The 141,226-nt window shown below is 56.6% G+C and overlaps 1 protein-coding gene across 1 annotated transcript; it reads left to right on the top strand.

Moving 5' to 3' along the window:
- Positions 1-49,794: 49,794 nt before the first annotated feature.
- GALNT9 (polypeptide N-acetylgalactosaminyltransferase 9) lies at positions 49,795-140,344 on the top strand. The gene is made up of 11 exons (XM_060120860.1): positions 49,795-50,035; positions 74,205-74,385; positions 89,815-89,981; positions 92,074-92,248; positions 95,409-95,606; positions 104,605-104,722; positions 130,846-131,031; positions 133,068-133,205; positions 135,216-135,311; positions 138,987-139,154; positions 140,094-140,344. Exons 1-11 carry the CDS (start codon positions 49,795-49,797, stop codon positions 140,238-140,240), a joined length of 1,815 nt encoding a protein of 604 aa, XP_059976843.1. The 3' UTR covers positions 140,241-140,344.
- Positions 140,345-141,226: the final 882 nt, after the last annotated feature.

The raw sequence follows: 141,226 nt of genomic DNA, 5'->3' as shown, positions 1-141,226 counted from the left end.
ACGCGGCCCCTGCTGCTGCCTTCCCAGTGCTTTATTGCACCAACACCCTCACTGAGCTGCTAGATGTGAGTGACAGGGTGGACTCTGAAACTGTAGGAATAATAAGACCCAGTCCTGCCCTAAAGACATGCCGTTTAATGCACCAGAGAAGCCCATGAACCAATGTGCTTGTACCCAGGGTGATGCCGACCTTTGCAACAGGTCCCAAGAGCTATTAATGAGATACTTATGTGTTTTGTTTATGTACCAGTTTGTTTCATTTTGGACACACTGAGGCATGCCTGTCGTCTCAGATCAGCCCTCCCTGTGGTCTCCGATGTGTCCCTTGTGGGGACAGCATTCCATGACCCAAGACAGATGCCCGTGACCACGTGCACCCCAGCATCTACTGATGTCGTCACCTCCGTTGATCTGTGGTGAGGGTCCCCTGAAGAGGTTCTGGACCCAGTGCCCTGCACGGAGGTCAGCTGACCACATCCCTGTGGACACGCGGCGTCTTTATCTGCCGTGTCCTCACGGGCGGCCCAGGGAAACACCACCCTTCACGGTGATTCTTTCCACCTGCTTCTGCTGGGTGACAAGTGCAGGCAGCTCGTCCTCTCTGCCTCGATGGTCCCTCTCCAGTGTTTCCTGTCCCCCGTCCCCCTGCCCCGCAGTTCAGGTTGTGATCTGTCCTGGTAGGCTCGGGCTCTGTGAGGAACGCCACCTTTACTTCTCACAGCTCCCCAGGAGGGAAGTCGGGGATCACGTGCCTGTGGATCTGGAGTCTGGAGACGACACGCTTCCCGTCCCTTCGTAGCCGGTGTCTTCTCGCTGTGTCCTCACCTGGTGGAGAGAGGTGAGGGAGCTCGCAGGGCCTCGTTTATAAGGATACTATCCTGTTCCTGGGGGCTCCACTCTCACGACCCGATCCCCTCCTAGCACCCTCCCCTGGGGGTTAGGATTCGACATGTGAGCCTGGGGCACAGCCTTCGGCCCACGTCGCAGACCCTACCCACCTCCCCCATCTCATGAGCATTTCCTACAACCTCTGGAGGCTCACACGCTCCCTGTTTCTGCACCAGGGTTTCCTGCTTTCACCTCCTGGCCCTCAGGGTTGGGCGGGGCCCCGCGGCCAGTCTGCCCAGGGAGCCATGAGGCGACGCGGGTCACCTCTGGCGCGTTTCATTCCCGGTGCTGGTGCCGCCCCGCGTCCCTGGCCCCAGAGTGAAGTTGAGGCCTCAGCTGCAATGGATGTCCCGTGTGAGCGCTTTGGAACCAATGCGGCTTGGGGTTTCCTGCCACCGTAGAGCAGCTCAGTCCACTCGGCTGACACCCGTCCCGAGACTGCTGAGGCTTTGCTGCGGCCAGTGAATGCTCAGGACGCCTGAAGTCCTCATCGCGAAGGTGAGGGCGCACGCTGCTATGGCCCCTTCGTGCGCGTGCAACGGGGGCAGGCGTGACTGGTGTGATGCAGTGTAGAAGTTCTAAGCTCAGAGCCAGGAAGATGACTCGATGGGCTCCAAGAAACACTCCCAGTTCTCATCGCAGCCCCGCCTTGACGCTTGTCAGGGGAAACACGTCAAATCTCCGCATGGGTTTCCGCTTTGTTGGCTGCAGCGAGCTCCGGAGTCAGGCAGGAGGCTGGCTCGGAGCCCCCAGCAGCTGTTCCTCCTCGGCCTAGGCGTGTCGCCCGTCTGCAGCTTTGCTGAGAAGCAAGAATCGTCCCGGTGAGAGGAGCTCTGAGCCCCTGCGCCTTCCTGTCTCCGAGGGGCACTGGCATCCCCCCTCTTCTCCTCCCCCTACCCCCCCCACCCCGTCCGCCTACTGGCTCCAGGGCCCCCAAGAGTGCCCCACACGGTTATCAGTGGCCTGAGCTGCGGGGAGAAGCTGCAGTCTATTAAGATTTAAAGAGATTTCACGTAACGAGACAGGCAAGAGAAGGAATTTAATTTCGTGACAAAAAAGTAATCAAGTCTCAACGTGTGGGCAGGGAACAGTGCCCGAATGGCCGATTGCTCTCACACATCCATTCTAAAGCAATGGACTTGGGTGGCAGCTGGCTTTCCCAAACCAGAAGGCAGGGTCCCCTCCGGGGGCCGCGGGGCCACGGGGCTGTGGCCACCCCGACACGGGCACAACGGGAGAATGATTTCTTGTGCAAAACTGCCGAGAGCTTGAGGTTTACTGCGGGGCTTCGAGAGCTTCCTTTGCTGTCCTCTCCGGCCCAGGCGCCAGGTCTCTGGTCTCACGTAGAGGCTGCGTGGGATCAAGGCCGGCGCCCCCTGCGTTCTTCCAGTTTTGGGAATCACGTCTGTGGGTTTGTTTCCACGCCACAGCGCCCACCGTTTCCTCCTGCTGGGGCCTGTCTGCAATGGGCAGATGGGGAGGAAGGAGGGGATGGGGAGGAAGGAGGGGGTGCAAGTCGATAGCAGCCGTGGCTCTAGGAAGAAACAGGCTTTCCCTGGGGCCCAGGCTCCACGTTGTGGGGGGAGGGGGCGGCAGGAGTGTTGCCTGTTACCCCGACATCCTCCCTCCGTCCGTCCACCCCCTCCTCGTGCTCTCCAGCCCCAGCTGGGGTCTGGTGCCCCGGGGTGGCTGAGCCTCAGGTCCACCTGCCAGACAGAACCCGCACCCTGCCCGGCCGTGGTGACCCCCAGGCTGAGAGCTCCCTGCAGGACGCCCTCATCCTCGCTCACCCTCCTCGACTCTGCCCGGGCCTCCCAGGTCGGTGGAGCATCTGGAAGGGCAGCTTCAGATGGCCCGTCTCTCTGGAGAGGGGTGAGTCCCACACTGCTGAGGCAGACTCCTGGATTGGGGCGAAATCCATCAAAATGCGATTTTCAATGGCAGACAAGCCTAGACCAGCCTAGACCAGCCGAGTCCAGCCTAGATCAGCCTGGACCACCCGAGGTCAGCCTAGACTAGCCAAGGCCAGCCTGGACCAGTCTAGACCAGCCTAGACTGGCAGAAGCCAGCCTAGAATGGCCTAGATGGGCCGAGACCGGCCCAGACAGGCCTAGACCGGCCCAGCCTGGTCTAGACCAGCTGAGACCGGACTAGACCGGCCAAAACTGGCCAAGGCCAAGACTGGATTAGACCAGCTGAGACCAGCTCAGACTGGCCCAGACCAGTCTAGACTGGCCAAGACTGGTTGAGAGCAGCCCAGACCAGCCTAGACCAGCCAGCATCCATCCTACCCCCAGACGAGTGAAGGGACCCAAGCTAGGCCAGGAAGACCACCCCACAGAGCCCAGTTTACTTGTGGACCTGCCGACTGGTGGACTAACTGAACACTTCTTGAAAACCTCTGCGTTTTGGGGTGACTTGTTAAGAAGCATGATTATGGCAGAAGATGACTGACTCCCCAAGGCAGAGTCAAAGGGGGCTGGGAGGGGAGCCAACCTCGCACCGCCTGTGGTGATGCACGGGGAGGTTTGGGAGGCCCTGAGGGGTCTGGCTGGGGCCACGTGGTCAGTTTTGCTTTGCCCGGGCACTTTGCACTCAGCAGGTGGTTCTAAAACGTCTCTTTGCATGAGGGTGGACTCAGGGGACCCTACTCCGTAGGTTGTGGTCTAGCTGCGCGTAAATGGGGGAAGCAGCGGGCGTGAGGATCTGCCAGTGGGAACGCAGGCGCCTGCTGCTTGGTTACCAGGCAGGATGCATCTCCAGGGGCGGCCTTCTCCGCGGCCACCAGCACAGCCACCGGGCTCGCCGCGTCTGCTTCTGCTTTTTCCTTCAGAGAACAGGTCTCAGGTTCCTTTTCGGGAGACAGTGCCAGCCCCTCCACTGCTCGTCTCCCTGCAGGAGGAGAAGTTACCACTCAGTTCTGTCCTTCCCAGGGCTGAGGGAGGATCTTAGGTTTTATCCGTGGGAAAACTCATTTGATTTTTAATGATTTTCGTCACGGAAGTTAGCAGATTTTAGGAGGCTCTTAAGTGAATTGCCTAGAAATAAAGATGAGCTTCTCGGTTTACAGCGAAACTTAACCTGTCTTGACTGAAGACTTTGCTGAGATGTGGTCCCGGGAAGCGCTGAGCGGCCTGGCTCAGGAGCAGAGCATTGGAGAGCGTGGCAGAAAGGCTGCAGGGTCTGCTTTTTTTGTTGTTGTTGTTTTATTTTGTTTTTTGCGGTATGCGGGCCTCTCACTGTTGTGGCCTCTCCCGTCGCGGAGCACAGGCTCCGGACGCGCAGGCTCAGCGGCCATGGCTCACGGGCCCAGCCGCTCCGCGGCACGTGGGATCCTCCCGGACCGGGGCACGAACCCGTGTCCCCCGCATCGGCAGGCAGACTCTCAACCACTGCGCCACCAGGGAAGCCCAGAGGTCTGCTTTTTAAAGGTGTGGCACGTGAGGCTACGTTACTGGTGGCATTTTGATCATTCTTTGTGTTTTAACGCGTATCGAAGTAAAGCGTACTTTTCCCTGATCACATTACAATAAACTTAGGTTTATTGTGTAGTCTGTGAAAGGAATAGGAGTGTGAATAAGAGAATAAGTGTTGCCCATAAGGCTATAACCCAGTGGAGATCCCATTTGCATTTCAGCGCGGTCAAACTGTGCTCCTTGAGTTTACAAAATCCAGTCCGAATTCCACAGGACGTACTCTCTTAAAAACGCAACATATCCTGAATATCATGTTTCTTATAACAAGGCTTTAAAGATCACAGAATATTCCTGTGCTGTAAATGGGTCCCGCTGGGTTGGCCAGCCTCTTGCTTTGCTGCTAGACTCTCCTCTCCCCGGTGGGTTAGCGCTGAGTCTGCTTAGGTGAGGCGCCCCTGTGGGGAGCTGCCCCCGAGATCAGCGGTTACAACAGAAGAGGGCCATTTCACACTCGTCTCTGGGCCCGGCACGCTGAGCAGCAAGGCCTGACTGCAGAGGGGAGGGGCTCTGCCCCTCAAGGGCTCCGGAAGCTTCCGTTCACACCTGTTGGCCCCAGGTGAGACCGCGCCAGAGCCTTCCATCAAGGGACAGAGACGCATAACTCCTCTCAGAGGGCCCGCTGCTATCCGGGGACAATCATGCAATCTACCCTGTTGGAAAGAGCACCCACTGTGATGAGCGTCCTTGTGCAGCATAATTGTGCCACGTGCGAGCGTCCTGAGGCTGCTGCTACACAGCCCCACAGAGGGGCCTCCACACAACAGACATGTATTCTCCCACAGTCCTGGAGGCTGGAAATCTGAAATCAAGGTGTCTGCAGGGCTGTGCTCTAGGGGAGGGTCTTTCCTGACCCTCCCAGCTTCTGGGGTGGCCGGCTGCCCTTGGCATCCCTTGGCTTGTGGCCACATCCCTCGTCTCGGCCTCTGCGGTCACACAGTTTCTCCCTGTGTGTGTCTCTGTGTCCAAATTTCTCTTTTAATAAGAATTCAGCTGTATTAGATTAGGATGACCAGAATGACCTCATCTTAACCAATTACATCTGCAATGACCCTATTTCCAAACAAGGTCACCTTCTGAGGTACTGCGGGCTAGGACTTCAACATATGAATTTTGAGGGGACACAATCCAACCTACAAAAGACTACGGACAGGAAAGTTTTCTTCTCCTCACCCAGACTGTGAAGCACTGGGGCGCGAGCCAGCCTGCCTTGGGGCCCCTCTGACCGAGGGTAACTCAGAAACATATAAAAGAAAATATTTCCTCTTGGGGTAGTGAATGCTTGGGAACGGTCACAACTGAATGTAACAGATTACCCCCACCCCCCAAACTAGCAGCCTAAATGACAGTGAACAATTACTATCTTGCACATTTCTTTCTCCTTTTTTTTTTTTGCATCAGAAATTCAGGAGAGGCCTGGCAGGGTGGCTCCAAGCCCACGGTCTCTCCTGAGGTTGCAGCCCAGCCGGCAGCTGGGGCTGCATCATCTGAAGGCCTGACCGAGGCTGGGTCCACTTCCAAGATGGCATCCTCACGGGGCTCCTTGGGGCTGCTCACCTCCGCTGGGAGTGAGCAACGCCAGAGGACATAGAATATGGTGAAAGCCAACACGTCCTTTATGATCTGCTTCTGGAAGTCACGCTCCACAGCTTCCACCAGATGTTATTGGTGTCACACGTCAGCCCGATTTAATGTGGGAGGGGCTCCTCAGGGTGTGACCGGCAGGAGTGGGGATCACTGGGGCCGCACAGGAGGCTGGACACCACGGTTGAGTTTCATCCAGGTGGTTCAACCATCCGAAGCTGAGAAGGGGATGGATGATGAGTGCCGAGTGACCCAGGACTCCAGACCCTGAGTAACTGAAGACTGACCAGTGAGCAGGTGCTCACCTCATCCAATCACATGCAAACTTCCCTCCTTCATCCACCTATAGTGCTGGCTTTCAATCTCTCATCAGGATAGCACCTATGAACCCCTCTTTCTAACACCCCAAACCCACGAATTTTCCCCTCAAATGACTGCTCAGGATTTCCTCACCAGCTCCTTCTTTCTTGCCGGGCAAGGTAGTAAACTCAGCTGGCGTCCACCCTTCCTCTCTTCTTCCTTCCTCTCCTTCTCCATCTCCCCCCGCCACCCCTCCCCTCTTCCCTCTCCTTCCTCCCCGTCCACTCGTGGGCTGCAGTGAGAGATGCTCCCGTCTTGCCATAGCTGCTGATGCTATGGAGGGTCATCTGCTTTACTCAGAGCCTACCGATCTAAATGTTAATCACTTTTCCCCCAGAAATAGAAAACTCTATCCTACAATTCGTGTGGAATCTCAAGGGACACTGACTAGCCAAAGTGAAAAATCTTGAAAAAGAGAAGCAAAGCTGGAAGTCTCACACTTCCTGATTTCAAAACATACTACAAAGCTACAGTAATCCAAGTGGTGTGCCATCGAGACAGATGTATAGACCAGTGGAACAGAGCAGAGAGCCCAGAAATAAACCCTCGCATATATATGGTCAGATTATTTTTGGAAAGAGTGGCAAGACCATTCAATGGAGAAAGGACAGTCTTTTCAACAAATGGTGCTGGGGAAACTGGATACCCACATGCAAAAGAAGGAGGTTGGACCCTTACCTAATGCCACATACAGAAATAACTCAAAATGGATCACAGACATAAATGTAAGACTTAAAATTATACAACTCTGAGGAGAAAACACAGGGGGAAATCTTCATGACACAGGATTTGGCAAAGATTTATTTGATATGATACCAAAAGGAAAAAAGAGCTAAATCGGACTTCATAAAAATAAAAAAACTTGTGTGCATTTTGAGAATGATGGGACACTATCAAGAGTGTGAAAGAACAAACCACAGAATGGAGAAATTATTTGTAAATTACATATCTGATCAGTGATTAGTGTCCAGAATGTAGAAAGAACTCCTTAAAACTTAACCAAACAAACCCCCAAACTGATTCAAAAATGGACAAAGAACTGGAAAAGATATTTTTCCAAAGAAGATATTCAAATGGCCAATAAGCGCATGAAAAGATGCTCAACGTCACTAATCATTAGGGAAATGCAAGTCAAAACCACAATGAGATACCACCCCATACCCGTTAAGATGGCTACCTCAGAAAGAAAATAAATGTTGGGGAGAATGTGGAAAGACTGGAATCCTTGGACAGTGTTGGCGGGAATGTAAAATGGTGCAGCCACTATGGAAAACAATATGGTAGTTCCTCAAAAAATTAAAACTAGAACTACCATATGATCCAGCAATTCCACTTCTGTGTAAACACCCAAAAGAATTGAAAGCAGGGTTGAAGAGATATTTGCACACCCATGTTCACAGCAGCATTATTCACAATAGCTAAAACATAGGAGCAACCCAAGTGTCCACGGACAGATGAACGGATAAACACAATGTGGTATATACACACACAATAGAATATTATTCAGCCTTAAAAAGGAAGGAAATTCTGATACATGCTGCAACACGGGTGAACCTTGAGGACGTTATGCTCAGTGAAATAACTCAGTCACAAAAGGACAAATCCTGTAGGATTCCACTTATATGAGGTCCCTAGAGCAGACAAATCCATGGAGACAGAAAGCAGGATGGTGGGTGCCGGGGCTGGAGGGGGGGGATGGGGAGTTAGTGTTTCATGGGGACAGAGTTTCAGTTTGGGACGATGAGAAAGTTCTGGAGATAATGGTGGTGGTGCTCTCACAGTATGAATGTACTTCACACCCTGAAGTGTACCTTAAACGTGGTTAATTGTATGCTATGTGTATTTTACCACAATTAAAAAAAACGTTAATCACATCTGAAAAAATACCTTCCTAGCAACATTTAGACTGGTTTTGACCCAAAACTGAGTACACAGAGATGGAGTAGGGCCAGATTCCTGGAAGGGAAATTGGGTTCAGCTACCAAACCTGGAGAGGTTGGTGCTGAGCGGACAAACCCAAGGGGGAGCAGGCAGCTACAGCCCCCGTGAGCGCCGTCCAGCCCCACGTGGGAGGTGGCGCTGGCGCTCGCCTTCTTGTTGGTGTTGCTGGAATCCCACGCCCTGGACGGCTGTGTCTACTCGCTCTGGGGAGGGTTTAGGTAAGACTCACCTTAACAAGGCATCCCCTCCGGTCCTGTCATCCCCACAAAGCCTGAGGGGACCGGAGGCGACCCAGTGAGGGGGGGTGGGGAGCACGGAGGAAGGGCAGGTCCCGGTGGGCTGCGAGCCTGCCACACCTTCCCCTGCGGAGGGTGTGCCCGCAGGGCCAGCGACCACGACTCCAGGAGCCGACCCTCTGGGGGCCATGGATCGCTGTCCTGGCTTCCTCCTGGGGGCAGTGTCCCCGAAGCCAGCCCTTTGTTCCTCGGGCCAGTGGGTGGCACTGAAAAGCAGGGCACTGGTGGACACGACTCTGCCCAGAAACCTGTCCCAGCGACGGCTCAACTGCGGGCCACACGCTGTGCTCCGCTCCCAGCGCCCACACCCCTCCCATCCTCAGAGATTTCTCCCTGACGGGCGGGCTTGAGCCCCTTTCCTGGCCACGCCTCCGCCGTGCAACCTCAGCGCCTGCGGCCCCGGGGGTTCTGCTAAGAGGGATCGTTTCTGTTTTCATTGAATGTGGAAATGTGTTCCATCCACGCGGTGCTGTTATCACTTAGTGTTGAATTTCAAGTAAAATAAAAATTGAAATTCCCAGCACTGGCTCACCTGCAGTCACGAGCTCGCCTCTGTTTGCCACACGGCGAGTTACGTGTTCGTGGAATAGTCACGCTGATGGGTTCAGAAATGTAATTATAGTGGGAAACATAAATTAGCTGCTTTTGTGGAGCTGGATCCAAAGGTCGGGGGCTATGTGTCCTGTGTATGTGTCTCTGCACGTATGCATGTGCGCGTGCGCATGCGTGTTCGTGTATGTGTGCGCGTGTTCGCGTGCATGCATGTGCACATGTTTACGTGCATGTTAACACACGTGTGTGCGCGCGCATGTGTGTGTGCACCCGTCCAGCAGGTATTTACTGAGTGAAACTCTCCTCTCACTCTACCTCCACCTGTTCCTGGGCAGAGCAGAGTAAACCAGCAGGACAGGCCTCTCTGTTTGGATGGGGCCCTGGGCCTGGCCTCACTCTTCGTGGCTGCAGAGGTGGGTATGTTGGCATCAGGGAAGATGGAAGTCATCCCCAGGGACCCACCTTGGGATCTCATGCAGATTCCGCTCTTTGGGCCAGAAGGAGTGAGTAGAGTAGTAATGGTGCCAAGCTGGATGGGCTTGCGCCCCCGGGTGCCCGGGAAGGCTCTGTCGTGAACGGCGGCCTTGGGCCACTGGGCTGCCCTGGGCCTGGCCTCGCACCTTTGAGGCAGCGTCCAGCCAAGCTGACAGCAGTTGGTGAGAAGGTGGCTGACACTTGGTTGCCAGGCAACCTTCCCCCCAGCTAAGCAAGCCCTGACTTTGCTCAGGCTTCAGGCAGCAGCAATGCACTCAGGGGAGGTGGTGCCTCCCCAGCTTGGCCTCCATGGGATGCAGCCAGTCCTGCAATTCAATTGGCCGCGCCGGAAATGGAGAGCCCCGAAGGGAACCGGCAGGCCACCCGGCCAATGGGACTCCGGGAAAGTCTGCCAGGAGCTGCTGGGAAATTGTCTCCCCTCTTATAAAGGACACAAGGCAAAGACTGGCTCCCGGAGGATTTCAGATGCTGACACGTGAAGATGGGCTGCCTGGAACTTGGAGGCAGCCTTGAAATCGCGAGGAGAAATCTTCATTGAGCCACAGATGGACCCGCCTGCAACCAGCCTGCTCTTACAGTCCCTTGGATAAGAGAGAATTAATCCCTCGTTCTTCAGGTGCTTTTCAGCTGCTTTTCCATTCCAGCTGAGGACGTTCAGGTGGTTCCAGGAACAGGGAGCATCTCGTGTGGAATCTGTACACTCGGTCCAGAGTCGAGGCTTGTTGCCGTGACAGCATATTACCTTGTCCACTTTTCTACGGAGGGGACGCTGGCCTCATCAAAGGAGTTGGTGAGACCTCCATCCTCCTCCATTTCCAGGAGTGGCTCGAACAAGATGAGAACTCCTTCCTCACAGGCGATGCCTTGGCTGCCCATAGCGGAAGGAGGCACCCTCGGGGGGATCTCGTGCCGCGCTGGACACTTTCCTGGGACCCCCCCACAGATTCATCTGTATATTCCTTTTTCAGTCAGAACTGCTCCTGGGTGTCAAAGTTTTGGAATGCAACCCCAAGCTGGGGCCGGAGGTGCTCTGGCCTCTCCCGCAGAGGACGGCGGGGGCCGTCAGCCAGCCTCTGTCTGTGTTGGCTTAGAAGAGCGCTAGTCCAGCTCTCATTTTATTTCCCTGGAAAACAGGTTGGACCAGATCAGCCGTTACAAAATGTCTGTCACGGGTCCAATCTGGGTCACTGGATATGTTTTTCTTTTTTCTCTCTATAGTGTGTTAAAAAGGATTTTAAAATCATGAAATTTTTCATAAAAAGCAGGGCGTCTGGTTTTCTTTAAAAGCCTGTATTCTGGCCAGGTGGAGCTCCGGTGAGAGCTGGCTGCCACTAGGTGGTGGCTACTGCCTTCTGTGGGGCATGTGCCCTCCGTCAGGCCACAGTCCCCACCACTCCACACAGCCCTGCCACCAGTCCGGGCATAGCTGACGTTTGCAATACCTGTGCTGGCTTTCCCTCCCCTGGCCTTTTTCTACTCACTGCCTCATTCGCCCAACAATTTCTTGAGTACCTGCTGCAGGCAGGTACACTCTGGGGCTAAACGCACGGAGCGTAGACGCCTGGTCCCCAGAGCTTCCTTTACCTGCCTGGCACATCTGGGTTTATGGCCCTTGAGCCCAACTTTTTCAAGAGCTCCTGAGGTTTAATGGCCCGTGATCCTGCCCTTCCCTCCCCTGCAGTCACCGCACAGGCGTCCGAGATTGGCGGCCTGCAGGGGGCTGCGGGACCAGCTTCACTCACCTGGGCAGGCATTTGTACCCATAATGCCTTGGGATGCTGCCAGGTGTGGTCTTCAAGGTTGAGGGCATCATGCCTGTCAAGTCACAAAGGATCAGGGAGGAGGAGACCAAGGCCCAGCATTTCCCCTGCTGCTAACCGCGCCCTGCATTTCCTGTGAGGACCCCCTCTCTCCCTCTTCCAGTCTGGTGTTTCAGGTGACATCATCTGTGAACCCACAGGTGAGCATGTGATCGGGCCTGGTCAATCACAGTGTCACCTTCCTCTAACCATCCAATTGGCTCAGGGAAAGCCACGTGACCCAGGCTGAGCCAACCAGGTGCGCCCAGAGCTCTAGCTCAGTGGTGGGAAAGAGGCTTCCTTTGTCTCAAGGGCTTGGACGCTCTGCTGCTGGCGTCTTGTCAGCAGGAGGGGAGAGCTGGGGTGGAAGTGGAGCCAGTGCGGTGGAATCAGAGTCAGGAGAGGGACTTGGTCTCCATGACACTGGTGGGGCGCCTGGGTCAGGACGTGCTTGAAGTTCCTGCTGCGCCTGAATCTTTCGGCCACTCGGGCCCGCACATGCCCTTCTCTGATTTAAGCCACTTTCGGCTGGGGTGACTGCCACTTACAGAGACCCACAACATCGTAAATCAACTCTACTGCAATAAAACTTATTTAAAAAGTAAAAAAAAAAAAAGCCCTGCTTTTTCAATATGAGGAACTGAACGTCAGGGAAGAGAAGCCCACTGCCCAGGGGCTCGTGCTGAGCCATTGGTGAGAATCCCTCCTCCCTGAGCCCCTGCTCCTGGCCTGCCAGCCCACGGAGGCCGGGGCTTCTCCCCACCTCTGTGCCGCCGGGAGCATGTACTGCGGCTGTGGACAGCCTCTCCTCGCAGCTGGTGTGAGGCCAGGCCAGGCCGTCCCGTGGTGAGGAAGGAGCGTCCTGCCGCCACTGACGAGTCACCTTGAATGACCCCTCCTCCGTCCCCTGGCTGCTGCAGGCAGGACGTGGGAGGCCACACCCCACCTTCTGAGCCTCCTTCAAAGGCGGTCACAGTTTCTTGAAGTCATCTTTGCAGAACTGGCCTCAAAGCCTCAAGTTCAAGGCCCCCACCCCACCCCCAGTGAGCTGCTCTGAAATAAGAGGTTTCATCTGAGAAAGAAAGTGAGAAGGCTGTGCTGAGAACCTGTGATGTTTTCGGGCTTCTGGGTCCAGCAGGGGAGGCTGAGGTGCACAAATGTTCAGAGAAAATGTGAAAGCTCCTTTTGTTTGAATTACACAAATTAAGAGGAAGCGGGGCTGAGGCCCATCTGCTGGTGCCCACGGAAGCACCTCCCTTTCCACCGCACCGCCCGAGACAAGGGCGTGTCCTGTGCTGCCCGGGCTGCCAGCATCCGTGCTGCTCTCAGATGCAGACCCCCTCCCCAGCTCTGCCTTGTGCCTTCTCGGATGCCCGGAGGTGGTGGCCCGGCTCCTCAGCTCTGTTCCCTTTTCGTCCCAGGCTGAGCGAGGGAATTCCTGGGTCAAGCTGGAATGAGTAGCTCCCGCCCTTCCCATGCTGGCTGAGCCCAATCCAGGGCCAGCTCAGTACTCCTCTGTGCCCCCGCTCTCCAGAGATCTCCCACCAGAGGAAGCCTGTCGTTCTCTTCTGTTGAGTCCTGATTACTTGGCCCTTCTCATAATCTGATTGGAAGCCTGTGTCATCAGGGTTCCTTGGCACTGACATGGCCACTGGTCAGGGGGCTGGGATGCTGAGACCAAGGCATGGGTGCAGGGTCACCTGCCCATGTGTCACAGTGTGTAGACCTGAGAGGGCTAGTCTCAAAGGCAGCACATAGCATTTGGGATTATGTTCAGCTGCACCTAACAGAAACCTGATTAAGCAAATAGGGACACAAAAACAGTGTAGGGCTCGAACAACGGCTTGAGGATGTCAGTGAGAACTCAGACTCACTTCCTTCTCTACCACCCTTAGTGTGTGTCTTTTTTTACCTCATGGCTACAAAATGGCTGCTGCCCTCCAAGCATTACATCTACATTCAAAACAGGAAGGAGGAAAAGGTGCCACACCTAAGTCAGAAAAAAGCTTTCCCAGAAATCCCCAGGAGATCTCTACTCATTGGGCCAAACTCTGTCACATGGCCATGCCTCACTATAAGGGCATCTGGGAAATGTAGTTTTTTAAAAATTTATTTATTTATTTTAGCTGTGTTGGGTCTTCGCCTCTGTGCGAGGGCTTTCTCTAGTTGTGGCAAGCGGGGGCCACTCTTCATCGCAGTGCACGGGCCTCTCACTATCGTGGCCTCTCCTATTGCGGAGCACAGGCTCCAGACGTGCAGGCTCAGTCGTTGTGGCTCGCGGGCCTAGTTGCTCTGTGGCATGTGGGATCCTCCCAGACCAGGGCTTGAACCCGTGTCCCCTGCATTGGCAGGCGGACTCTCAACCACTGCGCCACCAGGGAAGCCCGGAAATGTAGTTTTGTACAGCTGTCCCACTGCCACCCAAACCAAATTAGGGTTCTCTTAGGAGGGGGAGACCGGAGCTAGGTAGACAGTTGGCTGCTGCTGCCGCACACACTTTGGGGAGAAACCACATCAGGATGGAACAGACCATGGAACCAAGCAATCCGTCGAAAGAGGGGGTGTGAGGCCTGAAGTCAGCAGACCGGCGTGAGAGCAACAGTAGTGAATAAATGAAAATTGACATTTTTTGGTTCCTTAAAAGAAGTTAAGAGACTTTATTTTTAGAGCAGCTTTACGTTTACAGAAAGTTGAGGAGAAAGTACAGAGAGTTCCCAGATAGACCCTCTGCGCCAATATCTCCTCTTGTGAACGTCTTACATTAGTGGGTACACCGGTTACAACTGCTGAACAAACACGTCATTATTAACTGAAGTCTGTAGTCCAACGAGGATTCACCCTGTACGGTACATTCTATGGGTTTTGACAAATGCATGGTGTCGTGTCTCCGCCACCATAGTGTCATACAGAAAAGTTTCACTGCCCTGCCTGGACCAATGCTAACTCTGTGTTTATTTAATCTTCATAAAACCCCACGAGGAAGGTTGTATTATTGCACCCATTTCACAGAAGAGGAAACTGAGGCACTGAGATGTGAACTATATTAGCCCAGGGCCACCTGGCTACCCAGGATTAGATTTCAGTCTGGCTGATCTGAGCCTGAATTTGGAGCCACTGCCCTGTGCAGAACCAAAGGAGTGAGACCGCGCAGGGGTGCGGGGAGGTGGGGGTGGGAGTGGGCCGCGCAGGGGTGCGGGGAGGTGCCCTGAGCCTGAGATGGGCCCCGAAGCGCTGGACCCAGGCGGCCCCCTCCTTGCGTCTCTGCGACCTCCAGTGCTGCTGGGGGGTGGCGGACCCCATCCCACCGCCCACCTGCCCACCCACCTGTCAGGAAGCAGTCTCCAGGCAGAGGGAGCCAGCCCTTCCGAACAGAGAGATGTCACACTGTTCTGTTCTGTTCTCCGTTATTTCTCCTGCAGAGGCAGAGAACAGAAGTATTTCAGATGTGAATTTATTCTTCTTTTCTGCTGCTCCAACTTGCCTGTTCATTCTCCAAGGCAGGGCAGGGCTGGCTGAGTCAACATCGTACCTGACAGCTGCATCAACAGCGCTTTGTCTGTAATTACTACACTTAGTCCAGGTGTCATTACCCATAATTTGAGGAGGAAAGTAATCACGTTTTCGCCTTGCAGTCTGCAGCTGCGACTTAGACAGATGCACCGTCTCTTACTGCAGGAAGGTCCGGGACTCCGGAAGAACCTGGGAGGCTCGGGGGGCCGGGGCGCGTGCAGGTACTGTGCTGGGTTGAGGGGGGAGGCTCGGGGGGGCGGGGCGCGTGCAGGTACCGTGCTGGGTTGAGGGGGGAGGCTCAGGGGGGCCGGGGCGCGTGCAGGTACTGTGCTGGGTTGAGGGGGGAGGCTCAGGGGGGCCGGGGTGCGTGTAGGTACTGTGCTGGGTTGAGGGGGGAGGCTCGGGGGGGGCCGGGGCGCGTGCAGGTACTGTGCTGGGTTGAGGCTCGGGGGGGCCGGGGCGCGTGCAGGTACTGTGCTGGGTTGAGGGGGGAGGCTCGGGGGGGCGGGGCGCGTGCAGGTACTGTGCTGGGTTGAGGGGGGAGGCTCGGGGGGGCGGGGCGCGTGCAGGTACTGTGCTGGGTTGAGGCTCGGGGGGGCCGGGGCGCGTGCAGGTACTGTGCTGGGTTGAGGGGGGAGGCTCGGGGGGCCGGGGCGCGTGCAGGTACTGTGCTGGGTTGAGTCTGGGGGGGCGGGGAGCGTGCAGGTACTGTGCTGGGTTGAGGGGGGAGGCTCGGGGGGGCGGGGCGCGTGCAGGTACTGTGCTGGGTTGAGTCTGGGGGGGTCGGGGCGCGTGCAGGTACTGTGCTGGGTTGGGGGGTGGAGCTGCACCCCTCGGCTCCATCCTGTTGGACCTTCTGGGGCTGCCCCAGGTCTGGGCTCTGTGGCACTGTCAGACCGCGCCCCTCGGTCTGGCCGGGCATCCTGCCGTGCCCGTCCCAGGGGCTGCCTTCGCCTGCACATCCCGTGGACGCCTGCTGGAGCAGCACCTCCTATTTGCAGTAGGAGCTCCTGCCTTTGTAGGTGGACAGAACCATTACCTCGTGGTGTGGGAAGGACTCGCTTAGGGGGCCTCTCTTGTGATGGGAATGTAAGTACGCGGGCTCCCGAGGCGCAGCGGGGGCAGGACAGCACCGCCTCCAGGGAAGGGGTAACAGATGCACGGAGCCAGGATCTCGAAGAAGGGGCGTGCGTGGGAGTGTGGAGGGCTGTTCAGGGAGAACGTGCGCCGATGGGCCCATTTTCCAGGCTTGGAATCTTTTTAGCAATTTGCCAAGATAACCTGAATGAGAAGATGTAGAAAAAGCACGTGAAAGCAAACGCATCTTGCTGGACAAACGCGCAGGCGAGCCCGTCAGGGGTCGGACACGGGTGGCTTCATTGTGTTTCTGTCACTGCTTCCCCACCAGCCAAAGATGCGCCCCACCGCACCCCGCCCTGCCCCCAGACCCCGCCCCCCCTGGAGCGGGGGCAGAGCCATGCCTTGTATATGTCGGTTTGCTTCTGCCCACCTTCTTTGAGACTCTAGGTTATCACGCATCCTCTGGTGGGATGTGTTTTCCAAAGATGGCTGCAACAGCATCTCCTTGTATCAGTCCCTGCGGCTGCTGTAACAAAGTACCACAGACTGAGAAGCTTCAACAACAGACATTTATAGTCTCTCTCAGTTCTGGAGGCTGGAAGTCTGACATCCAGGTGTCTGCAGGGCTGGTTTGTCCTGAGGCCTCTCTCCTTGGCGTGTAGACGGCCGTCTTCTCCCCGTGTCCTAGTCCCTTCTAATAAGGACACTTCTTAGAAGCGTACAGAAATCATGTTGTATTAGGGCCCACCTTCATCTCAACTAGATCATCTACAAAGATCAGGTCACAGCTGACGTCCTGGGGTAGGACTCCATCGTATTTTTCTGGGGGACACAAACGGCACTCCAGTTTCCACGCTCCCATTGAGCGGCGGGGTCCCTGTCCCCTCCCTGGGAAGTGATGTCACATGACTTCGGGGTTAGGTCATAAAGGTGATGCTTGTCTCTGATCTCGGGACCTGACCTCGTGCGGTGAGGAAGCCCAGACGGCCCGCAGAGAGGCCACATGGGGGCAAACTGGGCCAACAGCTGGCGCCAACTCAGGGCCCCGTCCACGCCGAGCCGCCCCGGCTGGTGCCCCGTGGGACAGAGATGACCCTTCCCTGCCAATCTGCACCCACATGTATGTTCGTGAGCAAAATAGATGGTTGCCACTGCTTCATGTCATTAATGATTTGCTAGTTATGCAGCAGCAGATGCAACCCCGAGTAAGTGATTCCAAACCCCAGGGAGGCCTCAGGTGGGGAGTATGGGGGGGATGACAGGGGACAGGGTTCCTTCCAGCACACTGGCTGGCCAGAGTGGGAATCTCCTTAGCTTCCTTCCAAACTAGCACGGCACCATGGTTTGGGGCCAACTGGTTGAGCCACAGTACAGAGCCCAGGTGAGGCCCCGTCAGAGCCTCTGCGGGTCTGGCCCAGGAGCCCACGGTGTCCATGGGACTGTGCAGGACCAGCGATCAACAGCGCCACCTCGTGGCACTAGGCTTGCATCCCACTCACTTCTCTGCCCGTCCAGCCCTTGGGAACAGGGCTTTCCTTTGAACTGACACCCCCATCACTATGGTTTCAGGTGGCGGGGAAAGCCTCCAGGGAGATGCGCTGGACTTACTGTGACCACAGTGAATCATACGTCAATCCTAACTGACAGAAACTCAGTTCAACCTGGATCCAGCCCCAAAGGGCTCGTGTAACTGAAGGTTTAAGGACACACAGAGCTTCAGGCATAGCTTTATCCAGGTGCTGAATCCATGCTGTCGGGAGTCTTCCGTCCCCAGCTCCCAGCTCTGTCCTCTCTTGGGTGGGCTTCATCTCCAGGCAGGCTCTCGCCGTGAGGTGGCCCCTGGAGGTCTCTCTCCCTTTCTCTCTCTCTCCCATGCTCGCTCTCTCTCAATAGCTGAAGCAAGGATCCTAGGGTTGCGTCTGACCTTGCCTGACTGGGTCACGTCTTCTTTCCTGAACCAGTCCCTGGGCCAGGGGGTGGAATGTGCTGATTGGCCAGGACCCGATCCTGGAAGCAGGTGATGAGGTCAACCTCACCCACAGCTTGGGTGCCGAGAGCTGCGGGGACTCCCCCAAGGGAAGCTGTGCTGCTGGTGCCCCACAGGAGGGGCACTGGCTTCTGAGCGGGCGAAACACAGGTGTCTGTTACACAGGGAGTGAGTCAGGTGTGTGACTGACGGTTAGCTGGAAACAAAGGGAAGATGTGTAATTTTCTGTGCCCTAGGCTGATAGACGGTCATCGCCGTTACCTGTGTCTGGAAACGGGGCTTCCTGACTCCGAGTGTCAGATGCAGGAGAGTGCCCGACATCTCTGCCCGTCTCTTCTCCTTCCCCACGCTTTGGCCCCGTTGCGGTGGGACCAGGCCCTCCTGCGTGTCTGCCGGGGGCTCCGGCTTATACTACTGATGACAGTGTCCCCAGGAAAGCCCTTGGGCTCCCCCTCCTCCTTTGCCCTTTGCGCCAGCCAAGGAACAGAAGAGGTCAGGAGATGGGAGGAGGCGGTGATTCTGCTTCACGGCCGCGGGGGCTCCATGGCTGAGCTGTGCCCGGCAGCGTATTCATGAAGACCAGGCACAGCCTCCTAGTTGCTTAATGATGGGCTTCATTAAAAGGGAAGATCAGTAACCAGGGTAATAAAAGCTCAAAGATAATGGAAACAGTTAAACCGCTCTGTCCTATAGGTAACATAAAAGGATACATCCGTCTAATGAATCCTTCCTTGAAGCCAAGCTTCCTGGCTCTTCCATACGGACAATGTGGGTTGAATTAAAAATGATCATATGTGCAGTGCAGTGTCAAGACCACAGACAGAAGCTTCAGGAAGGGTAACATGCCCACTCTCACAATTTCCCTGATTTGGGTGTGAATCCCTTGTTCGGGGACCAACCCCTAAGGAGGGAACCACAGAGAGCCTGTCTGTGTCATGTATGTCTGTGTGGCCTGTGTCTGCCTTTTGATCATTCATTCAACAAACACTTGTATTCAGAAGATACAGTGATGGGTAGGGATGGATATTTTGGTATTCAGGGGGCCTTCTAGTCTAGCAGGAGAGACAGACACTAATCAAATAACCACATGATTACATTTCTATAAACTTTGGTAAGTGCTCTGAAAGAAAGCATATGGGACTACAAAGAGAAAAGCAGGAGATCCTGACATTCTGGGAGGGAGGCTAAGATTGGAAAGCTGAGCAGCAGCTAAGTTGATGGAAGGGAAACAGATGAGGCAGAGGGAACAGCACATGCAAAGGCCCTGAGGCAGGAGAGGGCCTGGCACATCCAAGGAATCACACAAGGACCAGGTGGTTAGAACACAGTGAGAAGGGAGAAGAGACGAGGGGTGAGGTGGGGGCAGCAGGCCTGGACCCCCGGGGCCTTGGGGACAACATCAAGGACTTGAGTATTATCCTTAAAGCAATAGGGGCTGCTGGGACTGTGGGAGCAGAAGCAAACACACCAAGCCGAGGTCCCGGGAGGACAGAGGGGCGGGGGAGGCCAGAGCATGGGAGATCCACTCAGCTGCGCCTCAAGGTGAATTCTCAGGAACACTGGGCTCGCAGAAGCGCCGCTCGCTGCTTCTCCATCCACAGGGATGTGAGACATCCGGAAGATGTGACAGCAGGAACCGCTGGACTTGAGCGATTCTGCTGGTGGGGAGGGAAGTGGAGGTGTGAGCCTGGGAAGACTCCCCACCCAACGGCCACACCTGAGTGAACTACCTGCCTGAATAGCCAGCGACCCACGGCTCCCGCGGCCCCTGCTAAACAAACACAGGTGCTTTCTCGTGAAGCAGGTCACTGGGTCACGTGAGAGGAGGGAGACAGAACCTGACAGGCTCTCATGGACCCAAATCATCACCCAGTGGGAAGCAGGGCCCCAGAGAGGGCACCCCAGGAAGAGAAGGTTTGGTCTGGAGAGAGGTTTTTGTCCACCAGCAGCTGGCCAGAGCTCAGGCTGAGGGGACCCGTGTTCCACACCGAGCCCTCTGGAGCCCCGAGCTCTGGGCTGTCACACACCTGGGGGGTGACCGGTGCCGAGATGACTGTGGTCTGGCTTACCTGTGTCCAGTGGGCCATTTCTCAGGCCGGCCCTGACTTGTCCAAGATCTGAAAGGGCCGGGCATGTCTCCCAGCACATTCTCCTTCCTTCGTTAGATGTGTCTGCTCTGTCTCTGCCCGTGTTGTTCTAAGGAGGGCTCTCCACCAGGTGTGTCTCCCACCTGGGAAGGGAGGACGTGGTGCTGGACATCTCCCTGGGTGAGCCCAGCGTCACCATCGTCACAGCTGATTGGCCAGAATGTGTCATGCGGCCATACCTTGCTGCAAGGGAGGCTGGGAAATGTAGTCTTTATCTGGGTTCTGTTACCAGGTTGCGGTCTGAGAGGAGACATTTGGAGAATGAACAGCTCTCAGACTTTGCTACAGAGCCCAGCCCTATGGCGTGTGGGTCTGGGGGCTTGGCATGGAGGAAGCCAGGGGGAGGAGACAGCTGGCAAAGGAAACCAGAGAACCCAGGCCCCGAAGCTCTGGTCTCCATCGCCCCAGAGCTCCACTCCACGCTTCCCTGAGTTAGACTTCACGAGGTAACACATGCTGCTTCCAATTAGTGAGTTCAGGTTGGGTTTCCACCTCTTACCAGCAAGAGTCTGGATGGCATGTGGGCCAGAGGGTCAGCCTGGAGCTGAGGCTCCACACCCTCCCCGTGACCCTGCAACCTCCCCCCTCCCCCTCCCCCTCCCCCAGCCTGATGCCTCTGAGAAGCTCGGGCTCCACCCGGGCTGCTGTGGGACCCCCAGGGTGGCTCCTGCCGGCCTGTGCCGCGCTCACCCCTCACAAAAGGCCCTTCACATGGCCCTCACCCGGTACCTTCCTCTGCACCAACCGGGCACTCGAGGCCACGCAGCTGGCGGTGCCCCACCTCTAGAGCACCTTCTGTTCTAGAATCCCCAGGGTTTCTCCTCTGTGGGGAGAGTGTTTGGCAAAGGCTTTTCTTTCTTTCTTTCCTTCTTTTTCGGTTTCTGTTTTAAAGGGCTGAAAGCAAGCTGTTATGTGTCACTGGAACATATGAAAGGAAGCACGTAGTTTCCACACACAGTTGCTCCCAATCTCAGGCCTCAGGAATGCAAAGTTTCAGAAAGTAAACAGCAGCGAGACAGAACGTTCCAGATGGCAGGGCTGAGTTGGTGGAACGGGCTCCCTCGGAAGCTGGACCGTTCCCCGCGGAACAGAAGCCGCCTGAGTCACTCTCTGCAGTGGCTGGGAAACTGCCGCTTCTCTTCTTCCTCTTCTCCAGACGTCTCCCCAGGAGTCCAACCAAAGCGGGGAAGGACCATGAAACTCAAGTCCAGCCACCAGTATTTCTGTCTCCTGGGGGCGGAAGTGAAATATGGGTGCCTGGGACAGGGCGGTTCTTCCTATGGAGGACGTGAGATTGAGAGCAGGTGGGCCACAGAGGGCTCCCGGCTGGATTCCCACCAGGCAGACCCATGAATGACCATCAGGGACAGACCAAGTTTCCAAAATTCCATCCGGCCAGGGGCCGCTCTGTTGGTGGGAACCGTTGACCCACTAACTTCTTCCAGCCCATCTAGTTTTCCTGTGACCACAGCTGAGATGGTTCCAAAGTCCTCGGAGCTCTGGTCGCTCCAGGGCACCCAAAGGGTGGAGTAAATGAAGGATATTGCCTGCCGCAACAGTAAACAAGGGACGTGGCGGCCATCAAGCCATCACACTGCAGCTGCCCCGACTGTGAGCCCTGAGGGAACTCAGGCTAGAAACAGGATGCCCCCCATCTAGCAGTCACCTGCTGCAGCCTCCCCCCACCCCTGACAGTGCACCCTGAGGGGACTCAGGATGGGAAAACACAGGACGCTGGCCCCAGAGAGCTGAGGTGCACATCAAAGGAATGACTTCAGTGAGCCCAGACTCTTGCATCTTCCCATACACAGAAAAGCACTAAATCCCTTAACTTGAGGTATCTGGTTTTCTTTAATCAACAGTAACCTTTTGATGTTCCAACGACCTGGTCTTTGTTGCACAAACTCCTACGTATCCTGGCGCCCCCCTCGCCTCTGCGGAGCAGCCTCTCACAGTTACCTGACATGCTGTGTCTTGGGCTTGAGTCCTCAGGGCTGTCTGCTAAATAAAACATACCCTCAACTTTTAGGCTGTGAGTTTTTTCGGTCGACGGTAGGGCGTGGGGTCTCCGTCTGCTTTTAAACACGTGGGGAGATCACATGGTCGTTGTACGTTACAGACCGACGGAACCCGCCGTGTGTTCTAAAGCTACTTTTATATAAGATTGAGAGTATTTAAGGCGATGAAATGTCAATGGTGCACGTCGAGGATTGTTCCCATTGTTATTTTTACTGGTGGCAGATTCAAAGCACTGAGGGGGTGGTGGGAGGGTTCTGAGGACCCTCGGCACGGCAGCATCGCCAGGCCAGACTTCAGGAATTCTGGGGGATGGGCCTGGCCTCAAACGGCATGAAGGGGTCCATCCCTGAGCGTGTGTAGGTCTCACTTCAGGCCACCAGACTAACTGAAAGGACTTCAGGTAAATCTGAAGTTTCATCACACACAATAGAGAAGAAAGAACTCCGTCTGTAGAAGAAGTCTGTGTTTTCAGGTTCCTTTGGCTTTGAGTGATGGAAAATCGACTTGAACTAACTTTGGCAAAGGAGGGATGTGTTGAAGGCGGTCTCGGGGACGCAAAGCAGGGGCAGATGGCAGGGCTTGGCTCTCCCGTGCCTGAGTCTCGAGTCTTGGGCTTTCAGCTCAGCTCCATCACACCGGGGTCTCCCTCCCAGGAAGGATGGGCTAACAGCCCCAGTCCCAGCGCCCTCAGGGTCTGAAGCCTCACTCTGTTCCCCCTGTGGAATAAAAACCTCCAAGGGCAGGACTTGGGCTGGGTTGGATCAATCTGCATGGATTATGTGTGGAAGTGGAGGCCGCCCTTGGAGCCCTTTGGTGGGACGGAGGGAGGTCCCCAAGGGAAGCGGGTGGGTGGACTATGCTTGTGTCCAACATCTGCTCTGCCCCACGACCCTCCCCTGTGCCCGCATCCCCTGGCTCAGGCACCACGGTCTTTCCTGGAACCAGCCAAGAGTGCCCCCAGGTTTCTCCAACGACAGCCTCCCTGTTGGCGTGCAGGTGCCCTTTCTCAGCTCTGATTGAGCTGAAGGGTCAGTATGCCTCAGCCTGGACAAATAGAGCTCATGTCTCCCTGCACATGTGACCCCTCCAGAGACAAGGACTCTGGGGTGACGACCCCTGCCGGGCTTGGCCAGACACTTCCGTCCCCACAGAGGTGAGCTTGGCCGAACCGGAGCCAGTGTAGAGGAGCTGTGCTGGGAGAGACATGCGTTCCTGGTGCTGGTTTTTGGATCCCTGATCAAGCTGTGCCTGAACCCCGCCTGTCTCTCACTTCACAGTTACAGGAGCTCATAAATTCCATCTACTCTGCTCAAGCCCCTCTGAGTTGGGTTTTCTGTTATTTGCCACACATAAAGTCCTGACCAACCCACCACATATTGCCTCAGAGCATTATATCAGCAAATGTAAAATACGCTAGCTGCTGGTAGAGATGCACTATGAAATTTCAAAATCTCAGAAAAATATTTACTTTCTGCATTAAAAAGCTCATGTCTCTATATGTACAATGGAATATCACTCAGCCATAAAAAAGAATGAAATAATACCATTTGCATCAACATGGATAGACCTAGAGATTATCATACTAAGTGAAGTAAGTCAGACAGAGAAAGACAAATACCGTGTGATATCACTTATGTGTGGAATCTAAAAGATGACACAAATGAACTTATCTATGAAACAGAAACAGACTCACAGACATACAAAACAAACTTATGGTTACCAAAGGGGAAAGGGGATAGGGGAGGGATAAGTTAGGAGTTTGGGATTAGCAGTACACACTACTGTATATAAAATAGATAAACAACAAGGTCCTACTGTAGAGCACAGGAAACTGTATTCAATACCCTGTACTAAAACATAATGGGCAAGAATACGACAAAGAATATATATATGTGGGTATATCTGTATCTATATCTATATCTGAATCACTGTGTTGAATACCAGAAACGAACACACATTGTAAATCAACTCTACTTCAATTAAAAAAAAAAAAAAAGTAAAAAAACCCAAAAAAGCTCATGTCATTATTCAGTGTAGGTCATCAGGGTCAGTGACCCAGGCCCCTCTTGTGTCTTGCAGCTCTGTCCTCCTCTGGCCCTCTGAATCCTCTCCATTCAGCCAGCGGTGGGGACAGAGCCAGGATCATCAGGTCCAGGCCTGGAAGGGAAGCCCATCGTCTCTGCTCACACATCATTGGTCAGAACTCTGTCACATGGCTACACCTGGCAGCAGGGGAGTCTGGGAAATGTAGTCCAGCTGTATGTCCAGGTAGACGAGGAGAGAAGGCAGGCTCCGCCCAGCTTTGCTGCTGATCTGCCCGTCTGTGGGTTTGCTCCTTGCCATATGCCGAACTGATGCTCAGAGCTGGGCCACACCCCCTGCTCCCTCTCCAGCCTGGATGTCGAGCTGACCGGCCCCAAATTCCTCACTATTCAGCCCGTGTTATGTGGCATTCCTCACCTGGGACCCTTGTTAGATTGACAGAGGCACGTGGAAGGTTCTGAGAAAATCTGGTCACGTTTTTGTGGAAACATTCGAGGCACGTAGCAAAGGGAAGCTGTCCCCACTGATAAGCTAATAGATCAACTATTTCTGAGTGCAGCAGCAGAGGCAGCCCTGTCTGCATTATCGAGGACGTTCAGGGCTGCCTGGGGAGGGAGAGAAGCTTAGCAAAGTCATTTCAGAGCCTGGGCTGCTTCCTGATGACAAGTCGGGATTCCTGTTTTAATCATTGCTTGTCCAGCGGGGCCCAGACTCCCCGCCCCCGGGGGAAGCCAGCTTTAGAAGCCAGTGTGCAGCAATTCTGTCTCTTTCTCTGGACTGGTCTGGAAAACGTGAAAGGATAATAGTCAGAGTCACACAGAATTCTCAGTGAGTCCCAAGCCCACTCCTAGACCCGCTCCTCACATCTATCTGTTTACGTATTTTTATTCCTGCTCACTTCCTTCTTCCTTCCTGAGCTCGCTTGGGGAGAGGCAGGGAAGGAAGCATTTAGACCCACGGCATCGTCGGAACTGCTAGGCGTGGGGGTACTGGCAGGAGGAGAGGAGACTTAAGTTCATCTACTTGAGGAAGGGTTTCTTTGGGAAGGAATTGCGGTGCTCGTTCAGTCACTGTCCCTGATCCCCTCTGGCCTCTCTCCCGCCAGGACACAGAGTCTAGTACTGGGGGCCGTGGGGAGGCGTGTGGAGGAGAGAGGAGGGAAGGAGAGGGGGTCCCACATGCCACAGAGCAATGAAGCCCATGCACCACAACTACTGAGCCCGTGTTCCACAGCTACTGAAACCCACACACCTAGAGCCCACGCTCCGCAACAAGAGAAGCCACCGCAACGAGAAGCCCACACACCGCAACGAAAAGTAGCCCCCCGCTCGCCGCAACGCAGCCAAAAATAAATAGATAAACAAATGCCCCCGGGGCCTCCGGCTCCACCCATCGTCTGCTTCTCTGCTGAGCTCTTCACTCTCAGCCGGGCTCCCCAGTCGCTGTGAAGATGATCCCCGGCAGCTCCTCACCCATATCCCACCAGATGTGCAAAGCCCATGGGAAAAAAGCACCATTCGCCAGTCTTCCACAAAAAAGTCCAAGAATTGGGTCGTGTTGACCTGTCTTGGGCCACGTGTCCACCTCCATAGCAGTCCTTGGGCCACGGGCATGGAATATGCTCACTGACCTGAGGAACCCTGGACTGCTTCAGAGCTAGAAGTGGGGTCTTCCTCACCTCAACCAACGGATTGAGAATAGGCGGCTCCTTGAAGAAATCTGGGACGCTCAGTCAATGCCAGACAGCTGTTAACAGAAAATAATGGCATGGGTATCCTTCCTCAGCTGGACACGGAGCCAAAGAGAGATGCACTGTATGAGCAGGGTTCACCAGCACGTCTTCCCCAGGAGGTCTCGGCAAGATGAGCGTTCTTTTCTTAAAACAAATAAATGTATTTATTTATTTTTGGCTGCGTTGGGTCTTCATTGCTGCGCGGGCTTTCTCTAGTTGCGGCCAGCGGGGGCTGCTCTTCGTTACGGTGTGCGGGCTTCTCATTGCGGTGGCTTCTCTTGTTGTGGAGCACGGGCTCTAGGCATGGGCAGGCTTCAGTAGTTGTGGCACGTGGGCTCAGTAGTTGTGGTGCACAGGCTTAGTTGTTCCGTGGCATGTGGGATCCTCCCGGACCAGGACTCGAACCCGTGTCCCTTGCACTGGCAGGCGGATTCTTAACCACTGCACCACCAGGGAAGTCCCAAGATGGGTATTCTTAACACAGGGTTCCAACCCCACCTCCACCAACCACCACTCTCACCCCCACCAGCTCTGACCCAGTTGCGTTAACTTGTACTTGCATGAGCTGCCAACACTTGGATACGTTGAGAGAGCTCTGAAAGAGGTCAGAGGTAAAGAAATGAATCTGGTGAAAGAGACAGAGAGACACAGAGAGTCTCTGTGTGAGTATATAGGGATATGAGTATGGACAGTGGTGGAGGAGGTGGAGATGATGATGGTGATGATGACAGTGGTAATAGTGACGGTGGTGGTGATGATGATGATGATGATGGTGGTGATGGTGATGGTGATAGTGATGCTAATGGGGATAATGGGACGGTGATGATGATGGTGATGATGATGATGATGGTAATGTTGGTGATGATGGTGATAATGGGATAGTGATGATGATGATGGTGATGATGATGATGATGATGGTGATGGTGATGATGATGGTGATGGTGATGGTGATGATGAGGGTGATGATGGTGATGATGGTGATGGTGATGGTGATGATGAGGGTGATGATGGTGATGATGATGATGGTGGTGGTGATGATGGTGGTGATGATGATGATGGTGATGATGGTGATGATGGTGATGGTGATGATGATGGTGATGGTGATGGTGATGATGATGGTGGTGGTGATGGTGGTGGTGGTGGTGATGGTGGTAGCACTTTTGCTCCTAGCACAGGAGATTTGAAGAGGGGTCAGTGTTCTATAAAATTGATCCCAAACTTAAAAGTCCACAGACCAGAAAGGTAAAATAAATGGCCGAAGTGGGCCAGACGGGAGTGTGGCAGACTGGATTTGCATGTTCTTCTAAAAGGAGTGGTACTTGCTCAGCTCCATCTACTTTTTCCATGAGGAAATAGAAGCCCTAGGTGGCCACATCTCTCAGTAGTTTTAGAGACACCAGAAATCCTTTTAAATGTGAAATATTCTGGTTTGTAGATATTGGCAAATAACTCGAATTTTTGAAGAAGTATTGGTGGACAAAAGAAAGGTCTACTGGGAACATGTGAAGGCCCTCTTTGAAATGACTTTGCACTGGAGGAGATACAGAGTAGAGCCAGAGGGGCTTGGAGCAAGACCCTGAACCTCCGCAGCCCCGGTCCAGGTGTAGGGGGCAAGGTCTCTCCCGGAGCTCCAGATCCATCCCCCTCATTTCCAAGGCCTGGGGGTCCAGATCCCAGGGTTCCCAGGGCACCCTGTTCTCCCTGGCTGGGTGGGAATCTCAGCAGTCTGCTGTGTGAGGAGTCTGGTGTTCAGATTGAGACGGGGCTTCTCTGGGAAAACTCAGTTCCACAGCAGCCTGGGATTGGAGCCTGGGGGAGCGCTTACTCTTCTGGAGAGGTAATGGAAAGCTCTCTTGCTGGTTTCAGGAGAAATTCTGGTAATTTCACCACAAGGCTCTCTGAGAGCCCTCCAACCCAGCCCCTCAAGTGGAGACAGAGCCCGAAACAGGCGATCTTCTCCTGCTGGGCCGGGCCTGGAGGAGCGCCCCTTCCCTGGGCCGAGGCCACAGTAAGGGAAGGAAGTGTGGAGCAGGGAGGTAGGGCCAGAGGAGCTGGTGTGTCTCTGGCGGTGGCCGACGCAGCAGGCCGGGAGCTGGGCGCTGCACACTCATCCTGATGAATAACAGGATGGCTGATGTCTACCGGGCGCCTCCAAAGCGCCAGGCCCCATTGTTCACATGTTACAGGCGTTTATCCTTTAAATCCTCACAGCCTTAGGTGGAAAGCACCCCGTTTCTCAGACCAGAAAGGCCGTCAAGAGAGCTGAGGTGCTCCGCTCAAGGCCACAAGCCCCTCATTGGCTATCATGGGTCAGACTGTGTCCCCCCCGGCAATGCACACGCTGACATCCCAAACCCCCAGTAGCTCAGAACGTGACCCCACTAGGAAACAGGGTCCTTGCAGATGTAATTAGTCAAGTTAAGATGAGGTCGTACTGGAGCGGGTGGACCCTCATCCACCATGGGACTGGTGTCCTCATTAAAAGGGGAGATTTGGACACAGACACGCACCCAGGGAGAAGGCCACACAAAGATGGACGTGGAGGGGGTGAGGCAGCAAGCCGAGGACACTGGGACTGCCAGCAGCCGCTGGGAGAGCCTCGGAGGACCAGCCCTGAGATCCAGGACACGAGGGGACGAATGTGTGCTGCATGGGGTGGCCCGGCAGACGAGCACAGCGGCATGTCTAGACCGGAACCAGGCAGGGCGGTTCCAGCCGGCTCCTCCTCTACCCCTGCCTCCCCAGAATGGGGGCTGTCATGCTCTCATAGGCAGGCTGGGGGCTGGGCAGAACCCGCACTGATTGGTCAGCCCTGAGCACATGCGCCCCAAGTGACCCTCCAGTTGCCGTTCACCCCTGTGTTCCACAGGTGAAATAGGTTAAGGCTGAGACACGGGCAGGTGAGGGGACTTGCCCAAGGTCACAGAAGCAAGGCTCGAACTCAGGTGTGTCCCTCAGTGGCTCTCGATGTGGGGTCTCTAGGACACAGAAGTCTCTAAATGTCCCCCGTCTCAAAGGACACACCAGAGGCCTGCCCAGCACCACCAGGCCACCCAAGAGCCCTCAGATCCCCAATGCTGGAAGGAAGGCAGAGGCTCAGGGACAGCCCCCAACACATGGGAGCACACACACACACAAAGGGGCACACATAACATGACACATACACCGTCACATGGGAGCACACACACACACAAAGGGGCACACATGACACAACACATACACCACCACATGGGAACACACACATACACAAAGGGGCACACATGACACAACACACACACATCACACGGGAACACACACACACACAAAGGGGCACACATAACATGACACATACACCACCACATGGGAACACACACACACACAAAGGGGCACACATAACATGATACATACATCATCACATGGGAGCACACACACACACAAAGGGGCACACATGACACAACACACACACCATCACATGGGAACACACACACACACAAAGGGGCACACATGACACAACACATACATCGTCACATGGGAGCACACACACACACAAAGGGGCACACATGACACAACACATACATCATCACATGGGAGCACACACACACACAAAGGGGCACACATGACACAACACACACACCATCACATGGGAACACACACACACACAAAGGGACACACATGACACAACACACAGACCATCACATGGGAACACACACACACAAAGGGGCACACATGACACAACACATACACCATCACATGGGGGCACACACATACACAAAGGGGCACACATGACACAACACATACACCATCACGTGGGAGCACGCACACATTGGCACACATGCCACACATAATACACAAATACATACACATCCCAGTACACACCAGCACACAACACACATTCATGCGCACACCACACGTGTGCACACGCACACACAAACACCAGGCACACATGTGCACAATACACACATGCTTACACACATATACACACGCACACACATGCTTATACATAACCACACAGTACACACATGCACACACATGCGGCACATGACAATACACATGTGTACGCACACACCACACAAACGCCGACACACAATGCACATCACAATACTCACACGCACGACTACACAATGCACATTCCTGAACACCACACATGTGCACACACACAAACACATGCACACACAGGTGTACACATATACAACGCTTGCACACACACGCATACACATGTGTGCACACACTCCACACACATACACATGCACACACCCACAGAGTGCATTCACATACAAGCACGCATGTCAGTCCGGGAGCTGACAGCGCGGGCTCGGCTGTGACGGGGACGCCCAGTGAAGCGGTTCAGCACCTCAAGGCAGAGCCTCCAGGGCCCGGCGATGGCGAGAGCCGCTCCGGGGCGAAGCTGCATGTTGGGGGCACCGTGGGGGCATCCTGGGAAAGTCTGCGCGAGGGAGCTTCGCACGGGGGCTTACTGCAGCCCTCTTCCGTTTGGGATCGCTGCTGCCCCACTGTGTGAAGTCTTGGAGGGACCGGCCAGACGCCATTCCCTGCCCTCCAAAGAGAAGCCAGCTGGCCTCTGTCTCCCCAGCATCTGGCTCCTGAGCAGAGAAGGGCTAATGCTGATCCAGCCAGAGGCCCACGGAGCTCCGCCCCCGATCTCTGGCTCCACCCACTCCCGTCCAGGGGCCGCTGGCCTTTCTCAGAGCTCGGCTGTTCCCTTCGCCTCCTATGTTGCTCACATCTTCCCAGTAGATCCTATTCCTGCACTTGTTATTCGGGATCAGTGTCTGTGGCCAGCGAACAAAAGGCTCTGGGTAGATTGATGGCATCTGTGACCCCAGGAGCAGGCCCCGCCCTTCAGCCCTTTGCCTCCCACGTTGCGGGCCCCCCACTGTGACGCACGCCTTCCTCTGGCCACGGGCAGAGCAGCCTCGATGCAGACGGAGGCTTGAGACAGCCCTTGTGCATTTTCAGGCCCTCTCTTTCCTCTCCGTGAGCACTTCCAGAAGGTGCCCGGGCCAGCCCGCGGGGGAGCCGGGTCATCTCAGCCAAGGGTCCACATGTGCGGAGGGGAGAGCTGTCCTCTCGCGACAGCTGAGCCAGCCCAGGAGAACCGGCTGACCTCGCCATGGACAAACATAAGTGTTGAGTGCGGCATCTGCTGCTCCGAGCGCCTGAGTGTGACTCAGCGTAACGGAACGCAATTCAACAGATGAGACAGAGAGAGCCACAGCATCTCCACAAGGTCTCATGACCAGCCCACCTGAACGCTTCGCCCGGACGTGACTCAGCAGGGCCACCAGTCAGGTGGACGGGCAGCTGCCTCCTCTGTGGGGGGACGCGACTCCAGCCCGTCAGCGAGCTCTGCGCGTGGGCTGCTGCCGCAGCTGCGTGGGTCTCAGAGTCGCGGCGATGACAGCTCCCACACACAAAGCAAGTCCCAGTGAGCAATTTCCTTTGATAAAGTCGTTAAGAAAATTATATGTAGAACTGAAATTATATAACTGTTATTACAGCTTGTTGAAAAATTATTTGGATTTAATTGATCAATTAGATTAAATTATATAGTAGTGATAGCTGGCAAAGGCCCAGGCCGGCGCTCACAGAGCTGAGGAGCCCACGCTCCGGGCTCTGGCTCCGGAAGCCTTGAAGCAGCACGGATTGCTTTTCTAATGAGGTTGTTACAGGTTATTCTAGACGGTTTGTTTAGAAAAAGGGCAGGTGACATTCCTGTGCCTGAACGGCCTCAGGACGTCCTGGGGACACCTGACAAGTCTCGCAGCAGCAGCACTGGCAGTTGCTCTGCGACGCGCCCCCGGCACAGAGCATCCGGGCGTCACTGCCACCGTTCCCTGCCAGCTTCCCGTTTTCCCACCTTCTCCGGACACCCTTGCGATGGCCGAGCCCCCGGAGGCCCAGAGGTGGCCGTGGGGAGCCCTGAGCAGGCAGCTTTCTCGCGACGGTAATTTTGTACGCAGGTGGCCCCAGGGGACCAGCTCTTGTGATCTCCTCCAGCCTCAGACCTGGGACCCGTCTTGGTGGGTTCCCGTGACCGCTGTCTGCAGTGTCATGGGTGCGCCTGCGGGGGACACGTGCATGTGGGCAGAGGGCAGGTGAGGTCTGGGGGGGGCGAGTCCATCTGCCACTCTCCCAGGTGCCACTTTGGCCAAATCCGATCCCATCGGGTCAGAGATGGGAAGAGCTGCAGAAATGTTTTCTCGGCCAGCACAGAAGAGCGCTGATTTCCCCTAAAAATTAACTCATGGAGTTACGACAGGGCGGAAAGCCAGGTGTCCTCCGAAACTTGGAACGATCCAGCCACCCACACGCCCTCCCTGCCATCTGCTCTGGCGCCCCCTCCTCTGTTAGCTTGGTGAGGAATTGAGGTTTTGATTAGAGCTCACTGCCAGCTCACCTTCCCCAGTACCCCCGGCCAGCGCCTTCCCTTCCTTTCTGGATCTGTGTTTGCAGACACCCCGAACCTCCAGCTGGGAACAGGGCGTGGAGCTGGGCAGCTTCCCAGAGGTGAGTCCTCAGCCTCGGGACCAGGTTCCTACTCTTCCAGGAGCTGGTTAGGGCCCCCCCGAGACCCCTGGCTGCTTGACAAGAGGGCTAGTCTGGGGTTCCCCGCCACCTCCACTGCCCACCCCAGCTGTCTGTGTCCACTGGCTTCTCCGAGGCAGACCGTGCAGTTCACCTCTCCTCCGTCCCGGGAAATGGGAAGCAAGTGTTTATCAGGCTCCCCCCAAGCGCCAGGCACTGTCCCTGAGGCCCGGAGTCTGAACCGGAGACACAGCCCGGGCACACAGCCAGGACCCCGGATGCCTGCTCCGTGGTGACGAGGACCGTGAAGCACAGCGAGACGGACGCAGTGACTGCGGGGGCTCAGTGGGGGGTCGGCGCATGCTCGGGGGCGATGACACCAGAGCTCGGGCCTGAGAGGCGAGAAGGAGCGAGTCGGGTGAACGCTGCGTGCGGCGGCCAGCAGGTCACGGGTGTCCGGGGCTGGGACTCTGAGACAAGCGGGAAGAATAGCTTCCTACTCGCGGACGCCCACCCACGCATTCCACCTCCATGGATGCATCACTGACACCCACCCCTGCACTCCGGAAGGGGTCTCCCCGCCCACCGGTTCTCGGGACCGTTCCGTTGGCCGGAAGAAAGCCGGGAGCAGGGCAGTGACGCCCCGCCCAGAGCCGGCCATCCCGGCAGGTGCTCAGAGATGCCTGATTTACGAGGACTGAGTACATGCAGTTTGGGACCCGCTTGCTCCTTCACACTAACTGAAAGGAAAGGCAGCGGCTGGGGCACCGTGTCTGCGAGCGCACATGCGTGTACAAAAGGCTGTTGTAAATCTTCCTGCGTGCCGGCTCTGCTTTGTTGCCTATCTTGGGGGGTTCAGCTGGAAAACCAGAGCTGGGGAGACCGCCCGGAGGGGAGAGGAATGTCAGATGGCCCACAGGGGCGCCCGTGTCCTACCCCGACTCTCACTGCTTCCAAATGTCACCGAAAGTGCTGAGCTTTCCTGCTGTCAGCTTGGACAAAGTGCTTGGCAAGTAAAGATCTTTCTGGGATTTCCAGGGAGACCCCTTCTTAGAGCTAAGAAATTGCATCCTGGGTAATGTGTTAGTAAGAAAGCTTTTGTTGGGAAGACTGCACAGGCTGCAGAGCAACTAAGCCCGTGTGCCACAACTACCGAGTCCGCAAGCCACAACTACTGAAGCCTGTGCGCCTAGAGCCCGTGCTCTGCAACAAGAAAGCCACCGCAGTGAGAAGCCCGCTCACGGCAACAAAGAGTAGCCCCCGCTCGCCGCAACTAGAGAAAGCCCGCACACAGCAACGAAGACCCAACACGGCCAAAAATAAATAAATAAATAAAAGAAATTAATTTAAAAAAAAAAGAAAGCTTTTGTTAGCAAGCAGTAGAGTCCCAGCCCACACAAGTTTAACCAAAACAGGAAATGTACTGATTTATGTAACCAGGGGTTGTGTGCTGGACCTAGGGCTTCAGACATAGCTGGATCCAGGGGCTTAAATGATATCATTACAATTTACACACACACACACACACACACACACACACACATATACACACGTGTTTGTGTATTTGGTCTATTATAATTATTCTCAGTAGTTATGTTCTGTAAAGTCACTGCAAATACTGAATCCGTGGATACTAAACTGCTGTTCTTAGGGGTAAAACAGAGTTGCGTTCCTGTGAGCTTCTGGTCACAACATTTTCATCAAATAATCAATACATCACCTTGTTTTATGTGCGTTTCTGTTTAAAGAAATCTCAATTCATCTATGTTGTTGATTCAGGAATGTGGACTTCACGTCCACAGCGCTGTGACCACACCAGAAAAAACCCTCTGACACGCATTTTCTCAGCGGCACGTCACAGCCTTCTTGTCCTTAGGACACTGGTTGGTGCTTCAGCTCTGTGCTGAGGGCTGTCTTAAACAGTGAAATCACCCACTAAAAGCACAAAAATGCAAAAAACATGGCCTTAGACAGACACGAAGTGCACTTGCTTACAGCCCCAGAGCTGCCACAAGACGGCAGCATCGCCTGGCTCCGCCCCTGCCAGGAAGACGCGTGTCGGGCCAGTCACGTCTCTCCCGCTCTGCCACGTCCCCGAGTGACCAGGAAGAACCATGAGTACCGATCGTGAGGTTACACACAGATTCCAGTGGGCAGGCACACGCACAAGTGCGGAATCCTCCAACGACGGGGAGGGACTGCGCACATGTGTACATATGTACTACGCATGGATTCCCTACACTGTGTGTGTTCTGTGTGTGTGTGCGTCTCCCTCGTCCGCCCTCCCTCCCTCCCTCAGTTCTGCTGCCCTGGGCGTTGACTGTATTCTCAGGCAGGCTCCCTCCCAGAATTGCGACCAGGACCTCCAGGTGTGTATCTCATCCCCTTAGTGACCCCGGCAGAGAGAGAAAGTGCAGGCAGCCATCCCGGCCACAGCCAAGCAGGCGGCCCACCGCGCCCAAGGCAGAGAGAGTGGGGTCAGCCCAGGTGGGCTGTGCGGGTTCTGGGCCCGTGGGTTAGAGGTGGGGGAGCCTGGCATTAGCCCACCTCCCTGTGGTCACTGCATGGAAAAGGGCCCCGCTTGTGGGGAAGAGAGGGCCAAGCTGGCCCTGGTGGGGAGGGCATGCCGGGGAGCAAGGTGTTAACCAGGGGCCAAGACCGTGGGGTGGAGGTGGAGGGGCGGCGCAGCTGCAGCCTCTGCCGGGGTCTGTGGCGTGAACCTCCCGCCATGGCCAGTTTCAAGCCCCAGCGGGATGTCACCCAGCCCCCGGCAGCCCTCGCTGCTTACCGGGCGGTCGCTCCCGGGTGAAGGGCGGGCGTGAGCCCCGTGCTTCTCCAGAGAAGCTGCCCCAGGCGTCTCGGACGCGGTGCTGATCCGCAGCGTTTTAGCACGTGCCGCTCTTGCCAACATTGAAATACTGAGAAATTTCACGTGGAATTTGAAATTTCTAGTTTTCTTGAAAATTTTGGAACCTCTGACAACATTGGGGCCACAGTTGGCCGGAGATGAGATTTGTGAAGCCCTGGCAACAGTGAGGACCACATAAACATCAAATGGAATAAAGTCCCCTCCCCTCCCCCACTGGCAGACACCCCCCGATCTAACCTCATGCCTGCGGGGTCCGCCACAGACTGTACAGGAAAACGGGATTTCCCTCATGCATTCTGATGTCCATTGTTATCACTGTTTATATTTGAAGCTTGTTTTAAAGTCCTGTTATGAGTTCCCTGAGCGCTGAAAACCGCAGGAGTTTGTCCTCTCAGTTCTGGAGGCCAGAAATCTGAGACCCGGGTGTCGCAGGGCCAGTTCCTCCTGGGGGATCTGAGGGCAGATCTGCTGCTGCTTCTCCCGCTCCTGGAGTGGCGGCCCCAGCCCTGTGGACCACGCACTCTGGTCTCTGCTCTGGCCTCGCCCGCCCTCCCTCCCGTGGGCCCCCATCCCCCTTTCTCCCCTCCCTTAGAGAGCCAGCCGCTGGCTGCCGGGCCCGCCCTCACCCAGGGTAATTCATCTCGAGATCCTTGCCTTAATTCCACCTGCAAAGGCCCGGTCTCCAAACGAGGTCGCCTCCACAGGCCCCGGGCTCGGCACATGGACGTGCGTTTGGGGGGCTGCCATTCAGCCCACGACGGTCGGAGGCCGCTGCGCCCCACCTGCCTCACCTGTTCTCCCGCAGGTGACTGCTCACAGCTTCAGCCAGGGCCCTGGAAGGCAGCGCAGAGACTTCAGAGAAGTCAGGTCGGCCCTGTCCACTCCCGGTCCCGGCTCGGGGTCCCCACAAAGCCTGAAGTTCCTGCCGCCCAGCCCCAGCCCTGCCTGCGCCTGCCTTTGCTCCTTTCTCCACGGGGGAAGCTCTCCCCCCTCCCCCCCGGGGAGCCTCTTCCTGGCTGCGGAAGCCCCTCCATCCCGTGGCATCTCCGCCCTCGCTTCGCTGTCCTGCACATCCAACCCGCCTGCTGGCTGCTTCCCAGCCACGCTGCACGAGCTCGCACTCTGTCCCCCGACCGCCCACCGCAGGACAGAAAGCCTGACCTTCTCTAACGAAGCGTGGGGTGCCCTCCGTGATTGGAACCCTCCCCTCTCGTCCAGGACACGGTCAAACTGTGCCTTGGGCTGCGCGCTTCTGGCCTCCCCGTCTCGTCCTAACCGCCCTTTCCCTCTTGCTTGCCGCGGCTCAGCCACTCCAGCCTCCTCCCGGTTCCAGAAGGTTCCCTGACCCCGCGCGGAGCCCATCCTCACCAGGTTCTCGCGGGATGACGCTTCCCTTCTTCACCTGTCAAGGCCTCCGGCTTGGCGGCTTCCTCTGAGGAGCCGGGCGCCCCGCCGGCTGCTCAGACCCCCTCTGCTATGCGCTGCCGCGGGCCCTCCCCAGGGCACAGCGCCCGTGCGCCGCGTGAGTGAGGCTGGGGCCCGAGCTGGCGAGGGTGTGGGTGTGTGTCTGGCTCAGTGAAGGGGCCGCGCCGGGGCCTCCACGGCTCCTCGGGCAGGGCCAGGGCCTCTGCATTCGGACGGGTCCGTGTGGGGTCACAGCCACCACGGGGCAGACGTCAGACTGCAGGACGGCAGCCCCGGGGGTGCGCGGTGGGGCGATGCTTGTGCGTGTGGGCCCTGAGAGGCGCCAGCAGCCTGACTGCATGAGGTCAGGATTCCTGAGACAAGGGCGACGCGCCTGTACCCCGGTCGCCGGGGAGAGGCGAGCCCGCTTTCCGTCCCTGCCGCCCAGGCGTGGCGCCCATCGTCCGTGCCCAGAAGAACCAAAGTCCGCGCAGACGTCAGGCTTTCACGCCGAGACGACGCGCTGCGGCCTCCTGGCCTCTGACCCAGGCCTTCCTTTCTGCAAAGCAGCCTTGGTGACTTATGCAAACCAGCATTTCCCCTCTCCGCCCGGCCGCATGCCACCCACTCCCGCCAAGTCAGTCAGGCCCTGTCGCCGTGGGGGGCACACACGGGCACGTGCACACACACAGTCACACACACCACACTTGTGTGCAAGCACGCGCAGCACACGCCCACTTGCAAGTCACCTCCACGTACACACACTGCATACACACTCACGTGCACACCTGGCAAAAAAGCGTTCCCCACCCCCTCCTGAAACAGCACTCCAATCTCCTTGCACACCTGTCTGTTCACATCTCTGTTTTGGAAGCACACATGACTAGACGTGGTTTTGCAGTCAAAGGTGGTCTGTGACTGTGGGGACTTGGGTCAGTAGGGCTAGGTCGCCCCCAGAAAGCGCCCATTTACTCTCCCTGCAGCGGGAGAGGCAGCCCCGCCCCACTCCCGCCCCATGACGTCATGCTGTCCTTTCGGCCCCAGGGGTCGAGCGGTTACAGTGATATTTATGGATGTTTTAATCTGGAGGTCTTTGGTCACCAGAGAAGTTGATTGTTTCCCCATAAATGTACTGGCCACTTGCCTCTCCTCCTTTGTGAACTCTCTTTCTGGGGTGGGCGCACGCCTTCCTGCAGGACGTGGGGCAGCGCTGGCTGGAGGACGCCGCCAGCCTGGCGGAGACTCTCCAGCCATACCTCAGACTGGGCTCCGCGGCCCTGATGCTCCTTCCTCCTGCCGCCCCGCAGGGGCCAGACCTGCTCGGTGTGAAGACGTCCCTGCCCCCTCCGGTTTCCTCCCTCGCGCCCTCTGCAGGCATTTCTTCCCATAGGTTTCCTGCGCCTCTCATCTGGTCTCGGCACTGAACTGACACAGTCGTGTACCGGCTTCAGGCATAGATTGACCCAGAGGCTCGGTCACTGCCTCAGGGTCTTAGCTCTTCCCGTCCCGAGGCTGTAGTTTCCCCGGGGCTTGGCCGCATGGCCCTTTGGGTTACTTCCCTGCAGCGGCACTGGCTGCACCGGGGTCACAGCTCACAGCCCCCAAATCTGTCTTTCCTGGTCACTCAAGCAGAAGTCTTGGGTCACCTCTGACCAGATCCAACAGCCTGGTCACTGTCCTTTTGTGAGCCGATCACGGTCACCAGCACAACGCAGCGTCTGATCCGCCCACCTGATGCCTGCCTGCCACGGGGTGAGCGCGGGGTGGGAGGGGAGCCATGCAAGCCCCTGGACTGTGGCTGAATGAGGGGTGGCGCCCCCAAACAGACATTATTCCAGAAGAAGGGGTGATGGGTGGGCGGCAAGAAAACAGAGGTCCTCCACAGGGCCGGCCACTCTCCAGGCCTCAGCCCTACCCCTCCCCCTGCAAGGCTGCCGACTGAGCAGTCAGAGGGCCCCTCAGATAGCTTCTGTTCCCACAAGGAGCTTAAAAAGAAGACCATGTTGGGGCTTCCCTGGTGGTCTGGTGGCTAAGACTCCAAATAAATAAATAAATATTAAAAAAAAGAAGGCCATGGGGCTTCCTTGGTGGCGCAGGGGTTGGGAGTCCGCCTGCCGAGGCAGGGGACGCGGGTTCGTGCCCCGGTCCGGGAGGATCCCACATGCCACAAAGCGGCTGGGCCCGTGAGCCATGGCCACTGAGCCTGCGCGTCCGGAGCCTGTGCTCCGCAGCGGGAGAGGCCACGGCGGTGAGAGGCCCGCGTACCGCAAAAAAAAAAAAAAAAAGGAAGTCCTGCCATTCACAACAACATGGATGGACCCAAGTGAGATGATCCAGACACAGAAAGACAAACACCGTATGATCTCAGCCACATATGGAATGTGTGTAAAATCTGAAATCAGAGAAGCGAAAGAGTAGATGCTGGTTTCCAGGGGCTGCGGGGGGGGGGTGGGGAGACGCTGGTCAAAGGGCACGAAGTCCCAGCTGCAAGCGGGACCGCACAGACAGTGTGGAGACTGTGCTTAACAGCCCTGCACTGTGTACTTGAGATTTGCTGAGAGGAAATGTTATTCTCACCGCACACACAGAATGGTACCTAAGTGGGGTGATGGACGTGCTATTAGCTTAAACGTGACGATCGGTTCACAATGTACACGCGTATCAAATCATCACACTGTACACCTTAAGTATCTACAATTTTTATTTGTCATTTATACCCCAGTAAAGCTGGGGAAAACCCCCGATCTTATCGTGCGATTGTTCTGTGTCTACAACCTCCTCCAACTCCGCCCGACGCTGATATCTTTCCAGGTCAGGTGGGGCCACAGAGCGTGTCCCCGGGACAGGGGCCCCTTCCGGGGGCCTTCTGCTCGCTCCCAAGCCACTGTGTGTCCCCCAGCTTCCTCTGTGGTCAGACCCCGCCGTCAGCTCGCGGAAGTCCAGGCTGGACGCTCCCAGCCTCTCAGGGCCGTGTGTGGCACGGGGCCACCTTCGCTCACTCACCCGCACCCCATGCCGCTCTGGGAGCCTCGGCCCACGAAGGTCTGACTCCGGCCGGCCTTGGCGACTGCGTGGGTAGCACACCGCAGTCATCGGCGGCCCACAGCTCCGCGCTGGGGCTGCTCCCCAGAGGCTGCAGCCTCCCTCTGCTTGGACAGGACCCCGCGAAGGCTGGGCAGTGGGTCCCTGGAAACTGTGAATGCTGTATTTTCAAGTCAGCCTGTGTTATTAGACCCTTTCAAGGGACCCGATAATGGCGGGCTGGCCAGCTTACAGGTCTACTCCAGGCCTGGGGGTCGATGGAAATGAAAACCGTTTAGACGGAGATTTTCTCCTCTGGCAGAAGGAAGAGTGTCCAGTAATGGCCTTTTCCAGCTGAAGTGTTCTCTGTGAGCTCTGAGCTAATTCTACCTACAGCAGGAAGGGGGATCAAAGACGCCCCTCTGCAGATGATGGTAATTTCATGCTCCTCATGCAAAGATGTCTGTTTCTCTTTGATAACGCGCTGACCCAGGTCACATCACTTCCCCGCATGACAGCAGCAGGAACCCTGGACAAAGGGCCTTCGTCGTGGTCTTCTGGGCCTCAGGAACTTGCTGAGCCCCCTTATCCCATCCTGGCAGCACACCGGGCACCTCGAAACGTGTCCTCCAGGTAAGGGGGAGGTGGCAGCCCTGGGCCTGCATGACTGAGGCCCCACACTCTGGATGTCTTGAGATCCAAGTTCGCTTCCAACGAGGCAGAGCCTGCTGGCGGGGTGTGGACCTGGCATACGCCTGCCCTCGTGCCAATCCTGGCTGGGCAGCTTCCCCACTGTGTGGCCTGGCTGCTCACTTCACGTCTCTGAGCTTCAGTTTCCTTGTCTGCAAATCGGTAGTGATAACACCATTACCAGCCAGCCGTGTCCGGGGATTCCTGGGAAGAGACAGCTGAGCTCAAGCACAGGGGCACGGGGCAGGGTGTTGAGGGAACAGCGCAGGTTTCCATTTTATCGACCAGTGGTGAGGGGAGATGGAGCGCAGCAGGAGATGATGCTGGGGACATAGCGGAGAGCGAGCGTGCAGAGGCCTGAGGCTTGCCGGGGCAGACGTTATCCTGGAGGCACTAGCGAGTCATGGAAGCATGTGAGGAAGTGTGGCACCCCTGCTGGAGCTGTGCTTTGGAAGGAATCCTCATGCCACCATCGATGACGGATGGCAAGAGGGATGGGGGTCACAGGGAACAACTTTTTTAAAAAAATTTATTTATTTTATTTATTTTTGGCTGTGTTGGGTCTTCGTTGCTGCACGCGGGCTTTCTCTAGTTGCGGGGAGCGGGGGCCACTCTTCTATGTGCTGTGCGTGCTTCTCTTGCTGCAGAGCACGGGCTCTAGATGTGTGGGCTTCAGTAGCTGCAGCATGTGGGCTCGGTAGTTGTGGCTCGTGGGCTTTAGAGCGCAGGCTCAGTAGTTGTGGCGCACTGGCTTAGTTGTTCCGCGGCATGTGGGAGCTTCCCGGACCAGGGCTCAAACCCGTGTCCCCTGCATTGGCAGGTGGATTCTTAACCGCTGTGCACCAGGGAAGCCCACGGGGACCAACTTGAAGAGGTGATGAAGACCTGCGCTGTGTGGTCTGATTGGGAAGGAAAGAAAGGTGTGGTGTGGAATGAGGATTACAAAGTGTGGACCACCGAACCACAGGATGGGCAGAGACCGGGATGGGACCAGTCGCCTGGACGGACCCGGGGAGTCGGCGTCTCCCTCTCGCTGAGGTCTCTGCCATTCTGGTCTTGTATCCGCAGGCTTTTCTCCTAAGCTCCACAGTATGGGAAGAAGATGCTGACTCGGGGCGTTCGGACAGAAGTGGAAGCGGGTGTGGAGGCAGTCGGGTGGAGTGCGTTGAAGGAAGGTCTAAGGACAGGGCCCTGAGCGGCGCCGCACTTCAAGGCTGAGCAGGGAAGACCAGTCCCCACAGGAGACCCAGAAGGCGAGGCCAGAGGCGCAGGAGGGAATCCGAGGAAGGGTGGTACCACCCTAGCTGGAGAGCAGTTTCCGAGAAAGGCGAGCGACCTAGTGTCAGGGCCGCCGAGAGAGGGGCTGGCCGGGCTCCACCCAGCGCACAAAGCCCGACTGGGCGTGTCCCCAACTCTATGTTCAGTGGTGTCACGTTGTCAGCTTGAAACCAGCCGTGATGGGAGTATTTACACCACGGAAATTGGCAAACCCTACACAACTGCTCTCTTCCGCCTGCAGAGCTGATTGTTAAACACGTCCCAGCACAGCATGGGAGGGGCGTGAGGGAGGAATTGAGAGCGGGTCCCTGAGCCTGGCAAGTACCTTCACGAGAGCCCTTCTGGTGGGAAGGCAGGGGTGCCATTGAAGGGGGAACCAAGGATGGGAACCCAAGCAGGAAGCAAAGGCAGCCGCACCAGGAAGCTTAGCCACAGAGGGCAGGACAGAGGGACAGGGATTCAGGAGGCCCTGGTGGTCCATCTCCTCCACGGGGGCCAGACTCCACAGAAGGGGCCCCGTCAGAGAGAAGCAGCTGTGGGCCGAGCCACACCCAGGCAAGGCGGGCACAGGTAGGATGGGGGTGATGCCACGTGGGGCTGGCAGAGCCGGCGGCAGCATTCCCACCTGGGTGCAGGCGACCCTCCTCAACCCCCAGGGCGCTCAGCTGATGACAAGGCTCTGAGGGCGAGGACAGCCAAGGTCATGGGAAGCTCCCTCCCTGCCTCTTTCACTGCAAGGGTACCAAGCAGCCTGCAGCCTCTGGCCTTGGAGTAGCCTGGGTGCCCCGGGTGCAGTGACAGCCCTGGATGCACACAGCCCCAAGCAGAGGCCACGGGTGCTCAGGGCAGATCCAGGTTATACGTGTTGCTTTGGCAACAGTTTGCTAGTTGCAGTCACTGAAAGCTCCTTGCTCAGAACACAGGACGGGGAAGACACATCACCCTTGTCCTCCAGCTACAGGACGGTAGACATTTATGGGGGTTCATGAGTCAGGGGACCATGGAAGTTGTGCTTGTGGTGGATGATTGGGTGGTTCAGCCGGCCCCAGACCGTGGATCGGCTCATGAGGTATATTAACTAGGGATGCAGGGCCGAAAGCCTGGCTAACAGCAGCTCAAGCGATAGCAGTTCGTTTGTTTCACGTAACAGGATTCCACAGGCCAGCAGCCCAGTCCTGGAGAGCTGCTCAGTGATGCTGTCAGGGACCTTCCTCCTTCACTTTTCTGTTTTGTCATCCTTAATGGGTGTTGACCTTCATCCATATGCTTGTAGCTTCATGGTTACCAAACGGCTGCTGTCCCTCCAGGCATCACATTTGAGTTCCAGAGAGGACAAATGGAAGGGGGAAAGGGAAAGTTGTCCAGATCAGTAGAATCAGTGCCTTTTACTCAAGGAAGAAAACCTTTCCTACAAGCTCTTCCCTGCAGACTCCTGCCTACACTCTTGGCCACAACCGGCTAATATGACCACCTGTCTTAGTCCATTGGAGCTGCTATAACAAGATGCCGCAGACTGAGTAGCGTATAAACAACAGATACTTATTTCTCACAGTTCTGGAGGCTGGAAGTCCAAGATCAAGGCACCAGCATTGTCAGGTGAGGGTCGTCTCCAGGCTACAGGCTGCCAACTTCCGGCTGTGTCCTTACATGGCGGAAGGGGCGAGGGAGCTCTCTGAGGTCTCTTTAATAAGGGCACTAACCCCACCCTTGAGGGCTCCACCTCATGACCTAATCACCTCCTGAAGGCCCCACCTTCTACTAATACCATCACCTGTGGGGGTTAGGATTTCAACATATGAAATTTGAGGGGGGGACACAAACATTCAGACCATAGCACCTTCCATAGACCTATCATGGGTTGGTTTCAACTAATCAAGATTTACTTCTTGGTCTGAAATAGGCGTTTGTGGCCAAGAGGCGTTTGCTGTTGCTCTTGCAACAGGGAAGGAAGGGAGGTTGGGTAAGCAACTGATGGCATCTGCCCCGCTGGGGCTCCAGCCCAGGGTTTATGACATTAGACTCAGCTGCTCAAGTGGTGTAGCTGTTAAAACGTAACTGTAGTCAAGAATGATGCCCACACAAACGAGACCCCTGGCTCCACCGGGGGGGGATGGTCCTCCGTGCAGCTAGGCTTGAGCCATAGCCTTCCGACAGCTGGGAAGTGAGAGCAAGACACATTTCATCAGACTGGTTAGGGAAGAGGTCCCCAGGTAGAGTGATTCCAAAACATGCCCACAAAGAGATGTTGTCTGTGTCCCTCCCCTCAATCTGGGTGGCGGAAGCAACACTGTGTAACTTCTGAGGCTGGGTCACAAGAGGCAGTGTGGCTGGCCCTCTAGGCAGGCTTGGTCCTGGAACTGGCAGTCACGTTGTGAGGAAGCCCTGGCCACGTGGAGGGGCCAGTGTGAGTGGAGGGGCCAGCATGGGTGTTCTGGTAGCCCAGCCCAGGTCCCAGCCAACCACGGGCCACAACGACAGCCACGAGTGAATGAACCTTCAGATGGTCCCCTTCCACTCCTTAATGCCAACTGGGGCCGCAGACGTCATGGAGCAGAGATGAGCCTGACCTGTGAGCCCTGCCTTTGCTGTAGACACACCTGCTGAATGACCGAATGCTGTCGATTTAAGCTGCTGTTTGGTGGTGCTTTGAATACCCTGGTGGGTTAATGATTCAGCAGCCCAGGCACCTGTGATGAAGGGACAAGTTAGCGTTATGGGCGAGTAGGAAACAGGAGAGATTAATCTTCAATATGATAAAAGGAAGAATATATTTTAGATAGCTTACTGGCAGCAGAGGCAGCTGAGCGTAGAGTTGAAAAGCTGCAGCCAGGTGGCCTGGGTTGCATCCCAGCTCCATCTCCAATACCTGTATGACTTTAGGCAGTTACTAAACCTCTCTGTGCCTCTATTTCCTCATCTACAAAGTGGGCATAATGGCTTCCCTTTGAGGGTTGAGTGAATGCATTTTGTAAAGTACTTGGATGAGTGTCTGGCATGTGGTAAACGCTCTTTAAGTGTCTGGTAAATATATTAAGAGTCAGACACGGAAGGCCTCCTAGATGAGGTTTTTGTTCTACGTGAGACCAGTGAGGAACAGACCTTTGAACCATTACTGTCGGGAAATAGACAATGCCATTGTGCCGGAGCAGTTGTGAAGCTGGGTTATAGCTTCAGAACCCAAGGGCCAGACGTGACTCAGGCGGTGAGGACGCTCGCAAATTCGATCACCGTTTTAGAATGTCTTGGGGAGAAATGACAGCAGGAAGCGACACCCAGCGTCTTCCATTGCGATGGACGCTCCCTTCCACCCCATCTCCCACCAAGTTCTCTTTCTCCTCCGCCCTCCCCGTCCTTCCTCTTTCTCTCCCTGTCCATCTCTCTCACACCCCCCCGCTCCCCTCCCCACCCCTCGCACGCACCTTCTGGTCATCCTGGCGCTGCTTTCCTCTCTTGGCTCGGTGGAAGGTGCCCTCTGTGCCTGGAGAAGGAAGGTGTGGTCTGGCCTGCAGATCTCAGCCCTCGCCGCCTCCCCACCCACTGTGCACCCGCATCACCTGCCCGAGGACTGATGTACTCATCTGGGGGGGTAATGGGCTGCAGGCCCACCGGCTGTCATGGGGGGCATCCAAAGGGGCCCGTGGTTAGTGAACGGACCCCGCCAACATCTCTGTTGCCTCTTTAAAGCTGCTTAGAGTCAGATCTGGTGGCCTAAGTCAGAGGCAGGGGGAGACAAGACTGGAGTTGGGATCCTGGGGTGTCATTAGCTCCCCACTTTGTCTCTGGTCTGAACTGGAGCTGTTGGAGCGTTCCTGCAGCTCCGTGTCTGGGGGTCAATCTCTCAGCGAGAACTTGGCCCGCACAACCTCTGTCCTCGTCTTGGGCCCCTGCCAGCTGGGAATCCCCATGGGGAGGAGCCCCGTCATTCAGAAGCTCAGCTTGCAATTCTCAGCGGATGTTCGCTCAGGAGCAATGAATCCTGTCTGAACCAAAATTCACCGCACTTTTTTTTTTTTTTTTTGCTTTAGTCTTCCATAAAATGATTGCATTAATTTTTAATTTGACAACAATCACGTGTTGCTACCCTGGGGAGCCTGGTATTTGGGAGTGTGGGAGGAGTTTGGAAGAAAATCCTAATTTTCTGGAAGGTTGCTGTGCGGATCCTGAGTGTTATTCACCCAAATACCTCCAGATCGCCCTCTTCCAAGTGCACGGTAGAATTTCACTTCTACCCCGGCCGTCGGTGCAGGGTGGTCCACATGACACTCTCTGGACGATACGTTTTGAGTGGAAATAGCAGGTGTCACTTCTAGGCTGGGAGTTTAATGGCCAGCGTGAGGCCCCCCCAAGCTCTCCTCTCCTCTCCCCTCGGCACAGCTGTAGGCAACGCTCAAGGCGGCTGCTCTCGGACGACTGGGTCCCGAGGTGAGTCGTCAGCAAACGCCCCTGTTGACCCCCGTGGATGTGCAGCTTGTCCGAGAAATAGCCCCGCGTTGTCTGAGCTGCTGAGGTTTGGCCGTTTGCTTCTGCAACACCACCCAGGCTCTCCTGACTGATACGTTTAGATAATGAAACACCGCAGGCCATATACTCAGGCTGAATTCTGAACAGGAAACGCCCTCCTCTCCATGAGCTGGGAGAGAATCATCTAGTGAATCTTGAGTTTCAGTTTGTGGTCCACAAAAGGACAAGGCCCAAGTCAGAGTGAATTCTGTTCAGACAAGAGTGTTGCCTCAAGGCAAACCTCGGGATGGAGGCTGGCTTCAAGGACATCAGAGGACCTAGCGCGTCCCTTCCTGGGGCCACTTTGTGTTTCCATGGTTCCGCCTTCCCGTGGCCTGCACCAGCACAGACGCCTGCCCGCCTCAAGGCTGTGACCACAAGACTCCCTTAGTCCCGTGGATGCCTTCCCACCTGGTATCCGCAATTCCGGTGAGGGTTTTCCCAGGCTGGCCAATCAGCACTGTGGACTGCAGGCTCCCTTGTGGCTTCTGAAGGGCTGGCATCTGAGGAAGCCCCCGGGAAGCCAGAGCTCTGTCAGAGGGAAGATGGTCATGGTGGAGGGGGGGTGGTTCTCCTCCTTGCACGGTCCTGCGTTAGAGCCACTTTACTGCAGCACATCTCACAACTCACTGCTGAGCATTCAGTCTATTTAAGAAATCAGATGAACACCAGTTGGCGGGACTGATGCGTTTCCGTCCGTGCAAAGTACCCCAAACTTTCCCAGGTCAATGTGCTTGTACTTCAAATGAAATGTAGCCAGATATGAATGCGTATTGGGGATGTATCATTTCCTGCTAAACCTTAGGATGCAGCCCAATGTATTTACATGAACAAAATAATGCTTCCTTCTGCAAAACCACTCTAACATCATGTTCAATAGACACATGATGAAACGTGCTTGGTTCTTCTTTTCTCGAGTGACAGTGGCGAATACATTGGACTCTGGAGCCAAATTGTCTGGGCTTGAAGCCCAGATCCCATGCTTTGCCCTTGACGTGACCTTGAACAAGGCTTTCGCCCTCTCACTGCCTCGGTTTCCTCGTAGTTTAATTAGATCATGCCAGTTGCTGTCGGTCTTAATCGGCTAATGGCCGTAAAGGACCTAGAACAGGGCCTGGCACAATCTTACCAACTGTGGAAATGTTAGCCGTTTGTATTTTTATTCCAAAAGCCATCCTTGTAAAATGGGGAAACATCTTACAACTTGGCATTTTATAAACAGAAAAATACAGTATTTCTTAAGGAGGGACAGGGGAATGGCTATTTACCAAGAACAGACCAGTGTTTATCAAACTTGCTGCATGTGAGACGCTCCCAGAATGATGATGAAAAACAGAATCTCAGCTTCCTCTCAGGCGAACGCCCTGTAGCCAGCTGTGGCCTCAAGTCCCAACGGCTGGGCCCTTCCTGGTGATGGTTCTCTGCCTTTCTTGGACAAACTTCCTGAGAAAGAAAAGAAAGTTTTGACGAGGGAAAGGAGCAAGGGGTCTTTCGGCTTCTCAGGAGAATCTACCAAGAGGCACAGAACCTCCATGCTGGATAGGCTAGTATGTGTGACGTTTAGAAATGTATGCTTACAAGAAGAGCACTGGACCAAGAGCCAGAGACCCCGAAGTTCCCCTAAACACTCATACGTGGATACACACACATATACACACGAACACACACATAGACACATGCCCACGGACACACCCATAAATGCACACATGGACAAATACACACATGTACACATATGTACACACATAAATGCACTTTTGGACACACAAATGCACTTGTGGACACACATATGAACACACACACTCAAATACACACACAGAGGAACTTCCTTGGAGCTCCAGTGGTTAAGAATTTGCGCTTCCACTGCAGGGGACACAGGTTCGATCCCTGGTCAGGGAAGTTCCACATGCCACGTGATGTGGCCAAAAACCAAAATGCACTCACAGAGACACACATGCATACAGACATGTGCACACACACACACACACACACGCCAAGAGCTCCCTGAAGCCCAAGGGTCAGTATCTTATTCATCTCTGTATAGTGAGGGACCAGCACAAAGCCAGCTCTTTTTTAAAAAAATTATTATTTATTTATGGCTGCGTTGGGTCTTCGTTGCTGCACGCGGGCTTTCTCTAGTTGTGGTGAGCGGGCTTCTCATTGCGGGGGCTTCTCTTGTTGTGGAGCACGGGCTCTAGATGCACGGGCTTCAGTAGTTGTGGCTTGCAGGCTCAATAGTTGTGGCGCACGGGCTTAGTTGCTCCACGGCATGTGGGATCTTCCCGGACCAGGGCTCGAACCCGTGTCCCCTGCATTGGCAGGCGGATTCTTAACCACTGCGCCACCAGGGAAGCCCCACAAAGCCAGCTCTTAATGCATGTTCCTACAATTATTCACTCAACAAGTATTTACTGAGCACCAAGTAAACACGAGGCACTGGCGAGACAGCGTGAACTCTGGCCGCTCAGTTTCCAACGGAGCCCGGCTGTCTCATCTATAAAACGCCGGCTTGGGGCTAGATTAGAGATGGGAGTGGAGACGCGGTGAGCCGGGTTTGCTCTCACCTGAGGTCTGAGGACCCCGACCTGGAGCACCCGACGCCCAGGGGTCTGCGCCTTTTCCCCCTCCTGGTGGGTTTCGCAGTTCCGCCTGGAGGTGCCCCTAGGTACCACCGACTCTCAAGCGCGGCCCACCCGTCCTTGGACTCAGCTCTCCCCAGCCTTCAGCCCCACAGAGGGGCAAGGGGAGGGAGGCCGGGAGTAGATTCAGTTTGGCCTAGGGAAGGGGGAGACGAGCCACCGAGGTGGCTTTGACCCTACTATCCCTCCTTCTCCTCGTAAAGACGCCCCCGCCTACCCCTGCTCATCCGCGCGGACTACACCGCCTTGACCAGGCGCTCCCCAGGACCCCGCTTCGGTCGGTCAAGTCTGGGGAGGGGGAGTGGAGAGAGACTGCGCGCGTGCTCCGCCCCCCCCCCGCCCCCGCCCGGATGCCCTTGGTCGGGGTACCCTGAGCGCGAGGCCCCGCCCCACCCTGCTCGGGCGCCGGGAGCGCGCGCCGGACCTTGCGCCCCGCAGGGGAGGGGAGGGGAGGGGAGGGTGGTCCCGGAGGGGGCGTCCCGGGAGGGTGGGCCTGCGGGGGAGGGTGCGGGCCCCGCTTGCATGCTGATGAGCTGGGCGGCCGCGTCACTCCGCACCGGCGCCGTGGCGGCGGGGCGGGCAGGAGCCGCACGCCAGCCGAGCGCCTGCCGGCCCGCACCTCCGTCGTTTCTCCGGGCCCCGAGGCCCGCCCCGCCGCCCCCGAGACTGGGCCGCGCCCCTTTGCAGAGGATGCCGGGTGCCCCCTGCATCCGCGGCCCCGGGCAGCCCCTGCGCGTGGGGAACCCGGGAGGCGGAGGGGCGTGCTGAGCCGGCGCGGGCGGTACTGAAGGGACAGCTCCCGGGGACAGGCGGCAGAGCGCGCAGCGGGTCCGCAGCCCCCAGCCCGCGGCAAGCCGGGCTGGCTCATGGTCCCCGAAGCAGCGGGCCAGACGGAGGCTCCTGCGGCCGCCGGGCCCACGGGGATGCCCCGCGGGTGAGGCAGCCCCCAGCTTCCAGCCGCGTTCATGGCGGTGGCCAGGAAGATCAAAACTTTGCTGACGGTCAACATCCTGGTGTTCGTGGGCATCATCCTCTTCTCGGTGTACTGCCGCCTGCAGGACCGCTCAGAGGGGCCGGTGCAGATCGTGCGCAGCGCCGACCGCCGGGTGCGCAGCCGGCACGCCACGGTGGGCGCGCTGGCGGAGCGCGAGGCCATCCTGCAACGCCTCGACCACCTGGAGGAGGTGGTCTACACCCAGCTGAACGGTGAGCCGAGCCAGCGCCCCGCTCGGGACAGAGGCGCTGGGCAGGGGGGAAGCGTCCCCGTGCTTGGGACGCTGCACTGCGCACGACCGCTAAAACCTCTGAGGACCCCAGGGGCCCGATGGCCAACTAGGGCTGGGGTCGAACTCCTGTTTCTTGGCAGGGAATTAGGCAGGAGGCCAAAAGCGATGAAGGCTCCGCGTGGCAGAGGGCACTGGCCTGCTTGGCCACTCACGCATTCACTCGCCCAGTGGACCCTTGCGTACCGTCCCCCCTCCCCCCAGCACACATGAGGGGAATCCGCCTTGTCCCCCGAGGGGATGTGAGAGAACTTCTAGAGGTTGTAGGACCTGCGTTAAGAGCAGGCGGTGCCCAGGACAAGAGCTGTGGTGCCCCGGGAGATGTGGCGCATCGGGGCTTAGCCCGGACTCACTCCCCTCCCTCGGGGAGGAAGTGCAGAGAGGTGGGGTGGTGACACTGCCCTTCAGAGGTGTCCTTTCAATGTTGGTGGAGAAAGGTACCCCCGGCCACTGGGCCCGTTCAGCCCCCTGTCCTGGGGATGCTCGGGGCTCCCTCCACAGAGAGTCGTGGGCCACGTCTGAGGCCGTGAGCCCGTGGCTCGTGGATGGAGAGACTCCAGGGCCTAGCAGGGGCTTGGCAGGTCTTAGTTACCTACATGGACCCTGGAGTCCTTGGAAGCTTCTCCAGGAAGCCCAGCTCCTGGAGGTGGGCGCCTTGTTTCATCCCAAGCAGGTGTGGGTCACCCTGAGAGTCAGAGTGGGAGTCAAGGAGGGTGAGGGGAGTACTTTTCTACTTGGGGATGCAGCGGAGCAGAAGAGAGCGACTCTCCCCCGTCGGTTCACCCGGTGCCGAGGTACGAGGAGGAAGGAGGAAAGTTAGTGCTTACCTCACTCGCGAGCTCCCCTGTCCTGTGCTATTCCGGTTTCTGCATCAGCAGACCCAGCAACACCCCTCAGGCAGCGTCAGTAACAGGCTCCGGCAGGAGCTGTCTGGGAGCCAGCTTGCACAGGCAGGGCCTGTTCTGCGTGGCGCCCGCCCGACGTGAGGGTCATCTCAGGATTTGCTTCTGGAGGCCCAGCCGGCCTCGGAGCAGCGGCTCTGAACCTGAGGCTGGGTGACGCCGGGGACGCAGGAGTTGTCCGCAGCCGTGCCCACCTGCTCGGGGAAGGCAGAGCGTCCTCTGGCTTCCCGAGCACCTTCTCACCACCCCCGAACTCCTGGTTTTTCTCTGGAGGTACTTTTGGTGGGCTCCGTGGCTTTTCTGATCTCTCCTGCTCAGCTGAAGCCACGAGGGCAGAACAGTTTGGTTCAACTGCCATTTGACCATTCCGGCAGTGATTCATCTCCGGGAAGGCGGCGTGCCCCAGTAACAGCACACAGCTTTATTGAAGTGTACTTGCCAGGGTGTTATGGTCTGTTTTATGGGGAAACCAGAGGATTCTATAAAAACACTGGCAGCGTGTCGGGTTGTCACATCATGACGGCCAGCTCAGCACCGAGAGCCATTCTCCCCACCCTTCAGGGTGAGAAGGGACCAGGATTCTTGGAGGCAGAAAAAGCCAAGACCTTCGACAGACTTTCCCGACACTGATGGGAGATGATGAAGGGTTTCGGGAAAGTGGAGTGTTATCCCCAGGCCCACCCCAGCCTCTCCCTCTCCTGTCTCCCGGCTTCTCCCTCCTTCCTCTCTCCCTTCCCCTCGCTTCCCTCTTCCCCCTCCTCCCACCCTTTCTCCTTTCTTCTTTTTAAAATCTTTCCTCCCTCTTCCCTTCAGCAAGTCTCTTCCTCGTCATCAATGTCGCTCTCTCCTTCTCCTTTCTTTTTTTCTTTTTTTTTTTTGTGGTACGCGGGCCTCTCACTGTTGTGGCCTCTCCCGTTGCGGAGCACAGGCTCCGGACGCGCAGGCTCAGCGGCCATGGCTGATGGGCCCAGCCGCTCCGCGGCACGTGGGATCTTCCCGGACCGGGACACGAACCCGTGTCTCCTGCATCGTCAGGCGGACTCTCAACCACTGCGCCACCAGGGAAGCCCTCCTTCTCCTTTCTTTACCCACCCCTTCCTCCAACTGTTCTGTCCCTCTGTCCACTCCCCCCAACCCCACTCTCTTTGATGAATCCGTCTTGCATCCCTCTCTTAGGCCATGTGCCTAGCATAGCATCTTACCCAGGGGTCATTCAGTATTTGTTCCTGGAAATGACAAGAGAGCCCCAATCTAGCCCTCACCCCAGGTCGGTTGCTAAGGATAGGACAGTGCAGGCGTGGGGCTGGCCTTGGTCCACAGGAAGCTATGCGAGAGCAGTGCTCACGCCTTCAAACCGGCACTGACTCCCGTGTTAAGGGTGTTGAAGCGCGGCAAGGAGAATGCTTCCTGGAAGAGGCGAGCCGCTGCCCTTTGCAGCTGCCCTTTGCAGCCGCTGCCCTTTGCTGTCTGTTGTGTTTTAGATCCAAGAAATATGAAATGGATTCCTGGAGTTTCTACTCGACACTAATTCAGCAGAGTTTAGAAAGGAGAGGGAGAAACCCAAACAAAATTGATTTATTGCTTATATTCCCTTTGCTTTGACTGCTTTCTAGAAATACCTCTCCTGGCTTGAAGGAGCTGGTGGGAAGGAAAGGCTGTCCCCGGGAGCAGGGCCCAGAGGCAGGGTATTCTCCCCAGCTCTCCCCACACCGTTTCTTTAGCCGGTCCAGTGACCTTTACTCGAGATGTCTTGTCGACCTCAGCAAAGGCTTATTAAGCGGTGTGTGTAGATTCCAATTCACAGGACCCGGGGGAAAATATTCTTTAAGGAAATGCAGTGTAGTCACATCCTGTATGTACACGAGAGTTTGCTTCTAAATTCAGTGCTCAAGGCAAGAAAAAACGTTTATAGACAAAAATCATCCTTCTGAATATCTTAAATTGCACATAAAATGCAGCATCCCTGGTTCCGTTGCCTGCACCTGGCACAGCGAGTCTTTCCAAAGTGGAATTGGAGAACCTCTAAGCTCAGTGAGAAGGGAAAGAGAGTCCCATTCAGTTGATCGTATGTTCAAGCCCTTCTGCCTTCTTATGACCCCTTAGGAGCAGAGGCTGAATTCAAGCTGGGGATGGGATGGGAGGGTTTCCATTTGGGTTGGCTGGTTGGTTTTAAAAATTCAGACACATGTGCGTTAATTCCCTCTAACCAGACCCACCCCAGCTCAAGTGCTTTACAGTCAGAGGTCAAAGCCATTACAGTTAGAAGTCAACGCCATGGGCCCATTGTACAGATGGAAAAGCTGAGGGCCAGTGAGACAGCAGGACTTGCCCCAGGTTGTTTAGAAAGTTAGTGATGGCAGCTGCTAAAAGCATAATTGCTTCAGAATTATCTACATTTCTGCACTTATTAAAAGTTCAAGTTAAAATAACAGAAGGTCCAATTGTGCTCTACCGGGCAACGGCCTTGGACATCTCAGGTGCAGGTCCCCTCCCGCCAGCCCTGCCAACGTCACTTCCCCTCCACTGGGAAGAGGTACTTGCTGGCCCTGCTGTCTCTCAAACTAGACACATTCACGTAAGACTGGTACTGTTTTACCAGACTTGTGCACAACACCTGTTCTGCTATTCATCTCAGGGCGGGAATTTTTGTCTGTTTTATTCACAACTCTACATGCCCAGGGTCTAGGGAGGCACCCTGCCTATAGTTAGCGCCCCATAAATATCTGTTGGATGAGCGAGTGAGCGGATCTTTCTCTAAACAATTGTTTTTGTTTAGAATAAATTTATTTGAAAAGACACTTGCAAATCACCACTGTACCCATAAGCAGGAGGGGACTGCGTGAATGAATGCGATGAAAACAAAATCACGCCCTTTACCTCCAGCGTGACCCAGCTGTCACCAGAGGCGCTGAGCCAGAGGCCTGCCCTCTCCTTGTTAAAAGGGAGAGTCTCGCGTATGAGGGATATATTGGCATGAAACCAAGACTTTCTCCTCGAAGAAATCGGGAGATCGAGACAGACTTTAAAAGGCGATAAGTCGCACGGCGCGAGTCGATGCTGCTTAACACCGCGTTCATTTTCTGCCAACGATCCTATCCTGCGTGCCGGTCCTGCCAGGGTTCCGACCCCACACTTTGGGAAGCCCGGGTCTGCATCAGAGCAGCAGAGGGGATGGTACGGGGGGTGCGGGCATGGAGGAAGGGGGTGGGAAGGGTGCGGAGCTGGGCTGTCATGTTGCCAAGGGGCGTGTGTCCCCGAGGCTGCCTCCGCTGTGGCGGGGCCCAGGTTTCAGATCGGGAAGCTGAAATCCTACCAAGAGTCTGAGCGCCGTGAGTTTTAATAATCGAAGTCTGTAGGAGCTGGGGCCGGGAGGCCCCCGGGGGAAGGTGAGAAGCAGAAGGGTGGAGAGAGTGCGTTCCCCTTGGACTCTCGGGCCACAGAGGGAGCAAGTGTCTCCTCGTGCAGCCGTCTTCCCCGTGCCTGCTTCGGCGGTAGGCAGATGCCACAGCTGAGAAGCCGAATCTGGGGAGGCGTCCGAGGTTTCCCCACCTGCGACGGGGATTCAGACGTCACACGAGAGCACAAGCCACATGAGGGCAGCAGGTGCCTCAGACTGTGGCACCAGGAGGAGGAGGCGCCTCGTCGCACCATTTACGCGACCAAAGCATGAATGACACCCTTGGGTGGAGCCTGCAGGAGAGCGTGGTGGAGAAGGGGCTGGGTGGGAGTCTGAGAAGCGCATGGAAGGTTCTTGAGGCCAGAGGGGGGCCGGCCGCCTCACTGGACCACCCCTGGCCCCCCGTGGCACTCCTGTGCCGGCCCGCCCACCCCTGAGAGCCGGCTTCTCAGGAGGGTTTCCGAGCCCCTGCTGTGCGTGAGTAGCTCCGTTCTGAAGACCACACTCCACCTGTAGGGCACGCACATTTCATCACAAAGCTTCCCCTGTTCATTGTGAGTTTTAATTCCAGGAGTAGCTCCCCGCTGGCTCCGGGGCCTTTCCAGCTTGCATTCATCCATCTCCATCCTCCCTGAATCTGCTTAACGAGCTAAAATGTCCTGCCTCGCCCATCCCAGCAGTCAGAGCCACCGCGGCTGAAGGAACAGCTGCCGTCTGTTCGGGGTTTAATCACAGGTCCTGGCAGGTCTTGCTTCAAAGTGGCAGCATTTAACTGGCTGGCCCTTCCCCCCCTCCGGGCCATTAATTGAGTGGCCTTATCCCCCTGCATCCGTCTCACATCTCCCCCACTGTTGTCGATTTACTACAGAAAGTGAGAAAATACTCGGTGCTCCCAACCGGAGCCCAGGCCTCCCACAGCCTCGGCCGGCGGGGTGTTTGACGAGAATCGCCTTTTCCCTTCTCCTCCGCCGGAGCTGCCTGCAATTACATTTCACTCACCCTGAGAAGATTAAGAGCGCGTCGGTTTTGCTTTTTTCCCTCTTCTTTGCCTGTGATCCTCTGCCTGCTGGTCTGGCTCTGACCCCAACTGACCACTGGTGAGTCAGAACAACCGAGGCCACTTCCGGTCACAGAGGTTAGCGCTGTGCAGACCTGGGCCTCGGCATTTTCAGGGGACGAGAGGCAGGGGTGCTTCACCCTGAGATAAACACCCCTCACGTAATTCCCTCGGGAGGAGCGGACCTCACCCGGGCTGGCTCTATCCGCAGACTTCTGTCTGCAGATCCAGTGGGCCAGCGCTTCTAGGAATAATTCATGCAGGCGGTGATCCCCGCCTCGGGAGTGTGCTGGGGCTAAGTGATTGCATTTACAATTCAGCTCAGCAATCTGCATATTTCAAAGTTTCGGCACCGTATTCTGAAAGGACAGCTTATCCTTCGTTGGCTGGAAACTCGACAAAAAAATGTCTCTATCCATTACCATATCCGATGTCCCACTGAGGACATTCCCAGATGGGATCCAGGTCTTGGAACAGTTTGGTCAGCTTCTCTGTTCTGCTCTCAAAAAGCACAGGTACCCTTGAAGGGAGGCTGGCCAGGTGTCAAAGGAGGGAGGGGCAAGGCCGATTCACGGCGAGAGGGGTCCTCGGAGACTCCCCTGCAGGCGGAAGCTCTCCCTCTCTGGAATGATGGAAAAGCTCTTTCATCCGTGTGTTGTGCACTCCTCACGTGTCCCTGATGCCGAGTCAGGAGTGACTGAGCCACGGGTTCCTGCCTCTCGGGGCTGACGTCCCAGGGGGGACGGTAGTGCTGGGATTTGGACCCCAGCACACTGGCGCCAGGGTCACTGCCCTGGACCGCCTCCCTGGGGATGGACTGGGAAAGACATCAGCCCGGTCAGCTCGGTGGTGAGGGCTTATGCCTCCGGCTACAGCGAAAAGGACTGCTTGTCCTTTTAACAGGATGTAGTCCAGGCAAAGCCAGCTCTGGGTGCAACCTGCATCTGAGACCCAGCAAGCCTCGATTTCATTTCAGAGAAAAAAGTAACAGAAAGTGCCTGGGTTATGCAAGGGACTATGTTCACACCATGTGAGCGGACTGTGGAAAATGTGTTAATATTCCATGTGCTTGAGCTCTTAGCAGTGGACGCAGGGAAGGAGGAAATCTTATCTTCCTTGGTGGGGCAGAGCTTTGCAGCTGAAATGTTGCTGCAGAGCCAGACCACCTGGGTAAGCAGCCCTGCTCCCTGCAGCCTCGGGCAGCTTCCTTCACGGCCTCGCTCTCAGTTTCTTCACCTGTAAAATGGGATGAAATACTAATTATCTCCCGGTGTCACCGTGAGAAGTAAGTGAGGGAAGCACGTGAGCTCTTGGGCGATGCCTGGCGCGTGGGTCTCGCTCAGCTGACTTGGCTGAGCTCCAGCTCTCTTTTCCGCTTGTCCACAGTCCCCTGACCTTCCCCCCACCGACTCCGCCAGCCCTGTGGGTCCCTTTCTGATGCAGCCCCACCCCTGCAGAAAAACGCATGGCCCCCAGGCATCCACGGGAAGTTGGGGAGTGGGGATCAGGGAGGTGGTTTCATCCAGTTCACACTTTATTCACAGAACCAACGCTGGCTGCTTGCAGAGCACAGGACGGGGTGCCCACAGCTCAGAGCCTGGGTGCCTTCCTCTGAGAGTTTACAGCCAGGTAGGGGGGAGGCAACTGCCTGGCATTCTCTGTTCTCTAAGGCAGTGAGTGTGAGTGACAAGAAAGCACGGTGTTGATGGGCTGTGTTGAAGGTCAGGAGGGCTTCCTGGAAGGAGAGGAGTTTGGAGCTGCACACTGGAGTTGGATAGATGACCCAAACCCCAACTGGGAGACCGTGGCAGGTCAGTTCCCCTCGCTGAGCCACGGTTTTCCCATCTGTGAAATGGGGAGGGTGATCATCCTTCCATGAAAGGATTTTTTTTTTTTTTTTTTTGCGGTACACGGGCCTCTCACTGTTGCGGCCTCTCCCGTTGCGGAGCACAGGCTCCGGACGCGCAGGCTCAGCGGCCATGGCTCACGGGCCCAGCCGCTCCGCGGCATGTGGGATCCTCCCGGACCGGGGCATGAACCCGCGTCCCCTGCATCGGCAGGCGGACTCTCACCCACTGCGCCACCAGGGAAGCCCCATGAAAGGATCTTGAGGCGATTAGACAAGATGATGCGTGTGAAAGTGCCTGACACATAACAGGTCCTCAGAAACGTGAGCAAAGACAGTGGAAGGAAAAGAATTGAAATGAGGCGGAATTGGGACAGATGGCTAGCATGGCGCCCGACATAAGAGTTTCTCAATAAATGTCCACTGGACGGGTGGATGGATTTATGGTTGGGGGGAGGGAGGGAGGGTGGGAGGATGTTTGAGTAGACAGGGGGATGGGTGGGGAGGTGGATGGATTATGGATGAATGAATATGGGAGGAGACCCCATAGAGGGTGCAAAGCCAAGCAGTGAGGAAGGGGGACGGGCATCTGGCATGGCTGGAGGAGGACAGAGGGCCAGGAAGGCGGGGGCCCTGTGCGCCCTTGTGGAGATGAACAGCTGGCCTGGCGCAGGTGTGAGGAAGACAGCCTCGTATCCGGCGTGGCCCTGGTGTAAGGGCGGCCCCGCCCTGTGGCACAGTCAAAGGGCGCTGGGCACTGCCTGGGGCTGCAGGAAGCCCTTGCTGCCCCCGCGAACAGGGCTGTGAGGCACGTGCTCCCTCCGGGGCTGCAGATGTCAGAGCAGACTCCTGGCAGCTGGGAGCGAGTGTGTCCAGAGAGCTACCCAGAGAAAATTCATGTGGCTCTGAGACCCGCGGAAGTCAACTGCTAAGCTCTAGGCCTTCACCTCCTCGCCTCCAAGGTCCCTCCACTGCTGGAAGGGCTAGCATCTCTGTTACTGACCTGGTGGCCTGTGGGGTCAGAAGGACCCAAGAAGCAGGGACCTGCTGGTCCTCAGTCAGCGCCACTTAGGGCAGGTGTCTTCACGCTGCACCCCACCTCCCTCCGGAAAGGCAGCTCTTCCGGGCCCAGGACTCTGCCCCCGACCTGGGGCCCTGCGGCTGGAGCGGCCTCTGGGGATTAGAGGGAATCCCTCGGGCCGGTGGGTACCACAGGTCCCCAGCCCTCTTCCTGGTCTCACTTCATCCCAGCGCTAGCGAGGAGCCAGGAGGCCACAGAGCTGTGTTCAGTGAACTTGGAGCCGTCGAGGGCGATTCTGAGGGTGGGTCGGGGACAGCCACTGCCGGTCTGATCTGTCCTGACTCGGCAGCCAGCCCGGCTCGCCGCGGTTCTGCAGATTGGAGCCTGCAGGCCATCCCCCAGCAGGAGCTGGTCTGCCTACCGCAGCCTCGCCAGCCCTCCGTTCCCGCCTCCGCCCCGCGCCGCGTACCTGTGGTCGCTGTACCTGCCCACGCCTGGCTGCGCCTGTGCCGCTCTGCCCTTGGGTCTTCTCAAAGGCACTTGACGGTGGGCCCATGACTCTCCTGTCTTGGTGGGAGTGGCTGGGATGCTAAACGTGGGGGAGAGAAACCCAAACGGCGGGGAGCCATTGGACCGTGTGTCGCCAGGAGGACAAACGACCTGAGCACCCGTCGTGCTGAGTGTCACGCGCGCCACCTCGTCCAGCCCCACAGCAGCCCTGGGATGGGGGCTCTGCCCCCTTCACCCCGAGGGAGGCACACGAAGGCTGAGCGTCTCGCCTGAAGTTAGGACGTGGGTGAAGGTGGGGTTTGAATCTTGGTGGCTTCACTCCAGCCTCCAACTCAAACACATTCCAGCTTGATTTGGGGGGGAGGGGGGGTTAGACCAGGAGCAAAACGAGACGTCGGACTCGGCCCTGGCCCGGCTCTGGGTCCTGGAGAGCCCGGCGCCACAGCTGTCCAGGGGCTCAGGTCTGAGGGGACGTGAGTGGCTGATACACATTTAGAGAAGCCCTTGAGCTGAGACTGCCTAGTTGACGCCAGCGTGGATTAAGGCTTTTGGGGGTGTTGGGAAGGACTGAGTGTATTTTGCGTGAGAGAAGGATATGAATTTGGGGGGCCAGTGGTGGAGTGCAATGGACTAAATGTCTGTGTCCCCCAGATTCCTACGTTGGAGCCCTAATCCCAGTGGGCTGGTGTCAGGAGGTGGGGCCTCTAGGATGTGGTTGGGGGAGGTGAGGTCATAAGCGTGGCCCCCATGATGGGATTAGTGGCCTCGTAAGGAGAGGAGGTCGGGGATCTCATTCTCTCTGCGTGCACACGCCGAGGAAGGGACCCCTGAGGATGTAGCAGGGGGGCCGCCATCCGCAGGGCAGGGAGAGGGTTCTCATCAGGAACCAAATCACTGTCTTCATCTGGACTTCCAGCCTCCAGAACCGTGAGAAACAGATGTCTGCTGTTAGGCCCCCTGTCAGTGGTGCTGTTACGAAGCCCAAGCTGACTGAGCTGGGGGTCCCACGCCGTGGGGCGCTCTGCATCCTCAGGGTCAGCGTGAGCTCTTACGCTCGTCCGTCATTCTTTATCTGGAAGGACACTCTCTGCAGACGGAGCGTGGGGGCAACACCCCTGGCTCCAGTTCCGTTTCCTTCGGTGGGCGCCCAGCAGTGGCCCCTTCATTCATGCATATGTGCCTTCATTCATTCATTCATTCGCACCTACGATGCACAAGGTCCTGGGGCTCTGGCCTGAGTAAGGCGGGCAGCCCCTGCCCCAGGATGTCAGCAGCTAGGCCCAGGGTGGGGCCGGGCCCTCTGTACCTGTCCAGTGGGGCTAGGGGCACAGAGCCAGCCTCACTCTCTGGGCTGCCCAGACTCTCGGCTCCCTGGGGACCTGAGTGTGGGTTCTGAGGTCTCCTCCTGCCTGTGACCCCCAGAGCGGGGCTGGCCTACGGGACAAGCATTTCCCGGGAGATTCTGCCGTCGGGACCGGAGCTCGATGCGGTGGGCGTGGGGAAGGTCGGGCCCCAGCCACCCTGACATCCTTGGGCAGCTTCGCTCAGAGCCAGGTCACCGCTGAAGGGACAGGACGCCCAAATGTCCCCCGTACCCACTCCCCAGCAGTGATCAGGCCCAAATTTGGGGCAGGTTGGCCCAAGAGCTGGCCGAGGGACATTCCACGGCCCATGTGCTTTACAAAGTGAAGGAGCTAGGAAACACATTTCGCCAGATGTTTCCAGTCATCCCTTATCTCCCAGGCTTTGGCCCCATAAATATTCATATTAGTTGAACAGGAGTATTATGTATGAAGATTTATCAAATACCAGATTAGTCTCAGTGAGAATATATTTTACAGGTATTGCCACGTCCTGCAAAATATTCATGGCTTCATAGTTTCAGAAGGGCAGTCCGTCTTCCCACTATTGACAATATGTTATTGGTTTGGGTCCCCAGGGAATCTTAAAAGACCTGTCTGTAATGAAATTAGCCGTTGTGTTTGGAGAGAGTGGCTAAAACTGAAGCTGGGAGGGACATTATCTTCGAAGGCGAACCAGGGGCTCTCGCTTTAATCTCCTCTTTGTAATCATCAAAATTAGTAATCAGGCACGTTAAATCAGCCTAAGTTCTCATAGGGGAAGAAAAGAGGGAAGCCGGGGCCACCGTTGCCACCCCTCATCCCCCCAACCCCAAGGTCACGGGCACTGGAAGGACACCACCTAGAGCCCGGCAGGTGACGGGCAGGTGACGGGCAGGTGACGGGGGATTTCTCCACTGCGCACTGTGGAGTCCCGCTTGCTGGGTGATGTTAGGAGAGGGGACTGAGGGCCTCTTCGATCCGAGGGCAGCGTGAGGACCCACAACCCGGCAGTGCCCGTCTGAAGCCTGTCTCTGTTCTCTCGAGTGTCCTGGTGTGTTTGCTGCGTGCTGGTCATCGTCAGGAAACACGGAGTTGTGGCCTCATTGGAGGCCTGGACGGGCAGGATCTGTATCTGCGCCGTTCCCCAGGCCTCCCAGAGGCTGTATGCCCCACACGGGGGTCCGTCTGGCCCTCTGACTTCCTTCCCCCTGTGCCCCCAAGTCCACAGAGTTCAGAACATCCTCCGGGGAAAAAGCAAGTCCTGGATTCATCTCCCAGATCTCCACTGTTCTTCACGCTCATCCCAGTAATTTCTTCCTGTCTTGTCAGATACTTAGTGCTTTTTCACAATTGATTTTGTTACTTTGTTTTAAATCTTAGTGGTTTTAGGGCGGCGGGTCAGTCCGACTGGCCTGTCCTGTCCCTATGGGGACTCTGCTGACGGAGTCCCCTTCTCCAGGCCGCCAGCGGCCGTGTGTCCCCAGGGGTGTCCCAACACCGAGGCCGTACCTCACGGGCCTGTCCAACCTGGTTCCCAAAGGTGTCTTCATTCTGCTTCTTCCTCTCAGATTATCTTGTGACCGGCAGCCTCTCCATTTGGGCTGTTTCCTCTCTCAGAATATTGGCTTAAGTCGCTATGACAGATGGAAATCAGTGATTCAAAGAGAAGCTGGAAGCTTGAAAGCCACGCTTCCTTCCAAGTTGAAAAATTGCAGTCGCCCACGTAGCCCAGGTTTCTGTGCTGGAAGGAGTGGGTTGGCCAAGTGTGAAATGACTCTTCTGGGGAGAGGATGTTCCGGGGGGTGGTCCTCGGGAGCTGGCGGCTCCATCCACGTCCCGGGAAGGCTGTCGGCTCAGGGTGGGCAGCCAAGTCCTCCTTGGGTGGGAGGCCACTGGCTGGGGGAGGCGGCTTGGCCTTTCTTGTTGCAGTGTCCTCTTATTCCTAACTTGAACCCCCTTGCCTCTCTGGGTGAAGAATTCAGAGTCCTGACAAAACCCCAACTGACATGACCTAACTGCACTGTGCTTTGTTTTTCTTGTGAACATGAAATCCCGAGGCTGGTAGATGTCCTCAAGAGCCCAACCCCATTTGAATCGCAGCTCCCCCCTTCCTCTCGTGTGGCATTCCACCTCATGGTCACACGACGGCTGCTCCAGCCCCAGACATTGAGTCCTAGTTCCAGGTAGGAGAAAGGGGGAAGGGCTGTAGATAAAAGGCAAAAACCAAAAACAGACCCCACATATACCAGCTGAGTCTCTGCCCCTTTTAGACACATTTCCCAGAAATTCCACCCAGCGAATGCCATTTAAATTTTATTGACCAGATTTTGGTCACATGCCACTCCTAGCTGCGAGGTCAGCCCAGGGAGGCGAGCCTTTTAGCTGAAGGCATTTCTCTCCAAAACAACTTGAGGTTCTACTAATAAAAAGGATGGAGAGAATAGATGCTGGCCGAGCAACCACAGGGTGTGCAGCTGACCCTTCCCCTCCTACCCACCCCTCCCTCTCCCCCTCCCCCTCCTCCTTCCCTCTCCTATGAGCTTCCTGGGGCCGCTGTAACAAATGACCACAAACAGGGTAGCTTTAAACAACAGGAATTTCTTCTTTCACAGTCCTGGAGGCCGGAAGTGTGAAATCAAAGTGTTGGCAGGCTGATCCCTCCTGGAGGCTCTGAGGACGTCTGTTCCAGGCCTCTCCCCAGCTTCTCGTGCCCCGGGCAATCCTCGGCAGTCCTTGGCTTGTAGACGCCTAATTCCAACCTCTCTCTCCCTCATCGTGTGGCGTCTCCTTCTGTAAGTGTCTCTCTAAATCGTAAGGACGCAGGTCGTTGCATTTAAGACCCACCCTCATCCAGATGGTTTCATCCAAAGTCCTTACCTTAGTTACATCTGCAAAGACCCTTTTCCCAAATAAGGCTACTTTCACAGGTTTCTGCTGGACAGCGCCTTAGGGGGCCACCATTCAACCCAGCACCCCTCTCCAACCATCTAAACCAGGGGCACAACCTCTCGACCTCCAGGGCACCGTGCAAAACCTGCAGGGACGGCGAGAGAGCAGAGGCCCTGCCTGGGGCGGGGGTGGAGCCCATCGCTGCCCTGTGGAGAAGCAGGCCCCTGCGGCCAGCACGCCAGATCCTTCCAAAGAGCTGGAGTCAGGCTTCCACGTGAAACCTGCATGGGCTGATTTCCAAGAGCACCACGTGGGGAAAACACCAGGACCCACAGCAGCACCTCTGGGGCTTCATCCCCGCTCTAGCCCCGCTGGTTCCTCCTGTTGGCTGGTCCTCTGCAGGGTCCGGACCGTCCGCATTAGCTGAGGGTCAGCGCCCGAGGGTCCCGAGGCGTGTCCAGCTGCCGGGCACCTCAGAACCCAGGCACCTTCACTCTAGCCGGCTGCCCTGAGGTTCTGAGGTGCCCAGCAGCTGGAGAATCCCCGGGCCAGGGCTCATCTCCAGAGCACCTGGACTCCTGGGCCAGTGTACCCGGGCGCCTGGACTCCACCAGCTCATGTGGCCCCTCAGCAGATGCCTTCCGCCTCTCCACCCCCCAAACCTTTGGGTCTGACAGTCTGTGCTCCCGCCATCCCTGGGGCGCCACGGCTCACGTGTGCTGACGGCAGATGAAAGGGCTTCGACTGCCCAGCCCAGGGCTACTGGCAAGGGCTGGTGAGAGCAGACCATCCCAAGACCCCAGCTCTGGGGGCCTCCCCACCTTGGCGGGCAGGTCTCCAGCAAGCGCTCTGCCTGGTTCCCTGCCACATCCTGGGGACATCAGGGCCCCAGGGCAGAGGAGCGAGAGAGGAACCGCCCAGGACGTTAGCTTCCCCTGCTGTTGCAGCAGATCTGTCTGTCGAGTTCGTTTCCTGGAGCTGCGGTGACAGCCCACGTTTTGGGGACTTAACACCACGCAGATGTGTTCTCTCACAGTTCCGGAGGTCAGGAGCCCAAAATGGGTTTCCCTGGGCTACGGTCGGGGTGTGGGCAGAGCCACACTCTCCGAAGCCTCCGGGGGAGGATCCTTCCCGCCTTCGCTGCCCGCTGAGCCTCCATGTCACAGGCCTCCCTCTCTGTCTCTGTCAAACCTCCCCCAACCCTCTCCATTCAGGGACACTTGCGATGACGTTTAGGGCCCTCCTGGGTCACCCACCTCTGCCCATCTCAGGGGTCTTAACTTAATCCCACCTGCAAAGTCCTGTTTACCATTTAAGGCAACGTGTCCACAGGTTCTGGGGATTAGAACCTGGTATCTTTGGGAGCTATTACTTAGCCCACCACACTGGTCCTGGCTAACTAACAGATAGAGACCCTATTTGTTAACTTATGAGATTTTTTTCCAAAATATGAATGAGTTGCTGATATGTAGAGAGATGAATCTGTACTGCTGCTTTCTCTCGAAAGTCTAGAAGAGCTGGTGGCTTTGGACCTGTTAGATCCGGAGCAGTGGTCCCCGCAGGTCGGACGTGTGCACCCACTCACCGCAGTCCCCACCCCTCCCTATTGCCCTATGACACATGCCAAACGACAGTCCCTATTTATCATGAAATGCCATTGTCACTTTTCTCGGGGCACAACAAGAGAAAGCGTCTGGGAAACGGGCTCCAAACTCCTCCCCTCGGCTCCTGAGTCATCTCCTCAGTTGCACCTTCCTGCTGTCCTGCCTTCCAACCCAGAGTCAGTCCCCTTCCCCCCGCGTGAATAGGGTCTCCCACCCGCGCTCGGATAGAGACATCTCGCCACTGCGTCTTCCAAATTATCTCTTGTAATTAGAAAAGTGTGCTCCCTCAGGTCGTGGGAAAGGAACTTCAAATGATTATTCCATAAAAGTAGAACTGCTGTGGGCGACCGGCGGTCTTTCACATAAGTGCACGTTCCCTGCCAGTTACCGCAGAGATGATGAATTTGAGACGGTTCACCCAGGCCCTCAAACGGAAGACACTTTACCTCTGGAAAGTCAAATTGTTGCCTCTGAAGCCAAATGCGTTTCACCAGAGGTGTCCCCTCGGGCTCTGGGCCAGAGCAGCAGAGCAGAGAATGTTCTGGAAGCAGTGGGCACCCCGACGGGCACTCCATCAGTAGGAGCATGCTGGGACTTTGGATTTGGAAAGGGAGCCTTGCTTTCCACCCGACCTTGACGAGTTGCTTCCTACAGCTCGGGACCCACCTCTGCCCCCCTCCGCCTGGGCTCCCAGCTATCTGGGCCCCTGGGAGAGCCACCCACCCACCAGGCCTCTGTGCTGGGGCCTCAGGCCCTGTTCTGCCTTGGCCAGCTGAGCTCCTGTTTACCTGGGCTGGGCTGGACTGCACCTGAGTGGGCCACCCATCCGGGCTGGGATGGAGAACACCTGAACGGGCAGCCTTCCTTTGTGGAGACCAAGATGGCCCTCAAAGCCCTTATTCTTGGTGCTCAAGATACCAGAGGAGGGGGCTGTTCTCCTGGTTATTAATCTTCCTGGGGGACATGCCCACCGTTGGCCAGTGTCCAGGGGATGAAGTGTCTCATTGGAACCCTGTGGCGGAGAAGGCAGGCCACATGGGTGACAGCCATGGAGAGGGCCGGTTCCTGAAAGAACTAGAGAGGGTCTGCTGAGGTCGGGGGGAGAGAGAGGGAGGGAAGGCACTGGGTCACCCGTGCCTACAGGCCACCTTGCCCGCAGGGAGCCCTCACCCCCTCCCACCTGGGCGCCACCGCCAGACCGTCAGACTCAGCACAGGCCCCTCCGAGCCCCCTCCACCCGATGGTTAGTGTTCCTGGCCCTTCTGTGGGCCCCTTTCCTGCAGGTTCAGAAAGCTCCCCGGAGGCTCCAGGAGGCCGTGTCTGAACCCCCAACCCCAGCCTGCGGGGGCAGCTGCCCTGTGTCTTCCCGTGAGCGTGGCTGACCTCAGCACACTGGCCCACGATTGCGTTTGTGTGACTGTCTCCTGCCCGGACAGTGAGCCCCTTGAGGGCAGGCATTGCGCGTGTTCCCCCGGGAACCTATGCACAGCACCTGGCACGGATCCTGGCATTTGAGATGCTTCATGTATTTTTGATGAATGGTTGAAGGAATAAACGGTACGGCCACAAGATGAGATTTTATGTTCGCAGTCATGAAAAGTGATGCTTACGCAGAATTTCTGTGACATAAGAAAATGCTTAGGATGTAGTGACAAGAGCAGAATGCAGACTTGTATATACATCATGTGTATTTATTAAACTCAGTTGAAACTATTATATACAATCTTATAAAAACAATCTAGAGCACTGAAATACTGATACTGGTTTTCCCTGTGGAGTGAGACCCTGGGTAGCCCTGTGTGCGTGTGTGTGTGTGTGTGGGCGTGTGTGTGGGCGTGTGTGTGTGTGTGTGTGTGTGTGTGCGTGGCTTCAGAATTTTCTGCAATGAGTATTTATGATCTTTTCAATCAGCAGAAACGCACTTTCTAATTAGAGAAGCAAGAACGTATATCGCTGGCAACAATATAAAACAAATCTAAACTTTCTGGAAAGTAACTTGGCGCCAAGATCCACGAAAATATTTTATCCTTGACCCGGCGGCTCAATATCTGAATAAGGAAACAGACCTGAATGCATAAAATAAATAAACAAGTCAATGTACAGGACATAGGAACGGTTAAGTAAATGTTTAATATCTTGGTGCTTTAAAAGGTGATCATTAATTATAATTATTATCGAGTCACATATAACAGCACAGGAGACGCTGACGATAACTTTAAGTGGCAGCAAAAGAGGGATGCAGACTTGCCCCTTGGTGCCCCCCCGGCCCCTCCCCAAGGGCAATGCAGGAGCGGGGAGCCAGCGGGCGCCAGGGAAGCCTGGGCCGTCCGATTCCCACTGAGCTGGAGAAGCTCCCTGAATGCCAGTGGCAGCTCATCTTTTGGGAGAGAGGTGAGGCCCCTGTGGGTGTGCAGAGGGGTCCATAGATCTCCCGAGCAGGGCTTGTGTTCAGTCTGGATGCTGTGACGTGGCTGCACCTGTTACCCACCGTCACCTGGTCGGTCCCCGTGCCATGCTGACTGTGGGTGTTCCCGGCACCATCCCTGCCTCTAACCTTGACTGGCATTCCCCCCCTACCCACAGAGGGAGCCCCTTACCTGGCTGGAGGGGAAGTGTGCGACCAGAGCACCGTGGACCAGCAGGTGCTGGGAGAGCCTCCCGTGGCTCACCTGTAGTGTGGGCCTGAAGCTCACCCCCGCGCCCCCACCTGCCTGGGCAAAATGAAAGCCAGGTGTATTTCACTAAAATGCTACCAGGAGGGTGCATCCTTCCTGCCCAGGGTGTAGTGCAGGACCTTCCTTTCATGATATGGTAGTAATAGTGACAAGTAATGGTAATTAAAATGTCCTTGATGTCAAAGTGAAAAGCTGGTGACCTTTCTGAGTCCCCTCTAAGAAGCTTTTTTGAGATGCTTTGAAGTTTACAGCACGTGGCTAAGAGGCTGGGCTCGCCACCTGCTGGCTCTGGGGCCATGGCGAGCCTCGGTGGTCTCCTCCGTGAAGTGGGGGGATGAAGGCGCCTGGCATAGAAGGGTCCGTGGGGAGTAACGGAAGCAGGTGTGGGCAGTGCCTGGCACGGGTGGGCCAGTGCGGCAAACGTCAGCTCTGACCTCCAGTCCCAGAACTGCGTTGAGGATGCTGGCTTTTGTTTCTTTTGTCAGAAAAGCTGTCCGACAGAGGTTTCCGAGCTAATGAATGCAAATTTCCCATTGTTCTCAAAATCACGGCTATTCAAGGACGAAATGACAAGTTTGCGGCACCCTCCACTGGAGGAGGAGGTGGAGGGTTTCAAACAGGAAAAACAACCCCTCTGCTCCTGTTAAGGAAGCCGGTGCCTCTGGAATCTGCACCCACATCCGCGCAGGTCAGCCTGACAACGGCCTGAGCGTCCGTCGGATGTGAGGGACGCTGCACCTTGGCACGTGCAGTTCTCAGGATCCACCGGCTGCAGGTCACGTCCCAGCGGGCGGCGTGAGTGGTGGGTCTGTGTGTTCGTTTCCACAAGCGGATGGCTGAAACAAGAGTCATCCGTTCCCTCACGGTTCTGGAGGCAGAAATCTGCAGCCAACGTGTGTGCAGGGCCACGCTCCCTCTGGAGGCTCCACGGGAGAGTCCTTCCTGCCTCTTCCAGTTCATGGTGGCCCCAGGTGTCCTGCGCTCGTGGCCACATCACTCCCAACACCGCCTCTATGGTCTCATGGCCATCTTCTCTGTGTGTGTCTGTGTCCAAAATTCCTTCTTCTTTTAAGGGGCTCAAGTCATTGGGTTAGAACCCACCCCAATTCAGGATGCCCTCATTGTAAATGACTACATCTGCAAAGGCCTATATCCAAATAAGTTTGCAACCACGGGTCCCAAGCGTCAGGACTTGGGTGTATCTCTGGGGGCCACAGTTCAACCCAGAACCGTCTGGAGAATCTGGTTTCTTGCTCTTTCAGGGGCCCTCGCACCGAGGCTGGCTAATTGGAGCAGGAGCCCCAAGACGCAGGGCAGGAACGAGGGCACTTTGCTGCCTCCCCACACCCCCACCCCCAGCCCTCCGGTCCCAGCCCCGCCCCTGCCCCACCCCGGCCCCGGCCCCGCCCCACCCCCGGCCCCACCTCTGGCGCCCCCCCTGGCCCCAGCCCCGCCCCTCCGGCCCACCCCAGCCCCACCCCCGCCCCAGGCCCCATCCCGGCCCCCACCCCCGGCCCCACCCCCTGCGGGCTGCTTGGTGATGCCAGGAGCTGAGAGATGTGAGGACAAAAGCCCAGTTGCAGACGTGGATCCAGCAGGCCTCGGCAGGCCCTACCTGGCCATCGGTTCAGTGGGCCTCAGACCCTGCAGTAACGGCCGAGCCATCTTTAATCTTGACAATTTTCTTCTCTCTCCGTTTGCCCTCGTTTCCCGGGGGTACCAATCAATCCCGCCTCTTAGAAGGAATTCTTCGGGAGAAGAGATGTGAGTCAACGCTGGGACACGAGAAAAAAGGTGGGACGAGAGCTCCGGGAGCCCTGCGGGGAAGCACCGATGTGCGCGACTTTCCTTGAAAACGAAACGAGATCCGTGGGTTCTCAAGCAGGCGAGCGGTTACAGGTCTTTACTGCTCTGGAGACTACGACGGGGGCGATCAGAGACCCGCGGCGGGCAGCTCTGACCCCTTGCCTCCCCGCAAGGGTGCTCTGGGGGCAGCCTCTGAGAGTCGCTGCAGCCTCCTCTGGGTCGGCCGTCCCCGCAGAGCCAGGAAGGCCCAGGGTGAGGCCCAGAAGGTGCCGACCCAGGATCCTCCCCTTGCTTCCAGCCCCACTGGAGCCCAAGGGCCGGGTGTGCACCACGTTCTCGCCTGCAGTGCGTCTTGTACCTGTGGCGGGGTGAAAGGCGGTGAGCGCCTGTTCCACGGCAGAGGTCCTCCGAGTGGGGTCCCCAGCCGGCAGCATCAGCATGCCCTGGGGGCTTCTCAGAGGCGCCAGTTCTGCCCCCGGCCCACCCCGGACCTGCGGAATCAGATGCTCCGGGTGGGCCCCTGCAGTCTGTGTCCTCCAGGGGTCGCTGCCCACGTTTGAGAACAGCCATCTAAGGGCAGCTGTTGCTCCGCGGAGCCCCCGCCTCCAGGGCCCAGCAGGAGAGTGTCTCGGGGGTACAGCCCCTTGGGGTTGGCGTGCTGGCTCCCTGCCCACCCTCTCTGTCTGTCGGGCTCAGTCATTCATTCTCCATCCACTCTCCCAGCTCACGTCCCTCCGGGCTCTGTGGCTGCTGGGAGATCAGCAATGAAGAGCACGGACAAGGCTCCCGGGGCTTTGGTTCCAGCGATGGCCAGTGTCCAGCTGGTCCCACCAGCACGTCCGCAGCGGTGTTTTGTGGTCATTTGCGGACGTGGGCACCTGGCAAGTGGCTGATTCAAGGAGCAAAGTCGTGGAGGACTTTAAGAGACGGGGACCCTGAAGGCGGGCGTCTCCTTGACCCCAGGCACCTCACTCTAGTCCCAGCTCTGCCGTGAGGAGTGTCTGCAAGAGGAAACTGGACCCTGTCTCACGAGGCAGGTGATTCGGAAGCTCCTGGGAGAGTCAGCAGTACACAACAGTGAAGCACCTTCCCTCGGCGCCACATCGCCTGCGTACAGAGGCAGGTTCTGGTGCTTGCAAACTGCGTGACCTTGAGCAGGTCATTGGACCTCTCTGTGCCTCAGTTAGCTCATCTGCAAAATGGGGTGAATTATAGCCCTACCTCACAGGGGTGTTGTGGGGAATGAATGTGCTGGTATCTAAAGGACACATGCTAGCTGAATGTTAACTGTTATCATTCTTACACGTTCATCTTAAAAAGCTGTACAGAAAGTCAAGCTGCAAACCTAAAGCAAACCAAAATATGCATACTTCGGGGAAATTAACAGAGTATCACAAAAGCAATCAATACTGCCTTGACATTTGGAAATTCTTCACTAAGTGCACGGGTTCAGTTAGTGATAGAATTCCACTTCAGTCCTCATGGGCCCTCATTGCTTGTCTCCACAGTGAATAATATTAACATAATCACAGTGTGGCAAATGTGGACTCCTCTCTCGTTTTGGAATCAACCCATGGACAAATCTGTGGAAAGCCCAGTCGCAGTTACAGAGCAAAATGTAGATGTTACAAATGATCTTTGACACCATAAAAGGGATGGCGCAGCTAAGCGGGAGACGCAAAGGAAGTATGTTAATGTCTTTTCTTTTGCGATTCAACATTTTATTTATTTATATTGTGGTAAGAACACTGAACAGGAGATCTGACCTCTTAACACATTTTTAAGTGCACAATACAGTATTGTTAACTAGGCACAGTGTTGTACAGCAGACCTCTAAGTTTATTCAGAGGTGTGTGTGTGTGTGTGTGTGTGTGTGTGTGTGTGTGTGTGTATCCCTGGAACAAATATATATAACTGAAACTTTATACCCATTGAACAGCAACCCCGGAGTATGTTAATTTCTCCTGTAACCTGGTAAGGAGTCCATAGACAGCAGCTAAAGTTGATACTTCCAGAAATAGAGCCTTAAGTTTCCTTTTAAGGTCACAAAAGTAACCACCAGAACAACTAAAAATAATAACATAGCTAAGAAAAATCAAGGGAGGCAGGAGCAGGATGTAGGCGGTAGGGAAAATGGACTAAATCCTCATCTTTCATGCCAGGAAGTCAAGGGAAATAGTCTCTGGCTGACAAAAACTAGACCCATAAAATTACTCTGCGTGTCCACAGTGGACAAAATGAGAAGGCCTAACACCAGAAAAAGTCATTTCCTTTGGAGAGAGGCAGAGAGCACGGGAAGCGCTGGCTCTTCATTTTATAGCTTTTTCTGGATGGTTTGAATTTCTCAACAGGTGCATATTTTGCTTTTGTAAGCGGAACCTGGTGTGATGGCCTCAGCCATGCTGCCGGGGCCCGGCTGCAGCAGGCGGTCCCACCCGGGGCAACCCCTCCCTCCGGCCACCTGAACGCACTCTGAGGCTGGGCTGCCATGAGCAGCGAGACTCTCTCTTCAGGTGTGGAAGCACATTTGCCTGTGGGAGACGTCTATTTACAAACCTTTCAAAGAAACTGCAAGTACAGTACAGACGTTTAAAAACAGCATGATTATATATATATATATAGCAGTATTAAGATAAGCGGAAGTGATTTGTGTCATGTGATTTTTCAATTTTACATCCAGTGAGTATCCTTCAGTCCTACATAGATACCAACGCTACATTTGTCATTTACGATGGAGTATTCCCAGGACTTCCCTGGGGGTCCAGTGGTTAAGACTCTGCACTCCCAATGCAGGGGCGCGGGTTTGATCCCTGGTCTGGGAACTGGGGGAGGGGGGGTCCCTGGAGCCTGCGACCTTGGCTCTGGTGATCAGAGGAGCCCCCGGCTGTGTGGAGGATGGAGGTCGGCTCCCCACCCCCGCCCTCGCTGGGAACCGCTAAAAGACAAACTGAGGCATATTGCAAATTTTAAGATTATATTGGACATGGGAATTCCCTGGTGGTCCAGAGGTTAGGGCTCCGGGCTTCCACTGCAGGCGGGCGTGGGTTTGGTCCCTGATTGGGATCCCGCATGCGCACTGCCAGCCAAAAGATAAAAAGGATTATATTTGGACAAAAATTGATTGGAATGGGGCAACCTAGAACTGGAAGTGGTTAGGAGCGCCCCACCCATAGCAGCTGGAGAAAGTATAGATTAAGCGCTGAAGCAAAGCAAAAGTGATCGTTAACTGGTATGGCTGAAAGCCCAGCTGTGAGTGGTTGGCTGAGATTGGCTGTGTGTGATTGGCTGAGAGTGGCTGTGTGTGGTTGTCTGTGATTGGCTGAGATTGGCTGTGTGTGGTTGGCTCTGTGTGATTGGCTGTGTGTGGGTGTCTGTGATTGGCTGTGTGTGATTGGCTGTGATTCTCTGTGTGTGATTGGCTGTGTGTGGTTGGGTTTCCATTTCGTAACCTTGAGGCATTCACAGGCGTAGGTCTGGGTTTGTTTGCACACAGGCCATGTGTTAGACCCCCCCAGCCAAGTGGCCTCCTGTTTAACTAATTTAAAAACCTAAGGAGGGAGTGGGTGTCACAAAAGAAGATCCTGGTACCCAGTGTGGGGCAGCGTGTGACATCAATGTTAGATATTTCCCTGAGTTTATACTTCTAGTGGCCTGAGCTAGGACCAGAGACTTCTCTATGGAAGCTATTAACTGCATCTCTGGGATGGGAATTGATCCCAACTCTTTCTGGCTTAAACTTCTGCTCCCCAGAGCTCACTCCCAAAACCAAGATGCCCCAGAATCACCCATCCCAGAGAGAGCAAGGGGTGTTGTCCTTGCTTGACTGGCACTGCCCTGGTCCCTGGCATCAGGGGGGTGATGTCTCCTCTCCTGGCACAAGTGACCAAATAGAACATTCCAGAAAGCACTCCCTTGGCCTGGCCTTCTCAGGCACCCACACATGCACACACACCTTGGTCATCCCGGGAGGGCTCCTTTTCAGCCAATGCCACCTTCCACCCCGGTGGTCCCTGTTCTTGCTGCTGTCACCATTGAGTAGCTTCCTCTGTTCCTCCAGTTTTGTAAATAGAGTCGTACATATGTTTTCCTCTGTGTCTCTGGAGGCTTCTCGCTCAACATAATGCTTTTGAGACTCATCCAGATTGTTGCATATTTGGTAGTTCCTTTGTTTTTATCCCAAAGTAGCGTTCCATTGTGTGGATGTACAATTAGTTTAAATTATAAAGACCAACAATATCAAGGATTGGTGAGCAAGGGGGGCAGCTGCTTTGCATTTTTAAAGTTAATTTATTTTTATTTTATATTTTTAAAAAACCATGCGAGTTCCCTGGTGGTCCAGTGGCTAAGACTCCTTGCTCCCCATGCAGGGGGCCCGGGTTCAATCCCTGGTCAGGGAACTAGATCCCTCATGCATGCCGCAACTAAGAATTCGCATGCCACAGCTAAAGACCCCGCGGCAATGAAGACCCGGGGCAGCCAAAATAAATAAGTAAATATTTTTTAAAAATAGCTTTTGCTTTTTAGAACAGTTTTGGGTTTATAGAAACATTGAGTGGCAGGTACAGAGAGTTCCCATGTCGCCTCGCCCCCGCCCAGTTTCTCCTGTTATTAACACCTCGCATTGATGTGGTACATTTGTTACAATTAGTGAACCTGCACTGACGCATCGTAATCACTGAAAGTCCGCAGTTTACATGAGGCTTCACTCTCGGTGCCGTACATGCTCTGGGTTCGGACAAATGTATACGGACATGTACCCACCATTACAGGATGATACAGAGTAGCTTCGCTGCCCTGAAAGTCCTCTGTGCTCTCCCTGTTCATTCCTCCCCACAAACCCCAGCAACCACTGATCTTTATACTGTCTCCATAGCTTTGCCTTTCCTGCAGTGTCCTAGAGCTGGAATCCTGCAGTATGCGAGGAATTTGCTGAGTTTGCACCTGAAAAAAGGGCCTTTTAGGGTGAGGCTGGGAGAAGGGCAGGGGAAGGACACGGTCGGTCCTGGGACGTGCCTGACCCCCTCTTTTCTCCGTTCCGCCAGGGCTCGCCAAGCCCATTGGTCTGGTGGAGGGGCCGGGCGGCCTGGGCCAGGGCGGCATGGCGGCCACACTGCGTGACGACAGCCAGGAGACAGAGGGCAAGTTCGAGGAATACGGGTACAACGCACAGCTCAGCGACCGCATCTCCCTGGACAGGACCATCCCTGACTACAGGCCCAAAAAGTGAGTACGCCGCCCCTCCCACAGACGCCTCCAGGCAGCGCCCCGCAGGCCTGGGCTCCTGGCACCCAGATGTTCACAGGATCTGCTGGACAGGCAGAGCGGAGGGAGGGGGGCCCTGGCAGGTGGGGCACCCCCCATCCGTCTTCTCTGCTCTCGGCCATGGGCATCCTCTGCAGGTGCCCAGTACAGGACTGAGGCTGCTCAGGGACGGCGCCGCCCAGGAAGCTGGGCAGCGCCATCGCCGATGCTCCAGGTGCCGCGACCTATACAAATGACACACGTGACAAGTGACACAGCTTGAAGCACAGTCTCTGCCAAAGGCGTCTGTCCTCCCGCCTTTGGTGCAGGAGCCGCGATGGGGGGCGGAGGTTCTGCTTGAAATGAGCGTCGCCCGTGACTAAAAGACGTTCCATTTCTGTCACTTGCCTGTAAACCCCTGTCCCCCCCACCCCCAAAGCCACAGCAGTTGATTAGTCAGAAAAGTCGGACCCCTCGATGGCTGTGCCTTGCCTTCTGGTCACTCAGGACTCCTGGTCTCAGATCACTGCATCCTGTAGTAAAGCAGAGGCGAGACTAGAACAAAACTCCGTGTTGAGTGGACCTCACTGCTTTACTAACTTCCGCCGAGCAGGGCGCCTGCACCCTGGACATGAAGCCAGGCTCCTTCCTGTGGCTCTGGCCGCAGGAACTCAGCCTGCCGCTCGCAACGTTGAACAGGACAGCACTTTCAGCAGCACCTTCTTCCTGGCAGGGGCCGCAGTGCAGGGCTGGGCTGGGCCGGGCAGCCGTGTGTTCAGAGTTGCCGCTCTGAGTCCTGAGTCCGCGGAGCAGCCTTCAAGGAAAGGTGGGTGGGGGGTGCGGGGGAGCGTCTCCTTTTAGCGCCTGTCTTGGTTTGCCCCTCTTCCAGTTGTGGCTTCTGAGATAGGACTCTGGTTTGGGAAGTGGTCCCAGAAGCCCTGGGAGGGGGTGGGAAGGCTGACAGGGAAGGGCCCGGAGCGTGAGAAGGTGCATCATCGTTGCGGGTACAGGTGGTCGGCCGCGGATCAGCTCCACTGGGGACACAGGGCCTCGGGGCTACCCCAGCCCAGGGAGGACCAGGGAGCGGTTCTCACAGACTCCCTGTTCCTCCAAGCTTGAGGGCTTGCTGTGCGAGGAGTGAGGTGAGATGCCCAGAAATGAGTTTCTAGGGCGCTGGGGCAGGGCCGGCAGTGAGCGCGTGGCCGCCCCAGGGAGTGCTGGGGCCTGGGGCGCGGGGACCAGCGCGTCTGCCCAGGTTCCGTGCTCTAGCCGCAGCCGGGATGCGTGAGCTGCAGGGTGGGAGGTTAGGCCGTCTCGTGACTCCATTCCTGTCGCGTTATACCCAGAGAGCCTGGAGCAGGCGGCTCCCCCGCCTTGACCACCGCGGCTCGTGATGGCGCTATTTTATTTTCATCGCATTTATTTTCATGGTTACCGTTGATTTAGCATAAGTGGTGCTGCTTTGCCTTTGCAGCGATGAAATAAAGGTGCCGTTTTGAATTTAAAAAATGCATTTAGGTGTAAAACAGGCCAATTTGGAGAAACATACAAAGTAAATAGTAACGCAGGTGGTGCCGAGATGTGACGGCAGTCACGGACGCGGACCTGAATGAGTCAGGGGCTCTGAGGGTGTGTGTGAGTGTGTGTGCACGCGTGTGCATGCGCATGTGTTTGAGTGTGAGTCGCTTTCTGAAAGCCCCCGTTGTGTCCTGACTTTTGGAGGATGAACTAAGTTGCCCACCAGCAGGGTCAGCACAGCTGCTGGCGTTTAGCTCTGAGCGCCTGGGCAGCCCAGGTGCGGTTCGGGGGACCCCCCCAAGGCCAGCCTCAAGTTCAATAACTCACTAAAATGAGTCATAAGGCTCAGCAAAGCTGTTGCACACGTGGTGCAGTTTGCTATCGCTGAAGGACACCAGGCAGGAGTTTCCAGCTGGCCCTCATGGTGGGGCTCACAGGGACGGTGCCTGATTACCCCAGCAATGAGGTGTGAGCACGCTATGACATATTGCCAGCCGCGGGGCTCCCTCGAGCCTTTTGTTTGTATGTTTTTTCCCTTGAGCCTTGGCGCCTGGGTTTTTACTGGCTGACCTCAGTCTCCAGCCCCTGCAGAGGTCAAGTCGAGACCCTACATGAATCCCACTGTAGCAAAGACCCCCTGGCAAGGCCCCAGGCCTCCAGGTGAAGGTGACGCTCTTCTCAGGCAGGACGTTCCAAGGGCTCAGAGGTCACCTCCCAGGAGGTGCAGGGCATGGACGAGCCAGACCTGTTGCCTTGGCCCCTTCCTGTGCACGTGGTCCTCGTGGGGACACCTCAGCTGACTTGGTACGGAAGTGGCACCGTGCTCCACCTTCCTGAGCCACGCGGCACATCGCGTCACAGCACCCCGTCCCTGTGACTCCGGGGGCTTGCAGCCCCTGGACTTGGGTCGGAGGCAGTGGGGGGCGTTCTCCTGCTGCGTCTCCTCCTTCACCTCATAGCACTTGTTGTCATAGCTGAAGACAGCCTCTTCTTGCCCTGTTTCCCAGAGATCGTGTTCTTTTGCTGGCTCTGCGGAACCCTCTGGAACCCCTCCACGCCGCCTCTGCATGGCTGGACCCCTTGCCCAGTGGGCATTGGGCTTGAGTCCAGTCATGCCCAAGTAATGATGAAGCGGAAGCCTCTCTGTGACCCCCTGAATGCCCCCAGGGCCCGCTTTCAGAGCAGTCCCAGCCCACAGGGGTCCAGCCCACCACCCCCAGCCCTGGGCCAAGGGCAGGGGTCTCCCAACGGTCCTGCCGCATCTCCCAACATCAGAGCAGTGGTGCTTACAGAACAGATGTGCGTCTGCGTGCAGCAGACGCTTGTCGGTCGCCTCCTCAAAATCCAGTTCTCTTTCTTCGGGCAGTAGCTCCCTGTTTCCATGTGGGGACCCATGGAAACTTCCCACCCCTGCTGCAGGGTGGGTCACATGACCAGGGCTAAGCCAATCAGAGCTCACGGTCCACCAGCCACAGTGATTGGCTCAAGGAGATCACATGGTCTGGGCCAGTCCAGCTGAACCTCGGAATTACCTGAGGCCATGGGGGGGAAAATCAAGATTTTCCCCAAAAGTAAAAGTGCAAGTTTAGGAGCCTGGGGATCTGCACTATCTTATCATCATGAGGGGAGAGCTTGAGCTTCCAGGGTGCACTTGTGAAACCGAAGAAAAAAATCCGGTTGCAGGGCATGGCAGAGCTGGGATGTGGGGAGGAACTGGGTTCCAGTGCTATGAGCACCTGGATCCAGCTGTCCCTGAAGCCACTTGCAATAAATTACAAATAAATTTTAAAAATAAGTCCGCTAGGCTCTGCAGTAAATTAGTATACACACATACACATATATACTTTAAATTTTTTGCTTAAGCAAATTTGCACTGGATTTTCTGCTTTTTAAGCTTTAAGGGCTCCACCCGATGTGTGTGGTGTGTCACTGCACACTCTCCTGTCCTCGGGAGCACTGTCCTCCCATGTCTTGCTGGGCCTGGGATTTGCTCAAGCAGCAGGAGCGATTCTGGCTTTCCCTTTGAGGATTCAGATCCCCCGTAAGAAACCTCAGCCTGCCGAAATAAAAGCTGACAGAGTGATCAATCCCAGTTGTCACTCTCACGTCACAAAAGAAGACATCAGGGCGAACTTTGAAAGAGCTGACCTTTACAGTCTGCCTTAATTGATAGAAACCTGCTTTACAGAAACTCTGATTTGAAGGGGCGGAGCTCTCTGCCTCCCTGAATTAGAGAATGTGGATTTTATCTAGTTACTTACCTGGTTGTTTATATCCCATTTCTTCCCCAAAAAGAAGTGAGGAGGCTTTGGCGCCAGGTACATGTGCAGACCACCCCTCCTGCCCCCATGGGCGATGTGGCTGAAGAATCAGAAGTGGAGAGGGGCCGCCCACGCCCCTCCCCCACGCCCCTCCCCCCAGTGCCCTCCTGTCCCACAGGCTCCGCCCGGGGCCTCTCTGGAGCTTACTCAACCCAGAGCTTCCCTCTGCACGCAGGGGACTGCATCATGGGGATTATTCAAAGCAGTGACAGCCCTCATGAGAGCCTCGCTTAAAACACGGCCTCCAGTCCCCCAGGGGCCTTTCTGACGAGGAGCTGGGGTCTTCTCATGAGCATGGCCAGGCATCCGGTCTTCTATATTTGGAAGTGAGATCTTCCCTGACCTTTAGTCCTCCAACAGGAATTCCCCTTATTGCCTACCATTCTGGGGGCTGGGTTGGTAAGACTTAAAACCTAGTTTGAAACGGCTGAAGCAAAAAAAGGGAATGTATTGGCTCAGGCGCTGAAGGGTAGGCTTTCAGGCACGGCTTGATCTAGGGGATGCCGCTGTTACATCAGCTCTGCCTGCCTTCAAGTCGGGTCAGTCAGGATCCTGGAAGGAAATCGGTGACATCCTCAGGAGGGATGTGGGCAGAATCTAGGAACCCCACGAGGGCTGTTGAGGCACCAGGGAGCGCAGCAGCGGCTGAGAAAGCTGCTCAGTAACATACAATATCCTGGAGCCTGATGTTCTGCAGTGGGCGGCGTCAGAAAACTCTTCCTGAAAAAGGCCGTGTGTAAAAACCTCCCTGTTTTTCTTTACTCTCACAAGACTGCCACACTCACAACACTTGTGACCTCAGATGTGTGGGGCTTTCCCACACCAGCCAATTCTCTGACACCAGCTGTGTGTCCTGCACTTCAGTTCAGTTCTGACACTCTCTGCCTGGAGTCGGCATCAGACCCGCAGGTGCAGGGCTTAGATGCCAGCCTCAGCTCCAGGCTCTGCCCCGGCACTTGCGGCCCCTGCTTGGCTTCAGACACTTGCTAGGACTGCGCACGGAACTTAGGGACACTTGTGTTTACTGGCGTCTAGAATGAAGACGCGATGAAGGACACGGGGGAGGCGCCGGAAGAAGCGCTGCGCAGCGGGAAGCCTGGGAGGGTCCTGAGCACACGGGCGTCTGTCCCTGAGGAGCCGGGGTATCCCACCCTCCTGGCACTGGATGTGTTTGGGACCCAGAAACTCTCCAAATCCCGTACTTCACAGGCTTTTACGGAGGCTTCATCACGTTGGCATGATCCATTTTTAGCTTCGCTTTCAGCCCCTCCTCCCCAGAGGGTGGGGAGGAGGGGCTGAAAGCGCCAACTTTTTTTTTTTTTTTTTTTGCGGTACGCGGCCCTCGCACTGCTGTGGCCTCTCCCGTTGCCGAGCACAGGCTCCGGATGCGCAGGCTCAGCGGCCATGGCTCACGGGCCCAGCCGCTCCGCAGCATGTGGGATCCTCCCGGACCGGGGCACGAACCCGCGTCCCCTGCATCGGCAGGCAGACTCTCAACCACTGCGCCACCAGGGAAGCCCAACTTCTAATCGTGGTTCGGTCCTTCGGATGACCAGCCCCCAACTGGGAGCCCACCCAGAGTTGCCTCATTAGAACAAAACTCCCTCCCGTCAGCCAGGGACTCCCAAGGCACTCGGAGCTCAGTGTGAACACTCCGACCTCGCCCATCGCCCTGGAGGTTCCGAGGGTGCGGCTCTGTGTCTGAGAAACGGGCGCAGAGACCAGTGCATGTTTCTCGTTACTTCACGAGCCAGACAGTATCTGTTTCAGGCTTTGGGGCCGCGCGAGAGCGGCCACAGCCAGTAGGTACATGAACGGGCGTGGCTCTGGCCCCAAAAAGCTTTATTTGCAAATCCAGGAGGCAGCCTGTTGTGTGGTGTGATTTCCCCCCAGTCTTACCTTCCTCACGTCACCCGGTGTGACCGATCGTATTTTCCAAAGGTGGACGCAAACCCCTCGTCTGGAACCTTGCCCCGCCCGCATCAAGAGGTGGAGACAGTGTCCGTCCCTTGCAGTCCGGGGCTTTTGAGGCTGCTCATCCCATCGAGGAGGGCGGACGTGAGGCTGTGGAGCTCTAGGGCTCCCCGCCAGCCCGGCAGGCGCCCTGGACCAGGGGCCGCCACGTTGTGAGGAAGCCCCCGCGCGCTCCGGCAGAGCGTCCATGCGGCCGGGCGCCGAGAGCCGGCGCTCAGAGACCCGCCAGCCGGTGCCGCCTCAGCCCCACCCGACAGCCCGCTCCACAGTCCCTGACCCGGCACTGCCAGCCGAGACCTGGCAGGGGGCCGCGGCAGGAAACGAGATGACGACGACCCCGCGCTGAGGATGCCTGGCGCCCGCGGGAGGAGGCCTGAGGCTGGCGCTGCAGCGGGCTCGCTCGCGGGCACCGGGGGAGCCTTGCGCTCCGCAAACAGCAGCCGCTGCGCGTTGTCACACATCGGTGGCCGTGCCCGGTGCCTAGGGGGCCCTCAGGAAATATGCGTGGAGGATTAAATGAATCAATACATAAGTGCAAGCTCTGTCTACGCCCGTTTGAAACTTTCAGTTTGGTTTCCTGAACAGCCTTTAGCCCCCGGAGCCCATCCATCCAATCTGGCAGGTGCAGTCATCAGAACACACGCGGGTGGAGGAGCGTGTGCGTGTGTGTGCGGGCACGCGTGTGTGTGCGGGCACACGTGTGTGTGCAGGCGTTCCCACCTCAACTGGCAATTCCATCCACTCTCAAACCAAAGTTCTCTCTACCTTTCTCCATTAGATACATTATTGATTTCCCTTTGTCTGGAGGTAGATAGCTTTTCTGATTAAGCGGTGGCTTTAATTATGCCACAAAGCACATAACAAAGATCTTGATTATTAAGACTGGCCCACGGGATAATGGAAGGAAGACTGGCAAACCCAGATTAAACGGCATCGTAAAAATGAGTGGCCTCGTCCGAGGCCCCGTCCTGCCTTCCCGTGCAGTGATGCCCCCCTCCCCCGCCTCGTTAGGGCTGGAGAAGTCGTAGTGCTGTGAACCGTCTCTGCTGCGCGTGGCTCGGCGGTCAAGGGTAATGAGTGTGGATGGTGATCGCGAGGCACTGGAAACAGGCACCGCATGCCACGTGCCAATCCGGCTCCACATGGGGGCTCTGATGCCACTGGCATTGAGGGTCTGCAAGTGGAGGCAAGGGTCCCAGATGACGGGATGGAAAGCACTGTGCTGTCAGGGAAACGGGCTGGTTTCTTTCCTCCTGCTGCAGCCAGTAGACCCCCTTCCCTTCCCACCAGGCCCAGGAGCCCAGGGAAGGAGATGCTTGGGGAAGGCGGGGGCCCCTCAGCTGAGGCTGCTCCTCCACCTGGGAGGCTCGCCGAGGGGAACAGGCCCCACCCGCTCACCCTCCTGTGTGCCGGGCTCTTCCTTAGAGCCAGCTGGTCCCCCTGCAGCAGGGTTGGAGGCTAACAAAGCCAGACAGGAAAATCGGAGGCCACCTGCCCGTGGCTCCGTCTCAGCTGGGGATTTGCTGGGAAGGGGGAGCCCACTCAAGGGCCCCGTGGAGGGTCCACTCAACGTGGGGCTGCCCCAGATCCCGTCGGGGGCCGGACAAACAAGTACCAGGGTCCCACCTCTCCCTTCCCTTCCACTGTCCACCCTAAGGGCTCACTGATGATCCCCAGGGCCCTGCTGGGGCTGCTGGGGCAACAGAAGACACCTGCGCTGAGCTGGACCCTGCCATGGGGCGGGTCATCGGCCTCTGGCCCAGCGACTGCAGGGACTGCCCTAGGGAGTGCCTGGAGGGGCTGGAGGTCACAGGCCCTGAAGGTCGCACACTTGGGCCCCGATGGACCTCACTGCACAGGCAGAGACACTCCAGGTGGGCGCAGGGGTCCTCTGCAGCACTGCACCCAGGGCTGTGTGGTCTGGCCACCCTTGCAGTCCACTCGCTCTCCTGGGCACGAGCAGGCCTCCAGGCGGCCAGAAGGCGACCGTGTCTGTGAGTGCGCGACCCCACGTGTTACTGTCCCACCGGGCTCCTATGAGGGGCCTTCCTGTGCACGGGCCAGTGTTCTGTTTCTGACCGGCTTTTGCTCTGAGCTCTGAGGGTGGCGTGTGTGCTCATTTCTCCTTGAACACGTGGTGCAGTGATTCTCATGCATCTCAGCCCAAGTGTCTCTCCAAAGGTGCGTGTGGGTCGCCCGCAGCTGTGAGTGAGGGCCTGGGTGTGGAAGGGTGAGTCTGAGATCCATACTCACCCTTAGCTCCGTGCACAGGCTCCTCCAATGAATATGAGCCATTAATGTCTCCACAGAGTGCGGCTGTGCATAAGGTGCCCGTGAGGGCGTGCGTGTGAATGCCTCACGGGCAATGTCTCCACAGAGTGCGGCTGTGCGTAAGGTGCCCATGAGGGCGTGCGTGTGAATGCATGATGGGCACGTACAATGCGCGTGTGCACATGTATGCTGTGTGTGCAGTTGTGTATGTGTATTTGCAGTGTTTTACTTGTGTGCACGTGTGCTTGTGCACGTGTGTAGTATACACACATCTGGGTGTGTGCACGTACATATTGCTTCTGGGAGGTCTTGCAGCCAGCTGCCTGGACGGATGGGTGGACTCAGGCTGGGAAAGACAAGACCCCAAAGCAGGAGGCTCTGGCGTTCCTCGTTGCTCAGGTTTCCTCCTCTCCACCTTCCCAAGCAGCCCCTCTTGTGCCGGTTTTCCGAGGGGCTGTGCTGTCTCTGTGCCCATCAGGATCCTGCCTTGGGCTGGCAGGAAGGCCAGGCGTTGGTGTGGGATGCACTGGTCTGGGATTCCAGGCTCGCACCGATGCTCCCGAGAGGGCAGGAGCGTGTCAAGCCAGCAGGCAGCTGCTGCCCGGAAGGCATCCCCACTCCCCGGTGACGTGCTTCCAAGAACCCTCCTGACGGCTGTTCCCAGACACGTCCCTCTCGGCTTCCGATGGTACAGCTCCTGGGTCTGTGCTCAGCCCAGACCCGTCTCCTCTGGCAGGAGTTGGATGTGTGTCCTGTTGTCACAGGCAAAGCTTGCTGCCCCCCCGGGAGGCCACTGCCACTTCATCCCCTCTCCATCCTGCATTTATTTCTCCAGCGGCACAAAGGGCGTCCCCATAAATTTCCATCAGTGTCGCTGCCACGGCCCCGTTTCCCTGGAGGCCAGCTGGGACGCGGCGTGCGACGCATTCCAGTCACGACCTCGGAAGTGGCTTCGAGAGCCCGTAACCACGCCTGGTGCTCTGTGGGCTCATAAATCCTCTGTGAGACGGCTTGGTGGTTGAGGATGTCCTGCTTCTCTGGCTCCAGATGGGACATGCGAAGCCGAGCCAGAGCCTCTCTGGGGCCCACAGCCCAGCCCCTCCTCCGGCCTTGACCTGAGGGGGCGGGCGTGAAGCCGGCCAGCCCGCGGGGGGCGTCCAGCCTGTACCCAGCACCGTGCGGGAGGCGTCCAGCGTGTACCCAGCACCGTGCGGGAGGCATCCAGCGCGTACCCAGCACCACGCAGGACAGCGTGTGTCCAAGGAAAGGGCAGAGCCGCCGGACTTTGGGGAACGTACCTGTCCTGGTTACGATCGCTGCTTAGTCAGCTGCGTTAAACCACGTTTTAATGTACTGGGGGGCAGGAGGTCAGGCGGGGTGCAGGGGGAATAGCCTCTCTGAGCAGTACTTCCTGAGACCTCAGCTGGGAAGGTGTGATGGGGGTGCTCAACGGTGGGGGCTGGAAGCATCTGGGGGGCAGCGTGCACACGCCTGGCAGCAGATGGACGGTCCACGCAAGCACCCACACGCGACCCTCTGTGTGGCCTGGGCTTCCTCACAGCGCGGCGGCCTGGGCAGGGTTGCCTCTCTGGTGCCACGTGGCCCCCAGAACAAAGTCCCAGCACGCGGAGCCTCGCTGCTCTTCGCGACTCAGCTCAGAAGGCACGCAGCACCCCTCCCGTGGCCTGTCGGTGAGAGGCGGCAGAGCCCACCGTCGTGCAAAGGGAGGGTGGCAAAGTCCCAGGGGACTTGGGGGCTGTCGTCGCAGCATCTTTGGAAAGCATGACCTACCACAGCACCCATCCCGGACTGTCATGAGGTGACGTCTGAGGGCACGAGGGCTAGAAGACGTTCCGAGGAAGGATGGGATTCCCCTAAAAAGACTGGATGTTCTGTGTCACCGAGAATGCTTTCAGATGGAAACCTAGCGAGCCTGAAGCGGCTGCAACAACCCCGGGATTCCTGACCTCAGATAGTGAGAAGTCCACGGCTCGGGGTGGTGGGCAGAGTTGTTCACTGGTGTGACCTCAGATAGTGAGAAGTCCACGGCTCGGTGGGGGGCAGAGTTGTTCATTGGTGGTTCAATGACATCATCAGGGACCTGGGCTCTTCCCACCTCTCTGCTCTGCCACGCTCAGTGCATTGGGCTTATCTCCTCATGGTCACAATATGGTTGCCATAGCTCTCAGCGTCACGTCTTCAGAGGCCAAATTTCCAAAGGGCTAGAATAAATATGTTCCTACATCTTGTCCCTCTTTAAGAACAGAGGAATCGTTCCCAGAGCCCCCTACAGACATCCCCTCCTGTGTCCTGGGCTGTCTGTGTGTCTCACCTTGCACCATGCAAGGCAAGGATGCTTTCCTGCTCCTTCTCAGAGCCCCTCCAGTGTTTAGTTTGCTCAGTCTTTGCCTCTCAGGATGGCGGGGACACCCAAGTCTCAAAGAATGGGGTTTGCCTAGAATTTAGCTGAGGAGGTTGGCAGCTGGCTCTCTCCTCCTCTCGAGGAAGCCGAGGTCCCAAGCTGGGACTGTCTGTGTCCTAGACAAGGACAGGGTTAGGATGAAGCAGCTGGTGTCATCTCTACCAACAATGTGAGAAAGCCCCCAGCTCGCCTGGACGGGGACGTCCTGAGACAGGGTGTGCAATGGCCAAGGCCAGACTAACGTCTGTGAGCACTGGACCCACTGGTCCCCTGTCTTCCCCTCTCGGCCTGGTCTGGGACTCTGGGGTGCGGCTGACTGGGCAGACCCCTCCTGAGGGGCGTTCACAAGTGTGTCCCTGCATCATACACATGTCAGGACCTGTGCAGGATCCGGACTGACAGAAGATCCATTTCAAATTGGCTTAAGCTGGAAAAAGAGAGAGAAAGGGAGAGACGGGGGGAGAATGTATTATTCCTGCAACTACAAAGTCTGGAGGAAGCACTGGCTTCGTGTAGACTTGGATTTGAGGCTCAGCTGATGTCATCTGGACCTGGCATCTCACCATCTCTCTGCTCTGCTATTGGCCTCATTGGCTTCATCCTGACGACTGGACGCAAGATGGATGCAGCTGCTCCGGCCTCACATCCTATCTCCCCAAGGCCCCAGCCAACCTCTCCATGTCTCTGTGTGTCTGTTCCTGAGCCTATTGCTGAGCTGCCTGGTTCAGACCCAGTCACGTCTCCCCCGCTTCATCCAGGGGCTGGGATTCCACCCAGTGACTTAGAATGTGACAGTGGGGGGTGAACCACACATGTTATGGGGGACAAGGAAGAGACTGAGCAGGACCACAGCAGACATCCACAGCCTGAGACAGGATGGACAGGACTCCGGCTGGAGTTTGATTTTCAGGGGGAGGAAGGGACCTAGGGAGGGTTGCACTCCAGCTAACATCAGTCACCGGGCACGCTGGGCTGGGTGCCGGGAGCCTCACGATGCTGGAACGGTTGCCAAATCCCAGCCCCCCCAGGGCCAGACCCCAGATCCTAGACCAGGGCTTCTCACCGGGCGATTTCACCCCGGGGCACATTTGGAGATGTTTGGAGGCATTCTGGGGTGTCTCAACCTGGCTGGGGGCCAAGGATGCTGTTAAGCACTGTATCACACACAGGACGACCGCCACAACAGAGAGTTCTCCGAATATCCAGCCCCAACAGTCCATAGGGCTGAGACTGGGAAACCCTGGTCTGGGTGGATTAGATGTGGCTCAGCCAGGACTGGAGAGACCCCCAAATAAGGCAGATGCCCCAAGTGGGGCGGGGGCACAGCCCTGTCAAGGGCTCGTGGGTGTGTGTGTGAGTGTGGGCATGCATGCGCCCGTGTGGTACGTGCACACGTATCCTCAGATTCAGCTCGAGGCTCAAGTGTAGACTTTTAACGTCTCCCTCACACAAAATCATTCAGAGCTCCGACACATGTCGCAGCTTTAAACGTGCACCTCATGCCCCACCTTTGATTCCACCAGGAGCTGTGAATGGAAGCTTCTTAGATGTTGTGGATTGAAGCCCATGGAGCGTCTGCCGTTCTAGATGCCGTGAAGCAGTGACCAGACAAACAGGGGGCCCTGCCTGGAGGCTCCCAGCCCAGGGGAGAAAGAGCAGAAGAGCAGTCAGTGACGTGGCCGTGGGGGAGGGCGTGCAAAGGCCCTGAGGCAGGAGCAGGACTGGCGTGCTCCTGGAGGCACTGGGGCCACGTGGGGCCATTGAGTGAGCAAAAGGAAACAGACAAAGAGGTCAGGTCAGAGGGGCCCAGCTCACACATCCTAGAGACCACGCCCTTTCTCAGCAGACGGTGAGCGCATCCAGGAAGAGGGTCAAGGGAGAGGCGGGGAGACCACAGTCAAGGCCAAGGCTTTGCCAGAGCAGGTGGGCCAGAAATGGACCGTGTTCATCACTAAGGGGAGCAGGTGGTGGGCAGCAGGAGGGAGGGCTCAGGGCGATGTCGTCTGGTTCTCTCCCGACCTGTACCTGTTAGCTTCAAGTTTGAACGTAGAAATGTTACTCGGTCAAGTGGGAATCTTTAAAGTGTGTCACCCGTCTTCCTTCAGTTTTACGGTGACCAAGAGCCTCGGCGTGTGGGAATGCTCTGGGTGTCCCTCCACCTCCGGAGGCTCTGGGAGGGGGCGATGGGGTACTCCTGCCCCAGGGCCCGAGTCCCTCTGTCCCGGCCTCTGCCTCACTCTTGGGGCCCACCCTGGGTCACCAGGTTCACAAGCTCTCAGAGCCGCCCCCTTGCTGAACTCTGATTCTTTCCAATCACCATAAACGTGGTTTATTTTCTGTCGGACAGGAACAGGGCTTTCAATTACAGAGGAGAACCTTCTGGCTCCGCTCAGACCGACTTCTTCCAGGGCTGCAGTGTGGCAGCCAGTTTTGTTTCCCCCGCCCCACCGAGTGCCTCCCGGGCTTCAGCGCAGGGACAGTCCCTGCAGGGTGGGAGGACATTGAGCCCTGAAACTGAGGCCGATTCAGGTGCAGAAGGAAACCCAGAAACACAGCACCTCCTGCCTGGAGGAGGGAAGCAGGGGCATCGTGGGACAGTCCCACCCAGCGGCCACCGGAGCTTGTGCGGGTGCAAAGGCAGGACAGGAGGACTCCGGCCTAAGGTCAAGTCCACGTGCGCTACTGGCCAGGTGCCTGGGGTCAGAGGCTGTAAAGAGAAGCTCAGCGGGAGGCTGGTAATCTTCCTTGTCTTCAGCGGGGTTTTAGGCGTGGGTTTCTTACTTCCTCACTGACGTCATACCTCCCTGTGTGTGAGGAACATCCCCTTCGATCTGCTCAATATTTACCGATTGATTTTTAAGTTTTGGGCCTGCACCACTCAGCTTGCGGGGTCTTAGTTCCCCCACCAGGGATTGAACCCGGGCCACAGTAGTGAAAGCACCAAGTTCTAACCACTGGACCACCAGGGAATTCCCTCTGCTCAATATTTAACACAACCAATTTTTTTTCCAACTGAGAAGGGGATTATATTATAAGGAAAACAGATTATTTTTATGCAAATTTGTGGTGGACAAAAATGAGCCATGTATATTGCACGATTTCTAATTTAAACAACCTTTTGTAAGCTGCACATGTTTATAACACAATAAAGTGAGACAGCGCATCGCCCCATGGGAGACGTGCCCACACACTCCTGCCGCACCGGACGGCCCCGGTCCTAGCCTGGCTGGGCCCTCCTTAGCCTTTGGGTCTCATTAGGATCTGAGTTGTGTCCCCCGACCCCAATGCACAGGTTGAAGTCCTGACCCAGGACCTCAGGATGTGACTGTGTGTGGAGACTGGGCCTTTACAGAGGTGACTGAGGCAAAATGAGGCCATAGGATGGGTCCTCATCCCATAGGACTGGTGTCCTTAGAAGAGGAGATGAGGGCTTCCCTGGTGGCACAGTGGTTGAGAATCCGCCTGCCGATGCGGGGGACACGGGTTCGAGCCCTGGTCCGGGAAGATCCCACATGCCGCAGAGAAGCTAAGCCCGTGCGCCACAACTACTGAGCCTGCACTCTAGAGCCCACGAGCCACAACTACTGAGCCCACATGCCACAACTACTGAAGCCTGAGCTCTAGAGCCCACGAGCCACAACTACTGAAGCCTGTGCGCCTAGAGCCCGTGCTCCGCAACAAGAGAAGCCACCACAATGCAAAGCCCGTGCACCGCAATGAAGAGTAGCCCCCGCTCGCCACAACTAGAGAGAGACTGCACGCAGCAACGAAGACCCAACGCAGCCAAAAATAAATAAATAAATAAATTTATTAAATAGATTAATTAATTAATTAAAAATCACTCTATCTGAACTGTGTTTACTGTAAACTGCACACAGCAGAGCTGCGTGTGACTGCGTGAGTGTGTGCATGTGTAAGTGTGCCTTAGTGTGCGTGTATCTAACTTCATTGAAAAGCCTCTAAAAAAAAAAAAGAAAGAAAAGCCTCTGGCATTTTAAGGAGAGAGTAAGTTTGTTTGCATTTATTGTAGCAGCCAACGTACTTGATTGGGTGCCTTCTGTCTTACTTTATTTTTTGTTCCTTTTTCCCCATTTCTCTAGTTTTGAGAGCTCCCTTTGCCCCTTTGTGAACTTATTCCACTGTCACCGGCCTCATCCCACACCCAACGTGGAATATTTTCTTTCCCTGCCCCCCATCTTTTCCCCTCCCACAGCCCTACAGCCAAGATAAGACCTTGGGAAGAAGATACTTCATCCTTCCATTTCACCCTCGATGCTAAGGTGGGGCGGAGGCCACGATTAGACTGTCCCGTGCAGGCATCGCTCCCGCTTCAACAGCCCTCGTCTGGCACTAGCGCTCCGCCCTCCTGGGCAGCCCAGCACTGTCTACTTAGACCCCACTTCAGGGGACAGTGGCCGCTAAGCTCAGGACCCACCCAGTAGATGCCACCTGCCCCGTGACCTCCCGGGGCTCAGGTAGAGCTGGGCCTCGGGAGCTGACGTGGGCTCCGGGCTGGGCTCTCTCCCAGGCCCTCCACTGGGCTGCACCGCGAGATGACTACCATTCCTTTCATCTCTCTTCCACGCCTTCCAAGGGCATCAAGGAAGAATGCTCTGTGTGATCCCAGTGGGACTTTAACCCCTTAAAGTGCAAGTTCCCTGCCTTTCTGCAGGAGACAGCAGGTCAGGCTCAGAGCCTTGAAGTCCAGAGCTTCTGAGACACACGTCATCGTGCTGTTCCTCTCACCGTGCTCGGTCCTTTTCCATCTGTGGCATTGCTGTCGCCCTTCCACTGGGAGTAGGACTGAGAACTGGTCCCAGCGGGCATCCCGCGGGGGCACCAGGCTCCCACCTCCCCGTCACATCCCGACACGGACCACTGCCCCCCACCCCGTCTCTCCCGCAGGTGCAGACAGATGACCTACTCGGACGACCTGCCCCAGATCTCCGTGGTGTTCATCTTTGTCAATGAAGCCCTCTCGGTCATCCTGCGCTCCGTCCACAGCGTGGTCAACCACACGCCCTCCCAGCTCCTCAGGGAGGTCATCCTGGTGGACGACAACAGCGACAACGGTGAGTGGGACCCGCCCGGCCCCCCGCGAGGGAAGCAGGTCAGAGCCTGGAGGTCAGAAGTCTGAATTCGGGCTGGGAGTCGGGCCACACTCCCTCCAGGGGCTCCAGGGGAGGGTCCTTCCTGCCTCGCCCAGCTTCTCCCGGCTGCCGGCATCCCTGGTGTCCCGGGCTTGGGGCCACACCCCTCCCACCTCTGACTCCACCTTCACAAGGCCTCTTCCCGGTGTGTCTGTGTCTCTCCTCTTCTAAGGACACTTGTCCTTGGATTTAGGGCCCACCCTAACCCAGAAGGTTTTCACCTCGAGATCCTGAACTAGTTATATCCACAAAGATCCTACTTCCTCCTGAGGCCTCATTCTGAGGTTCTGGGTGGACCTGAGCTGTGGCAGGGTGCTGTCACTCCTCCAGCCAGGAAGGCCCCCAGCGTGCTGAGTTCTCCCATATGCTAATGGCACCTGGACAAAGCTGCAGTGGGAGCCTTGCTGGTGGGGAAGCTGGACTGGCGCTCACGGCCGGAACCTGGGCCCTTAGCGTGGCCCCGCGTCAGCCTCAGTCCAGCCCAGCACGCTGTCCACACCCAGCAGGCACAGGGGCTCCGAGCCCCTGACAGGGGTCCGGAGGTGCCCCGCCTGCCCCCGTCTGTGGTCCCCACACCGAGCCCCTGGCGCGCTGAGCCGGGCCTGCCGGCCCCTCCTCGCCCCAGTCTCTCCCATCACAGCAGCCTCTCCTCCTAACCTCGGGAGTCGGGGGGCGGGTGGAGGAGAGCGGGGTGAGGCCTCCCAGAGCCCTCCAGGACGGCCTGAAGGAGCTCCAGCCCTGCGTGTGCTCTGTGTCTACGCGGGGGTGGCGGGGAGAGCCCCGCCCGACACCGTCAAGGGAGCCGGGAGCGGGTGGCCGGCGCCGGCCTGCGGGGCCCTGGAGAGGGTGGGACGGAGCACAGGAAGGCTGCTCCAGGGGCCCTGGAGAGGAGGGACAGAGCGCAGGAAGGCTGCTCCAGGGGCCCCTGGCTGCTGCGGCTGGGGGCACCCCTGGGGCCACGGCTGCCCTCGCAGGCGTGTCCACTGGAGCCTGGTGACTGAGGGGGAGGGATGGAGACAGGCTGCCCCGCACAGGCCCAGCCGACCCGGAGAAGCTCCCGCCTCACTCAGGTGCCCACTCGCTTTTCCCCTTTTTCTTTTTCCTACCGGCTAAAGTCTGTTGCTATGGTGACTTACTTTGTTGCTTGCACTTTTGGCCATTGGGAGCTTCCTCACGTAGACGCCTGCGCCCTCATCAGTTTTTTAATAATTTACTGAGTTGAAATTCTCATAACATAAAATTAACCATTTACAAAATAAGTGTAGAGTTCAGGGGTATTAAGTACATTCACATCATTGTGCAACTATCACCATCATCATCTCCAGAACATTTTCACTTTCCCAAAGTGAAACTCTGTCCCCATTAAACACTAACTCCCCAGAGCCTGTGCTCCGCAACGGGAGAGGCCACAACAGTGAGAGGCCCACATACCGCAAAAAAACCCCAAAAAACCCCACTAACTCCCCACCACCCTCCCCAGCCCCTGGCACCCAGCACCCTGCTTTCTGTCTCTGTGGAGCTGTCTGCTCTAGGGACCTCACATAAGCGGAATCACAGGATGTGTCATTTGGCTACCGGATTATTTCACTGAGCGTAACGTCCTTGAGTTTCTCCATGTAGTAACATGTGTGAGAATTTCCCCCTTTCTGAGGCTGGATCCTGTTCCATTGTATGGATGGACCACACTTTGTTTATCCATCCATCTGTCCACGGACTGCCTTCCTTTCTACAGCTGAGTAATTCAGCCCCGTTTTCTGCTGTCTTTATAACACGTGCCTCTGTCTGAATCAGTCTGGCTTGATTGTTCATTGTCTCTCCCGCTGGAATGCAGCTCCGTGAGGTGGGCTTTTATCTCTCCAAGGTCCCCCCCAGCACCCCGACCCCACGTCCAGCAACGGCGGGTCCTCTTAAATGTTTATGAAATACAGATCCAGGGCACACAACGACCGTGGGTCTCGGTGACCTCAGGCCCCCCCGAGGTGTCACGCCCGAAACATCTCTGTGTCCCCCGCAGTGGAACTCAAGCTCCACCTGGACCAGTACGTCAGCAAGAGGTACCCGGGCCTTGTGAAAATCGTCCGAAACGGCAGGAGAGAAGGCCTGATCCGGGCTCGCCTGCAGGGCTGGAAGGTCGCCACGGCCCCTGTCGTGGGCTTCTTCGACGCCCACGTGGAGTTCAGCGTGGGCTGGTAAGGGCGGGGCTGGGCCCCGGGCGGGGTCGGCGGGGTCTGCTGGCGCCTGCAGGACCCCCGCAAAGAGGATGAGCCTGGCAGGGCCGGGGGCAGCCGAGTTCAGCCACGTGGCCGCTCCATGTCCAGCTCCTGGACCCAGAACCTGTTTCTGATGCATATAGATGAAGACTGACCTGTATCCCCACCTTGTCCCCAAAGGAATTTGAATTGGCCACTCATTCCAGCAGGTGACAGTCAAATGAGGCTGCTCACGTGACCTCAGGCCAGGGGAACACACAAAGGTTGGGGGCAGTTCCTGCATGAACACGTGGTCTGTAGGGTCTCAGTTAATGGAGACCTAAGTCTAGGGCACAAGGTGGAAGCAATTTCTCATCCTTATGGAAAATTCTAGATCAAAGCGTCCACTCATTTTCTCCCACCCATCCATGCAGGGGTGAGGTGGGCTTCTAGTGAGAAACCTGGAGGGGGATGTGGCCAGGGGGGCGGCAGGGATACCTCAGTGACGCAGGAGCATCTGCGTGAGATGATCTAGAGATGCCCCGGGGCCCGCCCGGCAGGAAGGCTGGGACGTCTTGCTTTCAGGGCCCAGCCCAATCCAGGCTGATCTCATCTTGGGCTTTTTAACTGAATTACATCTGCAAAGACTCTATTTCCAAATAAGGTCCCCTCCCAGGTTCCAGATGGACAAATCTTTGTGGGAAGACACCGTTCAACCCTCTCCCAGCTTCTGGGGGCTCCAGGAGTCCCTCCAATCTCTACCTCCGTCTTCACACGGCTTCTCCTCTCTGTGTGACTCTGTCTCTCCTCTTCTCTCTCCTAAGTACCCTTGCCAGTGGGTTTAGGGCCCACCCAGGTCACCCAGGATGATCCCATCTCGAGATCCTTAAGTTAGACCCACAGTGGGAGGGTCTGCAGGGGGTCCACACTGGGCAGGGAGTATGAGCCCTGCACCCAGGGGCAGCCTGAGCCCCCACCAGATGAGCTGCAGGGAAAAGTCAGCCCCGGGGTGGGTGGGCAGCTTGCCCTGTTTCAAGAGAGACTAAACCTCACCGTTTTTATATCAAATCGCCCACATTACACCTTCAAACTCTGTGAAGCCTAAACTAAGACGTTCGCTGAGATACTCCCTTGCGGGAAATGCGAGGGCTGCGAATGCTGTAAGGAGGTGCTCGTGTTGGACGTGCTGATCAAGTCGCACAGCGCCTGGCCGGCATCCCCAGCTGGGGACCACGAGGGTCTGGCCTTCGGTGTCTCTCGAAGTTCTTGGTTTTCCTAATGGCTCCTGCTGGTTGGACCAGGGCTTTTGTGCCTGGGCGGCAGGTGAGTGGAGCCCTCTCCTCCACGTTCCCTCCACTCTCGCTGTGGCATCTCAGTCACCACAGGACCACGAGTTTGTTCTCAGCGCTGCGTCTGTCCCAGTACGTTCCTGACCGAGATTCGACGTCTTTCTGCTTTGACTTCCCCTGCTGGCCCCCACTTCCCTCTCCTCTGCCACCCTCATGAAGCGAGTCTTCTTTTCCCATGACACCTATCACGTGCTATCGTTAATGACGTGTTATGGTCTGCGCTCCCCACCAGGGTCACTCCATACTGTTGTGCAGGTTGTGCACTGCACAGCTGTACTCGGAGGCCTTTCTGTCCCTCTAACATACGTTAAACTCCCTGGAGCATTTGGAGGGCGTTTGGGAGAATCACAAGTCTACCACGTCAAAATGCAACTTTAATTTTCACAACTGAAAACCCAGTTATCCATCTGCAAATAGCCCTTCCCTCCAAGAATTGCCTCCACAAAGATCCTGCCTGATTAGCAGATGTGGCATTTGCAGAGAGCTTTTCACGTCTGAAGCACTCTGCTAACAGTAATTAATTAAGCCTCCTCATGAAGCTGAAAGGCAGGTAAATACCAGGCTGTCGCTTGGAAGCACAGGAAGGAGGGCGGGCCACGTGGCGCATCTCGCCAGGGTCAGAGAACTGCCCCAGCCCCACCCGCCCCCGCTGTCCCTGCCTGAGCTTGGCCCCCTGGCCCCCTGTAGCGTTCGTCTCTCTGGCTGCCCCGTCAGTGGGCTGCTCACAGCCACGTTGAACTCCAGTTCGGTGACAGGCCCTCGGGCAGCATCTCATCCTTGCGGTAGACAAGGCCGTCTCCGGGGTCAAGCTGCACCTGCTTGCCTCTTGGACTCCTGCAAGGAGAATCCGCAACCGACAGCCCATGTCCTCTGGTCCCTCTCCTCCCCGGCCTCATTGCCTACACTGCCCCCATCTCGCCACTCCAGGCCCCTGGCCCGCCCCCCAAGTGCACCAGCACATCCCAGGAGCTCAGCACTGGCTGCTCCCTCTGCATGGAGTGCCCCCCCCCCAGCTCTCCCAACCACCTGCTACATCCTACACCTCCTTCTGTTCACCACCCAGGGCAACATACACCAGGCACCCTATTTAAAAGTGCAATTCCAAATCCTCCTTACTTGCTCTCTTATTCCACCACAACAGCTATCACCTCCTAATATATTATATCATTTATTTATACATTATTTTCTGTCCCCTGACCCCCACCCAGTCAGGGCTACCACATACTGTTGTGTAGGTTGTGCACTGCACAACAGTACCTGGTAGCCTTTCTGTCCCTTCAGTGTATCCTAAGTTCCCTGAGGCATGGATGTTTTTTTTCTTTTCTAGTTCGTGAATGTACTCCGGTGTGTTAAAACAGGGTGTGGCACATAACAGGTCCTCAGTTCATGCTTGTAAATGAACGTACGGCCACCCGTGCGGGAAGGAGGGCAGGGAAGTGGGATGCGCTGGAGGGGGAGGCCGAGCTGTGAAGGGTAGGACTGAGCTGACCCACAGGGCCTCTGGAGCCAGGACGGCCCCATAGAGGCGTCAGAGATTGGGCCCAATCCGTGTGCCCGTATTCCTGGTGTCCATCAGTCCTTAGCCACGGGCTGGCCCGGGAAGGGCGAGACCTCGGCAGGCGGGTCTGCAGCCCAGGCGACCCCGGGGCTTCCAGAGGTGAAGCTCTTGGATCCGCCGTCCGCAGGCGCCATCAGACCCGGGTGTGGCCGCCTCCCTGGAGGAGGCCCGGCTTCAGCCCCCCCACCTGGGGGAATGGGGCGGGGGCTCCCGGCATCCATGCCCTTCCCCATGGGCATGCACCGCCCCGCAGGGCCGAGCCCGCCCTCTCGCGGATCCGGGAGGACCGCCGGCGCATCGTCCTGCCGGCCATCGACAACATCAAGTACGACACATTTGAGGTGCAGCAGTACGCCAGCGCTGCCCACGGCTACAACTGGGGCCTCTGGTGCATGTACATCATCCCGCCCCAGGACTGGCTGGACCGTGGTGACGAGGCAGCGCCCATCAGGTGAGCCGACCCCCGGGGCCCCTGGGGCAGGGCCTGCCCTGGAAGGAGCCAGGACAGCGTGAGGTGGCGGTGGGGCAGGGCTGCCGCAGGGGGCTTGGGGGCTGGAGGGACGGGGGTGCTCTCCTGCAGAAAGCCAGGGCCTGCGCCATGTGGGCAAGTAAATGTGGTGGGATGCAGCGTCTGCCCAGATGTGCAGAGGGACATGGTGATGTGATGGGGGAACTTGGGAGCGGCTCCAGTGTGTGACCTGAGAGATGACGAGGTCGGGTGGGGGGGGGGGAGAGGGAGGGAGAGGGAGGGAGACAGACAGACAGACAGACAGAGCTAACACCCAAAGAGAAAGAGCCAGTAAAAGAGACTGAAAAGGGACACAGACATGGAGAGAGCAGAACAGGGGACTCACCAAGGAAAGTGAGAGGGAACAAGAAAGAGAGACGAACAGAGGAAGACAGAGTCAGGGTAGGCGGCAGCGAGACCAAGGGACAAAACTGGGAAGGCGTCATGGAGTAGAGAGGACGAGAGGTGCAGAGATGGAGAGAGGGAGGGAAAGGAGACAGAGACTTAGAGAGAACGAGGGAGAGACAGACAGAGGCAGAGACAGCACCACAAGAGTCAAAAACACGAGCCGGGGAGCAGAGCAGAGACCCAGAGACCACAGATGCTGTGTGTGTGCTACAGAGACCCCAGGCGTTTCAGCAGACCCCAGAGATTGTCCTGCAAAGCATTTATTTTATTTTGAATCGGTTCCCAAACATGAAAACGGAGAGATTTTCACATGTTAAAAATACACAACCCAGAGACTTCTCTTGTGGTGCAGTGGTTAAGACTCCATGCTCCCAATGCAGGGAGCCCAAGTTCAATCCCTGGTCCGGGAACTAGATCCCACATGCATGCCACAACTAAGAGTTTGCATGCCACAACTAAGGAGCCCGCCTGCTGCAACTAAGACCTGGCACAACCAAATAACTAACTAAATAAATAAAATATTAAAAAAGAATACACAACCCAGGGCTTCCCTGGTGGCACAGTGGTTGGGAATCCACCTGCCAATGCAGGGGACACAGGTTCAAGCCCTGGTCCGGGAAGATCCCACATGCTGCAGAGCAACGAAGCCCGTGTGCCACAACTACTGAAGCCCGTATGCCTAGAGCCTGTGCTCAGCAACAAGAGAAGCCACCGCAATGAGAAGCCCGCGCACCACAACGAAGAGTAGCCCCCGCTCGCCGCAACTAGAGAAGAAAGCCCATGTGCAGCAGTGAAGACCCAACGCAGCCACAAATAAATAAATAAAATAAATTTTTAAAAAAACCCACAGCCCAGCATCTTTATAAAAATGGGAAGGTGCACATTCTCCCAAGGCAGCAGTCCCTGGGGCTGAGAAGCAGTCCCCTGTCTAAACAGCGTGGTGGTCTCCAGTTCCCGAAATCCCCACCCCTCCCCATTGTCTCCCTGACGCTCTGCCTTCCTACCTGCGCTGTCATTCCTTGCACCTGGCCTGCTTTGTTTGTTTCCATCACCGACTGAGCTTCTGTAGTTTGCAGCCCTTCCTTCCACTTCCCTAGTCTGCTGAGCCCCTGGGAAATCTATGTTTCAAAATCTAGTGGGGCTACCACTTTCTCCTGGGGGCCCAGCAGGATGGAGGTATTTTTTTCCTGGAGTGAACGTGCATCTGCAGGATCTGTTGACCCCTTGCAGCCTTGGCCAGGTCCCCCCTGTAGAGGTTTGGATCTTAGGGCCTCGGGCTGGGACCCTCCTGCCTCATCTGTACAAACTGATGTGTCCCTGCTGAAACAAGCCGCTCTGCCCGCAAGTGACCAAGACCATCCCTCACTGCGCCTCTGAAAGCTCTCTCTTCCCCTAGGAGTGTCTTACGGGGGCTTCCGGGCACCTACCCTCCATGAGCAAAGAGCCGTCCAGCGAGAAATTAAGTCTCAGAGCAGCCTGGATGCCCCGAGCTGCAGGAGGGACGCTCTGGACAGACTGTGCATCGTCTCAAGCTTTGCTCCTTATTACTATTACCTGGAGAGCATTTGAAACCCCTGATGCCCAAAACCCAAACAAAAAATGGGCAAAGGCCTCGAACAGATACTGCACACAGGAAGGTAGACAAAGTGCTAACACACTCATAGAAAAACGCCCCCCACGGAGTCACACAGTGTCCCAGTGAGGGGCCCTGCACGCCTGCTAGAACGGACAGACAGACCAGTGGCAGCGGGGGCTGGTGACACGGAGTAGTCGGAACTCTCAGCACGGCCGGCGCGAGAAGGCATCGGCAAGACCACTTTGTAATACTTGCAGTTTCTCAAAGAGGTAAAAACACTTCCTGTATGACCAGCCGCTCTACCCCAGGTATCTTCCCAAAAGAAATGAAAACGCACGTCTACAAAAGACACCTGCGAATGTTTGTGGTGGCAGCTTTATTCACAGTAGTCCCGAATTGGACCCAAATGTCCACCAACAGGTGACTAGATAAACGAAGCATAACCTATCTATGTAACGGGAGACTTCTCAGAACTAAAAGGGAATAAACGGTTATGCCCGTAACAATGCGGGTGAAACTCAAAATGGTGAAACAGAGGCGAAAGAGCCAGATACACGAGAGCGCGCAGTGTGTGATCTGATGCACAGAGAAGCCCAGAGAACGCAGTCCCCTGGTGGAGGACCGAGGAGCCCTGCGTGGGCACATTCTCCGTCTGGACTGGGACGGGGTTACCCGACGTTCCCTCCGTCAGACCACTCGGACCACACGCTTTCAAGGGATGTGTCCTGTTGCGTGTAAATTTAACTTTGTTGAGTTGATTTTTAAAATGAATTTCAAAACATACAAAAAAGCAATAATTCCAATGCCCAAGCTGCTTACCATGCCAGTTAAATTAGCATCTCTGAGCCGGGACCAGGAGGATTCCAGCAACAGAGAAGGGCGCCAGCTAACGTGAGCTGAAGCGGCTCTGGGGAGGAGGCAGCAGGAAAGCCAGACGTCTCCCCGACACTGCGGACGGGTGTCCCTCCACCCCAGTCAGTCCCCGGAACAGAGGAGGCAGTGGCTGAACTTGGGCCGCAAACCCCTGCCCCCACCTTTCCTGGAAGCAGATGGGAGAAGGCGTCCTCCAGTGACCCGCTGACCTTCACAGAGGGGAAGGTCTGGGGACTCACCGTCCCACAGGGAGAATGTGCAAGGAGAGAGGCTGTTTCCCTAAAAGATGTTGGGGTGTTTATAAGAAGGCTGGGCGTAGCAGACAGGCGTGTCCACATCCTGACCCCCAGAGCCCATGAAGGCGACCTCATTGGGGAAAGGATCTTTGCAGATGCAATTGGGATCTTGTGACGGGGAGATTACCTTGGATCACCAGGCTGGGCCCTGAATGCCGTCATGAGTGTCCTTAGGAGAGACACACACAGAAGAGGAAAGGCCACGCCACTCTGGAGTCAGAGACGGGAGGGACGCAGCCAGAAGCCAAGGGACGCCTGGGGCCCCCAGCAGCTGGAAGAGGCAGGAAGGACCCTCCCCTGGAGCCTCCAGAGAGAGCGCGGCCCTGGGACACCTCGACCTCGGACTTCCAGCGCCAGGAGCTGGGAGAGGACACACATCTCCAGTCCGACACCTCGACCTCGGACTTCCGGCGTCAGGAGCTGGGAGAGGACACACATCTCTGGTCTGAAGCCCGTTTATGGTACTTCTTTTCGCAGCCACGGGAAGTGAACACGCTGGGTAACCTAAAATGGCCAATGTCCAGAACAGGCCCTCTTCAGAGCCGTACACCAAGACTGGAAGGTCCTAAGCCTTGCTGGGCATCTGCCAGGAGGGCGTCCCCGTGGGGATGGAGCCGGCACACAGCCACGCTGAGGCGAGACCATGGTGGCAGTCTGGAGCCGGTGCTGCGTGTGACAGTCACAAGCATTCCTCAGCTCCACGCGGAGCCACGACCACAGCCAGTCCCCGAACTGCGTCCTCGACGGGCATGAGTGCAGCCCGCGGGGAAGCAGAGTCCCGACAAGGGCCTCTCAAGGCTGCCTGCGGGGCTGATGGCTTTGACCGCGCCCAGCCAAGGCTCCCTGGGAATCAGATGTGGTGTGTCCCTCGGGGAAGAGAGGAAGCCGACCGGAGCCTGCCCAGACCCCCCTGGTCCTCAGCAGGCTTCGTGCCGGGACTCACTGCCCTGCCCCCACACCCCCGGCCCCTCTTCCTGGGGAGAGAAGTCACTCTGAATCTCCCGTCTCAGTGTGCACAGCACCCGGGGAGCCAAGGGTGGCGTAACCGCGTCCTTCAAGTTCTAGAAAAGGCCGTCTCTGAGTTACAGCGTGTTGCCTCGATTGTACCGTGTATGTTTTGAATTGGAACCAATGTTTACACTTAAGAGATTTCACATGAAATTGATATCTACTCTTTGAAAAGTAGAAGATTCTGGAAAACCCAGGCCCCCATTCCTGCCTGGTGACGGTCCACTGGAGCTGAGCTGCCACTGGTCCCCCGGGAGGGGCAGCGCCACAGTCCCCAGTGCTCCCCGCAGCCTGCTCCCCTCGGGCCTCGAGCTGGGGGTTCAGGAGAAACAGGACCGCAGGGGCAGCCGCGAGGTCCTTTGCTTCCAAGGTTGTTATCCAGAGGATGGCCCTCCTCTCCCCCTTCTCAGGGAAGGGTCTTCACACAACCTCCCCGCGACAGCAGACCCCGCGGGAAAAGCCCTGGCACCCCAGTGGCCACCCTCTGATGGAGCCCCTCACCCTGCACACCCCGACCCCCGGACCCCAGGCTGGGAAACTGCATCCCCGGGGACAGCGCGGGCCTGGAAGGGTCTCTCCTGAAAACCGCTCTGGGATTTCTCGTTTCCCTCGGACCTGGGCGCGGAGCCGCTGCCCTTCTCCTGAAGGATGCAGCTCGCACACCCGCCCTGGAGCCCGGGTGGGAAATTAGCCCGGGAGAGGCTGGTGTGTGAAGATTTCCTGTAGGAAATTTCCCTACCGTTCATTATCCTTGAAGCTCAAGGAAGAAAAAGGAGTGAGAAGAAGGCTTGGATTGCTGGAGGGAAGTATCTCAGCCTTGACAGAAGGAGAAAGACGGCTCCCCCAGCACGTGGAAAGGGGAGTGAGGGGCCCGCAGGCCTGGTGTGGGTCCAGGGGTCCTGCGTGCTGGGGGCGGCTGGCCGCACGCGCAAACCATGTCACTGAAATGGAGCTATTTCCCGGGTCTGAAGGAGGTCAAAACGGGACCCGTGACCAGTGGCGTGTTCGTCCCCGTCTCCGCGTGGCTCCGAGCTGCCAGCAGGGTGCAGGCGCGGAGCGTCTTGGCCGCGTCGTACGGACCCCCGCCTCGGGGAGGGCAGTGCAGCCCCTTGGCGCACGCGGCTCGCATCTTCCAGGGGCCGTGGAGCTCGTGCGAGGGTTTGCACCCCGTCCCCCGAGGGGAGTCCAGATCCGGGCCAGTGTGTCTGGTGGACGCAGAGGGATCGCGGGTGTAAGTCGCTACCAGTGGGGCCAGAGGAGCCCGGAGGAAAGGGGGACGCTCGGGGGGTGGCAGAGGGGCCCCCTCCCAGCACCCAGTCCCCCCCACCAAGCAGGGGAGCGTGGAACGAGGCCCCAAGTAACACACGCACACTCACACACACATGTGCAAAATCACACACAGATGCACACACGTGCATAGAGGTGCACACACGTGCATAGAGGTGCACACACAGATACAAATGCAAGCACACAGACACACGTACACACTCACACACACAAAACCACACAGACCCGCCCACCCAGACACACACGCACACACACCCACACATACGCGCAAGACCACACATAGACCCGCATGCACACACACATTCACACATAATTGCTTCTCCGGTCACGGTGGTAGCATAGTGACATTTTCCTGCTGACTTGTCACTTACCCTCTCCTGAGCCGTCACTTCCCGTGGTGCTGGGGGTCTTGGTAAGCACCTCGCCTGCTGGGTGGGTAACAGTCCATAAAAGGGATGGCTCGAAATTCATTCGACCGTCTACACTGATGGACTCTAAGTTGATTTCCCTTTGGCCGCTATAACTCACGCTGCAGTGCACAGCTTTGTGCGAATAGCTTTTGGATTAGTCTCCTAGGATAAATGCCAGCTGTGGAATCAGGGGATAAAATAATAACAGCAAACGGTTCCCAGGCTCCAGACACTCCTCTATGCAGTTTTCATCTGCACAGCAGCCTGTGGAGGAGGCACCGTCCTGCCTTTCACGTTATGGGCGGGGCAGCCGAGCACAGAGAAGCTGAGCGACTTGCCCAAGGTAACACAGCTGGTGCGCACCGAGCCGGGTGCGTTGCATCACTGCACAGGTATCGTTGGCTGTCTATTCATAGCTTTGGACTTTTCCAAGACAGTTGAGCCAACCCACCCCAGTTTCTCCACAAACTCGCCACCAGTGCATGTGACCCCTGCACCCAGTTCGGCAGCGAGTCTGCAAGATTCTGCACACGCCTTCCCTGTGCTTGTGCCGATTGCCTGGCCACGCCCTGCCTGCGAGCACGTGTTCTTCCTCAAGACGCCGGGAGCAGATGACTCTCTTGTCCCTTGTCACTCTCCTGAAGGCTGAAGGACCCGTTTGTGACCTTAATTCTATGCACTCCCATTTATACAGAACTCCAGAATTCCATGGACTCGAGGATGTGGATTGTCTATGCGTGGGTGTCTGGGTGTGTCTCTGTGTGTGCATGTGTTGTATGTGTATCTGTGTGTGTGTTCACTGCAGGTGTGGGTCTGTGTTTATGTGTGCGGGGGTGCACATGTGTGTTTCTCTGGGTGTTACCTGTGTGCATCTGGGTGTGTACGTGTAGGTCTGTGTGTATGGGTATCTATCTGTGGGTACGTTTGTGGGACCATGTACGTGTATTACATGTGTCTGTATATCTGTACATCTGTTTGTTGGGTGTGTGTCTGGCCTTGTAGTGGGTGTGTTGCGTGTGTGTCTACATGTGTCCGTGTACCTGTCTGTTGCATGTGTGTACTTTTGCACGCACGCGTGTGTGTTGTGTGCATCCATGCATCTGTGTGTGTCCGCATGTCTGTTGCCTTTACAAGGCAGGAGCCCGGGTGAGGACCCTTTGCAGAGATGCCGCTTGCTATATCCCGGCATGTGCACATCAGCCCCGATGTAAGGATGCCCCCAGGACGACACGTCTCCCCCTGCCCGGCCGAACCTGAGAACCCCTCGGCCCTGGCTGTTTATTTTGGAACTCTGAGCAGTAGTAAAAAAATTCTTACTAGCTACATCAGACTTGGGAGGGATTTGGTAGTTAAGTTCACCAGAGATCGCCTGAGATTTTTGTGTCGTTAAGAAAATGAGAGAAATATCTCTCTTGGTTGGTGAACCATAACTTAACCAGTCAAACGCTTGCTATTACACATCACAGATGACATTAAAATTTCGTTGCTGTTAGATTTGTGGCTCAAATGTCATGACTGAACAAATTGGATCTTTTTACAAATAAAAGGATAATCGCCTTTTAATGCCTCTGTTATTCTTGGACAACTCATGGGCATTTGCTTCTGATGTCCTAGTCACATTGAAAAGAAATGCTTCTTTTAAATTGTGATTGAGAACAATTTATCATGGCGTTATCATGAGTGACTTCATACCTGTGGGAGCAACGGGACAGCGGGGGGAACGGAGCAGGAAACAGCCTTAGCCTTCAGCCTTGCCAGGACCACAGGGGCCTTCGGGGACAGTGGGGAGCCTTTTTGTTTTTGTTTTTTAATTTATTTGTTCTATTTTATTTTTGGCTACGTTGGATCTTCTTTGCGGTGCACGGGCTTCTCACTGCGGTGGCTTCTCTTGTTGCAGAGCACAGGCTGTAGGCACGCGGACTTCAGTAGTTGTGGCTCGCGGGCTCTAGAGAGCAGGCTCGGTAGTTGTGGCGCACGGGCTTAGTTGCTCCGCAGCATGTGGGATCTTCCCAGAGCAGGGCTCGAACCCGTGTCCCCTGCATTGGCAGGCAGATTCTTAACCACTGTGCCACCAGGGAAGCCCCAGTGGGGAGCCTTCACTAGTCCTCTCAGAGCTCGGAAGAAACTAAGCCCTCAGCCTACAAGGGAGGTGTCTTTGTTTTGAGGGAAACACGTCCTTCAAAAGCTTGGAAGGTCCTGCTTTCTTACAAAACAGAGACTGTGTCTACTTCTTGCTAGCAAGCTATTTTTCCGTTCTCTTTCCTTTCTCTTTTTTATCCCCTCCGACTAATAGGCACTCAGTATATCCTGCATTCATGATGTGAATGTATCATGAATGAATGAATGAGTCAGCAAATGTACAGTTCTATTCACAGTGACACCGTCCACTTTTCTCTGCCACTCTGTCTCACCCTGTCCTGCTTTGACCACCGCTGCTCCATGAGACCAGTGGAGGTCTCAACACTGATAGATTGTTAATGCATTTTAGAAAAAACTATAACCAGCACATTGACACATGATTTTACAGATACAATTGCTTGGGACAAGGCAAGATTTACTGACATTTTAAAAATATGTAGCTGTAAATAGAATTATTACAGGAATAATAGTACAGTTGGCAGTCTTTTGCAGACAGCTGCACAGGTTGTGTACTGTACAACTTCAAGGTGTGTCATTCAGAGAGAGTCTGATATTGAAGAGCTTCCATAGAGTTGAGCAGTGCACAGCCTGTGCAACCGCCCATTACAGCCCTGACTACTGATACACAGATAAAATAACGAAGGAGGTAGGCAAGTGACTGATGATCAGGGCAACTAAACAACTCATTGGGTAAACAGATTTTTAAAAATTTCCACTAAGTTGCCTGAATTGAATACTGGTTTTTGTCATCTCTGAGGGATGCAAAGACAAGTCCTAGGCAGCCCTGCCTGTGTCCCAAGCCCTGGGCACAGTGACCAAGCGGAGGTGAGGAGTGCAGGGATGAGGTGTGGGGACTTGGAAAGAGGATGGTGAGCCCAACCAGGCTGTGGAGATCCGGGGCCACACACCAGCAACCAGCTCATGCACTGCCTGCTTCCCTCCAGAACCCCAGCCATGATCGGCTGCTCCTTCGTGGTGGACCGGGAGTACTTCGGGGACATCGGCCTGCTGGACCCGGGCATGGAGGTGTACGGTGGGGAGAACATCGAGCTGGGCATGAGGGTAAGTGTCACTGCCTGGCCACCGAGGCCTCATGAGGGGACCGTCTGCCGAGCAGACCTGTTGGCCTGGCTGGTCCGTGAGCTGCGTGTTACCAGTAAGGGGGACGTAAGGCCCCAAAACTTAGGTCAATGTAAGAAACCTCGATGGCAGCGGGACTGGGAAACATTATGAATATGGTAACAAGACGTTGTGTTTTGGATGTGACTTTCTTTCTCAAGCCACGCGTTCTGTTGCATTACACTAAAGTGGGGGCCAGTGGGGGGGTGGAAATTGTAAAAGCTGGTCCTCGGCTTGGGGAGTTTGCACGATGGCAACGAGGAGACCCACCCTGTTTCGTGGGCTTGTCTTGGTGGATGTGTGTAAAGCAGGGTGCAAATGGGGGTTGTGAGCATCTGAATTCCCCACGGCTGCTCCTGGGGGGGGCAGCTTGTAGAGAAGGCTCCAGAGAGGACGTTTTCTTCTAGGAATTTTATGATTCCAGGCCTTATGCTCAAAGTTTTAGTCCATTTTGAGTTAATTTTTCTGTATGGTGTAAGATAGTGGTCCAGTTTTACTCTTTTGCATGGAGCTGTCCGGTTTTCCCAGCACCATTTTTTGAGGAGACTATCTTTTCCTCGTTGTATATTCTTGGCTCCTTTGTTATAAATTAATTGACAATGTGTGCATGGGTTTGTTTCTGGGTTCTGTATTCTGTTCCATTGATCTATGGAATGTTTTTATGCCAATGCCATATGTTTTGATTCTTGTAGCTTTGCAAGGTAGTTTGAAATCAGGGAGTGTGATGCCTCCAGCTTTGTTCTTCTTTCTCAAGATTGCTCTGGGGTCTTTGTGGTTCCACACAAATTATAGGATTGGCTGTTCTATTTTTGAGGAAAAATGTCATTGGCATTTTGATAGGGATGTACTCAATCTGTAGATTGCTTTGGGTAGTACAGTCATTTTAACAACATTTTTCCGATCCATGAGCATGGATACTTTTCCATTTATTTGTGTCTTCTTCAACTTCTTTCATCAATGTCTTATAGTTTTCAGTGTGCAGGCCTTTCACCTCCTTGGTTCAGTGTATTCTTAGGATAAAATCAGGTTTGGTTCGGAGCCCAGTCAAAGGCTAATATCCTGGGCTCTGTTCACGGCTCAGCGGGACGGTCACAGCATGATTAACGTGACGTGACACAGCCCATCCAGAGAGGGATGGGCAGGGCTTTCAAGGGCTGTGGACCTGGGGTGCCAAAGGACCCTGCTTCCAGGAGAGTTCGGGTTTGAGCCCTCAGCACCAGGTCGTGGGTTACGACCAGGTCACCAGGTCACCAATTCCTTGCCCTTCACGCACAAATGCTCCTTCTGAGGTGCTGTGACCCCGCTCCACACAGAATGCTCAGAGGCCCAGGATGGGGAAGCAGCTTAGCCATTGGTACCAGGGGCTGGAACGCAGATCCCCACTAGCTCAAGCCTAACTAACCAGCTGGTTAGCTGTCTACCCAGTGGCGACACCAGAGCCCCCAAATCAAAGAGTTTTTGACACTGGATCTGTTAGCCTTGACAGAGTACCGTCACCCGGGAGGCCTAAAGCCACGGCCCCCTCCTCTTACTGCACTGAGGCTGGAGTCTGAAGTCTCCGGGGCTGCGCCCCCGGGGGCTCCCAGGGAGGGTCCTTCCTGCCTCTCCCAGCTCCCGGTATTTGCTGTGAACCCTGGTGCTTGTAGATGCGACCCTCCAATCACATGGCCGTCTTCTCCCTGTGTCTTTACGTCCCCTCCCTCTGTGTGTGCTCCCCGTTAGAAGGACACCAGTCACACTGGATTAGGGCCCACCTGAATGACCTTGTTTTAACCTGATTACCCCTTTATTTATTTTTAAAAAAAACCACTGTTTTAAGTTTCCTCTCTCTTTTTTTTTAGACCTTTTTTTTTTTTTTCTTTGCGGTACGCGGGCCTCTCACTGCTGTGGCCTCTCCCGTTGCAGAGCACGGGCTCCAGACACACAGGCTCAGCGGCCATGGCTCACAGGCCCAGCCACTCCGCGGCATGTGGGATCTTCCTGGACCGGAGCACGAACCCGCGTCCCCTGCATCGGCAGGCGGACTCTCAACCACTGCGCCACCAGGGAAGCCCCTGATTATTCTTAATTATCAGCATTGCCAGCACCAAGAGCGTCCCATCCGGGGGCAGAGTAACTTAGGCAGCTGTTGGTGCCCCAGCTGGTGATGTCCTCTCTCCAGGGGAAGCTGACTGAGCTTGGTCATGGGTCCAAACTGTGAAGCAGGGCAGCTCCAATGGCCTGGAAATGACGGTGGCCCACGGGGCTCTGGCTGTGTGGGAGCGAGGCTGCCAGCAGCTGGGAAGCCAGAGCTGGAGGTCAGGGATGTGACCCCCACACTGTCACCTCTGACCTCACTGCCGTGGCCTCCGGCCCCTCTTCAGAGAGGCCAAGGCTCAGGGTCTGGGGACGGCCAGTGAACTGAGCAAGTCCTGCAGCAGCAGGTGGGCCACGAGCTCCCAGCCACCAGCAGCCAAGCCTGAGGTTCAGAGCTGTTTCTGGATGTAAAACAGAGGAAGCCAGCGTGTGCAGTGACTGTCCCATTATATGGGACAAGAATCTCAGTTAGCCGGGATGCTGAGTCCTGATGTACCGACCAGGGTTCTTGGCCTTCCCCAATCGATAGAAATTGGCCTGAGGCCAGACAGGAAATTCAGGCAAGGCGTTCCGGGGGCCCCTGCTGCAGCTGGTGGCGGGGGTGCGGAGACCAAACAGCTTCCCTTGCTTGCCCGCTCCCTGAGGGGGGCTGGTCCCTTACACGGGGTGAGGGGAGGGGTGTGTCCAGGGGTCGGGCTGGAGGCATGGCTCAGGTGGTCTGCCCAGCGCCCGGGTGGTGCTGAGTGCGGGGGGCCTGCGCGGTGCCCTGCTTTGGCTCCTGACACCCTGTTTTTGCTCCCGGCTCTTCAGAAGCGGCAGCTGGGTTTTATTTGGTCTTTTTGTATCTTTTGTCCAGAATTTGCAGCAGCTGCACATGCGTGCATTTATTTTTAGTCCTGTATAGTTTCTTTGTATTTATTGCTGGAGGAGAGGTGTGTCCAGGTACAAGCACTGCAGCAAAGGGGCCCAGGTTCCAGGTCCCAGCCTGTCTCAAGTGAGGCCCCAGGATGCTCTGACAGCCGCTCTACCACTCAGAGCGCTGAGCAGAGCACGTTCACAGGCAGAGCAGGAGGGGCCAGGAGACCTACCAGAAGGGTGAGGCTGGTCTCTGGGCCTGGTTCTCAGACTCCAGCTGCACCAGAATCCCTGAGAGTCTCCTTAAAATAGATCACTGGGCCCCAACCCAGAGATGTGGATTCAGTATGGCAGGGTGGAGCCCGGGAATCTTTTTTTAAAAATTCATTTATTTGTTTATGTTTGGCTGCGATGGGTGTTCGTTGCTGCGTGCGGGCTTTCTCTAGTTGCAGCCAGTGGAGGCCCATCTTCGTTGCGGTGCGCGGGCCTCTCATTGCGGTGGCTTCTCTTGTTGCAGAGCACGGGCTGTAGGGGCACGTGGGCTTCAGTAGTTGTGGCACGCGGGCTCGGTAGTTGTGGCTCACGGGCTCTAGAGTGCAGGCTCAGTGGTTGTGGCACACGGGCTCAGTAGCTCTGCGGCATGTGGGATCTTCCCGGGCCAGGGCTCGAACCTGTGTCCCCTGCACTGGCAGGCGGATTCTTAACCACTGCGCCACCAGGGAAGCCCAGCCAGGAATCTTAATTTCCAACAGATTCCCAAGGGCCACTGACTCTGTTGGTCCAGGGAACCCACTTTGAGAACCAGCCTCCGCCCAGCCGCCACTCTGCGGACCGTAAGCCGGCCAGGCTTGCTCTGCACAGGGCCTGGAGCACTAGTGAGCGCTCTGTAAATACCCACGGATGGACGGAAGGGCAGCGGCCAGGGGCCAGGCCTCGGGGTCCACTGTGGCCGAGCTCTGCTGATGTGGGGCTGAACTCTGATTGGTTTGGGGTCCTTGTGGATTTTGTGGGTTTTTTCTGGGGTTTCATTTAGGTTTTTGTTTGTCTGTAGGGACTTAGGTCACAGAAAAGATTATTTAAGGCTGGTTTTTAAAAATTTATATACAGTTTATTGAAGTTACACCTTTCCAAACCTGTTTGCTTTAAGCTTTTCAGTTAAACCTAGAGACCATATTATTGTGGTTATAAATAAAGTAAGAACACTCAGCTTCCCCTTTTCTTTGATTAATGCTTGATTAACTCAGTTTAACAGATTAGATGCTATTAAACAACGATCAGTTCCATTTCTGCCTTTAGTTAATTAAATTCCCTTGAACGTTTAAAATGACACTTACAAATGTGGCGTATTTTCTTTTCTCTTTAAGCACATTGAATGCCTGATATCATTGCAGAAATTCCCCTAAGCGCTTAAAAAACTCTAGAGTGTCTAGTATATTAAACTTATACCAAATCTCAACTTCTCTGAAGCATTTCGGTATTGTTTGCAAATGTTTAAAATTCTCTGACAAGGTCCAATTTTAAATCACAAATTGAGAATCAATCCTCAGTTATACACGTTAAAATGGAATCAGAGGATTAGCCGGCAGAGTCTTCAGTACGCTGACTTTTCTCAGCTGTTTTCGTCATTAAAGACAAATCCTGGGCTTCCCTGGTGGCGCAGTGGTTGGGAGTCCGCCTGCCGATGCAGGGGACGTGGGTTCGTGCCCCGGTCCGGGAGGATCCCACATGCCGCGGAGCGGCTGGGCCCGTGAGCCATGGCCGCTGGGCCTGCGCGTCCGGAGCCTGTGCTCCGCAACGGGAGAGGCCACAACAGTGAGAGGCCCGCGTACAGCAAAAAAAAAAAAAAAAAAAAAAAAGGCAAATCCTTTCCGATGATTCCTGAACCTGGCAGAAAGTACCAGCTCTCCGTGTCTGATTGATTCCTGCACCTCGACACTGGATTCTAATCCTTCCCAGTGTTAGAGGATGTCAGCTTGGGAACCCCTGTCAGAGTCCCAAGGAAGCTGCAGAGCCCCTGGGGGCTGCCCCTGACCCCTGGCCTGGGTGTGGGTAGCAGGGGGCTCAGTGGACATGCGCCTGGGTGGAGGGACCGCCCTGGGGGGGATGAACCACCACTGGAGACGCAAGGCGCCCACACAGGGAGGGGCAGGGGAGAAGCGCCCCGACAGACCTCTTGCGCCCTGTCTCCTTCCAAACCAAACCCAGCTGGGAGCCTGAGGGAAGGAAGGGACCTGTCTGGAAGGGCGACCGGGCCTTGCCAACCCAGCCAGGTGGGCCCGGCCAGGGGTTGTGGGCCGTGAGGGCAGGAGGAGGAATTTGAGGGCGGGGACCCCCAGGGGCTCGCAGTGGCTCAAGTCGGAGGCAGCGCAGGGTCAGGCAGAAGCCAGCATGGGGGAACCGAGCAGGGAGGGAGAAACAGTGGGTGTGGTCGAGGTGAGAAGACACCAGGTGTCGGGGGGCCGGACGAGGGCGACAGCCGCATCCCACATGCCGGCGGGGAGAGAGAAGTGAGGCTGGACGCCACCACCAGCATCCAGGAAGCAGCCTGTGTACGGGGTAAGGTTAGGGTCGGGGCCCATCTGAGACCCCAATCTGTCCAAAAGAGAACCTGGTATGGGGGGGTGTGGGAGGCACTGCCCTGGGTGTCACCACGTAGGCGCCTGGGAGAGGGCGATGGAGAGACGGGCCTGTCTCCATCCCTGGTGGCACCTGGGTGGGAATATCCTCCTGGAGGATTTTGCAGCATGGGGAACGGGGAAGGAGGTGAGCCTCCACGAAGGAGCGTCTCCTGAAGGAGAGGCAGGAGCCTGTTGCCGTGGTAACTAACTGGGGGCACGAGACACCTCACTGGGAAGAGAGGGCACCCTGCGCAGTGGTCGGGGAGGCAGAGGGGACGGGGCGGGGGGTGACCCGAACGTAACACGAGCAGTGCCCACGCCCACCACGTACAGTGCGCGGCCCGCAGTGAGGGGGCGTCCAGAAGTGGGGTAGGTGCCCAGTGCACATGGGGGACAGCCGAGGCCGCATGGGGGTCACGGGGTGCTGACCGGTGCAGGCGGAGGGCAGAGCTGGGCAAAGCCCCCGGTCCCAGCTGGTGAGGCAGGGAGGGGTCCAGGTGTGGAAGCTCCCTTGCACCCAGCTGTAGCTGGGAGACCTGAGCTCTGTGAACGCACGGTGACTGCGGGTTTGGCCATTAGAGAGCGACGAAGGGCCAGGTTGATGCTCCCCTGGGTGAGTTCTAGCCGGTGGTCACAGTGACGAGGGATTGGAAGGAAGACAGAAACCCTCCGAGGTGTTGAAGAAGGGGCGTCCAGCAAAAGGAGGCCCGGCAGCAGGCTCCGTCAGGCCCTGGTGCTTTGACCACAGGTGGGTCCCCAACACCCCTGGTCTGGGTCTCCACTTTGTAAAGGGGGCTCTGGGCTCTGAGCTGGGCAGGGTCCCCCTAGCTGTCGGGGAGGGGTCTGGGGTTGGCGTTGCCTGTGGGACATCAGGGGACGTTTGCGGACTGGGGTGATGCAGGTGTAGGTGTAGATATGGATTAGGTGTGGAAATGGGTATGGATGGAGCTACAGAGGCGTAGATATAGATGTTGCTGTAGATCTGGGTATAGATATGGATAGACAGGCATGTAGAATCCATACAGATTATAGAGATAGATATGCACATACAGAATCACACATACTTACGTACATTAAGTGTACAGATGTGTGTATATATGTATATATGTTTTTAAACTTTTTTTTTTCAGTTATATATACATTCTTTTTTCTACTCTTTTCCATTATGGTTTATCCCAGGATATTGAATATAGTTCCCTGTGCTCTACAGTAGGACATGTTGTTTATCCATTCTATATATAATAGGTTACATCTACTAGACCCAAACTCCCACTCCATCCCTCCCCCACCCCTTTCCCCCTTGGCAACCACAAGTCCATTCTCTTTCATAGATAGGTTCATTTGTGTCATGTTTTAGACTCCACATGTAATTGGTCTCATATGGTATTTGTCTTTGTCTGACTTACTTCACGTAGTATGATAATCTCTAGTTGCATCCATGTTGCTGCAAGTGGCCTTATTTCATTCTCTTTATGGCTGAGTACTATTCCATTGTATATATATATACACCACATCTTCTTTATCCATCATCTGTCGATGGACATTCAGGTTGTTCCCGTGTCTTGGCCATTGTGAACAGTGCTGCTGTGAACATGGGGCTGCCTGGATCTTTCTGCATTAGAGTTTGGTCTGGAAATATGCCCAGGAGTGGGATTGCTGGGTCATAGGGCAACTCTATTTTTATAAACTTTTATTGTTGACTGGATTTAAGGTAGCTTGCCAGGAAACAGAAAAATCCCAGCAAGATAAAGTAAATTATAAATAGCAAGAAAGAAGAAAGAAAAATCAGACAGAGACATGGAAGGCAGGTGGGACCTCCACGGGCGAGCCCGGAGGCCGGGATCAGAAGCCCAGGACCTCCCCTCTGGCGTCGGGTGAAGGCAGGCCCACATCCGGGGCAGCAGGCTGTTCTCGCAGAGGCCTGGGGGTGGGGAAGGCCGCGGGACGCCTCAGTGATGCCCGCCCTGTGCTTTGCAGGCTGCCCTCTGCTGTTAACAGCCAGTGGCAGGAAACCCATGGGCCCGAGGGCAGCAGCTCCACTGTCTGTCCCCCGGGCTGGGGGCTCCGGCTCAGTCCCTGAGTTCAGGGCAGGGTCTCCTTACAAGCCCAGCAGCCCGTGGGCCACAGCAGAGCGCAGAGGAGCGAGGCAGCAGGCCCGGGCCGTGGGGGGGTCAGAGAGGGCAGGTGTGCCCCGCCCCCGTTTAGAGCAGGGACGAGAGTCATTTCAAGCCACCTTTCCTAAATGTCGTTCTCAGTGGAACAGTTGTTTAACGTCATACAGCGATGTGGCCCCGTGGCCGTCCCTGACCCAGGGCACTGGAGCAGTTCCACACACCACCGCTGGGGGGCGGGGTGGGCCACGCTGTCCTCCATGTTCCCGGCCTCGGGGCTGTGCCCGCAGGGTCCCCTGCAGGCTGCACGTCCAGGTCCTGGAGAGGCTCTGGCGGGGCCGGGCTGGGCATCCCTCCCCCATGCCTGGGGCTCCAGCTCCTGCCCTGACAGTCCCTAGGTGCTTCCGGCAGCTTCCAGGGAGAGGCCTGGGCGCTGTGCACCCCGTGCCCCTCACAGCCCGGCTGTTGCCTGTCGCTGGCTGCCTGAGCCCCGCCCTCCCCACCGCCCGCCCTACCGGTGACCAGTCCTGTGTTGCATCCCCTGTTTGAAACGACCGGATTAGTTTCTGTTCTGATTGGGGGTGCCTCGCAGCCCTGAGCAGTGTCCTCCCAGAAAAGCCACCTGTCCCTGGAGGAGGGGGGCCTGGGTAGAAGGCCTTCATCTCACAGGACACAAAGAGGGACAGGGAGTGAATGGAACGCGGGCCCAAAGCCCAGGAAGGAGGCTGGACGGCGAATCCCCGCTGAGGGTGGATGCGATGGTAGATGGGATTGTTCCTTGAATTTCTCTTTCTGATCTTTCGTCGTTAGTGTATAGGAATGCAACAGATTTCTGTGTATTAATTTTGCAACCTGCAACTTTACCAAATTCATTGATGAGCTCTGGTAGCATCTTTAGGAATTTCTACATATAGTATCATGTCACCTACAAACAGTGACAGTGTAACTTCTTCTTTTCCAAGCTGGATTCCTTTTTTTTCTTTTTCTTCTCTGATTGCCGTGGCTAGGACTTCCAAAACTATGTTGAATAAAAGTGGCGAGAGTGGACATCCTTGTCCCGTTCCTGATCTTAGAGGAAATGCTTTTTGCTTTTCACTGTTGAGTATGATGTTGGCTGTGGGTTTGTCGTATATGGACTTTATTATGTTGAGGTAGGTTCACTCTATGCCCACTTTCGGGAGAGTTTTTATCATTAATGGGTGTTGAATTTTGTCAAAAGCTTTTTCTGCATCTATTGAGATGATCATATGGTTTTTCTCCTTCAGTTTATTAATATGGTGTATCGCGTTGATTGATTTGCGAATATTGAAGAATCCTTGCATCCCTGGGATAAACCCCACTTGATCATGGTGTGTGATCCTTTTAAGGTGTTGTTGGATTCTGTTTGCTAGTATTTTGTTGAGGATTTTTGCATCTATGTTCATCAGTGATATTGGCCTGTAGTTTTCTTTTTTGTGGTATCTTTGTCTGGTTTTGGTATCAGGGTGATATCAGGTGGCCTCGTAGAATGAGTTTGGGAGTTTTCCTTCCTCTGCAATTTTTTGGAAGAGCTTCAGAAGAATAGCTGTTAGCTCTTTAAGTGTTTAATAGAATTTGCCTGTGAAGTCATCTGGTCCTGGACTTTTGTTTGTTGGTACTTTTGTTTTTGTTTTATAAGTTATATTGACTCTTTTTAAAAAATTTATTTATTTAATTCATTTATTTTTGGCTGCGTTGGGTCTTCGTCGCTGTGCACAGGCTTTCTCTAGTTGCGGCGAGTGGGGGCTACTCTTCGTTGCGGTGCCTGGGCTTCTCATTGCTCTCTTGTTGCAGAGCACGGGCTCTAGGTGCACGGGCTTCAGTAGCTGCAGCATGTGGGCTCAGTAGTTGTGGTTCGTGGGATCTAGAGCACAGGCTCAGTAGTTGTGGCGCACGGGCTTAGTTGCTCCGTGGCATGTGGGATCTTCCCAGACCAGGGATAGAACCGGTGTCCCCTGCATTGGAAGGCAGATTCCTAACTACTGCACCACCAGGGAAGTCCCAAAAGTGTGGTTTTGAGACAGGCTGGGACCTGGGACCCTTTACTGGAGTGCTTGCAGCTGGACAACAGAATACGAAGAAAGTATAAGGGACTAAAAATAACTGCACGCATGCTCAGTTGGGGCAAATTTTGAACAATAAGGTACAAAAAGGCCACAAACCAACTGCCATTCAGGTGCAGGGAGCAAAACCGGGTCCTGCCCACGATCCCTGCACACAGCATCACTGAGTGGGTGGGCAGACCGCCTAAGGCACCCCTCCGGCCTGAGCCCTGGACCCACCCCTACCCGCTCCCCATTTAAGGGACTAGCCCACCTTCCCCAGGAGCTGGCAAGGCCACCTCTTACTAGTTCTCGCTCGCTGGTGCTTCAGCACAGCCCTGATAAAGCCTCGCCTGGATTCCTCACCTGGCCTCTTATCAACGTCTACTGATTAAAAAACCCAGGTCGGCGTCAATCCCACCTGGAATTCAGCTCACCTCCGGCCTGCACCCTTCTGCCTTCTCATCCACTCTATGTAAAAGCCAAGAGAGGGCTATTGCAACCTCATTAGGGCTTCCCCACCCTGAGAATTAATCCCACACTCCCTCCCATGGTGTGCAGGACCCTCTCGCCATCCTGCTGACCATGTGTCCTGGTGCCCACCCTCTCGCCCACCTGCACCAGCCCCTGACCTTCAGCTTCCCTTGTCCAAACCGAGCTCCATGCCCCTCAGCCCAGGAGCCCCGCCCAGCCTGGCTGCTTCCCGACCCTTGGTCTTGGCCCTGCCCAGCCACAGCCCACCAAAGCCTGGCTGTGTCTCCTCGCACGACGCGGCTCTACCCATCACTGTCTCACTGGTTTGCCTACTTTTTCCTGCCTGTCTCCCCGCTCCGTCACCAGTTGGGATGCGAGTGAGTCCTTGTGCCCAGGGCTGGGTCTCCTTCACTGCTGCGTGCGACTGCCTGTCGACATTTAGGTTTACTTACAGGATAAACAGCTGGATCATTTGGGAAAGAGGGGGCCTCTGTGCTGTGCTAAGTGCTGGGTCGGTGGGGGGGCATCAAAGGGAGGCAAGCCGTCCATTTGCTGAAGTGTCTTTTGATGAAAACGAGTGTCCGGGTGCCGACCACCGTCCCAGGTGCTGGGATTCGGCAGGGTACGCACGTCCCCTCATCCCCAGGCTAGCAGTGTCTGGGATGGGGGAGGTTGTCATTTTAAAAGGGGTAACCAGGGAAGGGAATACAGAGATGTGACATCTGAGCAGGCATGAAGGAGAGGAAGTGAGCTGTGTGGCTACGGGGAAGTGTTCCCGGCGAGGGGACAGCAAGTGCAAAGGCCCTGTGGCAGGAGCCCGTGAGCGGCCCTGGCCCGCGTGCTCCTCCCCCGCCTTCCTGGAACCCCTGCTCCTGCCCAGATGGCCCTTGAAGCCACCGCTGAATCCGATCCGTCGTTAACACAGATGGCCACGCAGCCCTTCTGATAGATTCAGTCCAATTAGAGGAGTAATTCTGTGGTCTCGGGGCTAATTTACATTTCTGTGATTGTCGAAATGCCAACTGCTCATCCAGTAATGAGGAAAGTCCTCCAGCCAATTAGGGGGAAATGAATCCGTCGCGTCCGTTAGGTTTAATAAAGGTCAAGACAGAATCAAGAGGCACGCGCCTGGTTAGGCAAAGCTCTGCCACACAGAAATTGGAAATCGTTCGCTTCTCTATTTTAAAATGTTCCGACTCGCTGCCTCCCAGGGTGTTACAGGCAAACCTCTCAGCATGGAGGGCCTTCAACTCCCGACCCTCTGAGGGGCTGTCTTAGCGCTAGACATCTGGGGGCCGGGTGGTAGGTTTTCCCTATTCCCCAGGAGTCGATCGTCACAGGCTCCTGTCCTGCCAGAGCAGGGAAGGGGCCTCGTTACTCGTGGAGGAATCCACGCTGCTCCACGGGCCACACCAGAGGGGCTGTGGGTGTCCCCCAGGCTGGTCCTGGACCTTTCTTGGTGGTAGTGGGAGTAGACTGTGAAGTCCCATCTGGTTCTGCTTCAGGAAGGGCTTGTTCTAGTCACAAGTGGGTCTGTCTGCCTGATAAGGTGAGGACGCGCATCCTCTCCCCAGTAGCCCACAGGGGGACCCCTCGCCTGCCCAGCCAGCCTCCGCTTCCCCAAGCAGATGACCCAGGCCTCCAGACAGCGGAAGCAGATGCAACGCGGGGGAGGGAAAGTCTCATCCACTTGAGTGTTCTGTGGAAAAGCCCCTGTGGCTACATGGGGTCTTCAGATGTCCCCTTGAGACTTGCCTTTGGAGGTGGTCCTGCCCGTCAGCCACCTGGGCCACCTCCTTTCTGAGCCTCAGTTCCCACTTCTGTCCCCAAGGGGCGTATAGGACGCAACTCCTGGGGCCGGCTGGGGATTAAATGAAACGTGGCCAGCATGTGACGGCACTCATTGTTTGTGCAGGGATTTCTGGAATACTATTTTTCTTCCCTTTATAAGAGTGACTTTTATTAGAAAAACACAAGGTCAGCTAACAGGAACAAAATTAAGTCACCCAGGATTCTGTCTCTGTCGTCGCCAGGGTGGACATCCTCTCAGAGGTGCCTTGCGTGTGTCTAAAATTCTCTCCACGTGCACGTAATGTGCGCCCATTTTCGCTTATGTTTTATATATGTGTACATTTCTGGAAAGCCATGACCCCGACAGTTACTCGACGGTGGGTCTCTGTCTATAATGGGGCCGCCCTTCCACACGGCACAGCCTGAAGTTGTGTTCTCACGTCTGGATCTTCCTTCATGTCTCAGCATTTCCTCAGGATGAGCTTCTAGAAATGGAACTGCTAGATCAGCGGAAACACATCATTTTATGCCTTTTGATACAGTTTGCCAAATCCCCCGCCCTGCCCCCCACAAAAGTCTGTGTGTGGTGTGTGTCTGTGTATGTGGTGTGTGTGCTTGGTGTGTGCTGTGTGTTATGTGTGCTGTGTGTCTACATGTCTGTGTGTGGTGTGTGTGTGTCTGATTACGTGGTGTGTGTCTGTGTATGTGGTGTGTGTGTGTGGTGTGTGTCTGTGCGTGTGGTGTGTGTGTGTGGTGTGTGTGTGGTGTGTGTGTGTGTTTGTATATGTGGTGTGTGTGTGGTGTGTGTGTGTGGTGTGTGTGTGTTTTCTCAAATGGTACATGAGGAGGCAGTTTCCCAGGCATATAACACATGTGATCTGATTAAATATAATCTTCCTTTTTTCATACATGACAGACACATAGGGAACGTCTTGTCGTTTAACTTGCTTTTCTTCAATTACTAATGAGGTTAATTTTTTTTTTTTCTGCGTTATGCGGGCCTCTCACTGCCGTGGCCTCTCCCGTTGCAGAGCACAGACTCCGGACGCGCAGGCTCAGCGGCCATGCCTCAGGGGCCCAGCCGCTCCGCGGCATGTGGGATCTTCCCAGACCGGGGCACGAACCCGCGTCCCCTGCATCGGCAGGCGGACTCTCAACCACTGTGCCACCAGGGAAGCTGGAGGTTAATATTTTTGTACATTTGTTGACCATATATTTCTCTTTCTTTGCTAATTTTTTTCTCATGACGTCCCTCATTTTCTAGTAGATTTTAAGAGCACTTCATACATTAGGGGTATTAACTCTTTACTGTGTGGCACGAGTGCTTTCCTTGTTCTTAATTTTATGATGTTGACTTTTTATAGAGAGAATTTTTTAATGTAAGTACCTACTTTTTTATTAAATGGCTTGTGTATTTGCTGTCCTTCTTAGAAAGGCCTATTTGAAAGACTATTTGACCACATTTCCTTCTGACACTTTTATAGTTCCTTTTTTACATTAAAATCTTTAATCCACTTGGAATATGTTATTTATATAAGTAAGGTTGTGATATTTCTTTTTACTGTTTTAAATGATGGACTATCTCTTTTCACACCATCCGCTAAGCATTCCATCCTTTCCCACTGATGAGAAAGTGCTTCTAGATACGCTTGTGTCTATTTTGAACTTTTTACTTTTAGCCATTATCTCCTGCTTTATAAAATATGCTAATGTCTAGCAATTGAATGTTTCCTCCTTGTCATTTTAGAATCTTCCTGGCTGCTCTCTTGCTTTTCCTCTTTTGTATGAACTTAGAAACATTTTATCAGACTCTGTCCACCTGTACATCAGTTGAGTTTACAGAGTGTCACACAGGAATGGATGGGAAGATAGTCCTGGGCCCTGAATCCCTCGTGTTCTATGACCCTTTGCCTTGTATTCTTCTCGAGTGCTGGCGTATGTCATCAGCCTGAGGCTTCTGTTTTACGGATCCAGAAAGTGCTCGGGTTCTTAGTATGTGGCCTCACCTGATCTGGAAATCCTGTTGGATGCCTGGTGAGGCTGTACCGTCGACCCTCCAGGTCTCTTCAGATCTCATCCACTTCACCACATCTTCCTCATCCTGCCATGTGTTCTGGGTAATGTCCTCAGCTCCATATTCCAGTGAACAAATTCTACCTTCAGCCAGGTCCAGATGACTAGTTAAGCCACCTACTTAGCTTTGCCTTTCAACTTTAATGAATACATCTTACATTTATGAGATCTTCCGGTGGTATTTTTCATATCTGCTTGTTCTTTTTTATAACTGCCTGTTGTGATTCATACCTCCTGTTCTGTACTGAGGAGTGCTTTTCCCTCATTCCTCATCTCTTTGAAAAATGTTAATAGTCTGCTTAAGACCTTCTTAGTCACTTTTTCTCTCCCTCTTTCCTTGGGTTTAAATCCACCCATCTTTGGATTTGTTGGTGACTCTCCTGGAATCCGGTTTCCTTGTGTGCTGTATTTTCACAGCACACTCACTCATTCCCGGGAGGAAGTTTCAGGTTATCTTGTCCCCAGATCCATGGCTCAGAATTTAGTGGCTTAGGGTTTTTTTTCCTTTTTTTCTTTTTATTGAACCATAGTTGATTAGCGATAGTTTTCACCCTGAGATCTCCAGTTTCATTTCTCATGCAGAGAACCAGATTGATTCCAGGTGCTGTGTACATGTCTGCTTCCTCTCCTGGTAGATTATTTCTGGCTGAACCCCAGGGATCAGTCAGAGCTGGTTTTGCCTTCTACTCGTAACCAGGGAGCCTAGTCTCAGCCCCAGGCTTCACACGAGGATCCTGGCTACACGTTCAGTCCCGCCCCTCGTAAGGGTTACATGCATTTGCCTTAGAGCTTCCGCCTCACTTACATCAGCGCATTTCTGCTCCCTCTGAGCTAAGCGGAATTTCATCTTGCTTTCTAGTATATATTTTTAACTTTTAAAATCATTTTGTCTATCATTTCTATATGTTTGGGGCAGATAGGGGAGATTTTCACATCCATGATATTAGCTAGATATCTTCTTTGTCATTTCATCCAGCTACAGTGGGCTTGGTTCCATGGGAATCATGACCTAAAAAGTATAGCCTCACTTCTGTTTGAGGACAGAAAACTCAATAAGATGTGGTCCCACCCTGTGTTCAAGGGACACAGCTTCTGAAGTAGACGATTATGCCAAGTGCTCAAAGTACTAATGAGAAGGTGGGGGGAGGGACGAGAAGCCTCAGCATTTAGCACAGCTGTTCTCAAATTGCAGCAAACATCAGACCCCCCCCCCCCACAAAGTCCTTATTAAAACATTCCCAGAGTTTCTGGTTCAGCAGGAATGCAGCCGGAGTGCAGCCTGAGAATCTGCATTTCTAAGGAGTGTTGGGGGGGTGCTGATGCTTCTGGTCCAAGGACCACACTTTTTTTTTTTTTTGGCCGCCTTCCCCAACCAGGGATTGAACCTGGACCCCTGGCAGTGAGAGCACCAAGTCCTAACCACTGGACCGCCAGGGAATTCCCCAAGGACCACACTTTGCGCACCACTTGTTTAGAAGGAAGGAAACTGGTTTTTTCTTTTCTTTTTTTTCTGAGACGTTCAAAGCATTCAGTGAAACAAGTGGGAGGAATCTGGAATGAAAGCTCAGCTTGAAAGTTTCTGGCATAAGAACAGAACACTGAAACAGCAGTTTTCATAGCATATGTGTGTGTATATATATATATAACCTCAGATAGTCCGGGAAGAGATGTGTTCTTGTCAAAAATTTATGAATCGAGCCCAACTGAGCCCTGGGAGATGGGACTTGCTTTTCCAAAGCTAAATCCAGTCAAATTCTGCCCCTGGAGATGAATCATTCCCGCAGAGCGAGGAGTCTGTGTGACGAGAGGGAGGCATCAGCCTTGGCTGCCCTGTAGGAATTATTTCCTGAAATTGGACCTGGGCTGGGGGGGGGGGCGGCTATTGAGCAGATTGTAAATCTTTTTTAAAAATTAGGTTCCGATGTGAAATCTCTAAACATGAGGCACATCGCTTTCTTCAGGGTGAATATAAAGCCCTGTTTTTTTGTTAAAGGTGGAAACTCTGTACGGCCAAAAGGAAGATGATGGCTGGTACCTCTTGGGTATGTGCCAGGTGTGAGGCAGGATGCCTGGGTTCCTGTCAGCCTCAGCCTGGACCACTGGTGCATCCGACCTTTTTCCTTGAGGCCTGGGCTAGGAACACTGAGCTTGCTTCGCCTCTCAATTTGATTTCCTGATCTTAGTACAGCTTTGCACATTGCCTAGAGTCATGTTGATTGTATGCACTAATGCGGATGAATGGGTGGGTGGATGGATGGAAGGATGGATGGATGGGTGGATGGATGGATAGATTGGTGGTTGGTGGATAGGTGGTGGATGGATGGATGGGCAGATGGATGGATAGATGAGTGGATGGATAGATTGGTGGTTGGTGGATAGGCGGTGGATGGATGGATGGGCGGATGGATGGATAGATGAGTGGATGGACAGATTGGTGGTTGGTGGATAGGTGGTGGATGGATGGATGGACGAGTAGATGGGTGGATGAATGGGTTTATCGATGAGTGAATGGGTGATGGATGGACAATTTGATCGGTTTTAGATCCATGGATTATTACAAAGGTAAAGAAGAGAGAGGCCAACCTGAGTAGATGCTGGCCATAGCTTGACAGGCAAAGTCCCATCCTCAGTATTTTCAAGGTGAAAACCAGCTTCTATCATGTTCAGTGGATCCCAACACCCAGAAGGAAACGTGTGTGTTCATCACATGTAAACCTAGGAGTTAAGAACTAAATTATCCCCAAGTTGTCCTCACCGCTTACAAACGCAGGCTAGCCCAAGGACGACAAGCCCAGAGACTCAAGAAGATGTTCCTCATAATACACAGCCTGGACAAAGCCAGCTTTAAACTCAGAACAGCACTCAGCAAAGACGTCAGCTTCCGCCCCTGTGGCTCTCTTGGGCCCTGCCAGTGAGCCCCCTGCTCACCGGTCCAAAGAGAACACACACTCCCCACAGACTGTGGAGCCCCTTCCCAGAGAGTTGATGAGGCTACATGGATCTCAGGAGGAAGATGCCCAGTGAATGCCAGGGACACATCGGCGGGAAGCCAGGATTGGGTGCTGCAGGCCTGGGGACCCACCGACATCTGCCATGAGCCTCCTGCCATAGAAAATCCCTTTCAGGGCTGCAGGGTGGCGCAGCGAGGAGATGCCAGGCTGGGCTCCCACACCCCACCTCCAGCTTCCCCACTCTGCCTGTTACACTGCTTGTTCGGAACCAAGGAATTGACTCACGCAGCTGAGCCCACATGGGAGAAGCCTCAGAAACACCAGCCCCCCCCAGCCCTGGCACGGACGCCCCTTAGAAGGGATGAACGGAGGTGGGCCGTTCTGGACCTCTCATTTGCTTCTCCAGCCTTCGCTCAGCACGTGCTCCTTCTCTTCCACGGGGTCTCCCACGCAGGCGGATCGCCCCCCTCCATTTTGCTTCTCTCCCCTCCCCTCCCCTCCCCTCCCCTCCCCTCCCCTCCCCTCCCCTCCCCTCCCCTCCCCTCCCCCTGCAGCAAAGCTCCCCTGTGTGACCGCAGGCCTCCCTTTCCTGGAGGCCAGCACCAGCCCGCCCCATTAGGTGTGGCCTCCCACCCCACCCCCCACTCCCAGATGGGGCAATGTGGGGAGGGGCCGGCAGCTCCACCCTCAGGCCTGAGCAGGGACATTCTCCCACGCTGTCCTCGCCTGTCCACGTGGCAGCCGAGGCAGCTACCAAGAAACAGCCGTCACCAGGAACCGAGGGCCGCGCTCAGAGAACCCTTCCAGCCTGGACGCACAGCAGAGTCCGCGGAACAGCCGTGACTCCGACGCCACCGGGCATCTCTGCGCACACGGGGAGCGCTGATACAGCTGCAGCTCAGGATGCGTGCCAGGGATGGTTTGTGTCACTGAAAGCCTCCCTGTGTCACCTGCAAATCATGTGAGAAAGACTTGAGGGTCCCGAGCAGGTCGCCTGTGAAACTGACGACTTCTGTTATGCCAATGTGGCCCGGGCGGGGTCCACGGTGCCTGACTGGGGTGTGCACCCCCGAGAGCCAGAGTCTGGGCATCATTCCCTCCCAAGAGGCCTTAAACAGGCTGGACCAGAGAGCAGTCACGAGGACGCTGGCAAGGCCACCAACAGCAGCAGAAGTTTCTCCCAGGCCTGCACATGGGAACCAGCAGCTTCTCAGATCTCCCAGCAGCACACTCTGAGTTTGCCCAGCAGCTAGAAGCTTCCTCCAGGGCAGCTGGAGAATAATAACGGGGACGGGCCTCTGTGGAGTGGCCAGGCGCACCCTGCTCTGTGAGATGAAAGCTGAGAGGGAATTGGGGTCGAAGGCCCTGCTGTCACCTGCTGTCCCAGCCACCAGGTAGCCGCCAGCCCTGGCCAGCTGTTTTATCGTTATTCAGGTATAGAGCGGCCAGCGGATCAGGAGACCACGTCCACTGACGGGAGGGGGTTACTCCCAGCTCCCAGGAGGACGGGCCGTGGGGAGGTCAGGAGGCAGAGGGTGGGGTGCACCGGGCTCAGAGCCTTTACTGGGCTTCCCAGGGGAGGATGCCTCAGGGGAGCCCAGCAGTGGCTGGCTGAGCCATTCCCGGGGCTCTGGGGCGCGGGGCTGGCCCTGCCCTGGGGGTGAGAGCCCACGGGGGGGGGCCGGGGGGGCTCGGGCTGGCTGGGTTACACGTGACAGGGGCGCTCAGGTGAGTGGCTTACAGCCTCCCGGAATCCGGAACCTGGGAGAGGCCGTCCCTCCGGGTCAGCGAGGCCCCAGACGTCAAAGTATCAGAATAAAGAAATTTAAGACAGTTAAGGGAATTCCCTGGCAGTCCAGTGGTTAGGACTCCGAGCTTTCACTGCCGAGGGCCCAGGTTTGATCCCTGGTCGGGGAACTAAGATCCCACCGGCCTCTTGGAGCCACCAAAAAAAGAAAAAAAAAAGACACAGTTACTACACAGGCCAGCCCTCCTCTCCCCTCTGCGTGGCTCCCCTCTGGCCCGTCTCGAGTCTGTGCAAGCCCAGGCCAGCTGTCTCGTAATGAGCCAGCATTATAGGTCACGGACGTTTGCGTTTGGGCACATGAATCAATGCCCTCTTTTCCAATGCCCTTTGGGGTGACCCTTCCCCTGAATAATCCTGAAGGAGGTGGTGTCCCCAGCCCTGACCCAGCCTGGCAGTGGCCACGTGCATCAGGCTGGGCTACACCAGCGGTGCTCCCCAGGTTCTCTGAAAGTACAGGAAGGATGGACAGGTGTTCGGGGAGGGGCTCAAGGCTCAGACTGCCTGCGTTTCCAGGCTGAGGGACCAGCCCCGTGGTTTGGTTTTGTTTGTTTGTTTTGTTTTTCGGGGTGGTTTTGGCCACGCTGCGTGGTTTACGGGACCCTAGTTCCCCAGCCAGGGACTGAACCCTGGGCCGTGGCAGTGAAAGTGCCGAACCCCAACCCCTGGGCCGCCAGGGAGTCCCCGCAGCCTGGTGGTTTACCTGTTCACCTGTTATCCGGCGCTGTTTCACCAGCCAGCGCCCACCTGTGGAGGGACTGGATTCGTGACCAGGAGCTCGGCCACCGGGGCACCTCCCGCCGGGTCTCCCAGAGGCGCCTCTCAGCTGTGATCAGGGAGGGTGGGCCGGGCCTGAGCTTCCGCACTGCTGACCGGCCCCCAGGCCGCTCTGAGGGCAGAGGAGCTGCAGCAGCCCCGGCCGCTCTCCAGCTTCGCCACTGGGACCCCTGAGGCCTTCGGGGTCAGCCCTGAGGCAGCAGACGCCCGACCTCCATTCCTCCTCCATCCCCCTCGGGGACCAGGGCTGTGTCTGGAGAAGGAGCTGCAGTTGTTTGCTGGGCCACCGGCTCCAAGGGACCTGAGATTTGCTGGGTCTCTGCTCTGGGCCCAGAGCTCTTTATTCGGGTCCAAGATGTGTCAGCGGCCTTCTGTCCCAGTGGCCGGCGCGCTGAGCCCTAGGGCTCCGGCACAGGCCCCGGGAGGCTCCTGGATGTCCCTCCTGAAGTCCCCCCACGGGGCAGGGGGCTGCGCCACAGAACAGCTGCACGCCCACAGGGCGAGCTGTCCCCAGTGGCAGGTGTGAGTGTGCGTGTGCGCATGAGCGTACGTGTGTGTCCTTTCCCGCCCACCTGGCCGCCCTGCGGGTCTCGCTGCAGGGTGGAGCCGCGGGCCCCGTCGCCTCTCGGGGGGACCCAGTTGGAAACCCTGGTTGCAGCAGCAGAGACCTCTGTGTTCAGCTATATCCAAACAGACCCGCAGGGCTTGCTCCTTCCGCCTCCCCAGGAGGCCCCTGGGACAGCATGGCCTCCCCCGAGCGCAGATTCGGGCCCCAGGGACCCGACCATCAGACCGTCAGTTCTGATGTGGTCAGCAGGGGTGAGAATTTTAACCTCCACCAGGAGATGCTACCGCAGAGCAGACTGGGGAGCTCCTGCGCTGGCAGCACGGCAGTGCCCCTCCGTGTCCCTCGGCCCTCAGGGGAAGGCTCACGGAGAGGCAGGGCCAGCGAGGGGCCGCGTGCCACGCTCCTGGGCTGTGCAGCCAAGGGGATGAACTCGGAGTCCAGAGAGGCGTCTCCATACAAAGGATGCACAGACACGTGGCCTCTCCCGCCAAGTGGCCGGGACCATTTTCCTTCTCCGCGCAGGTTTCAGGAGGCACGGGCTTTCTAGCAGCAGGGCTCTCCAGAAATGTGTTGACCACTGTGGTGCAGGAGGAAAATGGGGAAGGAACCACGAGAAACGGCAGCTTGACTCACGATGGACGTCCTAAGAGCGTCGATTTGAGGGAAGGCGCTCAGGCCCCGTCGCCCGCTCTGCCGTCCCCAGGCCACACGCGGACCCCGTCACCGGGTCCTGGCCCCGCCTCTCGGCTCCTGTTGGGGCCCCTGTCGGGCGCGCGTTGCCGGGGCGGCTGAAGGGTAGATGAACCTTCACAGGCGTTCCTGCTGCTGGACCGTTATTTCCGGACTTCGTAAGAAGGGCTCATGTATAAAGGCCGCTGCTCTGGAATCCCAGCCTCAGAAACCAGCAGCAAGGCTCCGGGAGCTGCGATCTGCTGGTTGAGGGGCGGGGGTCCCTCTGGGCGGGGTGGGCGCCCCCCCACCCCCGTGCCCTTCACCCTCCCTCCAAGCCGCTGCCTGAAGGCCTGACACCTGGTCCTCTGCCTCGTGTTTGCTGTTTCTGTTTGGGTGGCAATTAACCAAGTCGATTGAGATAATTAGTGGTTGAGACACAGGGTGGGTGTGACAGGAACACTTAGATCGTGTGAATCGTCCCCGTGACGCCTTTCACAGCTGTGGGTGAAGCAGAAACTTCAGGGTCTGTGTGCAAGGGTTCTGAATCCCTGTCCCACCACGAACCAGCTGTGTGAGCCTGGATGTGTTTCTTAACGTCTCTGAGCCTCAGTTCTTATTTTCATCTGCAGCGAGGGCGAGGTTAATCCCCTGCTCGCCCCCGCATGGCATTGTTGGGGTTTATCGTCATCCCACTGCTACCTCCTGGTCCAGCTTTGTCAGCTGGGAAAGCGGCAATGGAAAACCCCACTGACCGAGGCTTACATTTTAGTGGAGCAGACAGACAACATGGAATCAGCAGGTAAATGGTGTCACATGTTAGAAAGACACAAAAGCCACAGAGGTAGACAGGGCTGGCCGGGGAATGAGGCTTGAGGGGCTGCGCTTTAAATGGGGTGGTAAGGAGGGAATCCCGGAGGAGGTGACATGCGAGCACAGTTGAAGGTGGAGAGGCGGCCAGGCAGGCAGAGCTCGGGGAGGGCGTTCCCGCCAGAGGGAGCAGCCGGCACAGGGGCCCTGGCAGGGTGTGGGGTGGGCGCTGAGACGAGCAGGGGCGAGGGGAGGTTCAGAGGCCTGGACGGCTGGACAGAAGCCCCGGCCCTGGCTGGAGACTAGGCAGGCACGGACAGCAGGGAGGCCCCTCAGGAAACGTGCGGTGACGGTGGCCACCGAGGATGGGCAGGGGGACCGGGCGCTTGCCCTGCGGGTGTGCAGAGCTTCCTCTGTTTGTTTCCGTGTTTGGCCTCCAGGAAGGTTCCCGGCTCACCAGGTGACCACCTGCGCTCCCAGCCTCCTGGGCAGCTGGGCCACGTGCCGGGGTTTGACAGAGGTGTGTGAGCGGAAGTGGTGGGAGTTGGGCAGGGCCCTCAGCCCTCCCCCTGCGGCCCCACCTCCAGCCACGTGGAAGCAAAGCCACGTGGAAGCTAGACCGCGTCTGCAGCTCGGGACCTGGGCGTAAACTTGCGCCGCGTCTCTGGTACAGAGCGTGCGCGGTTCTCACCATCGGGCGGAGGCCGTGGAGGCTGCCTGCTGAGCCTGCAGGGTGCCAAGCCCTGGTCCCGAGTGGCCATGAGCCGGGCCAGGGGAGAGCGCGCCGGGCACGTGCTCAGTGAGCCACGAGGAGCGGGCAGCCTCCCCTCCCTCGCTCGGGTGATTTCTTATCCCAGCCGTGGGTGGTGTCAGGAGGGGCCGCCCGTTACCTGCTGTGAGACTTTCCTGTCTTCCTCTGCCTTCCCGGGGCAGAGAGTAGGGCCGATGGAGCAGGCAGGGCTGGGCCGTGCTCTTCCCCGAGACGGGGGCTTGGCGTCTGTGGTGGGTGAATGGCAGCCCCGGAGACCTCTGCCTGGAAGCTGTGAGGGGTCTCAAGATGAGATCCTCCTGGAATTAGGGTGGGCCCTAAATCTGATGGCTGCTGTCCTTACCCGAGAGAGGAGAGGGGAACTTGAGACACAGACCCATTGGGGGGAGGCTGCGTGGCGGGAGGGATGGGGCCACAAGCCAAGGGCACCTGGGGCCACCAGAAGCTGGGAGAGGGAGGTGGGACCCTCCCCTGGAGCCCCGGAGGGAGCGGGGCCTCAAGGGCTGTGAGAGAATGTGTCTGTTGTTTACACCTGGCCTGCGGTCCTCGTTACGCAGCCCCAGGAAACGAGCGCGGCCTCTAGTTGGTGTGAGCTCTAGCAGGCCCCGCCTTCCACGCCTCCCGTGAAGCCAGCCCCGCTTCTCAAGCCCCTCCTCATGGGCCCCAAAGTGGGTTCTGCAAATTCAGGCTGGAGCCCCGAGGCATCAAGGCCACTCTGCACAGTCGCTGTCTGGGAGGAATGGGCCTTGATGAAGCCAGCGCCACTTAAACTGGGCGTAAGGCAGAACGTTTAGGCTGAAGAAGGCTAGACAAGAGGCCAGAGGGACCCACGGAGTGAAATCCATGCCCAAGACTGAGAAACACCCAGTTGTATTTGTCAACAAGACTTTAGCTTGAAGTACTCGTGCCTGCCAACTTACCGCGATGATTTAGCCCAAGAAAGTGTTTCTGATGTGGAGTACAGCCTTGATTTTAATAGTGAAGAAACTACAGGAGGAAAATCTAAATGTCTAATAACTGGGGCAATAGGGAAGTGAATTAAGGCCCATCCTCTCTGCGATAAGAAATGACAACTTTTGGACTTCCCTGGTGGTGCAGTGGTTAAGAATCCGCCTGCTAATGCAGGGGGCACGGGTTTGATCCCTGGTCCGGGAAGACCCCTTCCACCGCAGAGCAACTAAGCCCGTGCGCCACAACTACAGAGCCTGCACTCTAGAGCCCGCAAGCCACAACTAATGAGCACGCGTGCCACAACTACTGAGGCCTGTGGGCCTAGAGCCTGTGCTCTGCAACAAGAGAAGCCACCGCAATGAGAAGCCCACGCACCGCAACGAAGAGTAGCCCCCGCTCGCCGCAACTAGAGAAAGCCCGCGCGCAGCAACAAAGACCCAATGCAGCCAAAAAAAAAAAAAATCCCACAACATTGTAAATCAACTATATTGCAATACAAATTATTAAAAAAAAAAAAAAGAGGGCTTCCCTGGTGGCGCAGTGGTTGAGAGTCCGCCTGCCGATGCAGGGGACGCGGGTTCGTGCCCCGGTCCGGGAAGATCCCACATGCCGCGGAGCGGCTGGGCCCGTGAGCCATGGCCGCTGAGCCTGCCCGTCCGGAGCCTGCGCTCCGCAACGGGAGAGGCCGCAGCAGTGAGAGGCCCGCGTACCGCAAAAAAAAAAAAAAAAAAAAAGAAATGACAACTTTCAAGTGTGGCTGCATGGACAAATGTTTGTGAACTGACGTTATATTTCAACTATAAAATACAGCAGTTTCCAGAAGACAGTGGCCGTGTGGGGGAGGTATGACCAGCACAGCATTGACATTAGAGGCTGTGGGATCAGTCAGGCCTGGTCAGGTCCTGTGAGCTCGTGTGACTGACTTAACCTCTCTGACCCTCGGTATCTTCTTCTGTACAGTGAGGAGAACATTGCCTGTGGTACCCGTCCTTCCTGGGTCGTGGTGGGTTGAGTGAGATGAGGCGAGTAAGCACATGCCTGGCATTTCCAAAATGTCTGAATTAGAAGACGCTTAGGGGTAAGAATCTGACCGAAGAGAGCTTGGGCCAAGTTGATCAGACTGAGTTGTTCATGGTGAAGTCGACCTGGTGGGTTGCACTGCATTTTTTCAGTGGGATGGGGTAGGGTGGGATAAGATAGGGTAGGACATTAGTCTGGGTTATCCAGAGATGATAAGGAATTTGCCCACACAGCTACGGAGGCTCAGAAGTCCAAGACCTGCAGTTGGCTAGCTGGAGGCCCAGGAGAGCTGAGGGTGTGGGTTCCAGACCAAGTCTGAAGGCAGGAGAAGGCCAGCAGCCCAGCTCGATGACCGTCAGGCAAAGAGTGAACTGTCCCTCCCTCAGCCTTTCTGTTCTGTTCAGGCCTTCAGCTGATTGGTTGGGGCCCACCCACACTGAGGAGGGCAATCTGCTTTACTCAGCCCACCAACTTGAGTTCATCTCAGCTGGACACACCCAGAGCCGTGTGAACCAAGTATCTGGGCGCCTCATGGCACAGGTAGGCTCGCATAGGCTGGGCTAGAGTAGAACAGATGAACACGACCCGTGCCTAGTGAGGCTGAGTTGTGTCGGGTGAGGCAGCGCAGAAGCAAGCAGGCATGAAAGGAGCTCCTGATGCGACAACGTTTCTATCGCAAGTGAGGCTTCTAGCGCTTAGGGACTTGGGGAGCCTTATTTGCAGAAGAAACAGCTGTTTGTTTAGACTTTTCCTTTAGACCGAGACTGTGTCTGGGGTGCTTGAAGCACTGTTTGCATAGCAAGCTGCTCTTTTTTTAAAATATAAATTTATTTATTTTATTTTTGGCTGCATTGGGTCTTCATTGCTGCACAGGGGCTCTCTTCTCTAGTTGCAGCGAGCAGGGGCTACTCTTCATTGCGGTGCTCAGGCTTCTCATTGCGGTGGCTTCTCTTGTTGTGGAGCACAGGCTCTAGGCACACGAGCTTCAGTAGTTGTGGCACGCGGGCTCAGTAGTTGTGGTGCACAGACTCTAGAACACAGGCTCAGTAGTTGTGGCTCATGGGCTCTAGAGCACAGCCTCAGTAGTTGTGGCGTGAAGGCTTAGTAGTTGTTGTGCACAGGCTTAGTTTCTCCGCAGCATGTGGGATCTTCCCGGACCAGGGCTCGAACTCGTGTCCCCTGCGTTGGCAGGCGGATTCTTATCCACTGCGCCACCAGGGAAGTCCCGCAAGCTGCTCTTTTAAAATTAGACTGTAGGTTGGTTCTTCCAGCTGCGGGGGGAGGACAGCTGCTCGTGGGAAGTAACCCCTCTCAGGCCAGGCCCTGGGCCCAGAGCAAACACTGAGTGGTGGCAGGGGCCATAGGAAAGGGATAATAATGAATTGTCAGGATATCAGGAAAAAATCCCTCCATTGTTTAGATCGTGGGACGTGCAAGAGAAATGCAATTCGGTGGGAAATCCAGAAGGGGAGGCAGCCTTGCCCCCAGGCTTTGGTGGGCTTAACCCAAAGCCATGGCTTCTCTTTGGCATCTTCCGCTGGAACGGCCCAGGCGGCCGGGCCTCCTTGCCCTCTGGAAGGCCTGTCCCGGGGATCTGAGAACAGGGGATGCAGGGAGGGAGGAGGGTGTCCTTGGCCCCGGTGGCTGCTGGGAGGGGCGGGCCCACCATCCAGACCCGGGTCCCCACAGGTGTGGCAGTGCGGCGGCAGCATGGAGGTTCTGCCCTGCTCCCGCGTGGCCCACATCGAGCGTACCAAGAAGCCCTACAACAACGACATTGACTACTACGCAAAGCGCAACGCCCTGCGGGCGGCCGAGGTGTGGATGGACAGCTTCAAGTCCCACGTGTACATGGCCTGGAACATCCCCATGAGCGTAAGCTGGTGGACCAGGTGGTGAGGGGGAGGGCTGGGGGCGGGGCTGCCCCCGGGGACAGCCTCAGTGGTCATCCAAGGCATAGCCCGGCCACGCGAGGTGGGGCCTCATGACCTTCACCAAGCAGAGCCCGTTTCCAGCAGCTGTGACGCTGGTTGGCACGCCTCCCTCCCGCCCCGAGAGCTCCTTCCCTCCATGGTGTGAGCCCCCGAGCGGCCGCAGACGTGGCACTGCGGGGTCGCAGTCGCTGCTGCGCTGAGAGCTGCCCCAGGGTGACCACAGCCCCTCCTGGGACACATAGCCTACCCCTTGCCACGCAGAAGCCTCTCCCCGTAGTTCTGCACGAGGCCACGGTGATACGATGACCGTAATGATGACCCCATCACTTCCACACGGCAGATTGGGAAACTGAGGCACACGAGGGTGCGCGGCTGAAAAGAGGCAGAGCCGGAACGTAACTCGGTCCCCCGCGGGACCCTGTCACGAGGCTCTCAGGGCCCGCCTGCTGTGGGGGTGGCGGCTTCTCCCATGTGTGATGTCTGCAGCCAGATCTGCCTGCCCTGCAGGGAGCGGGGGCAGGAGGGGTCTGTTCGAGGGGTCTGCCTGTGGCCGGCGGGAAGAAGGATCTGGGTGTGAGCCAGAGGGTCCTAACCAGGGCCTGGGGGGGGGGGCAGCCCGGAGAAGGGGCTTGGGTGTACACGTGTGTGTGCACCGTGTGCATGCATGTATGTGCGTGTGCACGGGAGTGCTGAGGACAGGCTGCCCGTTCCGCTCACCCCCACTGGCGGCAGGCCCAGCCCCACGCACTTCTGCTCCCCTGGACACGGGAGGATTCGCGTCTCTGGGGTAGACTCATCCTGGGAGCACCCACCCGCAGGAGGAGCTTCATCTTTTATTAGGACACACACACGCACAGGCACGCGTGTGCATGGAGCTTGACCTTTTATTAGGACACACACACACAGGCACGCGTGTGCGTGGATTTCTAGCTGTCAGCAGATAGAGCTTCGAGTATATAACAAAAAAGTTAAGAGACATTATCTTCCTTATGTGCAAAGCGTCCTGGTATTTTAAACACCTTCACTGCAACCTCCTGAACTGAGTCGGATTCACGGCCCCATGTCTGGGTGATGCCGCCTTGTAGGTGGAGGGCTCACAAGGTCATTTGCTCCCGCGTCCAGCCCAGGGTCTGCCCTTCACACCAGGCCCACGGTCCTTCCTTAGCTGGTATCAGAGCCTCGGGGACCTGGGCTTGGGGAGGGGCTTTCTCAAACCCACCCACGTCCCCAACCTGTCACAGAGTGTCAGGGCCCCCAGGACCGCCCTCAGGTTCAGTGTTGGGCGACAAGGACTCAGAACTCAGAAAAGCTGTTACGTGGGGGCTGTGGTTTATTATAATGAAAGGATATGACTCCCGGGGAGTCACAGAAATTGCGCTTAATTCTCCCAGCTGCGATGTGTGACAATATGTACAGCGTATCACCAACCCGGGAAGCGCACCCGAGCCTCGGCCTCCAGAATTTACGGGGGATCACGTGCACAGGGCTGACCTCCACGTGCCCGGCCTTGGTCTCCGGCCCCTGCACAGGTCAAGCTGATGCCCACGGCGACCCCCGTAGATCACCCTATAGCACAGACGACCTGGCCTGGCCCCCGTAAACAATACTCGGGGTGTTTGAAGTCACCTCCCGGGAGCTGGCTGAGGGCGGGTCTTTCCTTCGGCGAGTGCAGGGTGTTACGAGCTGGCCCACACACACCGCCGGTGGCTGTCTGTCCAGGCCGGCCGCTCTCCAGCTGGTCCTGCTGCAAACAGGCCGGAGATGCCAGGCCTTTCCCATCGGCCCCGCTGCCCTGGACCTTCCAGGAGCCTGGGAGGGCAGAAGGCCCCCAGACAAGGCTCGGGGCCGGGAAGCCCTGAGCGCGGGCACGCTCCTGTGATGGGGGGCCTGGGGCTCCCCAACCCCCCGGACAGAGGCCTGGCTGGTGCGGGCTCTGCACACCGCAGCGCTCGTCCCGCCTCGCTTCCGGCTTCACAGAACCCCGGTGTGGACTTTGGGGACGTGTCCGAGCGGCTGGCCCTGCGCCGGAGGCTGAAGTGCCGCAGCTTCAAGTGGTACCTGGACAACGTGTACCCGGAGATGAGGACCTACAACGACACGCTCACGTACGGAGAGGTACCGCCTCCGCGGCATATCTGCGCCCTGCACCCGCGCCGCGCCCCGCCTCCCGGCATCCTGGCCTGTCCCCGGGCGCACGCTCACGGACAGCAGCCAGCAGAGCGCACGGGCACACTCACACCAGTGTAAGAGCCGCAGGGACACACACTCGTGCCTGCATACCGAGGTACACAAAGTAGATTCAGAGACACGTGTGTGCATACGTATCTGTGTCGCACACGTGTGTTTATACATGCCCTCATGCACATGCATTGATCCGTGCACACATGCACATGGGTGTAAGTGCACACAGACACAGAAGTGTACATTTGCACACTGTTTTGCTCACAGACACACAGAAAGCTACCTGTACATCTTCACCTGTGTATGCAGACCCCACCCAAGCTGCCTGCCCTGCACGGTGCAAATACTTGTTACTGAGACAAAATGGCACGTGAACACGTAAGCACATATGCGCAGAGCCCTGCACACGGCTGCGTTCACACACACAGCGTGTCTGTGTGCCACAATGCCTGCATGCGAGTGCACGACAGGACACACAGACTCACACCCGTACAGGCACCAGCTGTGGGAAGACCCACGTGTCTGCACCGGCCCCCACGTGCACGGCCACGCCCACCTCTCCTCCCCCCGCCGGGGGAGGGCACCGCGTTCCTGCCCACTCGTCCTGGTCTGTGCTGGGGGACAGGCCTCCCCCTACCCCAGGCCTCAGCTCCTCCATGGGGACCCAGGCTCCCCAAGGCGAAGGAATGCATGAACTTAGGTGGGCCAAGCAGAAGTGATACTGGGGGCGGGGGATAATCCCAGGAGGCCCGTCTGTTCCTGGAGCTCCTGGTACACCCCCAAGCCAGATTCCCGCTCCTCTGGACACAGAGGTTTCCCACATGGCAGGGAGCTCCACGGGTGCACATCAGCAGCGTGGGCGGGAGGCCACTATCCTCCCAGCCCCTCCCAGGCTGCCCTGCGTGCTCCTGACCACGATGAGTTAAATTCATGCCGCGCCCGCCCACAGAAGCCGCAACGTTAGGGACTTCGCCAGCTGACAAGGTTGGGGTGGGAGTGCTGTGTCAGTGAGTTAGTGCTGCCAAACAAACATCCCCAGAACACAGAGGGTTCGGGCAGCGCCCCTGTGCCTGTTCGCAAGTCTAGGGGTCATCTGGGCAGCCCTGACCTCGGCCAGTCTGACATCAGGTCTCTGGGGACAGGCTCACCCGCACACCTGGAGGGTGGCTGGCTGTCAACAGGGCACTGGGGCGTAGGTGACATGTCTGTCAGCCCCAGCGGGCAGCTGGCTTGTTCTCAGGGTAGAGTCAGGGGTCAAGGCAGAGCGGGGGCTGCAGGTGTCCTGCGGCTCAGAGCTGCACACAGCCATCTCCGTTGCGTCTATTGGCTGAGCAAGCCTCCAGGCCAGACCAGACTCGGGGGCTGTGGGAGTAGCCCCCCGACCCCCGGTGAGGGGACGAGCTGCAGTCACGCAGCAAAAGGCGTGAGTGTGGGGAGGCTGTTCCCGGGAGCCAGCCAGGCCCTCCTCACTGTTTTCCAAGGCTACCGCTTCTGTGGTGAGCTTCACCTGGGGAGGGTGGCTGGGTCTACACGCGCACGCACGCACGGCACGTCGGTCCACATCGCCCCCAGAGCCAGGCCTGGTCATCCCTTCCGAGGAGCCCAGCCAGTCCGTCTGCAGCCAGCCCACCAGCCAGGGCACTGCCCCCTCCCTCCTCCAACCGCACCTTTCCCCTCCTCGCCCTCCTCCCCCTCCCTCTTCTCGCCCTCCCCCTCCCTCCTCCCCCTCCCCCCTTTCCCCTCCTCTCCCCCCTCCCCCTCCCCTTCTCGCCCTCCCACTTCCTTTCCTCCCCCCTCCCCCCGTCCCTCCTCTTACCCCAGGAGGGCCACCCCTTCCTGCGACCACAGGTCCTGGGCGGGGGACAGGTCGGTAAAGCTCCCTCTAGCCTGCCTCTGCACTTAGCACCCTTGTGACAGGGTCTCTCCTTTGATTTCTGGTCGTAGGTGAGAAACAGCAAAGCCAGCGGCTACTGCTTGGACCAGGGGGCAGAAGACGATGACCGTGCCATCCTGTACCCCTGCCACGGGATGTCCTCCCAGGTAGGGGTGGCGGTGACGTTCCTGAGGGACACAGCCCCGAACACAGGGGGCAGAGGCAGGCCTGCCGGGGCATTCTGATGCCGTGCAGGCTGTGAGCTCAGGCCCTGGGTAAATTAAGAGCAACGGCTTTGCTTTGGGCGAATCACCTGACACCCGTGCCTCAGTTTCCCTATTCATCGAGGGGATGATCACGGTACCTATTTCTCAGGGCTGCCGTGTGGACTGAAGTGGAAAATGAGGGTAAATGGTAGCCACAGTGTAGACGTAACCCAGGAAGTATCACATTAGCCACCAGTTCTTATCACCTGGAGGGCTTTAACGACAGCCACTCGGGTGTCCAGACCCCAGGCAGGTGTGTTTCCAGAGGTGGTGGTGCTGCTGTGCTGGACCCCGATGCAGCCTGATGTTTCCAATCCCAAGCGGACCCGCCTTCTGCTTGCAGTGACAATGCTTCTTCTCAGTGGGTGGGATTTAAATTAACCCCCGAAATGACACTCGGCCCCCTTGAAGCTCTCTGAACCTGCTCCCGCTCTGGGACATCCACACAGCTGCGCGGGGGTCCATCGCGGGTGGGGCGTGCCAAGCCTGTGGTGGCAGAGAAGACCGTGCTCCCCTGGCTCCCCTGCAGCCTCCTCACAGGACCCCGGCTGGCACGTGGCCTTGCCTTAAGAGAGCGAAGCAGAATCGCCCGTCGAGGTGCAAACGTGGGCTCCCGGGAGAAATCCAGTTTGCTGGGCCCTCAGCTGCAGGAGGGGAATCCTCTGGCCGGTACAGACCTGAGGTGAGAGGCCACGTCTGTGGGGCGTCGCCGGACACGCCCTGCTCCTCTTCGACTCCAGGTGGCTGGGTGGACGGTGGTCCTTTCCCAGCGAGCCCTGCTGTGGAGCGAGGCAGCGTGGGGCCAGCCTCGGAGGTGTCTGGGGCAGCGAATCGCGTGGCTGAGTGAGGTGTGGGTGTTCCAAGGACGCCGCGTGACGCCTGGGGGAGCGCCCCCCTCCACCTGCGAGTGGACCCTGGGGCGGCCGGCAGAAGCAGCCTCGCTGCTGGAACCAGGGTGGATGTGGACACAGGTGGACGGGGAGGCCAGTCCACAGGACCGCGCCCCACGGAGAGGTCGGATGGACCCATGTGCCCACCAGGCCGGACACGCCCGTGGTGGTGTCTCCTTTGCAAATGACTTCAGTCGGTTTGGTCTCAGTGGAGGCTGCTGAGGTGTTCACAGGGACAAGCTACATCCCCAAACCCCGATCCCCGGCTGTGTTAGTGTCCTGGGGCCAGCTGGGAACCAGTTTAAATGACAGGTGTTTATTCTCTCAGCTCTGGAGACCAGAAATCTGAAATCACGGCCTGGGCAGGGCTGTGCTCCCTCCTGAGGCTTTAGGGCCACCCTTCCCGCCCGGTGGTCCCACAGTTCTTGTCCGGTGGCCGCATCCCTCCAGGCTCTGCCTCCGTCATCGCGTGGCCTGTGCGGGCCTGTGGCTGAGTCTTCACCCTGCCTTCTCCCTGTGTCTCTGTTTTCTCTGCTTATCAGGATACCAGTCATGTTGGATTAGGGCCGCCCTAACCCAGTATGACCTCATCTTACCTTGAGCACTTCTGCAACGATCCTATTTCCAGATAAGGTCACATTAACAGGGGCCAGGGGGTTAGGACTTCAACATGACTTTTGGGGGGAAGCAGTTCAGCCTACAACATAAAGAAAGCCAGTCTCGGACCAAAATCTGCACACGTACAGATGGTTAGTAAACAGTCTTCAGGGAGCAGACACAGATCAGTGCATGGACCCCTCACGATGGGGCCCAGCCCTCTGTCCTCTGTCCGCTGTGCTGGCCTGACCAGTGTGAGTGAGAGGGACACGGGGCAGGTGCGTCCACCCCGTGTGGGCGTGGGACCCCTCCTGGGCTGGACTCGACATAGCCTGGGGGTTGTTAGGAGGCCCTTCCTTTAACCCGTCAGGTTTTATTCTGACCACTTTCAAGCTTCCAGAAAAGTAGAGAAGTCTTCAGATGACCAACCACACACTCATGGGGTCGGCAAAGAGCAGCCCGCCGGCCAAAGAAAAGTTTTTACCTTTTTAAAGGTTTATGGAGGGAAAAGAAGGGAAAACACGTGCAGCAGTAACCGTGAAGCACACATGCTTGTCCCTGCCCCTCACAGACACGGTTCTCCACCCGATCCTGATGCAGTGGTGTTCAGCTCGGGCCATATTCGCATCATTTATTTTTTTCTGAGTCATTTTAAAGCAAGTTGCAGGCGTCAGGTCCTTTCACCTCAGAGTATTTCAGAACGCATCTCTAAAAGCACACGGCTTCCCCACAAGCCAGCGGCGACGCCTGTGGTCACCGAAGCCCTTCCCAGCCCGGCTCGCTGCCCCGCTCGGCGTCTGGGACAGACCTCCCTGAGCACGGGCCGTGCTGGCTCCCCGGCACTGAGGCTCCCGCTTCCGAGCTCCGCCAGGCCGTACCTCCCAGGCTGAAGCTGCAGGTGGCAGGGGCTCCGGCTGGGAGCTGGTGCTGGACATTTCAGGGGCTGCGGACCCCATATTCAAATCTCCGTGGCTTCAGAAAGTTTACAGAGAAGGGACACGAGCATATCTGTGACCACCTGTCCCCAGGCAGAATGGCCCGCCAGGACCACAGTCTTTATTTTACTCACAGATCTGCAGCAGGACCCCCTCTGCACGGCACTGCCCAGCCCACCCGGCAGGCTGGTGAGGCCACGTCTGAGCCACCGTGAGCTGCCGCTCCGCTCCGGGGCCTCGGCCCCTCCCCACACGGCCTCCCCTGCTGCTCGGGCCTCCTCGCCCTGGAGACGTGGGAGGTGCCACGCGCGTTTACGCCCCGCCCCCAGGAGGACGCAGGAGAGAACGTGGGCCCCATGCTAAGCGGGGGTGGCAGAGTCGCAGGGCCGCGAACATGCAGGGGAGGTGCTGCGCCACCAGGTTGTACCGGAAACACAGCAGGGGGCGCGCGCGCGCCCACTCTTCTGGGAGAGAAAACGCGAGAAAGGAGAGGAGAGAAGCACTTGACGGACCCCGGCACCCGCTGTGCTCAGCCTGCACTCCACACGCCTGTGGGTTCCCCACGGTGGCCCTGCCCGGCCGGCACTGTCATCATCTCCCACTCACAGATGAGGAAACCGAGGCACAGAGAGGTGGCGTGACTCGCCCAAAGCCACACAGCCGGGGAGCGGAGGAATCTAGAGCACTGGTTTCCTCGTGGGTGCACAGGTGTTACTTAGCTGGTGTTTGGCAAATGACGTGACCTGGAGCCATGAACTTGGGGCGGCCTCCGGTTCGAGGGCAGACGGGCGGCCCGGGGCACGTGTGAATTCCTCCTCGTCTGAGGCCGAGGCTCTGGGCCCCATGGAGGGAGGGGTCTGAGCAGAGCTCCGGGGAAGGAGTCCGAGAGCATCCCGCTGGGGGAATTTGTGGAAGAAAGGGGGCTGGGGCCGCGGGGGCCACCGGAATGCATCCCCTGTGGGCTCCCCGCCCACGGCCTCTCGGGCGCCCTGGGGCCGAGGGGGCTCCTCGGGGGCCCAGCCCCTCCCCAGCAAGGCTGGCCCCTGACCGGGCTGGCCCGGCCCGCGATGCCCCACCTACTCCCTCCAGGGCCTCGGGCGGGCGGGCCCCTGTGAGGCCAGCCCCGGCCCACCGCCCGCTCCACCTCTCCCCAGCTGGTGCGGTACAGCGCCGAGGGCCTGCTGCAGCTGGGCCCCCTGGGCTCCACCGCCTTCCTGCCCGACTCCAAGTGCCTGGTGGATGACGGCAGGGGCCGCACGCCCGCCCTGAGGAAGTGTGAGGACGTGGCCCGGCCAGCGCAGCGGCTGTGGGACTTCACCCAGGTCAGCGGGCTGCTGGGACCCCGGGCCGCCAGACCAGCCTGTGGGGAAGCCGAGGGCAGCGGGGGCTGCAGGGCTCGGGGGCTGGACCAGCTGCTCCCACGTGACCCCCTCACGGACGTTAGGGGACCTGCCAGCAGTCACAGCCAGGGAAGGGCCGGGCTGTTCACAGCCCTGTGGCTGCCTCTTCTGGCCTCCTGGGGAGGGGCTTTAGGCAGAAGGGATGGGGTCTGACTGCCCCGGAAGCCCCGCCCCAGCTGCTGGCCAAGCCGGGCCAAACTGGACTCCCCAGAGATTTGTTGAAATCGACCCAACTCCTCCCACGCAGGAGACCCTGGGACAGATGCGTGCACGGTCCTGTCTGGGGGCTCCCGGTTACAGGAGAGGCTGCAGGGATGAGCTGTCACTGTCTCAAGTGGACCCAACAAGACCAGCGGGTCCCCAGGAGGCCGCGTTTGGAGCCAGGACGCTGAGGGCCAGCGTGCATGGGAGGGACCTGTCTGGAGAAGGACAGAGGACGTACAGGACATGAGCTTGGGGGTCCTTGGGTTTGGGCCAGGGCCCTTGATGTCTGGGGGACCAGAGGGCCTGCAGAGGTGACTGATGGGCAAATCAGACATGCCAGGGGTCAGGGGGGCAATTCTGGGGGAGAAGCCCGTCTCAGCGGCCCTGGGGTCCACTGTCTTGATCACTCCTGGGACTCCAGGAGAAGGGAGATGGCTGACGGGGACGGGGGCGAGAGGACAGAGGGATTGGGGGACAGAGGGATGGGGGATAGGGGGTCAGGAGGGACCGAGGGGTGGGGGACAGAGGGACTGGGAGAGTCAGGACCCCGAGTCTCAGGTGGCCGTGCAGTGACCCGCTTGGCCTTGGTATCACCCCCACTCCTTGGAAGCTCTTGCGATGGGACCCCCGGGCTGACTGGGTCTCCCTCCCATGCAGGGCGGTCCCATCGTGAGCAGAGACACAGGCCGGTGCCTGGAGGTGGAGATGTCCAAGGACGCCAACTTTGGGCTCCGGCTGGTGGTGCAGAGGTGCTCGGGGCAGAAGTGGACCATCAGAAACTGGATCAAGCCAGGGCGGCACTGACCCCCAGGCTCACCCTGTGCCCCCGCCCCAGCGCAGACCCCGAGGACCTGGGGCAGGCGTGGGGCCCCTCCCACTCAGCCCACCACTGGAACCCAGAGGGCCCTGGTCGTGCCCGCATCCCCTCGGGGGGGACCTGTTCTCAGCTGCCGGCGGGTCCTGGGGACATGGGGACCTCTCCCCCTCCAGGAGCGCGGACCCCCGCAGCTGGCGGCTCTGCCTGAGCGCATCAGCTGACCGCCAACTCCAGACCTGAATCACGTGCCTTTTCTACGGTATTCCTGTCGGGCCGCCAGTGGCCACCTCCTTGCATGTGCTGAAGCTCCCGTCCACCCCCCAGGCAGCAATAGCCCCCTGTGAACTCCGAGCTCCTGACCTCTCCGCCCTTTGGCGGGGCTGCCCCGGTGACCACCTCCATCTAAACTGAGCGGAGCTAGGCTCTCCCTGGCTGGTGAGGGGGGATGGGGACAGCAGCTGCAGTGGCCTCAGAGACAACCCCTGGCAGTGCTTGTGCGAGGAGACTGATGTGACTGCTTCAGTCGAGTAAAGAGTGATTAAACCGTACAGACCTGATGTCTCGCCCACAGGAGCCAGAGCTGGTCGGCCGTCCAGGGAGGAACCCTGTTCTAGCGGCTCACCCAGGGCCAGGCACCTCTTGTGTTGCTCTAAGGCAGGGGTCAGCAAACGATGACCTGCGGCCCCTTGCCTATTTTTATAAATAAAGTTTTATTGGCACACGGCCACACCCCTCGGTTTATGTACTGTCCACAGCGGCTTTCACACTCCAGGGCTGGAGCTGAGAAGCAGCACACCCCCACCAGGGCTGTCCCAGAGCCTCCAGGAGGTCCTCTCAAGATTGCACTTAAAATTGCAGGACAGGGCTTCCCTGGTGGCGCAGTGGTTGAGAGTCCGCCTGCCGATGCAGGGGACACGGGTTCGTGCCCCATTCCGGGAAGATCCCACATGCCACGGAGCGGCTGGGCCCGGGA

Source organism: Lagenorhynchus albirostris, chromosome 14, assembly GCF_949774975.1.
Source record: "Lagenorhynchus albirostris chromosome 14, mLagAlb1.1, whole genome shotgun sequence".
Classification (NCBI taxonomy): Eukaryota; Metazoa; Chordata; class Mammalia; order Artiodactyla; family Delphinidae; genus Lagenorhynchus; species Lagenorhynchus albirostris.
This window is presented reverse-complemented; position numbering and strand designations above follow the sequence as displayed.

Excerpts from the sequence above, each read along its gene's own strand:
- GALNT9 (XM_060120860.1), top strand. The coding sequence starts at position 49,795 with ATGGCGGTGGCCAGGAAGATCAAAACTTTGCTGACGGTCAACATCCTG. Across the intron at positions 95,607-104,604 it reads GACGAGGCAGCGCCCATCAG|AACCCCAGCCATGATCGGCT; the intron begins GTGAGCCGACCC and ends GCTTCCCTCCAG. Across the intron at positions 104,723-130,845 it reads ACATCGAGCTGGGCATGAGG|GTGTGGCAGTGCGGCGGCAG; the intron begins GTAAGTGTCACT and ends GGGTCCCCACAG.